Below are 144,179 nucleotides of genomic sequence, written 5' to 3' on the forward strand. Positions count from 1 at the left end.
TCAGTATAGGCATAGGACCACACACAGGCATAGGAAACACAGTGGGTGCGTTAACATATATGATCAAATGCTTTATGTAACTTTAGCACATGGCTTCTTAGAGAGTTAACTCTGTGGCTTCCTCTTTACCCGATCAACATGTAGTTAAGTCAGTTTTATGGTTAATAAATTTACACTAGTGTTATAATAGGCAGCAAATAACTCATCTGCCCTTCAGTTGTGTTCAGTTCATTATCACCAAGTCACAACAAAAGCAATATCACAGTGTTTTAAAGAGAAAATAAACTGAAGCTCTAAAGCAAATCAAAAGTAATTTAACTGGTAGCACAAATATCAAGTTTAAAAAAGTATTTATGCTGGTTTAAACTATTTTGCAATGTATGTGGTATTTAGTATTTATGTAATATCTAAAACATTCAGCAAGATTTGTTTAGTTGCAAATTTGGCTTTAGGATGTAATTTAAGTTTAGAATAAAATTTAACCAAATACAGTGAAAAATTAGCAGTTGATAAGGCTTCCAAAATAATCTCAATGAAGAAAAAATAAGGTCAAATTTCTAAATCGCTGGGCTGAAGGGATATCAGGTTAGAGCTTTTAGATATTGTAGGGCTGCACAAAATTAACACAAATTTTCACTGGAGCCATTGCACCTTTTTGAATGTTGTCCACACTTACTCTTCCATTAGGAAACCTTTAGATTGAGGGATTCCATATTGTATGAAAAGGGCAGGACGTGCTCTGGAGTGGAGGGTCCTGGCTTCAGGCCTTACAGCCCACAAATTAGCCCACTGTTAGCATTAAAAAGCATACTCCAAATCCCTCACCTTAGCAAGATTACAGTACTACTCCAACATCATTAAAAGCAGTCCTGGTAACTCCAAAAACTTATCTCAACCATAAATCATCTTTTCAAACAACAAACACGCTCATGCCTGAACCATACAGAGGAACATGTAAAATATTCATCACTTTTTCTGCTGAAAAATTGACACAATCTTTTTTTTTAATACCCCATCCCAATCTACCTTGTCAGGCCACAACTGCCAGACCAGACATTACACTCTTTGAGTTCTTTAACACCACTCAAGGAGAGGTGGTGAACTTAATCTGTCAGATAAGTTCTTCCACAAGTGAGCTGGACCCCATACACACAGCTTTTGTTAAATCAAATGCCACTGCCGTAAGTCCTCTCATCACCACCAGCATGCATTATGTGCCTTCAACACTCAAAACAACCTTTATCTGACCCAAACTCCAAAAATATTCACTAAATCCTGAAATACTGGCAAAATAATCATCCCATCTCAAACTTCTTGTTCCTTGCAAAGGTTCTGGAGAAGGTTGTAGCAGCACAGCTTCATGAACACCTCTGGTTAAATTCACTCTGAAAAATTGCAATCAGGTTTCTGCACAGCCCACAGCCCACAGATAGCCCTGCTCAGAGTCACCAATGACCTCCTGGTGGCTGCTGACCAGGGCTCTCCCTCACTACCCATTTGACACCTTTAACCATAACATCCTGTTTACCATCTACATATCTACTATCTTTTGAACACCATATCCAACAACTCTCTAAAACTGCATTTTTCCATCTGAAAAGCAAACTCTGACTCTCCCTCTCTCTGACAGATGCTGAAAAGCTAGTCCACACCTTTGTCTCCTCCAGGCTGGACTACTGTAATGTGCTTCTTGTTGGGGATTTCTGGCAGGAGCCTCCAGAGGTTCCAGAATATCCAGAACATTGCTGTCAGGATCCTGACAAGGAGACAGAAGTTTGATCATATCATCCCAGTCCTCCACTGGCTCCCAGTGAATATGAGGATTGAGCATAAAATCTGTCTCCTCACTTTCTCATCCATACATGGCAATGCACTTGATTATTTGAAAGAACTCTTCTAGTCATCAAAAATGACCAGAAACATTCGCTCCACAAACACTCATCTTCTCATTGCTCCCGAGTAAGGCTGAAGAAAATGGGAGACAGTAGCTCAGCGGCTGCCTGGAAGGCTCTACTGACTACATGAGAGCTCCACAGACTGTGGAGCCTTTTAAGAAACTTTTAAAAGCTTTTTTATTTTCAAAAACACATCAGTAGTATCAGTAGCAGTATATATGTCTGGATTTTATGTGTTTTTTTTTTAATTTTTTGTATCAGTAATTTTACAGTAATTGTTCTTAATATTTATACTTTGTGTGTTTCATTTTTCTTTTTGTGTGTAGCACTTTGAGATTAGTTTTAAAAATGTAAAGTACCTTATAAATTAAGTGCATTATTATTATTATTATTATTATTATTATTATTATTATTATTATTATTATTATCGTTGTTGTTGTTGTTGTTGTTGTATGCATCACCACTCTACTAACACCAAAGTGTGAAAAGGGAAATGAAATAATGGTGTATGTATTCTGATGGAAATCTACAGTACTCTTTTTATCTATGATACCAATTTCTTAACTTATAGTTTTCATGATATTGTAATCATCTGCACAGACTGTATTTTAATTCCTCTGTTTCATTTCATGCTCTTCTCTTTCTCAGTAGCTTTCGTGTGTGAAGATGGAATGACAGCAGGTCACTGTGCTGTTTCTCACCTGGACAGGTGGTATTTGAAGAAGGAAGCTGCAGGCGATTAAGGATTAAAACCAGAAAACCTTCCTCTCCTTGAAAAGGTGAGACAGCCTATGAATTCCTGCCTTATAATGAGGTTAACCATTCCTCCCTCATGCCCCTGTGCTATCCAGATTCAAGTCAGAATTACTATCCGGTATAACTGAAAGCAAAACACTCAAGAGCTCTGACTCTGTCTCAGACAACACAAACCTAAGCAGATTTGTTTCCTGTCATAAGTTGGCACTCAAACATGTACACACTGCCAAAAAGAGAGAGAGACACCAAATAAAGCAAGTCCACTCAGAGAATAAAACTCTGTACAAGAATAAACATTACACTCTCCTGCGATCACTCATGTCTCCTGTGCTGTCACACATCTTCAAACCCAGCTAAGTAAGCATAACAAACAGAGAATGAAGACATCAGTGTCAGTCACTGAGAGAGCAGAAAACTGACATCTCATGTCATCATTTAGTCCTTTGCATTCCTCTCTTAATCTTTAAAGTAACAGCTTTAAAACGATACGTAAATTCCTCACAGAAACATTGAGGGAACACGTTTTGAGGAAGCAAGAAAAATCTTTGAGGTATTTTCTTTTTCCTCAATAGAAATATTGTCCATGCAATCCACATGACAGCAATGCTCTTCCAAACAGTAAAGATCATATCTGAGGCTGCTCGCTATGCTGAAATGATGATTAACCTTTTTTTTTTTATTTTTTAAGGTGCACCCATCCATTCCCTCATAAAACACGTTTGCACTTGTTGATAGCAGCTTGTCTGTAAAAGTTAATTTTAAAATATTGAAAACTACAGTTCATGCCCACTTCATCTATTTTGTTTTAGATTCGCCTGGGTCTACTGCGTACTTCTTCAGCCTGGATGTTTCCAGTAAGAGGTGATAGAATAAGTACTTTTTAAGATGCTATTTTCTTTTCATTAACATCCTCAACATATGATAATGTACAAATAATGACCCATTGTTATTCTTATTTTACTTTCTTCTATTAAGTTAAAAAAAAAACAACAAAACACAATCATATTGCTATAGGCTAATTCCAGTTTTACACTCCCAGCTTCTACTACTTTTAAGATTTATACCTGAGACAGTCATTATAATCCTGTTCAGAGCTTCTGACTATAGTACAAAATCATCTCTAAAAGAACAGCTCATCCAGAACGCTGCTGCTAGAGTTTTAACTAGGACTAAAAGATCTGAATTCATCCCGACAGTTTTAAAATCTTTTTACTGGCTTTCAGTCAGTCACAGGATATATTTTAAAAGCTAACTGGTGGTCCACCAATCACAGAATACATCTGTGATATGTTTAGACCATAAACCTAGCAGGGTTCTTAGTCAGGTAGTCCAGACCAGAGTCCAGACTAAACATGGAAAAGCAGCATTTAGCTGTTATGCTGCAAACAAGTGGAACAAACTGCCAGTGGAGATGAATCTTTTACTAAATATGGACATTTGTAAATCCAGGTTAGAAACATTTCTTTTCTCATGTGCCCATGCAAGAAACTGTACGGCATCTTTTAAGACAATGCTAGTTTTTTATAATATTTTATTATGATTTGCACACCCTTTTAATTATGTCTTAATATGATTTTGTTTCTCTCTATATTTCATTTTATGCATTTTTAAATGTTTTTCTGCTCCTCACTGTTACGCTTTTAATGTTTTATGTAAAGTACTTTGAACAGTCTTGTATATGAAATGTGCTATACAAATTAACTTGCCTTGCCTTGTCCTTGTCTTGCCTCTTTGTGACCAGAGGAATTCAGAAGGTCTGGGAATTCATGCCATATGCCCTCCAGACAGAACTTTAAACTTTTTACTGCTGATGTTCAGTTCTGATGCAGATGACACTATGATTTTAAGGTGGGAAATTGAATAGAAGCCAAGTGAAGATTAAATATGTCCCCAACAATCAGACAAAAACGTAATGTCAGAGCAACTCAAGTAACATTCTTCAATCAATCAATCAATCAATCAATCAATCTTTATTTATATAGCACTTTTCATACAAGAATGCAGCACAAAGTGCTTTCCATGGTTAAAACAACCCCCCTCCCACACCCCCACAGATAACCCCCTCCCTCCCCGCTTGTGTACATGCAAGCATACACATACACATACACACACACATACTTGCACATATTAAAAGACTAATGTGAGGTTGAGCACAGATGAGCCTGGTGAGGAAACACTATCACAGGGAGCCGTCTGCACCGGGAGCCGCCCACCGACCACGACCGCCATGACACCGACCCAGGGCACACGGCCAATTGAGAGGCAGAGGAGCCACCCAACTAGACCGAAAGAACCCGCAGGACAGAGCCGAAGCAGCCACAGCCGATGAAAAGCCCCCGGTGCAGAGAGCCCCCTCCGAGGAAACACTGGGGAAATAACCTAAAAATAATATAAACAGAATAAAAGCATAAAGTAAATAAAAATGTGTTAACATAGAAAAATAAATAGGCTAGGGGAATAAAATAAATAAAAATAAAATTAATAAATATTAAGTAAAAGCTAAATTAAAAAGGTGGGTCTTGAGCCTGCTCTTAAAAACATTAACATTCTCTGCAGCCCTGAGCTCCTCCGGCAGGCTGTTCCAGAGACGAGGGCCATACCACTGGAAAGCTGCCTCTCCGTGAGTATGTGTCCTGACTTTAGGTACAGTCAAGAGGCCAGTACCGGAAGACCTCAGGGGCCGCGAGGGTTCATAAGGTAAAAGCAAATCTAAAAGATAAGAAGGCCCAAGACCATTAAGACATTTAAAAACCAATAAGAGAACCTTAAAATTGATCCTGAAACACACGGGGAGCCAATGCAGTGATTCTAAAACCGGTGTAATGTGGGCCCGCCCTCTGGTCTTCGTCAGCACACGAGCAGCTGAGTTCTGTAGGAGTTGTAGAGGTGCAGTACTCTTTTTGGGAAGACCAGAGAGCAGGGCATTACAGTAGTCAATACGACTGGTGCATCAGCATCTCCGTGTTGGCCCGAGAGAGAATGGGACGGACTCTGGCTATGTTTTTTAGGTGATAAAATCCTATTTTAGTAATATGTTTAATATGTGGAATAAAACCAAGCTCAGAGTCAAAGATAACGCCCAGGTTTTTTACTTGTGATGATGGGTTTAATGCGGATGCCTGTAATTTAGCTAAGAGTTTCTCTCTCTGAGCCTCAGGACCAATGATTAAAACTTCAGTTTTGTCCTGGTTAAGCTGTAAAAAGTTTTCTGCCATCCAGGATTTGATGTCTAAAATACAGTTGAAAAGGGCATCCATTGGTCTCGTGTCATCAGGAGACATGGAGATGTACAATTGAGTATCATCAGCATAACTGTGGAAGTTTACTCCATGCCTCCTGATGACACTGCCAAGAGGGAGCATATACAAATTAAAAAGAACAGGGCCTAAAACTGACCCTTGAGGCACACCACATTGTGCAGGAATGTGTTTTATTAGTGCAGCATAGTTATGGTTTTAGCTTTGGTAGCTAGCTCAAAGACAACACATCTGCCCTTCATAGATTTGTTACCTCTGCCTGCCTTCCTGCTTGCATGTTTGCACCAGCCCTGTCTTTGTCGCCCTGTTTTAGTGCAATGCACACTGCACTTTCAGTCCATATAAGACACAAGCACTGCAAGTAAATTAATCATTCATCTGAGGACATAATTTGGTGCAAATGGGGTTTTTCTGGAACTCAACAGGTTGACAGTCACACTTCTGCCACATGGCATAGGTCTAGTTCCTGTTCTGCAAGAAAATTTTTAGTAATCATATGCCCCCAGTGGAGGTTGAAAAAAAAAAAAAAACAGTCAGGGGTGAGAATGTGCAGTTTTCCTGCCATAGCTTTACTCACAAGATTCAACATGAATAATTGATAATGTCACTGCTAGAGGGGTCTGAATGAGCTGATGAGAGGGAAACCAAAATAATCACAACTTCATTAACTTTAAAAAAATGCACATATGATATTGTATAGAAGTACATAAATCTCACAACCAATCCAAACCCAAGGCACAAGCTTGGCGTGATGTACCAGGATGTGTTTCTCTCTGTGAATCTTACACTTTTCCAACTTTTTAATCTATGTTTTAGTTTATATAGTTATTTATAAATAGTTTTATTCTCAATAATTTATAATACTACAATACAATTTACTTTTGGGGATTGATAATTAACCCCCAATTAAATTCAAAGTACAACAATCCTAAATACCACTCCATATGACAGTCAGGAAGAATTCAAAGAGCAGTGATATGGGTTACCTGAATGGATTTAGAATAGTGGTGTAAGCATATAATTTCTAGCACTGTAACCATTGTGCAATGAGCCTCAGCTGTTACTTGGTAACAATGAATGGCACACTAATAAGAGGTAACAGTAGGAGGCAGCTGTGTGGAAAATGTAGAGGAGTCTAAGTGTCTCCTAGAGGAAGCTGGGTGACTGCTATTTGCAAGACTTGGCAGACTCTAAATGTTAACTAACTTAATTTTAACTATTTTTCTATTACTTAAATGCATGTAAGTATCAGAAACCTCATTCTTTTATTGAATATGTGGCTGAAGTTCATTGAACCTGAAGATGAACCATGAAATTATTCAAACAAATTATTTTGACGTATGATGTTTTTTTGTTAAAACGCCTAATGGTTAACGATACGCTGTGTGCTTTTAGAATCAGCTGTGCAAAAGTCTTTGACATAAGCATACTTTTAAAACTTCAGAAACTAACAGAAAATGTTAGACCCACCCATCCATCCATCCATCCATCCATCCATCCATCCATCCATAATCAGAGTCATGGGGTTCCCCCAGTCATGATCATCTAATTGTGTATTTAAATAACTGTTGTTCTACTACAATAGCTGCCTGTTTAAGCACTTTATTTCAAAGATGGTATCATCTACAAGCATGTGAAAATAAAGAGCACCCTGTGTCAGCCTCTTTTGTGTAAAGACATAAAAAAGCTAATTTAATCGTTATCAGGTCTGGAAATTTGGTAAAAAACAAAAAACAAAACGATACTTCAGATAAACAACTACACGCATCATTGTTTTTCTCTTTACAGAAATCTAGCCAAAATGCAGAAGCAGTATGTGAAATACTACATTCTTATTGCTTTTAGGACTTTAGAGGATAAGTCGCAGCCAGACGTTGCTAGTGAGGGCAATCTATTAAGTCATCATTAGCAAATGTGAGCTGCTCTGTAAAAGCACAAGTTTTGACAGTTTGTTGTTTAATATGGAGCCGATAATTCCATAGTGATGAAGATTATGAATATGCATGAACATTCAAGTCAGTCAGCAGTTGTTCCAGGAGTAGGCAGACTAAGGTCAGACCATACAATGCTGAGGAACTGAAAAAATCCTCAGAGTTACATCTGTAACTGTACAGCAAATGTAAAAGTTCATGACAGTACAGTCAGAAAAAAGGAAGAACACGTTCGGAAGTGTTGCCAAGCTTCTACTCTCATGCACATTGGTTTGCAAAGCTACATATAAATAAACCACAAAAATTCTAAAACAATTTCCTTGGAATGGAATACGCTAAAGTATAACTTTTTGGCCAGCACACATCTCATGCCAACTGTCAAGCATGCTGGTGGAGGTGTAATGATTTGGGCTTGTTTTGCAGTCAAAGGATGTGAACACCTTGTTTCTATTGAATCATCTATGGGCACCCTTAGGCCCAGCGTGGAGATGCCTTTTTTTCTAGGCTCATCTTATTCCCCTCATGTTATCTTTTCCATCTATATCTAATACTAAAATAGGTGCACTGCGTTGTGGCTGCTGCCTCAGTCTGCCTGATCCTGTTTGTGCTTACATGTTGTTGCTGTCTAGTCTTGGACGGGTTGTACTGGAAGACATCTCGTTGTACTTGTGTTCTGCTCTTGTATAATGACAAATAAAGAATCTTGAATTATGAATCTTGATGATAATATCATACAGAAAATGATTACATCACTGTTGCTAAAGGTGGTTTTACTGCATCTGTGGCTTATTGTTTCCTTTTTTAAAATAAATAATAACAGTGTTAAATTGACCTAATATTAACGCATGATAAGCATCTGATCATCTATTCTTATACAGTCAGAGATACCACCTTAAAACTACAAGGTGTACTCTCACTTTTACAGTACCACGAAGTAATAAAGCAAGTTTTCTCTGTAACTGTGCCATGTGTGTTTTTATGAGGTCCTGCAGTCAACATCCCATCAAAACCCAGTTACTGTGTAGTGTTTAAGAAGACTGCAAACTCTTCCACGTCTTACATGTGCACAGAACGCACTAATGTAGTATATTAATAAACACATTATAATGTGTTTAAAAATAGTTTATGTATCCAAGCTCCCCGTCTTTTTTACATAAACAAATAAATAATAAAAGATACTGATATGTGAACATTAGTAAAGCAATGTGTGTGTCTATGTCATTCTGACCTTAAATAACTCAAACTCCGTGAAATCACGTGACCCAGTGTCCAGTTTTAACCTGCAGAAATAACTTGGATATTACAATAAAGTCCCGCGTGAGTTGACTGCAGTCATCGGCAAGGAGGGATGAAGATGGAAAACAACAGAAAGGGCGCGCTGAGGAGGACTCCCCTTCAGGCATCCCAACAAGTCTGGACTGTTCTGCTGCGGCTTGAGTTCAACTTTTCCTGCGCAGCCTCGGGACTCAGAAACAGCTTCCCTCTACTGACACCACTCTGCAGGGATGCAGCGGTAGCAGCTCGGGTTTTCAGCGGGTCAGTGGCATTATCTTGATCTTTTGGACGTTGTGACGCTGGACACCGTTGACTGTGTATAATAGCGCGTGGCCCCGCATTGCACGGAAATCTCAGGTTGGATATGCCACAGGTGGAAAAGTGGGCAACGGCAGGCGGTGGCCCGGTATACGGAGCAGAGTTTATCAGGTAAGATGGCACATCCGCGGATAGATTACAGTAACTTTTAGCCTGTGTCTGTAATCATGCATATCCCTCACGCTATATTATTTTTGGTGCAGGACTTTACATTCCAAGCAGCAGAGATTTGGACTTTGAACAAGACCAGGCAGAACATCTGTTGGCCAAGTTTTACTCTTTTAGGAAAGTAAATTCCGCAGAAATAGACACGTTAGACAGATGATTCATTTGAATGAATAAAAATATACACGCGTGTGTGTATGTGAAACACTGAGAAAACCCGACTGGTTTTGCAGACTTTGGTTATTAACATCGGAATGGACTGTACAACCATGCTGACCTTAGTTGACCTCATTTAGTGCAAGTGAATTGATAGTCTACAGATGAAAGGTATCTTACTGCCCCTCACTCTTCCTTGTCCTCAGTGTCTTGATTGTTTTCAGTTATCTGTTCTGTGTTTGTTCTGAGTGCATCCCAGTCTTGCTTGTTGTGGTTGGCCTCAAACAACAGCAAAACATCCCCTGGGTTTTTACTGAAAATAATCTTTCTAAACATTCAGAGGATTGGTCACTTCCTCTCTGCCTCATCGCTGTCTCTTCATGCACTGCATAGCTTACAGCCGGGCTTGATTAAGCTTTTGAATGCCACTCTGGCAGTTGTTGACTGTGGTGTGTGTCATCTTTGGAGGACTGCTGCTTCTGGTTACCGTATTTGCTTGATGTCTGCACTTGAGCATTAGAAAGAGAACAATACTTTTTCATAAATACATTACTAAAAACAACAAATCATTGTGATTTCTACTTGCAATTTATTGACCCTTTTAGTGTTTAAACATGGCTAAACAGGCTGCACAGGAGAATTGGACTTGTCTCTGTCCATTTATGATGTTGAAAGAGATAACCCTTTGAAGATGAATGCGGCCATTTACCCGATTTAGTCCATCTGGCTTTCGTTAACGGTAATAAAAAGCTTGTGAAATGCTGAAATAGATCAGAGTGTATTCTGAGTTTTGTTTTAGTGAGGGGTCATGGAAGATTCTTTCTTGCCTCTGTTTTCTAAATTCTTGTTTAATTTATTTGAAGAAACCATTTACATTTTAAGTGCGCAATATCACAGTTGGTTTGTGAGGTCAGAGGTGACTGGGTCAGTCTCAGATAGCAGAGTTCCTCTGTTCCCACCAGATGCAGCAGCTTCAGAGAACCAAGAAAACAAATTCCTGTTGTATGCGAATTTTAACAGTCTTAGGTAATTCATAGTGACATCTCATCCCCATTGACCCCTCCATCCCCTTTTCCTCGTGTCACAGTCTGTCCCTGAACTGATGTTATGCGTTGGCTCTAGCACAGTCCTGCATTCTGTCAGACTTCAGGGCCTGTGGCTCGCTGCCCCCCTGGGAGAATGGCATCTCTGCTAAACCACAACTCTGTGATCCTGCCTGAGCTTGAGCCGAACTTGTACACAAAAAAAAATAAAATAAAATAAAAAAATAAAAAAATACAGTACAGTCTCTGTCCAGCTTCCTATAGAAACTCTTAGATTAGCCCAAAATAATTTCTGTTCCATAAAAACATCTTTTCCCTCTTCTTTGTTAATGCTGTTGTGCACACATTGTCTATGCTCCTTACTTGGATCATGTTAAGGAGGACTATGAGAGGCACTTTGCTACTGTTTCTTTAACCTTTTAACCCTTCTGATTGATTTAATTTCCCAGGTGGCCAGAAGTAGGTGTGGTCATGCCCTAAGCCAGTTACTTCATACTTTTAAAATTCCAAGTTTGGAAGTCACACTAGAAATTAAGTCCATATAGACTTGATTGAAATCTTTGTTTGTCAGAGGTGTTTTACTCCCACAAGTGGCTTGTGTTCTGACAATGATTACCAGGAAACATAACAGGAATGTATGTGCCACACTAGGGCCTTAAATAGAGCTGGGTGTAGTGTGGGACTGTCAGGAAGAGGTAGAAATGTGGTGTCAGTGTTCTGTTATAATTTACTACTGCTTTTAAATGCCATCTGGCATTTCAATGACCATCAAATCATTACTGCTGAATTACGATCTGTTAAATGAGCTTAGATGTAATTCTTATAAACAGACCAAGAATAAAGAATGTGGTCTCAACACCTGGCTTAGAAAACCAGAAGTATGTAGCTGATTGTTGCATTAGATTTAATACAGGAAAGAGAAAAATAACATGAAAGGTGAGCAAGCTGATGTGGTTTGTGAAGGGTAGATGGTACATATACCCTTCACAATACCACAATACCATATATATATATATATATATGGGATGGAAATCTTAAAATAAAATCTTAAATCTTTGAAATAAAGGGAAAAGGGGGATGACATTTAGAACTTATTAAACTTCATTTGTCTGTTTTGGGACAAAAATCCTGCAACTTTTGGGCTTCTTTTATACATTTAGTAAAGGAACAAATATTTATGGCTAATTATGGCCTTTTTCTTGCAAATGAAGTATGTCATTTACAAAATAAGAAAGCAGTCATGCATTATTATTTTACAGTGGGTTGTCTGTCTGCATGGTAGATGTACAGTAAAAAACAAAAAGTGCATTTTTGAATTCTAAGGTTTTAACTATCAAAAATCTTTAAAAAAATTACTTTACCAAGAAAGATAAATACAACGTCAGACAAACAACATGTTACTAATCATACTGGGACATTATTAATTTAACAAAACTAAGCCAAAATGCAGCAAGAATGTGTGGAAAACAAATTAACCCCAAGATTTAATAGCTTGTAGAACCACTTTAACTTGAAGTATTGCGGTCTGTATGACATGAGCTTGACATCAGGACTTTGACTGGGTCATTGAATCACTTAAAACATTTTTCTTTTTCAGCCATTCTGTTGTAGATTTGCAGCTGTGTTTGAGATTATCATGTAGGTGGATAACCCAAATTTATATGTATACAGAGGAGTTTGTGGTTGATTCAATGACTGCAAGGTACTCAGGTCATTACACCTCCACCACTGTGCTTAGGTGTTAGTATGAGGTGTTTATGCTGCAATGTGTTTGTTTTTCATTGTGCTGTTTCATGACCAAACATTTACACTTTTGTTTATTCTGTCCAAGAAGCATTGTTCCAAAAGTCTTTTGCTTTGTTCAGGTGAAACGCTGCAAAACAAAGCTGTGCTGCCATATTATATTCAGAGAAAAGAGGCTTTTTTCTGACAACCTTTCCAAATAAGCCAAGCATGTTCAGCCTTTTTATAATAGTGGTGTCAAATAATTTAACAACTGAGGCCTGTAGAGTCTGAGATGTAGCTCTTGGGTATTTTGCAGCATTACTGTGCAGTTTATGGTCTGACCTTGGGTGAACCTGTTGGGACATCCACTTGTGGGAAAATTAGCTACTGTTGTGAATGTTTTCCACTTGTTAATGATCTTTGTTGTGGTAGAATGATGGACTGCACATTGCTTTACAATGACCTTATAACCCTCCCCAGATTCAAGTTGTTTCTCTAAGATCCCTGCTGATGTTTTTTTCTTTTTCTTTGTGTTAACACCCCTGCATTTATAGAGTTCTCACTTACTGATGATCAGTTAATCAAGTGCATTGATTAGAAACACCTAGCTGCTCCTTACCATCTTAATACAAATGGGAACAGCAAGGAAGAACTTAGTTTTGTACATACTGCTTCTGCATTTTGGCTTAGATTATGTAAAATACATAATGCCATGTAATATGTCATATCATGGACTTATATTCATGTAGGGGTTCAGCTAAAAACAAGGTATATTAAGTGAGCATCACTGGTGCTACTGGTGAGTTGTTTCCAACATAAAGGAATAAGTTGTGTTTCTCCCTGTTTTCAGTCTTAATGCTAAGTTACCAGAAACCTTTTACCATTTTGTACGTAATGAATGGAATGTTAATGAAGTTTTTGGCTTATGGTGAATGTTATCAAGCCTGTCAGCAGCCACATTTGCCTTTCATGTGGTTTCCTTCTGACATGAGCTCTGCGACCTTCGGTCTGGTTTCTGTCAGGGATCCAATAAAACACCAAACCATGAAATGTTCTTTGCATTCCCTCGTATGTGCTGAAAATCTCCTCTGTCTGCTGTTGTCCTGCTGATCACCCATATACATTTGGATTCATCTACTTATATGGCTTCTCGTGGTTTTGCTCATCACATATAAACTCCATAGCACAGATTATTTTAAAGGTGTATGGCTCAACATCTGAAAGGTATTTCCAGTGACCGCTGTGCCATACTCCCCTGTCATAAAAATGTGAATGAGAAAAGATGTCCTTATATTAAATAGCTTTACAGATATAAAACAAAGGTCATTAACCTGATAAAAGATGTCAGTGAAATTTGCTAACAGTGACAAATTTGGACTTAAAACAAGACTGAAAGAGAAAAAACTTCATTCTTTATGTCTGAAAGGCCAGTAAAGATCTGTTGCATGCCTCGTCTGCCTGCCAGACAAACAGAAATCAAAGACAGATACAGTTAAAACCTAAGTTAAAAATACTTGATGCTCCAACTTTTTCAGAGGATTACCCATGGGAATGTTTGGATAAGAGGCTTGTTTTACTAATATTTCGGCTGTTGTTTATCTGCTGGGGGCAAAAATGACTAATACTATACTAAATAATAGAGCACAACATATAATAAACAGTTTGTATTTGTCTGCATTCCTCATGTCCAAGTCCACCATGTGTGTCCTTAAAATGTAACGATGACTGGACACAAAGAAAAAAGGTTTGCCAATAAAATAGGGAAATTAAATATTTTAAAGTTAGAGTAAATTAGGAATGCTAACAATATCTTGGGATGTTATGAAGTATTTTGTTATCCACTTACTGTTTGTGAATTAACTCTGTCAAAATTTTTACATAATTGTCTGTTTGCAATTATTCAAGCTGACTGCAACGATTTGAAGTAAATGATAAAATTTCTTCCATTCACCTCTGAAGAATTACCATGAAACTAACAGAGATGTCAGGTTTCTGTCACAATTCCTGCAACATTTTCCACCAATTCTTACCTTTTCATACGTGTCTGATTGCATGCCAGTTTAGTTTGCCAAGCCGAGCAGCACAGCACAACTGTGGCCAAATAAAGCCTTATAAAAGCAAGACCCATCAAATAAACAGGAATCAAAGGTGGTAAACTGGTTATTTAAAACTAGTAGAGGTCTAAGTACAAAGCGAAATACAAATAACTTGAGCTTGATTAATACAAAACTTGTTGTCTTGGTTATTGAAGAGATAATGTTTGGATAATGTTGCATTTCACTTTTGTCTTGCTTATGTGAGTCCAGTGACCATTTACCTTGGAAGAACTGACTAACTGAAACAACCATATATTTAAATTTATTTGCTCAAATTTGGCTCCTATTGTTTTTACGTACTTTTTTATGATTCTGTTGTAAAGCATTTTGAGTACCTTTTGGGTTATACAAATAAAATTTGATTGACTGATTATCAGTGTTGCAGAGCCGTGTTTATTTGCAAATAATTTAAGGATTATTAACACAGAGATGATATAATATCTTTTCATAATGAAATGCGATGATATTTCCCAAGATTTCATCTTGGTATTATTAAGGACTTCTAAAACACAGCTCAGCCTTATATAATAGCTTTCTAATTATTAGTCCACAGATTGACTCAAGCCATAGCTGAATATTAAAATGAATAATTAGGGTGAACCTTCAGTTATAGGCGGTACAAGGCCATTCACAGTCAGCAGCAGAAATAGATGCGTGGCTCAATTATTCTACCAGAAGAGAGTAGTTACGTGAACCTGAACTAATGTGGCTTTTTTCAACTTAATTTGCTACATAAACAGTTGTTTTGATCACATTCCAGTTTAATAATTATGTCATCGAAGTGATGCAAATCTCTGAAAGTACAACAGGCAAATATAGCTTGGAGCAGCAGCAGACTATATATAGTGAAAGAGAGTCCAACGTGTTGTCAGACAGACTTGTAGAACATGGAAACATGTTGAAAGTTATAAGGCCAGCTGGCAGGATATCAACAATGGTGCGTGAGCAGGTACGGGCAGGAACAATGACTACATCTCTGAGGAAACATAGACAATCTGACAAATAACAACTAAACAATTCAACCTAGACTGTGGAGCGAATTTACTATGAGTAACAGCTGAACAGGAAAGCACTGATATCAGATGACTGAAAGCAACAGCTATTCTCTTAAACGAATAAAGAATGGCAAACTTTGATCAAAGAAAATATGGTTACAAGACTTTGGACTGATTTGTTGGAGGAAAAACAACAAAATCTAAAAGAAGGAATTATGTAAATATGTCATCATAATGTCTTATATGGATTAACAGAAATAAATCACCATATCATAACATCACAAGGTTGTGTTTTGTTTGCAGAGATGTTTGTACCTGAAGAAATTTTTATTTTTTCTGTATGCATCCAGGTTGTGAAGATGAGGAGCTGGGTTTTCATTGTGACGGTCCTGCTGTCCTCCATTAAACAAGCTGAAGCTCAGGGTAAAATGCTTATTTCTTTTTTCACTTAAACTCTACCAGGGCAGGAATCCCAGATCTACACAAGTCCATGGTCTCATGTCAAATGCCATGAATATAATGCTGTATTAAAGCAGGTGACACTAAATAAGCACTGAGAAGTAGGCTATAACTGCTTCGTCTTCTGAAGCATCTCCATCATGTTGCAGCAGTATGGGTGTCTGATTCTTTTAGAAAATAGGATAAGGAGTCTCTTTGATGTTTAAAAAACAGTGCCTTCACTTAGAGGGATATGTAGTTCATAGTTGCTAAAGCCTAAAGTTGTAAACTCTTCCATATTTTCTGCAATAAAAACAAAAAGCAGAGTCTGCTTGAACAGAACTCAAAATAATTCCTGTACCAAAGGGTTAAAAATGAGCGATAACAGACATTTTTGTAAATATTTTTGGGGAACTGGTGGAGACATGACTGAGCAGACTCTTCCTCATCTAGGTCTCCTGTTAAAATACTGGTGTTAGTGACAGTGTAAGCCTCTATGCTGAACAGCAAATATGTTTTGTTTTGATTTGATTTGATTTGACAGCTAATTTTCTCTTTACAACTTTTAAACAGTGGTTGTAACATTTTGTATGTTTTGTGTTTCTGTCTTTTACATAACTGAATTTATGGGTTCTTGTTTATTGTCCATCACTTTTCAGGCAGGTGTAATAATGTACAAGCTGCAGATATTGTTTTCCTGATTGATGGTTCTTCCAGCATTGGCCGAGCAAACTTCCTGCAGGTTAAAGGCTTCATAGCTGGCATTGTAAAACCATTTGCCAGCTCTGTCAGCGAGTCAGGGATTCGCTTTGGGGCTGTACAGTACAGTGACACCTCAAGGTGATTGACAAGACTGATTATTGCCTCATTTATTTCTGTGGAGTGGCAGGATGATCTAATCATGCGCTTTACTCTCTCTCCAGGGTTGAGTTCACTTTCAATGCATATGTGAATGGCACTGAGCTTGTCAACGCAGTGCAGAATTTAAACTATAAAGGTGGAAACACACGGACTGGAGCTGGTCTCAAGTTTGTTGCAGACAACTTCTTCAACCCTTCTTCCAGTCGGGGTGTCCCAAAGGTCTAGCATAGAGCCATTTTATGGTGTTTTATCATGGCATACATTACATGGCTTATTTCACAAAGCACTGCTGAAGTAGCTAATCCTTCCTGTGGATCCTGTTCAGGTTACTATCCTGATCACAGATGGGAAATCACAGGACGATGTGCAGGAACCCTCACAGAAGCTGCGCAGTCAAGGAGTCAGTGTTTTTGCAGTTGGTATGTGTTTTGTGAGAAGTATTTAATGAACTACAGTGATAAATACACATACATATATAAGTACAAGTCCATTTACCATTTACATATACACACACAGACACACACACACACACACACATATATATATATATATATATATATATATGTATATACACTAACTTTTTTGTTTTTTAGGTATAAAGAGTGCTGACAGGAGTGAATTGGCTCAGATATCCTCGCAGCCCAGCAGCGATTTCACTTCTTTTGTTGGGGACTTTAAACTACTGAACACACTTCTTCCACTTGTAAGTCCTCAAGTGTGTTCAGTAGCAGGAGGAGTCTATGCAAGCGATGGTATGTTTGATGGCCAAAATTTAACTTCAGTATACTTAAACTGGATTTACAAATATGTGTCTGTAAACCTGCATGTGTTTTCATTCATGTGTTATTCTTCTTTTCTTCTCAGAAGCATTTTCTGGTCCATCCAACATTCAGTTCACTGGCCAGACGACGGATTCTCTCAGGTTTCGCTGGAGTCCTGCTGGGGGCCCTGTGAGTGGCTATGCCATTCAGTATGTGCCACTCTCTGGCTTGGGTCAACCAATTGTAACAGAACTGCGTCAGGTGAGTCCAGGTTTTAAAGGATATCATACACACAGAAATTAATGAACCAGACTGAAGTAGTTAGTTGCAGTTTTCTTAGCCAAAGTCAGGCCTTCTTTGCTACAGAAACATGCAGTGAGGCCGAGTAAAAACATGTCTAGTGGGTGGATCTCCTTTATGTAGATACTGAGGACTGAAGAGCAGCAGACTGAAGGGCTGTGTATCTTGGCAGACATGATTATGACTGAGTGTTTATAAAGATTATGTTCCTTCTCTTTTTGCAGACGACTGTCCCAGCTAGTCAGAGGACTTTCACTGCACGAGATCTTAGGTCAGGAACAGACTACCTGGTAACTGTTATCACTCAGTACCCCAACAGTGTGGGAGAGTCTTCGTCTGCCAAACAACGAACAAGTAAGTAAAATATAGAGATGATGACAGCCAAGAGAAAACTGTCAAAACAGTAAAACAACCTGTCACTCGTCTTTTTTCCTCCTCATACAGGGTCATTGCCAGGTGTCTCCAGTCTACGCTTGGTTCAGGCAAGCTTCTTCTCTCTCTCTGTGGGATGGGATCAGCCTTCAACGTCTGTCCAAGGCTATAGGATCACCTATGGACCACGAGGTCAGGATTCACACAAATCACTGTATCTGCTGTCTGCCTTCCTTGATGTGTCTTTCTCATTTTGGTCTGCTCCTCAGATGACTTGTGCGTTGGAGTTTTATAATCTGCAGCGTGAAATAAAACTGAAATATGAAGGCAGAATGAAAGATTTCAATGATACTGAAGGACAGATGTTACAATACCCAATAACACTTGTTGGTAGCAAGTTAGAGCCATGTCAAGAATGTGTAGCAGATTGGGTTGAGTATGATGAACATGAGCTTCTGCAACACCTAACTTCCCCCATGTAATGGTTGTGTGTAAGGATTTTTACTGTCTCAATCATCAATTGGAAAATCAGACCATCCAGAAAGACTTTAACCTGTATCAAGGACTGTTAGCAGTTTTATTCTTACATTTTAAAGACAGGGTGTGTCTAGAAGCCTGGGTGATTACGCCACGATTCAGGAGAGAAAAGTGGCCCCTGAGGGTTGATATAATTTCTCCCAGTGAACATGTGGCAAGAATGCCAGCCTCAGCTTTTTGCTAGAAGATTCTCACACTGGGCTCATCCTCTGGCTTGTATGAAAGTAATTGCAATTGGAAAGTATTCATACACTTCCAAGTTTTCTGACTCATTTTAAAATAGATCAACCTCATCCCCTCTTTAATCTGTATGCTCTTCCACTCAATAACAAAGAAAGCTCAAGTTGCATTGTGTTGTTAAACTGAAAAACCTTTCTTAAAATCCGGATTTAATCTTGTGTATTTGTATATCTCTGTGGTTTGTTTTCTCTTTGATATACACAAAAAGCACAGTTCTAAATTCCGGACAGAGGTGTGCCCATTAATTATTATATTATTATTATTTTTTGTATTCTGTTTCTTAGCAAAGGTCAATGGAGCAACAGTGTAAGCAGAGCTGCCAAGATCTTCTTCTCCATGATCTTTTCTAGCTCTACTGTGGCAAAGTAGAGGCAAATACACCAGAGTTCAACTGAAACTTTCTTTGTGAAGAGTCTGTAAACTTCTGCACATAAGATATTTCACCCTTTTAAGCTTCATAGAGTAACAAGACACTCCATAAAAGCAGCTTTACTTTGTCATTTAGGAGTCTTGCAAAGTAAGTAGGTAACAATTATTGAAACACATGGTACGATGAACAAATATAAAACAAAAATGTGGTAAACTGGAAAGATTCATAAAACTTTCCTGTTGCAGTAAAATAAGGACTGTGTGCTTCCTGTAGGAGATATGATGTTTCTACTTGTTCCTGTGCCCTCAAGCTTGAGACAAGTGCAGCTTTAACAGTGGCAATTCAGGCAAACCAGGCAGATACAGACACCCACATTCAGGACATGCATATGCAAACAATAAAAGTGTGCACATCCTTTCTCAGAAAGACTCATCAAGTTCTCTGTATTTAAAGTTGGAGAACTTGTCTGAGTCTGACATCAAGTGATATATTTTGAACCATGCTGATGGGCTATTTATTCAATGTTATTTTTAGTTACTTTTGCTATTTTTTACTCATCTTTTTAAGCCTGTTTTGTTCAATTTATTATCGCTGTTGTAAGTCTTGGAATAAAATTCCGTTGTGGATACTCTGTATATCTGAGTGGTGAGTTGGGGGTGATTTTGTTAGATGACAGTGTATTTTTTCATGCACTTAGCTCAAGAACTGACCTTCCACATGTCCTCTGTGCCCATTTGCTCTATCTGTTGCGTAGGTCAGCCAGCAGCTCAGCTGTTGGAGCAGTCACTGTCTGCAGAGACCACAACTGTCACCTTGGAGTCCCTTCAGCCAGACACAGAGTACGTCATCAACCTCTACCCCTTGTTCCCCCGAAATGCTGCGTCCCCATCCATCCTCAATGCTCGCACATGTGAGTTTTTTATTTATATCAGTGCCTTAGGCATTTTTGCTCGACTGTGATAAATGCTTGCAATCTAACTGGCTATAGTGGTGAGTAGAGTATAATTCAGTGGTATATTTAGCAATAAATACACGTAAGTAATCAATGCTACTACAGATGATAAAGTTTGCGTATAATGATGTTGTTCCTCTTGGGTGAGAATGACTTTCAGTAATATTAACAAATATAAACAGTGTCCTCGTGTGTATTTCTTTGTTCCAGTGCGCCTGGAGGCAGTGCAGCAGTTGTCAGTGGAGACAGTGTCGGAGGGCAGTGTTCGTGTACGGTGGAGAGGTGTCAAAGGCGCACAAGCATATCGTTTGGTTTGGGGACCATTTACAGGTCAGAATAAAGTCAAAATGAAATTACATCTTTTATTTCTGATAGTGTTTATTTTTGTTTTTTTATAAATGCTTTTCTTTTTAAAAGGTCGTAACGTTGAGACTGTGGAGGTTGCTGGCGATAGCGAATTCTACACTTTGTCCAGGCTGCTGCCAGATACTGAATACATTGTCACCATCATCCCACTTTATGAGCGCAACACAGAGGGCCCTGTAGCAACAGCCAGATTCAAAATAGGTAAGGGGGCTTTGAGTGATTCTCCACAGATTTGACATGACTTGACACTCCAGTTGCTATCAGGCAAAAGGTGAGGTGCACCCTGAACAGGTTGCTGGTCCGTCCCAGAGTCAACATAAATGAAACAAACAACCAGTCTCTCCGAGGGTTAATTTAGAATTATTGGTTGATCTAACATGCAGGTATTTGGACTGTGGAAGGGAGGAAGAGTATCCTGTGAGAACCCACGTGTGCACAGGGAGAACATGTAAAATCTGCATAGAAAGGCTTGTGCCGACCCTTTATGCTGTGAGGCAGCAGTGTTTACACTGCATATTCCTTTACTCCAGTTAATGCTTCTGTAAAGGAAACATGCAAAATGTAATTGACTATAATTGTAGCAGGTTTTTACAGCAATCTTTTCCACTGTTTGTTTCTCTTTTAAAAAGCCACCACATGTTACTGTTTAGGTCTGTTTAAGAACATTTTAACATACCTACCCGCCTTCATATACACACGCACACACACACACGTGTGCCTCACATGAGTAATGCCCATATGGTGTCACTGGAGTGGGAATGCTATTATTTGACTGAAGTCTGAGTCACTGCAGGACCACTGTGCAGAACAGAGAGCTGATTGGAATGCTTGAAAACTTTGTGTGGCAAATTTTTGCCATCAAAAGAAGTAACATTTATACAGAGTTTAACATACTCCACCAAAGTAACCTAAACTTTGGCTGGTTTATTTTATACTTATTTCTTGTTGTGCAGACCAGTAGAATCACAGCTGTTTAATGTCTCTGTGTTTGTCTCCTTTTCATTTCATAATGAAAACATGCTGACTTTTTAAGGTTTTTAGTGACTACAGAATAGAAAGAAATCCCCTTACATTTATTTCACAGTTATACGAATATGTTACATAAAAATGTTATAGTTCATATATTTATCAAAACAAATAAACTTTTTTTTAACAGACTGGAAGCCTTAACATCTTCCCAGCCTCTTTAATTTGGCAACTGTTCAATCAAAACATAACATTTCCTATTAAGCAGCCATTTATCATCTTTCATCTTCTTGTCTTCTTCTTCTTTAACCTGTGAGCGCCGCAACAGACAATTGATTTTTTCCCCGACTAATGTGTTCATCTCAGTTACAGGAAAAGACCTGTCAGCGTCAGAGAAAAAGTATTTGTCTGGCAGAGTCGACTTGGATAATCATTAGTTGTCCACCGCACTCCCAGCCTCAGAGCATAGGTGTGGATTTGTGTCTGAAATAAAATATTTCTTTGGCTGGTAATCAGTTTCGCTTTGGCACCAACACTGGCACTTTGACAGAATTTCAAAACACATTCCTGAACCTTTAAAAAAAATAATTCACCAAGTTTTGGCATCAATTTGTGCAAACTTTGTTCATTAACATAATAAATACTGTAACTACTTGTACAAAGAAAGTATGCCCGAAAGACTGGCATGACTGCTCACAACCCCGCTTGTAGTTAAATCTTGTAATTATTACTAGTATTTTTCCAACAAATCCAAAACTCCAATATTATACGAATGCCCCAAAGTTTAGTGTGCTTATTCCAAATCAATTTGATGAAAACTACTATTAGAAGTCTGCTTTTTAGTCATTTTGTTGTAATGTTTTGTGTTAGTGTTATGCTGTGCTGTGAGACAAACCTCTCTCCAAACAGCTTAACTTTGCAGTTTGTCGAGCTTCCACCATTTAGATAGACATAAAAGACATGATAGTACTGTGCTGTGCTGTGTTGTCCTAATAATGCACCATATGCAATTTTTTATTGTTGTTGGAATGAAAACAATTGTCATAACTTCAACATGTGATTAATTAACCAGAATTGACCAGTAATAGTGATCTGGCTGTCAGGTTATAATGAGCATGGCCTCCAGTATAGTGTGTTTGAGCAGAGAGTAGCACACATGTGGAGGACTACTTACAAAAGAGCAAAGCATTGTGTCTGCATTAGGTCAATGTAAACTAGCAATAGCTCCACAGTTGTAATAACACAGTTTGTTGAGATGGTGTTTTTTGCAAAGAGGAATTAAAAAAAAAAAATTTGGGTACCTGCAGATATGTTTTGCATCAACTTTCAGTTTCATATACTTGAATAAGAATAAGTAGGAAGGACTTTCAGACTTCTTTTTGCTTATAGCTGTAATCCATCCATCCATCCATCCATCCATCCATCCATCAAGTAATTCAGTCCAATTCTGGGTTATAGGTACTGGAAACTACACCAACTAAGGATTTTGGGTACAACTTGGACTGGCCCTCCATCTATCATAGAGACAAATTAGATTAACAACCTTGCATGCTCACACTCAGTCCTATAGGGACTTTAGAATCACTATCCTTAAATGCAAGTTTTTGCAGTGTGGGAAGAAGCCAGAGTACCTGGAGAGAACCCACCCGTACAGGGAAAAACGCCCCAGCTGTGGTTCATATCAGGAGCCTCTGTCCTGTGAGGCTACACTACAAACTACTGCAAACCACTGCAAACCAGCACCTTCACATTCACCATCTGTATTACAGTATATAATATTATATGATGTATTAAGGTCATTTACTTCACTTAAACTGCTTAAATTTAAATAAAGCATGGAGAGTGAAGAAGTCCTAAAACTTGCAGAATATATGATAGTTGTTGCATAAACATGATTTAGTCTCATCAGCTTTAATGAAATGTGTGTCAGCTGGAAAGTCGTACGCATCATCAAACAGAAGGAAATTTACAAAAACCTATGAATTGCTAAATATCGACAGAAGAGTTGTCTTATGATACACTTGGATGGATTGATGGGAAGAGAGCTGTGGATTTAGTATATGACCTAATTACTGATCACATATTGTGTTCTTCTCAGAGCGCCAGGAGCAGCAGACCCTAAGAGCAACTACCACCAGCCCCACTTCAATCCTCCTCAACTGGAGGCTCATCCAGTCTTCTCGGGGGTACCGCCTGGAGTGGAGGGAAGGGGAAGGTCAGATGAGCATCTGACATGGATGCTTACACATTTATATGTCACTCTGGTCCTTTAAACATATTAACACATAAATTTCCTTGAAAACATACCAGGCTGTGTAGTGCTGCATGATCACAAGGACATCTGAAAATATCTCCTGAATTGTGGGGTACACAAGGAATTTTCAGATGTCAATGTATGATTTAGAATATTTTGTTTCAAGATAGTAAAGAATATAATTTGACTCATGCTCTCTTGCATGCAGAATCCTAAAGCTTGAGTGCAGACACTGTTTAAGTTATGAATTTCTAAAGTTTGTCCCTTGAAGCTAAATTTCAACATATTTGAGATTCTTTCAAAGCCTCTGCATTGCTCTGTTTTCTCTGGACAGAGTTGAAAGTTGCATTGAACATGCATTAAACCTAAAGGGTCATTTTTCAACTAAATAGTTGTTGCAGAATTGTGAACATGCTGAATGAACCACAATAACCAGGACAATATGCACCAGGACAAAACACTTTGAAATTACTTTTACTTTAGTTTTGCAACAAATGTTTAATAATCTTATTTTAACAACTGTAAAAAAATACATTCCTAATGAGGTTTAAAAAGAACTGCAAAAATAATTAAATAAAACTGACAGGTCCAAACTTAAAATATTATTTGACTTAAGCTACATGTTGTTCTGTGCTGTGAACATTCACTGTATTTTCTTACCTTACCTAAATTGGAAAGGATCTGATCTTGGAGCATTGTTTTTCCCTCCAGGAAGTCGGGCAGAGAGCCTGTCCTTTCCAAGAGGCACCATTAGCTATGAGCTAACAGGCCTACGAGCCAACACAGAATACCTCATCACCCTTTACACCCTGTTTGATGGCCGTGAGGAGGCCACACCAGTCTCCACAACATCCAGAGGTCAGCCAGAAGCTCTAAACCTATTCTGGATGGACAAGTGGTTCATTAATACAGATATAAGGTTGTTTTAGCATGTAACAATTTATAATGTCTTCACCCTGTGATGATGCAGAAGAGCAGCCAGTGGGAAGGGTGTCCAACCTGAGAGTGGTGGAGTCTCTGGGCAGCACAGTTAGACTTGGCTGGACGGGTGTAGCTGGGGCCACACAGTATCGAGTCATTATCTTGAACACAGAGGGTATACTGATTCTTCTCATTATTTAATTTTTTACATTTTTATTTCCATCACTCATGTGTGAATATTAACATGATTGTGGATGCTACTTCCGAATGCCTCGTGTCATGTTAGTGGGAACAGAAGAAATCCGAATCATCCCTGGAAACCAGACAACCCTTGACCTCAGAGACCTGATCGTGGGAGTGTCGTATGGTGTCAGTGTCATGGCGCTCGTGGGAGAAAATGAAGGAGAAGCCATTACAGTCTATATCAAACCAGGTGAGATGAGCAAGGGTTGGCTGTAGTCATGTGTTCTGTGCTTCACATGTATCCAATACTGCTAATTACCATGTGTGTTTTCTTGTATCTGACAGTCTCAGTACTTAAGTAATAATACTGTTTGTTTACTGGTATTGTACATGGATTTCTAAAGGATGGCAACATTACCAAATACAAATGTTTAAGTGTTTATTATCTTTAAAATACTTAGCAATATTTGTCCTGCCACATTTGGTATTTTTCTCTTTTTATTGCAGAACAAGGTGCAGGCAGAGTGACCAATCTCAGAGTAACAAATTCAAACAGTCGGAGAATACGAATTGCCTGGGAAGCCGTAACTGGAGCAACAGGGTACAGAGTTACTTGGAGACAAGGCAACAGTAAGTGTTTCAGGCTGTAATCGACTTGAAATGATATTTTTCTTTTGCAAACCAGCTCTGCAGTTTGATATTTGGGATCTTCTCATTTTTAGTATATTTGTTCTACTTTTAAATCTGCATTTACAGTATCTTACTAAGTTTTCTGCTGGTCCAGGTGCAGAGCAATCCAATCTACTGGGAGCAGAAGTCACAGCTTTTACTATTGACGGCCTGCAACCCGATGAGGGTTTGGTAGTTGGTGTTGCAGTTGTTGTTGATCAGCGTGTTGGAGAAGCAGTCACACTGTCTGCACGGACTAGTCCCTCCAATGGAGCATTGCCAGGCCTTCGCATCATTGATGTTTCAGCTCAGAGGATACGCATTGCATGGTCAGTTTCTTCTAGGGCAACTGGATATAAGATCACTTGGCGTCGTGATGATGGTAAGATTTTTTTTTTTAAGTATAACGGTCATAAAGTTTATCTAAATACAGAAGTGTTGCAATGAACAGCGCTGTTAAAGCCAGGTGTTGTGCAATGTTTTGCTGGCTGTAGGAGTTGAAACGACTCGTACTGTAGCTGCTGATGTTTTTTCCTACACCATTGATGGGTTGAAGGCAAATGCAGCCTACACTGTGGAAGTTTCTGCTTTGGTTGGCTCTCGAGAGGGAACTCCTTCCACTCTGAATATTAGGACAGGTATGTTACTGAATCATTTGAGTGATTCTTGCTGCGGCTGTTCAGAGTATCTCTGCTGCTAAAACAATCTGCATTGAAAAATAAATGGCAAACATTGTCCTGTCCTGACTGGCAGAATCAGATCAGTCAGTTGTTGGGGCTGTGACGTCACTGCAAGTCCAGGAGACCCGAGGAGAGGTCGTCCGGGTCACTTGGGTTGGTGTGCAGGGAGCAACAGCTTATCGTGTGTCTTGGAGGAGAACGGATGGTAATGTTTTTTGTTTGTTTGTTTGTTTTTTTGTGGTCTTATTTATTTTTTGTAGTTTGTGAATGTCTTCAGTTTTCTTCTCTTTTTCTAAAATTGCGATCCTTCATCCTTTCCAGAATCGAGCCTTAAAATAATTTTAAGCAAACCATAAATAATGCTGCACGCCTGTAGTCTATAATGAGATCAGTCCTGTTCTTTAGAAGTCTCACATGATTTCCACACCATACTGGATTGGTTTAAAAGTCCTTCTCTTCACCCTCAAACCCTCATTTAACATCCATCTTCCTCACTGAACATCTCCAGGACCACACTGCTTCCTGTGATCTCTACTCTAATGCCAAGCTCCTGTCGCCACCACTTATTACAAAGAGACGGAACCGGGCTGAAAGAAAATTCACCACAGTTGCCTCCCCCTATAGAATAGCAGAAACAATATGTATTATGTTCATCAGACAATACCATAAACCCTCTAAAAAGGAAAGTTTTAAGGGGGGATTTAAAGGTATTAAAAGATGTTGTGTGCCTGGGTGTAGTCGGCATGGATAGGGGCTCTAATTGGAAAAAGCCTGGCCTCCCTTTGTCACAAACTATGATCTGGGAATAGTCAGAAGGGCGCTATCTGTGGATCTCAGTGGTCAGAAGGGTACATATCAGGTCAGTAAGTTGGAGATGAATAACAGGGCAAGGTCATGTAAGGTTTTGAAGGTGAGCAGTAAGATTTTTTAATCAGTATGAAATCTAACTGGAAGCCCCTGAAAGGAAGCAAGCATAGTGATGATGTGCACTTTTTTGTTCCAAGATAAGCTCTTAAAAGTAAGCCCTTTCCTTTCGTAGGAAATAATCATCTTTGATGCATGATCGACCTGCATGTCTCACCCTATTTGCTCGTGTTATGTTCTGCTGTAGGTGGTGAAGAGCGGAGTCAGCTGGTGGGTGGGGATGTCACAGCAGTGGAATTGAAGCAGCTTGATCCTGGAGCTCAGTATGAGGTGCAGGTCATGGCTTTAGTTCAAAACAGAGAGGGAACCCCTGTCTCTGTCAGAGTCACCACACGTGAGTCCTGTTTTTCTGTTTGCAGACTATCTAACCGTGAAAGTGTTTCAAATGTACTTACACAAGTTGAATATAGTCATATATAACCCATTGCATACTAAACACTTCAACTATAAGTGGACTAAATTAACAACACAATACTACAAGTTATGCACCAAATGAAATGTCCTTCAATCTGAGAAATATAATAAAAGTCTGTCTCTGTGTGCACAGCTGGTTATATTACCCCACCACCTTTAGTACCTACCACTACTTTACGTGTGACAGAGGTTACTCAGAACTCTGTGCGGCTGGGCTGGACTGCTCTTCCAGGTGCAACAGGTTACATTCTGCGCTGGAAAGGGGAGACAGGTGGGGCTTGTTATTGTTCAGGTAAATGATTTTTTTTCTTGTCTAGACCATCACAACTCATCATTTTAACTGTAAATATCTCTCAGATATTGGTCGAGGCTTGTCTGTTACACTACCTCCCTCATCCAGCTCTTACCTGGTGACGGGGCTGCGTTTGGGCCGTCGTTACAGATTTATCATACAGCCCACCTTTGGGAGCGGACTGGGAACGGAGACCTTTGTAGATGAACGCACTGGTAACACTTACACATGCTCTTTTGCATGGTTTTCGGAACAATGAGCACCTAATATTTACTGATCTTTGCCAACTATTTTGTCCTCAGTGTGTGTGGATGGACGTCTGGATCTGGTGTTTGTAGTGCCTGCATCTACCGATCGGATTGCTCTGGCAAGACCTCTGCGTGAGCTCATCACAAGTGTATCAGGGTCACTCGCCACTATTGGACCCCGCGACTCACAGGTACGTTCGATGAGTGGGTAATGAATAAGGAACAGCACATGGCCAGTTACAAAACTGACTGCTCTAAGATGCTGCAGGCATGGTTATGTTTTTCTATCCACCAACATTCTGGTTTTTTGTTTCAGGTGGGGATTGTGGTTTATGGCTTTAGACCCAAAATATGGTTCCTGCTCAATCGCCACAGCAGATCGGACACATTGCTCCAAGAGATCCAGTCCACACCCTTTGATGAAAGCCCAGGCAGTAATATTGGTCAGTGTTTTTTTTTTTTTTTTAATGGTTTTCCACTGTCTCCTCTGACAGTGCATCATGTTGTTGTTATGGCCTCTGTGACATTCCCTGTCTTCCTATGAAGGTGAGGCAGTGACATTCACCCAACAGTACCTCCTCACTCCTCAAGCCGGACGGAGACAAAGGGTGCCTGGTGCTGTTGTCATCATTGCAGACAGAAAATCTGCAGACAACCTGACTCTTGCAGCCAGCAGTTTCAGAGGTACAGGTATGCTAGAATCAAACAACGATTAGTCACATTCTGCTCATTTATGGAGCGATAGCTGGGGCAGTTTGGTTTTAAATTATTATCCAAGAGCTTATTCAGTCATTGTGTCTCTTAAATTAAAGGAAGCAACATTTTTACCCTTATGTCTATTTGACTTGTCCTTTAACTTTGTGCAGATTTTAGATACAAAATATAAGAAAGGACGCTTATAAATATAATACTATCTATAGGTTTTATTTGTCAAATAGCTTTGCACAATATAATATACTTAGTGGGACCAACCTTTTGTGACCAATTTTATGGTACTTGGCATGTTCCATTCAACCTAAACTGAAACATGTAAAATCCCTAAAACCTTTGCACAGGACTGTGTCACACACACACTATACACACAAATCGAATGAACCCCGCTGTTCTGTGACACAAATGTGTTGGTATGTGTGTGCACGCAAGGTGTGACAGTGCTAGCAGTGGGTGTAGCGCAAGCAGACACTGAGGAGCTGCGTCGTGCTGTGACGGATCGCAGCACCCAGAACATCCTGTACACCCGTGATGCAGCACGGCTTAACACTGATCTGGCTGCTGACCTGGCAGACCTGCTCTGTGGGGTAGCCAGAATACCTGAGGTGAGAAGTGACATGGGATAAAGAACAAGTTTCTTCACTGCCTTGTTTGTCAAATTCGAGTAAATCTTGGTGTGATCTGTTATTATTTAGCATATTCAAGCAGAATATTTTCTTCTTTAACAAAAATAAAAGAAGCTATCTGATAACGAAGTACATTGAAATGGTACTGGAACAGGTTTAGTGACAAGCTGTCACTGGAGGATTCTTGCAGTAAATGTATTTCATTGTTCGTTTCAGGCAATTAGAACTAGACTGATTCATTTTCAACAGGATGTACAAAAAAATTAAAAAATGCTGCAACATTTCAACCCTTTATTTGTGTTGTTTTCTTTAGGTTTCTCCTGGTCCAGATCAGTGTACTATTCAATGTCCTCAGGTGAGTTACTGTCATTTTGTTTTGTGTTATTTACATAAGTGTAAATTAAATTAGTGCCAGGAACACTTTTCTTCCCCTTATTGTTGCCCATTCCTTACTATGATTTCTGATTAGAGATGTTTAATCTCCACCGTGTCTTTTAGGGTGAGAAAGGAGATCGTGGAGAGAAGGTACAGTGAAGTTCAGGCTCATTTCAACACTCTTCTTATAATTCATGCAACCTATTTGGGACTTTAAAATGAAAGCAATGCTTTGCGAATATTTTTCACAATTAACTAATTAGTTGTGAGATTTCCACCAGGTGCTGTAATAAGCATAAGCATTTGTTTTTTTGTCTGTAAATAATTTTTTCCCATATGTTAAAGTGCTGTTTTTTTTTTTTTACAGGGTGAGAGAGGTAGAGATGGCATAGATGGACGCAAGGGGGATCCTGTGAGTCAAATATAAGCATCACAGCAATATTTCAAATCAGTATTTATCAGGTATAATGATAGCAATGTGGTGAATAATATTTATATGATGTAGGGTCGTGATGGTTTGCCAGGGAGAGAAGGTCCCAGAGGCCCAGAAGGACGCCCAGGTACACCAGGTCAAACTTTCCCTTTTGACCCTTCTCTGGGGGTAAAAGGGGAGAAAGGGGAGAGAGTAAGTAGAACTGAGGTCATACCAGCATCATAAATACTTTACAAAATCAAACCAAATTAAAAAGCAGAGTATTTTCAGGGGTTCCCTGGCGTTGATGGGAATCCAGGGTTGCCAGGCCGACCAGGTGCTCCTGGAAATGCAGGTGTCCCTGTACGTACATTTACAGGAATCCACAGACTCTTGGCACAATTTCATGTCTTAGTTTTGGTGTAAAAATGACTAAATACAATTGCATTTGTCATCCTGCAGGGTTCGCAGGGTCTACCTGGAGTCAGAGGAAACCAAGTGAGTAACCTTTCTGACCTGCAGACGTGACTAGCAGATGTCTGAATAAAGCTGTACTGTATTTTATATCATTATGTGTATCTTTTGCTGTTCTAGGGTGAACCAGGAGGACCAGGGCTAACGGGGCCAAAGGGCAATAAGGGTGAAAGGGTGAAGTGAAACATTTTCAACATTTTCTTAATTAAGTCCACTGCTGATAAATGTTTTTGTGCTGATTTGAGAAAGGCAGAGAATAAGGTGGTGTGTGAAGCATTTGTATGTTTGTTGACTCTAATTTGTTGATGCTGCAGGGTGAACCAGGTTCAGCTATATCTGGTGGAGGTCTTCCAGGGAGGAAGGGAGAACCAGGCATCCCGGGAATGCCTGTAAGAAACTAATTATAGTCACATGATCAGGATGCATAAAGTCAGAAAGTGGTTTAAATGTCCTTTTTGGTTATCTATAACTCACCAACCTGCACACTCATTGTTAAGCAAACTCTATCAGATATCTGATATGAGAACTCTGATAGCACAACCATAAGGGTTGTGAATGTACTGAAGGAGGAATCAGTTTTTTTGTGTTTTGCATATAGGGTACTGCAGGTCAACCGGGCAGTAGTGGGGTCAAAGGAGCCCCTGGTGATCCAGGGACGCCGGGTCAGGATGGGCGTCCAGGGATACCAGGAACACCAGGACTTTCTATCAAGGTTTGCCTCCACCACTTTGTTTTATTACATGAAAGGTATTGATAGATATTTGTAAAATGCCTCACCTGTAAATTTAAGTACATTATATGAGCCCACATCTCATCAGAAAAAATACAGCTGAGCTACTTTCAAACATAACAAAAACACAAAAGATATTTTATCCTTTTATGTGGATATCTTTAATATGGTTACTTTTAGTGGACAGTGGTAACACTGTATGTACAGGAGATGGGTTAAGAGATTTTATAACAATTAATTCCTTGTACACTAAGTGCTGTTTTTTTAAGGCCAACAGATTATTCTTGGGCATGAAGTGTTGTTAACAGGATCATGCACATGGTGGTAGCATTGAGCTGCCTTTTCCCTCTAAGAAAGCTCAGACACAGAGGCTCTTGTTTGTGCCAGGAAATCCAATTTTTTTGTTATGTAATGTAATTTCTAATGCATGATGCTGGCTTACACTGACTTGGTCCTGATTAAGAGCTATTGCATATAAAATACACAATTTATAAATAACACAAAGAGGACACAGATAGATGTTGCTATGTCTGGGCAATTACATACATTTGAACTGTTTTATAACACATTTGGTAACATCTATGTATTTTTGTATTTTACCAGTTCATTAAAAAAAAGGTTTACAGCTCTGATATTTGATGGTTGAGACTGATGAGACTATTACCCTCCTATATGTAATTTACTCTCAAAATGTAAAATATTTATTCTCATTCCTATTTTTAATGCAGCATCAGTTACTTTAGTGTTTTGTTGCAGAAAATAATAATGAAAATCACCATCAGAACAATTTAATTACCATTATTGTGTCTTACATAATGAGAGCAGGTCAGATACTGGATGGTAATGTTAATATCATTTTAGTTTTTTTTTTCTGTTGTTTATTTTCTGTCTGTTACCAATGTAAGAGTTTAATAACACTAACAAATTACATAAAATAACTCAAATTAACATATGTTCAACACTTTATGTACACTTGTAACCTTGATTTATGTTAGGAGATCCTTTCTGTGCTCTATGTTAGATGCATTTATTATAAGATATAAAGTACATCAGCTGTACAGCATCATTCCACAGTCGCCAGGGTGACGAGGCTGCCTGCCTTACAGATGTCTGCATTTATTTCTTTCTTTAGCTTTGTGAAATCCTTGCCAATGGCAGTAATCTAAAAATGGCAAACTGTTACTACTCTAGACATCCCATGTCCAGATCTCTGTGGGTCTGAGCTGTATTCGTTGCACATTGGGGGCTTATACACTATTATGCAGGTGGTTCTAACATTGTAGCTGACTGCTGCTGAATTTAATTTTTCTTCTCAGCACTATGTTGTCATTGCTTTTCTTTTCCTTTAACCCATAAAGACTATGTGCCCTCCAAACATTTGAACACATTTGAACTCATGTGCTTCAGGTTTCACTGAGCTAGTGTGAGATAATTCCTGAAAGGGGAGGGGAAATGGGTAACGTGAATCAGCTTAGGACCATATGTGTTTACACATGATGCATTTTGTTTCTTGTGCAATTTTAACATAGTTTACCTTTGGTTGACAAAAGTGTTTCTCTGCTTCCTCTTGTTCTTTTGTCTCAATGCATCTCCTCCTGCTCATTCCCACAGGGAGATAAGGGCAGCCCAGGAGAGAGGGTAAGTCACACCATCAGAAACATGTTCTTTCACAGCAGAAATATCCCGAGGAAGACACAAGAAAAAATGTCTCAGCTCTTATCTCTCTTTGCTGACAGGGACCACCAGGAGTAGGCAGTGGGGTGGCTGTGAAGGGCGAGAAGGGCTCCCCTGTAAGAACTGTCAATCAGTGGCAATGTGCTGACAAGCTAAGTTAGCAGGTAATCTTTGTCTGCAAATGGGTTATATTTTGCATTTTCTAATTGCTTCTTCTATTATCAGGGTATTTCTGGAGCTCCAGGGGCTCAAGGTCCTAGAGGACCAATAGGAGCAGAGGGCAGGAAAGGAGAAAAGGTAGCAGGAGATTGATTCAGTTTGTGAGTGGTTTCTGAGTGAGTAACATGAAGTATTTATTTCAAACTGATGACTACTCTTTGTTTTTGAGGGGGATGATGCTGTTGGGTTGCCAGGACCTCCAGGAAAGCAAGGAGAGCCTGGGGACAAGGTAGGGCAGCTTCATAGCTGTGGAGGATTGCAGATGGTACATTATGTTGATATATCTGGTTTTTGCAGCAAATCCCAGACAACACTGGTAAAACCCACATCTGCTACACAATCCAACACCTATTTGGACCTGTCTGGTTCAGTGACTGACCCTCATACTGTCCTACAGAGCACAGAAATGGTTTTGTGTTCACATGATTTCATGATATAGTTATGACACATATAGGGAATGTGACCCAGTTTTTCAAATTAATTTGTAAAAGTTTATTTCTGATTGACAACTGGCTGCAATTGTGCAGTAAATGAGGTAATTTATTGTACACCAGATTTCACCAGATTAACCAAACAGTGGGTATAAACAGTATAGAACAAAAAAGCAAAACATTATGTCTTAAAATTTTTAGCCCAGGTGAATGAAGCCATGCTTGTCAAATTCATTACTTTGCTCCTGTGTATTACAATTCAGGAACAGTTGGCGACTAAAAAGCAATATGGAGGCTTTACCCACAGCTAGATTAGTCTGTTCTTAATCCCAGGTCCAATTCATTTGCCAGCTGAACTGAATCAATGACATTTTTTCAATATCCTTCTAAATAACTGACAAACACATTATTAAACAAATTGAGTTTTCAGCTGCCTCAGTGGAATTGATAAATTTAGGTTTAAGCGTTTTTCTCATGTTGTTCAGGGTTCCCGTGGGCCTGCTGGTGAATTTGGCAGCAAGGTAAGATAAAGCTAACAGAAGTTATTTCTGTTGTAAGACCTGAAAAGAAACTTGACTTCTGCCACTATTTTTATCTTGGCAGGGCGACCGAGGACAGCCGGGTGAGCCTGGATCACAGGGAGACAGGGTGAGTCCCATCATACTAGTCACGTACATACACATGTCTGTGAACACGTGTGTGCCTGCAGAATGAGTCATTCTACCATATTCACAGTCACAGCATTAGGTTGTGTTATTTTTTCCGGATAGAAAAGTAATAATAAATAAGACTCATCAGCTCTTTCAGTGCAGTAATGATACACCACAGACTCATGTCTGAACATAGACTGAAGGTTTCATTTATTTTCTCCTTTGATGCCGATTTCTCATGTGATGTCATCAAATTGTGCTCAGCTGTTTGTTTACCTAAGTTATGGTTGTACGTGCAAGTTAGAGGGTCTTACAGTTGCTGTGAAAACAGCGGCATCAAAATAGTGTAGCATGTTTTCTGTGGGATCACTCATCATTGTCACTCGTCACTCATCATGTGGAGCAGTTTTCACTTGAAAGCTTAAAATGAATCTGATCCTTTGCATCTTTGTAGGGTGAGAGAGGACCAGCTGGCGAGCCTGGGGAGAGAGTGAGTGAAGCAATATTTGTTTATTTTATTTATCTTTTGTCTGAAAGAGATCTTGCAAAGTTGCCTGAATGATATTGTCTTCTCAGGGGGACCCAGGGAAGGCAGGGATTGGAGGAACACCTGGGCTGAGAGTGAGTGGCAGGCTGCTGTGTATTAATGGCTAATGACATTTGTGGGTCTGTTTCTTTCATATTTGTTGCACGATGTGCACAGGGACTGTAATGAATGAGTGTTTTCATTTATAACCAGGGTTTACCGGGACCCAGCGGACCACCAGGAGAAAAGGTGAGACTGATTTAATTAATCTAAATCATAAGAGAAGCAGCAGGTCAAGAGGAACGTGATTCCACTGTTGATGCAATGAATCTCCAAACAAAAATCAAGTGAATGTGTCTGTTTCCAGGGAAATGAAGGTGCACGAGGAGAGCCTGGCAGAAGTGTGAGCATTCAGATATAAGAATATTATTATTTCATCTCTCCTTTTAATGTCCATAAAGTTTAGGTACATGATGACTAGTTGTCACCATTTTATTTAAATCATGCAGGCCACAGGTTTACCAGGAAAGAAAGGAGAACAGGTAAGATATAAAACTCAAGTTCTTACACAGGTTTTAAGTGGATCTTGCTGATAGTTGATGGGTTTCCTTCTTTCCTGATTTTCCTACAGGGTGAACGAGGCCTGGCTGGTCTTGATGGTCAAAGAGGAGAGAAGGGAGTATTGGGACAAAAAGGAGAGAGAGTGAGCAACCACTGCATTGTATCACTTTGGTGATCCTGTTTCTTCATTCTTCTTTTTTTTTCCTTTGAAGTTTCTATAGTTTAATATATAGAAACAATTCAAACACTAAAATGTTCAGCTCATTTGTTTCAATTGATGAAATATTCATAGCCCCTTCAAAACATACTCAAATTCAAGATCTATATTCTTCCACAGAAATTCACCTGCAGACATCATTCAAACTCAAAACATTCACACGAAAACTAAACATCTGACATTGAGATTTTTTCATATCTTCAATAGTTGAGAAAAAAAATCACTTTCAAAGATCAGATTCAGTGAAATTCAGAGTTTATTATGGGTTTGTATGGGGGGGAATGTTTGAGCAGGAGTGAAGGGACTGGCTGAAAGAATGGAAGAAGACAGAAGATTAAGCAGAAAACACCATTTTCATGTGTCCAAAATCTTTGGACTATAAGCATAATTTTATAATCAAAATATAGGAAAACTTCTCCTTTTTCTTACAATGGGATTTTTTTTAGCCATCATGCCAAACATTTTGGCAAGGCCAAAGTATGGCAACGCAGTGAACACTCAGAACCCACAGCTGCACCGGTTTCATCATAGACTGAAGCAAAGTTCAACTTATATCAACTCACATCTTCCAAGAAACATTTCACCATACATGCATGTCTTAATCTTGTGCACCTTTTCAAGCAACACCGTTATTACAATACAATATTCTGTGCTTTTCATTATGTTTACCTTCTCAGTTCCTCATATTCTGAACTCTTTCCATCTTCTTATGAGATGCTTCTGCTTTAACTGTTGTTATATTACAATATTTCAAGTTTAGCAGTCTAATGTAGAACACTCATCTAATACAAATTCAAATAATAATTCAAGTTGAAACAAGATATTTATCTTACAGGATTCAGCGTTCACACTCACATTTACATTCATATATTCTTTCATGGTACTTTCTCTAGTATGGAATGTAATAACATTTCTGTGAGTATCAAACTGAAATTCACTGCTCTGAAACTCCAAAGGGTGCTCCAGGTTCAGGAGGGTCAGATGCTGGTGGATCTAAAGGGGAACCAGGAGAGCGAGTGAGTTTTATCATGTTTACAGCTGCTGTGATAAATCCCTGACAAAACATTCTTTATTCATGAAATGCTTCTCTGTGCCACCTGTTTGCCTAAGTCATGCCTCTAAACCAGTCCAACCACAAATGCATAAAAATATGCTTTTCCCTCAGGGTCTTCCTGGTATTAGTGGACGACCAGGTGCCAAGGTGAGGGGCCTTTGGTGTCTTCTTTATCATTTCTGTTCATTTGCACCTGCTTTGTTGTTAAACCAGTATTTTTCTCTGCTTTTTTTTTTTTTAGGGAGACCCAGGTGAACCAGGAGAGCAAGGAGAAAATGGGCGTCCAGGAATCCCAGGAAAGCCTGGTCTCCCAGGAAAAGAGGTCAGATTTGTGTATTTGATCTGGATACTTTCCAGGAATGACTGAAAAGTAAAGTGGACTACATGTGTGACTAAGTTGTGGTATTTATGGGATGGTTTTTGTTTCCCTTTAATTGAATTAATTATTGCATATACCTAGTCACCACAGTGATTACAGATTTTTGGCCCACAAACCCTCATGGACTGCTGCAGATAATCAAATTTTCATTAACCAGGCCTGCCCCACAAGTGGACGCTGATCCTCCATCATGCATCATCTCTCATTACTTTTACTCTTTATAGTATCTTCATTAAGAGTTTGGTGTTATTCACTACAGCTAATGTCAGTGGGACTGGGTGATGATTCAGTCTTATCAGTCAGATTTGAGCAGTCAAGCTGTGATGGTGTTTACTCTGGAGATGAAATAATTATGTTATAGAATATGAGTCCTTTTGTATTCTTTCCAACATGCGTCTGTTTCTTATGATGACATTTCAGGGGTAAAAGCAAATTCCCTTTCAGCACAATAAGAGGGACTGCTGTGTTTTCCTCCTCTGTGTTTATGTTGCCTTTTCTGAACTATACCTGTTTTATAGGGAGAGAAAGGAGACAAGGGTGATGAGGGCACGCCTGTGAGTATCTGTGCTTTGCTCAAATACTGTCCCAATTTTCATATTTTTTTCATAAATGTAACTATTGACTAAAATTAAGTTATATGTTTTTCATGAATTGTTCTTATAGAATTTTTTTCTTTTTCACCAGGGAGAATCTGGACTTCCAGGGAAACCAGGAGAAAGAGGGTTACGAGTATGACATTACTTTTAGTTCAGCTGTCACATTAAAACTTTAAAGCTGCCAAGTTACATCAAGTCCAGCTAACAAACAGTTTTATTTACTGCACGCTCAGGGACTGGCTGGTCAGCCAGGACGACCAGGAGAGAAAGGAGACATGGGAGACCCAGGAGAGCATGGACGAAATGTGAGAGACACATTTATGTTTCATTGCACAGACAGCTTTTCAATATGCTCTTGTTCTATCTGACTGAAGCCATGAGAGAGGAAACCGAGAGGAAGGTTGGCTACTCAGCATCTTTATTGATCTGTGTTCGATCGCAGGGCAGCCCTGGACCTGCTGGACCGAGAGGAGAGAAAGGAGAGCAGGTTTGCTTTCTGTTTTCATTTTACAAGCTACTCATGTATCTTAAGTTTGAAACTCACCGGCTTCACACACTTCCCACTCTCCTATAAGGGACCTCAAGGGCCTCCGGGACCACCAGGAAAAGTGGTAAGTTTGTCAAAAATCTATTTAAGTTGTCTCAACAGCTGTCTCGATTTTGTTCAGGAAATGATTAGGGTCTTTATTATCTTATAACACTGACTGTACTGTTTACAATCTAACTGATAGCACAGAGGATGCAGAGCTAATTCTGATCCTCCATGTTTTTTTGTCAACAGGCTGACATCCAGGGCCAGCTGAAAGGAGAGAGAGGAGAGAAGGTTATGTTTTTACAGTGTTTTTCTGCATCTATGCACAATAAAGTACAGGCAATAAAAAGGAAATACAACTCACAAGTTGGACTAAAATGTGAGTTAATTGCATAAAAAAGAGGTACTGCAGCTGACAGGACAACTCATTGCACTCCCCAGGGTGATGCTGGCGACCCAGGAGAGCATGGCAGCAAAGGTCAGAAAGGCGAATCAGGGACTCCCGGAGCTCCAGGCCTGCGAGTGAGTCCACTTCATTCTTGCAATTTGTAAATGCTTTCCTGGTCATCTGATATTTCCTGATGCTATAAATGCATTTATATGTGCATCAACCCCTTTCTGTGTGGATTTGCTGCGCATGACTGATGATCCTCTCTGGCTTTTTGTTCTTTCCCTGCTGCCTATAAAGGGTCCAGAGGGAACACGGGGGCCCGCAGGCGTAAGAGTGAGTTTACTCTCTGCTTTAGTTCACATAACTATATCTATAAGCATCACATTGCCTTTTAAAAATATTAATGTCAGTTTCACTTTTAATGCTTCCAGGGTGACACTGGAGAAAGAGGAGCACCTGGAGACAAGGTTTGCAATCGATATGTGCAACTGCGCTGCACCATGCTCAACTGGTTCATGTAATTTTATCAAGATGGTAGAAAATAACTTAGTAGGATATTGCTGTTTCTAGTGAGTGGCAGGTCTCTGTGTCCTTGATTCCATCAGATTCTGTTTCTCCGAAGCGGATTCCCAGTGGGATGAAATGCAAAGAGACTGGCATAAAGCTTCATAGGAAAATTTCATCTGTCTTTGCTGTCAGATAACTATAAAGATAAAATCATCTAACTCTGTGCTCAGGGAGAAAGAGGAGCATCTGGCCTAGATGGGCGTCCCGGTCTGGATGGTAAAGTAGGTGCTCCTGGACCTCCTGGACAAAGGGTACCTCAGTTTTTTATATATTTGTCAGAACTATAAACCCCACATATGTACCCATGTGTTCAGCTGTTTTATTGTTTTTTTTTTATTTTTTTTTTATTTATTGTGATACAGGGTGATCCTGGGAAACAGGGAGACTCTGGGAGAGATGTAAGTCTCACTTTTCCAGTAATGTCATGGTTCTTTGTAGGATTGTACTAGACTCAGAGTTGTCTTAATTATCATAAATCATTTGAAAGCAAATGTTTTCTTGTTTTCTTTAGTCATGGGACTTCAGTGTGTTGAATATCTTCCTCTGATTTGCAGTCTGTGTGTACTGAAGGTGTACATGCTGCAGAGGGCACTGTGTAAATGTTAAAATCTACTCTTTACTCCTGTGGCCTGTTGCATAAGCCAGCTGTGGGGAAAGATGTCTCCAGGCTAGTTTGATTTCACTGGAGACTGTTATGTAATATTGACTATTGTAATTATTCTTGAGGTTATGAATTGCTTGAAACTTACAGTTGATCAACTGTGAGTTTCTTGCTAGGAGGCACATTGCAGCTCTGCAGTACATCTAAATCCACCTGGAAATGCCATTTTTGACAGAAATTCCTTTGCATTTTTCTTTTCCTTTTTTTAATAGCTGAGCTATGAATTTTAACTGTGGTTGCAAAATTTTCTATGATAATTGTTGGTTTGTTCTAACTAGGGATTACCTGGACTAAGAGGGGAACAGGGTCCCCAGGGATCTGTTGGTCCTCCAGGGAATCCAGGAACACCTGTGAGTATACTGCATCACATAAAAAAATTATTCATTTTATGTCATGTGTGCCCATCATTTTTCTCACTACTCTGTTAATGCCTTCAGAAATATATTCTCTAATGAGTCTTGTTATATTTCAGGGAAAAGCAGGTGAAGATGGAAAACCTGGCCTTCCTGGCAAAATGGTAACTTTCAGTAATAAATATAATCTCATTTTCTGATTCAGTCAGGTGTAACAGATTCTGCATTTTAAGAGGGACGTGGCTGACAGTGATACTGATTGTGCTCAGAATGAGTGTGAATATTGTGAATTATGTATGTTTTTTTTTTTCTCTACATTCCCTCTGTGTTATGCTCTCACTGGTAATGGCCTTGGTATTCTGAATCTGTGAATGATGTTTTCCGATCAGAAACTGTGCTCATGTATTACAGGCTCTGCTGTACAATAGCTGTCTTAAGTGAGTCACCAAAGTGGCGGAACTGAGTGCTCCTACAGTCGACTGGTCATTATTAAGTTTGTAATGTGTTTTGTTTTGTCTCACAGGGTGAAGATGGAGTGCCAGGTGAAGATGGGAGAAAGGTCTGTGGTTGTTATCAGTCTGTGTGACTATCTTGCATTAGCAGAATAAAATTGAGTCTGTTTAGGGTTACACAGTTCGGCTTAGTTCACCCATAGCAGGGTTTTTGCTATTTTAAATTTGTAATAACTTTTTAGAAGAGATGTCATGAAAAGTTGCTGTTTATAATGCTGCTTTTCTACATTCAGATTAGACTAAAACAAAGAAAAGTTTAAATGTGCAGCATTATTTTTGAAGCTTGTTCTCATTGTATGTGTATTTCTGCTATTTCTAATCTACAGGGTGACAAAGGAGAAGCTGGAGCAGCTGGAAGAGATGTCAGTTTAGCCAAATTTCTATCATATGATTACTCCTCTAACATGCTTTTACTGATAGTTTGTTTCTACACCCTATCCTCTTGTTGCTCCTCAGGTCTTCAGTCTGCATGAGTTTTTTCTTCCACTCATCACTTTCCCCCCTCAAATGTCTATTTATCAGCGGTATTTACTGTGACATTGACATCACACTCTCATGCTGTGCTGAATCAATAGGCTTCTTAGAAGCAGCCATATAGGTTCCAGCTCCTAATGATCAAGCTTAGCCTTTAAGGGGAGCCACTTCTGAGAGAAATCCAGAGGGGCGCCAAATGTCAGAGTGCTGTTTTCATGTGCAAATTCATATTAATTATCTCTTGAACATCAGTGAAGGGGTGGCAGCAGCCACCTGCTTTGATTTTATAGCTCAGCCTGCACTGTAATGCAGTAGGAAGTAACCTTATGAAGAGTGAAACTCAGTTATATGTTTGCATTTGACTTTCAGGGCCGTGATGGTCAGAAAGGGGACCGTGGTCCGTCTGGGCCTATAGGACCTTCTGGTCCCCCAGGACCTTCTGGACTGCCTGGCAGCATTGGGCCTCCTGGGCAGGTGCGAGTAACACAGACTTTGGAATAATGACACAAAAACATTGACATTTGTACTAATCCATGCAATCTCCCTCAGGTTGTGTATGTAAAAGGAGTTGAAGCTACACCGATCCCAGGTCCACAGGGGCCTCCAGGAACGCCTGTGAGTCCACATGACGCCTCAGTATACTGACTTAATTACATTACTTATGAACATATCACAGCTCACCCTGTCACTACTATATCTATAATAAACACAATGTCCTTTTTTACTTTTATCTTACGGAAAGTAATTTGACAGAAACCCCAGTTGCAATGCAAATAACAATCACTCTTCCTTATGAGGTAGCAGCAATGTGTTTTATCCACACTGCTCTCTTTCAGATGCATCCCTCCCAGAGTATTATTTATGTTTTTATAATTTTTTTCCCTGTCCTTTAGGGGGTCCCTGGAATTCCAGGAGCTGTGGGAGCCCGTGTGAGTAGCAGCTGTTTTAATTGTTCGCTCTCAATCAGAAATCTCTCAGCATAATTTTTTTTACTTTCTTTCTTGTTCCAGGGAGAAAGAGGTTTAACTGGCCTTAAAGGTGAAGCTGTAAGTCTAACTTAATCCCTGATATGGTGAAAGTGTGACGTGGAGTTTCACATGATCTGTGTTGACCCCTTGATGTTTTGTTACTGGCAGGGAGACCCTGGAGAGGATGGGGCTCCGGGTAAACCTGGGACAGCAGTGGTATAATAACAGCTCACTACTTATCAATAAATTCTTAATTATCAGTACTTTACACATTTCTGCATCACTTTTTAATAATGTGTATGTGTTTGTGTGTTTCTATAACCAGGATGTACAAAAAGCTCTTGCAAGCATTGGCATTCAGGTACGTGGACTGTCAAAAGGATGTCAAAGACATATAGACAGACTGACAGATTTCTGTTGGAGTCATGTACAGCCAGGCCATTAACTCAGTTTGTAATACAATTGTCTTAATAGTCTTACTCATGCATCTATAATAGATCACTATAAATAAATATTTTAGCATTATGGTCTTGCTAATGGAAATTTGCCTAGTACTTCTGCTAAGTGCATTTTGTCCATTTTTTTCTTGCAAATGTCATTATACCATTTACAGCTTTTCATTTATTGTTTCTTACATCAGTATCTTGTTATAAAATTAAAAATGTTATTCTGGATTGAAAGAGCTGCCACTTTCACATGGATTCCAGTATTTACTGTATATATCCTCACACATATTATTGGAGGATTTCTGGCCAGATGTTTTCTGAAATAACATTCAGACTCTACATTTCTGGGCTCAGCATGTGAACGTGATACCAATTACAGTAGCCGTGAGCTATTTTGAAGCTGCTGACATGAATTTGCTATGACCTGCTTTTATCAGAGGTCTGAAGCATTTCACAGACAGTCATCTGCTGCTGAAAGGTGTGAAACCCTTCCATTTCATTGCAGGTGTCTGATCTGAAGGTGGTTGTGGACAGAAAGGACACAATACTGGTTCCTGTTGTGCCAGAGACAGAGAAGGGTGCAAAGGGAGACAGGGGCGAATCAGGACCGAGAGGCCCAGCTGGTGCAGATGTAAGTGTAAAGACTTACAGTAAAATTATGAAAAAAAGTCCAACTGAAGCATTTTGTTTGAACACTGACTAAGATGCCACTCCGTTGAAACATCCTCCTCTTTTTTTTCTGTGTTTTGTATCAGGGTGTCCGTGGTTTATCAGGAGAGAGGGGGGCCAAAGGAGAACAAGGGGAGAGAGGATCAATAGGACCAACTGGGCCTCCAGGAAGAGCCATTGGAGAACGAGGACCAGAGGGTGCACCGGGACCTGCTGGAGAGCCTGGTAAGCCAGGAATACCTGGTGTTCCTGGAAGAGCAGGTGAACTCGGGGAGGCTGGAAGACCAGGAGAGAAGGTAGAAAAAGGATACTGAAAGAAAAACAGATTTTTTTTTCCTTGTACTTAACATGGTACATATCACATGTGTCTGCTGTAGGGTGAGAGAGGAGAGAAAGGTGACAAAGGAGAATCTGTAAGTGTTTATGTTACATAAATACATCTTGTCCATTTTTACAGTTTTTACTGTCATCTGAGAATGTCCTGTATTTCTCAGGGTCGAACTGGATTAACAGGACCAGCAGGTCCACCAGGTCAAAAGGTAAACTCCACACACATATATATATATATATATACAGGGAATTAATATGTATAAAATGTATATATATGAATTCCCTGTAGGGAGCGTCTGCTGACTCGGTACTGGTTGGTTCCCCCGGACTCAGAGGTCCTCCAGGACTGGCAGGAGAGAAGGGAGAGCCCGGTGCTCCAGGACTATTGGGATCCAAAGGAGATCGGGTGAGATTTACATATATAGTGCAAACGAATATCTGGCTATTAAATTATGTTTCTTAATCTAAAAAAAGCTCTATCAATATGTATTACAGGGTTTTGTTGGACCACGGGGTGAAAAAGGAGACAAGGGAGAGTTTGGAGAAAAAGGACGTGATGGCTTCACGGTAAGAAGATTTATAATTCAGATTAAATGGAAGACAAAATTTGAAATTGTAAATATGTTTTTTTTCTACTGACATGAATTTACTTTATATCTAGCGTTCTTTGCAAAGTAGCCATTTACTAAAGCTTGACTACCCTTGACACTTTCAGAGAGACACTGTGTGTGAGGGCTGTAGGTGTGTGGAACTGGAGAAGTAAAGTTAACCACATATTATATCCATGAAATTATATTGTAGTATTCATTGAGGTCAACAACTCTGTTTTCTCTCCTCGGAAAAGGGTCTGGACATCCCGGTACTCCCCATATTTTCCACCAAAGATTATAGCTACTGGAATTTCTCTTAGATAAACAGCGCTGCAATTTTTCAGAAAAATGTGTTTTTCCACGGCTTAGATGAGAAGATTATTAAAGCTCATATCTGGCCACCATATATCAGGCTTGGACTGACTTATCGACTAAATATAGGGGGATCAAACCGCCATGAGATCACCTTTTTGGTATGAACTACAATTTATGTAGTAAATAAAGCTTTTGCTTGTGTTTGTTTTGGATTTCTTGGTATCTTGATATCAGTATAAATACTGTCATCAAGAAGCCCCATTCACAATTTGTGATGTATTGTAAAGAAAACACAGGGATGTCCAAAGTAAAGTAAAGTGCTTTGTATGAATTTGGTGTTGATAATTATTGTTGTAGTTAAGGTAGCTTTAAGTTGTGTTGTGGTACCATTGATGCAAAGGTCTATAGCAGAGTCCAGCTTGAATATTTTTGTTGTATTTTCTATTTGTATTGTACCCAATTTCCCCTTTTGGGGATTAATAAGACTAAACCTAACCTATGCTGCACACTTTACCTCCTGTTTTACTCTGTGACAGCATATCTCTAGGAGAGCATCTCCTCCTCATGCAAACAGCAGTTGTGAAAAATGTCTGGACCGAATAGTCTGCAAATTCTCTGAAGAATCTCTGGTGTTAATGTTTAAAAGCAACTCTTATGAATTTTGCTGATATTATTATAATTTGCAAAGATAATTTTCCAATTATTTTCCAAGAGAAGTAAATCTCCCCGATTTTGGCGGAAAGTTTTCATTGTGTTCATTGTTGTAATTGCTGACATTTTCACATGTTGGGCTGAGCTATTTTTCTAATTGCAGGGTGCACCAGGAGAACCAGGAAAACCTGGTCAGGATGGGAAACCGGTAAGTAGAGTTACTGATGCGTGCCAAGTGGTGGAAGTGAAATTCATACCCGCAGTCCTGTCATCCTACATTTTCATAGAAACCTTGACAAGTAAATGACTGGTGTAAATACATGATAAACATTTGTTTCAGCAGACTTGGTAAGTTTTTTTTTTTTGTTTGTTTTTTATTATGAAAGCATTTGCATACTTTTTTAATAGAATACGCTAGTTAAGTACATATTTGTACTTTTCACCATAATTTAATGAGTTAATATTAAAAAGTGAAGAAATAATAAACTTTTTTGAAAATATTCAACCAGAACTAAGACAGGTCCTGTTAAAAGACAGAATTTTTATATTTTTTCTTTAAGATATGTTTACACTGATCGATAACAGCCCAAACACACTGTAGAGAAATTCTGCCGTTCATGATTTTATATTTAGCTCCTGGGAAATGTAAGTAGAGAAGAAGTGAGTAACATGGCAAGTTGAGAGTACTTCCTCACACTTCTTATTTTCCTTTCTGACATGTTGGAGCAGGGCTCAACAGGGCCTGCTGGTCCTCAAGGCCAACCAGTGAGTAACCAGTAACCCAGTCTGCTTTTAGGCTTCATCTGCAGAGTTAAATCACTGGGTTGGCTGCAAGCACAACGCAATTGGAGCACCCCCCCCCCCTTTTGTGCCATGGCTTAATTGATCCCTTTGCAGCTATGCAGCTAACATCTCACTCTTTGTCTCCTTCCCTCTCCTTGTGTGTGTCTCATCTCTGTCCATTTCCTTTTCTGTGTTTTTCCTCTATTTCAACACTGTTCTCCACACAACTGTCCCCCCACCCTACTGTCATCTCCTTTCCTTTGTATTTTATCCTCTCCAGGGCTTGCCTGGGTTCCCAGGAGTTCTAGGCAGACCGGTAGGTTCTCTGCTGCTGGCTGGCATGCTTGAGTTCTGCAGGATGGAGGGTTGGGAGAAGATGTCACTGTGTAATCAGATACAGGCTGGAGTGGACAAAGGTCCCAGAGATGCCTGAGGGTTATGGTATACACAGCAAGTAGTTTAAAACGGGTAACAGAAGGAGAATAACCTATCACCAGCATGCAGACCCTGCAATCTACTTTCCAGGCAAATTTCACTGCTTTAATCTTAATTCATTTGCATTGGAAATATTTCTCTGGGAGCTGAGGTTTGGGATAAGAGTCAGACCTTGATCAGCTCCTCATAAAATGTCCCCAAAGCGTTTCTGTCAAACTCAAAAGTTGAATTTTGACATTAAAATTCAAATTAATTTTAAAACATCACTAATTTGTTGGAGTAGATGAAAGGAATTTGGATGACATCCTGAGGTAGAGCGCTCATCAGTATCCAGTGTACAATAGTATGTGTCAGTGTGAATGTGTAAGTGTCTGGAGGTGGGTGGGGGTGAAGGAAACTTTAAATAGTACTTACTGTTATCTTGCATGCAGCTGTGCATGGAGTTTGTCTGCTTATCCCTTGCAGAGCACAAAATTTTCAGAGCTTACCATGCAAGTGTTGAATGCTGACCACATGTTTGTGTTGTCCTCACATTTGTTTTTGTACATTTATGAAAATTGGCTTTTCTTACACTATGTCAAAAATTTGGACATACGTGTGTCCAACTTTTTTACTGGTACTGTAGCTGAAAACAATTTTTTTTTAAAATTATTATTATACACAGACACACACACACATACTTAAAAAAATCAACAAATATAAATATATATATATATATATATATATATATATATATATATATATATATATATAAAATTTTATATGGGATTTAGGATTAAACGTTAAAATGTATTTTGATATAGAGTTTAAGTTGTGTTATACTTAGGGGGCCTTGAGTTGCCCATTTTTCCTGTCCTTGACCCTAACACAACTTCGCAGTTCCACCTTTATTCCTGAGTTATTGCCCCATCGCTTCCCTACCGCTCACTCCAGTGTGTGAGCGGTAGGGAAGCGATGGGGAGGCAAGTAGGACCCTATAATTACTGTCATGTGCAAAACTGGGATGGAATAACAGTATAAATAATAACTATAATAACTATAAAATGTGGAATATGCAAAGATAAGGGTGTAATATGCTTTCCCTACAGTTTATTTTGGTATCTGAGCCAAATGAAGAAGAAAAGATAAACATGAGTCAAATATATTTTGAGCAGCTCACTCCCCGGTCTGTTTGACATCACCTGCGCTGGCAGGACTCAAGTCTCCCCCAGAAAATCAGTGATGGCTTAGAGACCAACAGAAACATCAGGGATGTTCAAGAAATTAAGAAATGCTACCTTAAGTGACTCTAGAAAAAAAAAAAACATCTGCCTCAGTTTTTTGTTGAAGCGTTACAAACAAGGAGGAGCGTTGTCAGAAAATGAGAGCAGTCTCTATCAAACTTGTTTATCCTGAATGTGTGAGCTGTAGCTGGAGGCTGTTTTAAAGATCTGGGAAAAAATAGCTGATGTTGACAATACTACTTGTAGGAGAGCCTTAAATAAATATACAATTTTAAAAAGTAAAATATCTATGGCATTAAGCTCAACTGGCTGAGAAGCCAGTTTATATATACAAAAACTGCAGCTCCTCGATGTGTTGTGGTTCAAATCCTCTCCTGGAGCCCTTTGCTTCACGTTATCTCCCGCTCTGTCTGACCCCCTTTCCTGTCAAGCAACTGTGTCATAAAGGCCTCTTTAGCGAAAATAATATCTTTAAGAAAAAAATATTTTCATATTGAACTGTTGAAATTTTAGACGTCCATCACATGATGCCTCCCTCCCCCTGGAAAAAATGAGGAAACATAAAACACAGAATTCAAGCAGGAAAAAATGGAAAACAGCCTTTTGTGAAAAACAAAAGGTAATATGCAGCTGTTAAAAACCCTTAACCCTAAATATCAATATTTAACTTTCAGGTGGAATATACAATATATAATGCAGGACATTCAAGCAAATACATGTAATGGGAATTCCTTCATTTTTGTGTTTTCCACCATATCAGAGAACAGCATGTCATGCAAACAGTACTTAAACAATGCAGAATTGTACACTTGCACTCAAAGTTTTAGAAAAAATCCAATTAAGTTCACCTGTAATGGTTATAGTATATTTTAGGTTCATTCTGACATCATTGAACAAGCCCAATATCCCTAACTTTTTATGACAAGGTGATTAACCACAGAGAAACCAAAAAAAGTGTCTGAACCATGATCAACCACTGAATTGTCTGATTCAGTTACAGCTTGTATCTAAACAGTTCGCTTCATTATATTGTTCACATTTAGACATCAGACCAAGACCAAACCTAACACATGATAAGTTATTGATACATTGACATTTTTATGTTGTGGTATACCCACCGTTGTTCTTAGTATGTGGCTCAATAAATTGTCTGAAATGAAGGAATTAGCATAAAATGTTTCTACTTAAATGTCCTACATTCATGATATTCTGTAATATCAGTGTAGCATTAACTTTTTACTTTTTCTGTATATTGGACGCAAAAGTTGAATGTCCCTAACTTTTTGAGTTGTGTATATACATATATATTGACAATACATTTGTGTGTGTGTGTGTGTATGTGTCATGTGTATCAATTAATACAATGCAAATAATATATTTTTTAAAGAAATAGATCTGCACTTTGGGAAAGGTCCTATTGTTTTTTGTTTTCTTGCTGAGAATTAAAAGAAAAGATCACTGTCTCGCTAAGGACACTACAATTACTTGTAGGAAAAACATTGATTTTGAATTTTCTGAGAGAGGTAGACATTTTTAGTGTATATTTGATCCAAAGATGTTTTGAAGCCAGCATAGCAGTTGTTAGTGGTAGCTGTTAAATAATCTAAGACACGTTTTTCCAACATCGGTCTTCAAGGGCCGCTGTGCTGCAGGTTTCAGATGTTTCCTTGCTTCAACACACCTGATTCAAATTAAACGGATCTCCCCAAGAGTTTGTTGTCACGTTCTGCCCAAGCCTGTCAATGACCCATAAATCTGAGTCAGGTGTGTTGAAGTAGGAAACACCTGAAACCTGCAGGCCAGCAACCTTCACGATGCGGAACCGGACATCCCCGCTTAAAACCTCCACCTCAGCTTCACTATAACAGATACACCCTTTTTTCTCTACAGTCCAAGATGCTTTAAGTATAAGAAGCGGCAAGCCTGGTAATCTAATTTATTTAATCCATAAATCACATTACAGTGACCTTTAACGTAACATTTAAAGCAACATCCTGGACCATTAAATACAGTGTCATCAGTGGACTCCCCAAAACTATAATAACAACTTTTCTTGAAGGTATCCTTTTCATTTACACACTGTATCTTTTAAGTTCCTTAGCACAATGATAAGAAAACATTTTTTTATAGAAATTGTTAAGATATGACCTACTGTTTATTTAGAAGTTAAACAATTTGATGAAATAATATAATAAAATGTCCTCACTTTTCACATTGGGCTTACTTTCCTGAACAGGGAGCGGTAGAGATGGCTCGGTCAGGTTATTCTACAAATTTCTAATGAGATATAGTGATTAAATTGTGCTCTCCCCAATAGTTAAGCTGGACATTAAAGGATTAAATCACACTTTTCACAAGACCCAGCACCTCAAAACAGCAAACCCCAACCACCTGTTAAAAATCTAAATAAAAACAGACATGAAGTCATATCTTTTTATGATTTCCAACTAAATTTGATTTCTATTTAACTCTTAGCAAGAAAGCCAGCTAGATAAAAAAAAAAGAGTTAAACTATTCCTTTAAAATGTGAGATGTGTGTTGTTGTAGTTATATTTTGTTTTTATAACATGGCTTTATTAATTTTACTTTTAGGGAAACCCAGGAGATCCTGGCATGAGGGGACCAACTGTAAGTATGACATGGATGAAAAAGTAGACATATTGACAGAGTCATATTAACATTTAACAGCAGTAGTTTAAATGTTGATGACATGTTTTTATCAGGGCCCCATGGGTCCCACCGGTCTGCCAGGTCCACAAGGTGTGAAGGTGAATTAATTGTGTCTTCAACATTTTTCTATGCTACCATCTACAGCATGTACAAAGTCTTTGGTTGTTTGCAGATGTTAAAACAACAACTTTCTTTTCACAGGGTAATCAAGGAGAAGCAGGCATAGGTGTCCAGGTAAGACAGCTACACTTTTAAACCAGACATTCAATTGTCCACATATCCAGTTATACAGCAGTCCAGACACTGGAGCTATATGACAAATATGCAGTGTGAGTGAGTTTATTTCTCCTCTCTGCAGGGTCCACCCGGTGCTCAGGGAAGCACAGGTCTGCCAGGTCCACCAGGTCCCCCAGGAGCTGTGGTATGTGTTGCCGTCAATCACAGCTTCCCTCCAGGGAGAACTGCTTTTGTGTTTTCTCATGAAATTCATTGAAAGCCTCATGTTGCGCATGAAAATACTGTGTGTCCCTTATAGTACTATATTTACTTCTCCCTGCAGGGTCCACAAGGCCCCCCAGGCCTGTCAGGGCAGGTGGTGAGTTTTTAATCTCTTCTGGCCGCTACAGTTGCTGCACAGTGAGGAAATGAGAAACTGGAGAAAAATTAAAGTAAAAAGTTTTTCCCTGAGGCATTTCACTTGTAACTGGGAGAAAAAGAAAGATAAGTAAACAAAAATGTCTAAACTTCAGCATTAAGCAACTATTCAACAACTACTTCAGCTATATTCGATGTTTTGTGACATCATGAGCAGCAGCATTTAAACACTTATTTTTTATAGCATGTTTTCAGTCTGATAAACTTTGCCATTAGCTGCTTATATAACTATTGTAACATGAGCCTTGTCACCACGAGGACATTTTGTAAACTAGAAAAGTAAAACACATCTTAGAAGTGATGAACTGACTGGAAACAAAACAAAAATTTTAAGCAAAATTATGCTTCAGGTGCCCATACTGAATAAAGAATTGTGACAATTCAGCAGATTTTGAAGGACTCTGTAGTACATTAACAACAAACACTTATATTTAAACAAATATGGCATATATTTGCCATATATATATATATATATATATATATATATATATATATATATATATATATATATATATATATATATATATATATATATATATATATATATATATATATATATAAATATGCATTGTTTGTTGCTTCTCAGGGTGAATCTGGTAAACCTGGAGTTCCTGGAAGAGACGGAGTCCCTGGTAAAGAGGGAATACCTGGATTACCAGGAAAGCAGGTATTGTTTGTGTATGTCAGCAATTTTCTTGTGAAATACAAACCTGGGATATGCATGTTGTTGTTGTGGTTTTTTTTTTAGGTCTTGTTCAAAGTTAATGTTGTGTAATCTGTTCCTCAGGGCATTGCTGGACCTCCAGGTCAGCCTGGCTTTAAAGGGGAGCAGGGAGACAGCGGCCCTCCTGGGAAGGTGAGAACTTGCTACAGTTAATGTTTTACAGATCATCATATAAGCTGTGATTCCACATATCCACGTCAACAGAATCTACATCTTCTGCATGTAGCAACTCATTCAATGGATGTTTTGCTTGAAATATTGCTTTACAAAAATTCCTCTAAGTCCTTCTGTTTGTACTTTATATTTGAAAGCTGCACCAACAAACTCCAATGCTTTAACTCTGTTAGCATTAGCTGTCTGTATCATTGTCTGAGCAATGAAACTCCAGAGAGTAACAAAAGCTGGAAAATTCTCCATCAACATTAAAATAATAAGAAACTAATATCAGGGTTATTCAGCCTAGCTACTTCTAGTATCATAGTACTTTAAGGTATGACTTCTTGTGTTAAAATTGACCCAGGTGTTTACAAAAACCACTACCAGTTTCTATAAAAAGACATAAGAAATAAAAATAGCCTAAAAGCTTTCAAGTGGTTCATATCAAGAACCTAATATTTACAGAGATGTCACGAATGGAGGTGGAGGTGAGGACCCAAATGCAGGCAGGAGGCAGAACTGGTGCAGGTAAAAAGGTTTATTACCCAGGAACTCACGACAGGGAACCACAGACGACGGGGATAAACTCCAGAGAACAAAAACCAAACATGACAAAATGAGGATCTGACAAGGAGTGACTGAAAACCGGGAGTACTTATACACAGAGGGAGTAACAAGACACAGGTGAAGTGGATGACTAATCAGACCAGGTGAACTAACGAGGCAGGAACAGAAAACCACAGGAACACAAGAGGGAAAACCAAGCATGACAAAACTGAAAACTAAAGCATGAACATAAGAACTACAAACCAAGAACATGACCAAACTAATCATGACAAAAACCAAAATCCTAAACAATCAAAACACCCACCAAAACCCAGAAACCGTGACACAGAGACATAGAAACATTGTTGAACTTTTAACAAAATATTTAGCTAACATTAGGGTGTTAACCATTTTACAGTCAATGGCAATAACTGTGTTAGCTTAGCAAGGCTAGTTAGCATTTACTAATTATTTTAATTATTATATTTAAATGTATTTAACTTTTTAATGTCTTTCATATTTCTTTTAGTTTAATAATTTTAATGGTATGTGCACATTGCAGCACTTTGTTTAACTTTGTTGTTTTTAAAGTGCCTTAAAAACAAAGTGGCAGTTGAAATTGCAGTAATGTCCACACATCATGCTAACATGGAGCAAGTGGCAAAATAATATAAACATTTGGTATAATTTAAGGCAAGTATTTATTAGTATAGCACATTTGATGTACAAGACGATTCAAAGTGCTTTACATAAACCATTACAGCAGGGTGTAGAAAGCAATACAAGTGCATTAAAAAACAAAGATTAAAAGAAATGCAATTAATGAAATAAAAACAAAGGGAAGATGCTTAAATAAAATAGATAAAATGCAAGAAATAAAGTTCCAGTGTGGGGAAAGACAATAATAAAACATGATTCCAGCTTAAAAGAACCAGATGTAGATTTTGACTTCTAAATAAAAACTAGTGAAATGCAGAGGAGAATAGGTATGTCTTTAACCTATATATAATATAGAAAAGATCATCAAAAATAATAAATAAATGTGTGAATGTACAGTGTTCTGAGAAGTAAGATGTGGCTCAGCAAGTCCTGACAAAAGACATTATGAACCATATATAGTTTGTGGCCCAGACTGAAGAAAACAAGTCACAGTTTGGGTGACTTTAAATCTGCTGTAATAGATGGACTCCCAAGAGGTGCTTTGCTATATTGTGATAAATATCTGTCCATTTTGACATGTCAAACACAAGCGTGTGGCCTTATGATGATGTAATAGCAACTGCTTAACTGTGATCTTTCTCTGATACCAGGCCTTATTGAAACCACCTTGTCATTGACATTGAAATATTGTTGCTTGGCTAAATTTGATTTGGAATGGCTGCAGATATCTATTAATAGGGACTGGCTCCACTTGAAAAAAACTGTGCCAATTCTGCCTGTGAGAATCTTAATTGATGGAAATTTCAGCACAGTAAGATTGAAAATGACAGAGGGTCACTTGTGTTATTTTTTCCATGCAGGTCTCATTCCATCATCCCAATCACTATATAAACATTAATTAGCTCAACTTGTTTTTTTATTAGAGGTTATTCATTGCTAGTTTTGTACATATACTGTACATAAAAAGGCTGTTACTAGATATAAACACCAATCTCTTTTTTTTATTACATAGCCTTCTAATAAGCTGCTACTATCTGTCATGGATATAACATTTCCCTCAACATAGACATAGCAAAACATGTCTGGTTTGCAGCTAGATTTTATAATGGCATACACACAGAAGCACCCACATTTACTGGCTGCTAACACACGACTGCAGTGCTTCCTGAGTTATGGAATATAGCAGCTTTTCAGCACAGATGTTGAAAATGAACTTCTAAGCTCAGTCTGTTTGCCATCATGTTGCAAGACTTGAACGTCTCAGCTTATCATCCATTTTACATTTTTCAAAGGGTTTTTCAAGGAGCCATTTACATAAAAAAAGCTACCTCACTGTTGTCTGTGTCATCACCTTTTTCTCAAATCTTAACAATTTTGAGAAGCGTTTGTTGTCCAAGTATTCAATTCTTGAAAATGCTTTTTACATGTAAATTTATGCTAGGTTATAGCTGAGTTTAATCAAATCAGTGTAAGTAAATTGCTTCTCTTGAGCTCGAATGCTGTGCAAGAGTAGATTCTGAGACAGGACTCTGTCTTTTAGTGCTTCTTTAATATTTTAATTTGGATTCACAAGAATTTATGTTTTATGATTGCAAAGACTAGGATATTCCATGCCTAGGTCTCTACAGTCCCACTTCCAAGACATGGAGTCATTGTGTAAAACGTAAATGAAAAACAGAATGCAGTGATATGTTAATTATCATCAATCAATTCAATGTTCAGTTAAAAATGAGCAAAAACTTCTTATCAAATACTGAATCAGAGTGTTTTTTCTTATTTCCTTGCTTTTGGAAATTGTTGTGCTCCTTCTGAATCCAATACAGCATCATGTGCCACACTTTGATACACATAACCTCTTCTGTTTTTGACCTTGATAAGTCAAAGAGTCCTCATTTGTATATGTAAACTGTACAGCTACACACACACCAACACATGTCCTTGTGCCATTACATCTTTGGAAGTCCAGCAATTAACAGCATATGTTATGGATATTTGAGTGCATGGATTACATATGGTGAGCAAGATAAAACAGGACTTTAGTTTATTGGCCACAAGTTCAGCTTTACAGATATGACTTTAATATTCATGCAAGTATTCTTGTATGTATGTATGTACCTTTTCCTATGATAGAGCTAAGTTCTGCAGTTCTCAGATGTTATAACTGCCAACAGATATTTAAACTCCTCTGAATGAAACTTCTTTTAATGCAGTTACCACCCTGTAATCCTCTGCACTCCTCGTTTAGAGGTGACTTTGGATTAAAGCATCTGCAAAGTAATGTAATAAATAAACACACATGATGGAAAGTTGTGTGTTTCCTTCGTGTCACCGCAGCATCACACAGGCTGCACCCTCAATGAGACGGTACCATCTGTAATGAAAAGGAAGCAGTGGAAAGACAGACCAAACCACACCATACAGTACTGTGAAAGGGAAAAACACTATTAGGTGAAAGATTACTATAGTTTTGAAAGTGAAATCTTCTCCCAGAGAATTCTTCTGCTGTATTCTTAGTTTTACATTACAACAAATGTTTTTGATGACAAGTTTGGACTTCAGGCAGACCAGTTTAACACGCAGAATATCCCAATTAGGACTTTTTTCTGGGTGTTTAATTGTACCATATGTCATAGGAATTAAAAGAATTTTAATTCATTATACGTAGGTTGTACGAACTTTTCATGAAATCGGTTTGTAACATGACAATAAACTTAAAACTTATAAGTGCTGAGTAAAGTTACTGAATGTTGACAAGATGCAAAATATTCCTGATTTATCCTGGAAGTCTGCTGTCACTGTTAGAGCAGTAAGTATTGGTTCACAACATTGACTGAAGACAGCAGCAGCATATCATAGTATTTCTACATTTTTGGAGTGGATGGATGGATGGATGGATGGATGGATGGATGGATGGATAGGACAGACAGATATAACTTTATTGTTTGTTCCATAGTAATAACATAAATTTGTCTTTGATACACCTCGATCAAATAAAAAACCGAAGACATTCTCAAATCACTGTCAAATCACACAATTTAAACATGATACGAAACCCTCACACAACTAAAAACACCAAAAACCCCATGCACACGAGCCCTGTCAAGAGTTGCCCTCTGGAAGAGTGCTCCCAATACTGAAAAACCAACTTAAATAGGTATTTTTTAAAATAAGTTATATATATATATAAATCTGCAGCATGATGAGTCAGTTTTCATTGACTGACTGATAAAGCTGAGTCAATAACTCAAGAAGGAAAATTAAGGAAAACTAAAAGTACTAAGAGGCTTTATTTAATTTTGTCATGGATACAGTTTCTAACTTTGCATCATGTTCTAGTTACAATTGTTGTTTCTCTCTACTGGTAACATATGTCTGGAGGAAAACATAGAAAGATGGTGCTTGCTTTGGAGCATCTCAGTATTCCCCACCAGTCCTGCTTATCATAATGTTGATATGAGTTATGCTGACATGTGTCATAAACTGCTCCCCCGTGGCTGACTACCTGCAGTTCAGCACCTCGGACAGGGGCGCAGCGATCCTGACAGTCAGTTCAACAGTTTGATTAATGAGCAACACTTGTCCATCTGTTCATAATCTCTCTTCACCATTTGTTGTCTCACACAGAAACACACACACACATTGCATTGTCTTATACTTAGAGACCTACAGTAAACTCTCACCACAACTATTACTTTCCTAACCTCATCATATTATCATGACCTGGAATGACTTACATGCTTTTTCAAAATCAGATAATGTTTTTCTTGGTACTTTACACATTACTGTACATTGACAAAGCAAAAAAATATATATATAAGTAAATAAAACATGGTAGCCAGAGCCTGACCCTGAACCTAGCAGAACATCTTTGGAGTGACTGCATAAAAGCTGTAGAGCAGTGGTTCCCAACCTATTTTCCTTGGGGACTCGCTTCAAGCAAATACTAGAAAGCTGTGGACCCTCTGCCATGCTTGGTTTTATGCTTTCAAAAGTGAGATTCTCACTATAAATAATGTATACTGGTTGAGTCCTTTCCTTCCATAAAGCCAAAGTTAAATTAACACTTTTTTCTTTAAATAGGGACAATGTGTGGACATTAGTCACGATGGTTCTGAATGTTCAAATCCTCAGGGACCCCCTGTGCTCTTTAGGGGACCGCCTCTGGGAACCACTGATTGAGAGTGTTGTTTCATATAAATTTCTTTATTTTGATTTACACAGCTCCATATTTGTTTGTATTTCCAGAAATTATTTTCCCCTCCAAGGACTTGTGTTTCCTAAACAAGTGAATGTACAAAAATAATTTTGAAAGCCATCAAGAGGTAAATGACAAACGAAAAAAGTAATGAGGACTCGTTTCATAGAAGAGAGAAGTTATTTTGTGGTCAGTTAACCTGCAAGCCTGTTACTCTGGCAACCTCAGTCAAGTAGCGTTTCCTCATCATCCAACTTAACTGAACTCCACAAGTGATGGTTTATAATTCAGGCTTTAGTTTAAAAAGATAACATTTTCCACAGATATCACAAAAGTCCTGTCTTGTGGCTGGGTGGTGTTCCCTTAGCTGACTATCAAGGAATGGCAGCTCTGACATCAACAACTTAGTATTATTGAAGAAATTATGGAGAGGCACAGTTTAGGATACCACAATGACATTTCAACACAGCAACACCACAAGTTGTCTCAATGAGTGTAAACCATTTAAAAAAGAATATGAATTACAACCCTCTGTTACTCCAAACACAGGGGACTGTAATGGATGAGCCCTGAGGCTTTTTTTTATTTACAACCACTGCTAGAGACATTAAAGCTTTCAGAGTTTGACAGCTTAAAAAGATAATGGGACTTATTTGATGCTCAGTGCCAGGAGTTTTAAGAATGCATTTACTCTTTATGAAAAAAAAACCTACACTGTTCTGCAATGGCGCAGATATACTGGGACACACTGTCCCAACCTTTGATTGGTAGTGCATATATCCCTTCTGTATTTTTACAGGCTGTGGCTGGACCCCCAGGGCCTAAAGGAGAGAGGGTGAGTCACTGTTGGTATCGACTTAAAAACAGCTAATACTGTACATGAGCTGTTGCTTGAATGCCGAAGTAAAATACTTGCCTGCTAAAGCTTACAGCACTTTTCTGTTTCTGCCTGATGCAGGGTCCTCCTGGCCTAACACTGCCTGGCATAGCTGGAGAGCAAGGTCTATCCGGAGAAAAGGTGAGTGTAACCAAACTGCAGGTTAACCCTCAGTCAGCAGCGCAAGGCAGACTGGAACTGTTGAGTGCTTTTCCATTAAAATTGTATGGCTGAGTATGTGACTTCTGTCATTCAGGGTAACAAGGGAGACAAAGGTCCTGCTGGCATCAAAGGAGAAAGAGTGGGTATTATTATGGTGGAGAGCAACACATAATACTCTATGTTTATATAACAACATGATCACAATGTTTTATCTGTTATCATATCAGGGAGTGGTTGGTGAACAGGGTGAGCATGGAGAGGATGTAAGTAATCTGCTTTCACTGTCTGTTTGGTTTATGGATTTACACTTTGATATCAGTTTTGTGAATGAACTGATACGTCGTACAACTAAATGTGGATTTGGTGCATATACTAAATATACAGAAAGGACACAGGGGACTTTTTAATATATGTTAAACTACAATCAAACAAAAACATTTGATAGTTAATGTTTATTTGATTTAGTCTCAAATTCAGGGGACTTATCAATACTAGTGGATCCATAGAGGATGTTTCACTCATCCCGTCCTACTGTGTGATCACATCCTACTTGAACTTCTGCTCAAGTGGCATGGCATTTCTGCTACATGGATTTTAAACAAAAAATCTAATAGATAATTAAACAAATGTATTCATCACTTTGTCTTTTTTATGATGATGATGAACATGAATTGTCCTATTATCACGCTGATTTACATAAGCGTTACCTAATCAACTATTTATCTGTCTGCTCTTTCGCTATGAAAAAGTGCCACCATCGATTAGAGTGTCTGATTTTTTTAAATATCTTCTATTTTCTTGCAGTCATTTCTTACTGGCAAAATTATTAAAAAATTATCCTTTTCATAGCTCCTTCTTCTTTTCCTTTATTTTTATGAAGGGGGCACCGGGATCTCCTGGGCCAAAAGGAGATAAGGTAAGCTTTTCCATGTGCTTGATTTATTTTGTCTGACTTCAGACTCATTCCACTGTGACAATAATGACAAAAACTGTGTTGAAGGGAGAGAAAGGCATCGGACTGGCAGGTCTGCCTGGTCGTATTGGGCCTCCGGGTTTGAAGGTGAGTAGCTGCATGGCTTGTAGCAGATGAAGATCTATGTTTTCATCTGTCCAGTTGTGGTGTTGCTTACCGGACATGCCTCAGGATAAAATCTCTGATTGTGTTACAGGGAGATCCAGGGCTTCCTGGTCCAGCCGGTCCTCCAGGACCTCAGGGGAAGTCAGGGGACCCTGGGCAGCCTGGTGTGAGAGGAGAAAATGGACAACCAGGACCTTCTGGACCCCCAGGGGAGAGGGTTAGTGGACCAAAATGAACTGCATACCATGTCTATGCTGTTTCCTTCAGTATGATTTTTTACTATTGTTATTGTATTTTTAGGGTCTCCAAGGAATTGCAGGCCGTGCAGGAAATGTTGGACCTCCTGGTCCTCCAGGACCTGCTGGACAGGCAGTGAGTTCTTGTTCTCGTAACGCTGATATAAGCCGCTAAGCCTTCCTAATAGTTGCCATATTAAACTTTATTGTTAGTTGTGCTGTTATTCTACTTTGTTGCTGGACTGCTGCTTACAGACAAGTAAACATATTATTTTCAACGTTGCCTCTCAGATAAATTTTGATCTTAAAACTGTCCTTAACGATCTTAATTACTAATTTATATAACTGATGTTTTGTTTTCTAGGGCTCTGCTGGCACTAATGGGGTCAAAGGGGACAAGGTGATTATCCAGACTCATAAAGATTTCAGACGCATTAATGTTAATATGTTGTTTGAAGTTGTATTAATATTATTTCTGTTTTCAGGGGGGAGTCGGTGTTGGGATCCCTGGTGCAAGAGGAGAAAGAGGAGATCCAGGGCCTAGAGTAAGACAGTTTTTACACCTCTCTATCAATGAACGTGTGCTGTAGTGTGAATTAACCTTTAGAGGATTAAAAAATAATATTGGTATATTTCCACATCTTTCTTTGCCTGTTCTGTCTCAGGGCGAGGAGGGTCGACCTGGCTTGGATGGGGAGAGAGGACCAACAGTAAATATTCAAAGTTTCCATTTTAATGTACCAAAAAAACAAAAAGTGAAACCAGCAGAGCCTTTACCACAAAGCTTTCAGCGGTTCTTTCAAACCATGAGGCAGCCATAAAGGAAGCACACAAGCATGAGTCTGATAATTATTCAACTGAAGAGTCTTCTTCACATGGACAAAATGTGTTTCCTAGACTGTAAACAAATAATTCAGTAGGTCTGTCTCTTTCTCACTGTTGCAGTCTGAAAGCGACTGAAACCGAGTCGGCAATCACCTCACAACCCAAGCAGTCATGGCATGGCAGTCGTGACAGAAACATGCACACTGTATTTATTGTCATATGGTGCAATATATGCATCTAATGTGTTTGTGTTTGTGTGTGCCCATTAGGGTCCCCCAGGGATGAGAGGCATTCGAGGAGAGAAGGTGAATACTCGCTTTCCTTTTCCCTTTTTTATATTCCATCATGTTGCTCATCCCTTGACCGTTCTGCTCATGTAAAGCAGTGAATTAAATTGACATTTTGAATGAAATGTTTTACTCTCAACCACCTTTTGTGTTCACAGGGAGACGGCGGCCTGTCAGGTGACAAAGGAGACAAGGTGTGCACATTTCATTATCTGATAAGACACACTGCTGTTGACTCGATAATGTATTTATTGTTTTTTTACTAGATAGAAAACTGAAGAATAAGCAATATAAAGCCAATTTTTGTCAGTGGTTGCTATTTTGAAAAAACACTTGCTGAACAATTATTCTGCTGAGTTCAGGAAGAATATATGTATAAACACAATACTGATGAACTGTGATATTTTAAAAAAAACTGGATTATTATTTTTGTTATGCTGTTGATGTGAAACCAAATGTTTACAGTTTTAATGTCTCTTACAGGGGGATACGGTGCTGGTGGGAGGACCACCTGGAGAAAAGGGCAACAAAGGAGAAACAGTTAGTCAACACCAAAATGAAAAACCCTGTTTATTGCAGCAACATATCTTTCTGGTGGTATTTAATATGTTTTGACTTCTTTTGGATTTAACTGTTTCAATTAGGGTGACAGAGGACCAAAAGGTTCACAAGGAGAAAAGGGGGTAAAGGGTCAAGAAGGTCCAACAGGAGAGCAGGTAATATTTATTGATAAACTAGTCTATTATGACAATGTCAGTGGCTGATTGACTGTGCCGGCTGTAGAGAGTTTGACCGTGTGGAACATGATGTTCCACCTAATAGGAATATGCACATTGTGAAACCATTAATGAGGCATCGCTAATTCTGTTCAGGCCAGTGGTTATTTAACTCAAATCAAATCATCTGTTGTGATTTAACCTAGATAAGATTGAAACTCAATCATTTTCATGTTGTGGTAACCAAAACACAATATAAAATATCATTTGAATTATGTTACAGATTATTTGTAATTATATGCACGTGTGCCTATGTGTGTATTTGACATCAGGGTCAGAGGGGAGAACCTGGAGAACGTGGATCCACTGGATTCCCAGGAGCCCGTGGCCCCGGTGGACAGAAGGCAAGTGATAATGTTCCTAGACGATTATTTTTATTAAATTCAGTACTGCTATTAATAAAAGCAGTCAGTGATTTTTCCACTTTAATTATTGTAGTACTGCTTTCTTTCTGCAGGGAGAAGCGGGTCAACCTGGAGTACCTGGTGAATCGGTGTGTGTTTTTGCTTCCATCCAAATAATGCCTCTACATATTCTGTGGAAGTATTTCTCTCCCTAATGGAAAATGTCTTTTTTTTCCAGGGTTTACCTGGAAAAGATGGACTGCCAGGACTTACAGGGACAAAGGGAGAACTTGGTATCACAGGAATGAGAGGAATCAAGGTATTGTGTGTGTATTGTGTGCATGCCAGTTCATTACATGTGGTTTCAACCTTTTAGTATATTTCATGAGTGGGCGATGACAATCACAACTACCTAATGGTGTAAAATTGATATGACTGCAGAGGATTAATGCAATTTTTTTCCACAGACATGCACAGAACATTTTATTTCAACCCGGTATTATGATGATTAACATCTAAAAATGGGGATTTTGCTCTGATTTAGTATCGACATCCTTTTACTTCATTTGAATTGTGTGTCACTTGAACAAATTAAAAGATCAAAGTGGGAGTTGTTGCAAATGTGTAAAGCTAGGCTGTGTTTTTTCTTATTGATTTTGAAATATATTGATTTAATTATAATCTACAAATAATTAATCCTCTTAACTAATAGAAGGCTCACAAAAACTCAAGAACATTTTTAAACAGTTTGTCATTAATATAGGACACATAAATTATTAGTCTATATGATTTCACAATAGTCTTCCTCTGAAATAAAAAGCTAGCTGCAGCCATTTCTATTACTTATATTATAACTCTAAATTTCTGTTGAATTAATGACAAGCAACCATCAAATAGCTAAAAAAGATCCATGCCCACTGATGTTCATGGGGTGCACTATGTGCTTATGAAGGTAAACCAGTGAAAAAAAATGGAAAACTCAGATGTGACATCAACACCTTGGATGTGGATTTACTGTAGACATTATTGTTCCTCTCTAAGCCTTATGCAGCTGTATTTTTTATTTTGCTTTTATTTTTCACTGTCTGAACACGAAACAAAGTGCATCCAGTTCTGCGTTTTCCCCGCTGCTGATATAAACTTGCTGCATTGTGTTTTATGCTCATGGTGTGTGTGCCTGAGTGCCTCTGAAGTGCCTGAGTTGCAGGTATGGGAACAGCCTGTGTGGATAGGCTCTGCTCGGCTGCTTTGGTGCATTTTTACCACTTAATAATTCGCAAGCCTTTTTACGCCCTGATCATCTTTTGTGTTACCAGGGTGACCGTGGACCCAAGGGGGTTTGTGGAAGCGATGGACCTAAAGGAGACAAGGTGAGCCAGTAAGACAGAGAAACTGAAAATTGAGGGGGGGGGGGGGGGGGGGGGGGGATAAACATGATTGACATAAATTAAGTTGTATGGTGTTAATTTCATTCTGAGACTGGAGATTTATTTTTCTATAATGCAATTTGAGAACCAGCTGGTGACATTTGAGTCTTCTACTGATTCCCTTTATGTGTTTACATATTAAAATTAAATGTGTGCATGTTTTCAGGGGGATTCTGGTGTTAATGGACGATCAGGCCTACCGGGAAGAAAAGGTGAACAGGTATGGTTAATAGCTGATGAAAAACAGGCATTCTAAGGTTTATCACATGGTTTGTTTGTAATCAGGTGTTCTCTTTGTGTTTTTCAGGGGGATGTTGGGCCTGCTGGGGCCCCTGGGAGCCCTGGAAAAGAGGGACTAGTTGGTCCCAAGGTATTTTACAATAATTTATCCAATATTTTACAGAGAAATATTCCAAATGGACGACATGACAATTTTTCTGTGTGCCTGTAGGGTGACCGTGGTTTTGATGGGGTTGCTGGATCCAAAGGAAGTCAGGGAGAGAAAGGTGAAAGGGTGGGTATCTAACTTCAGCTTCTGCAGACACATTACAATGTCATTCATATAGATCTAAAGGTAAACCTCATGTGGTGCCTTATCTCCATATTCATATGTCCTTACTGCAATATCACTCACCTTTAGAACTACACAAAATGTGAAATCCACAGTTAACAGTGTCTGTGCTTCAAACAGGGGCCACCTGGTGTGCCTGGTCCTCCTGGTCCCAGAGGAGTGGATGGGACCCCTGGTTTGACTGGCCCACAAGGACCAGCTGGTAGTAAAGGTCCTGAGGGGCTTCAAGGACAGAAGGTGACTCTCCTTTTTTTGGCTTCATGATTGTTTATTTTTCCACTTCTGTCACATAATTTATCTAAAGAGGTAAAGGTCTTTAAAAAGAAGATAAGAGAGGATAATGACACTTCAGTAGTTGCAGTGATAAAAGCATCAGCTTGACTGTGCACAGATTTGATGGTGATGCTTTAAAGAAAACAAATGTACAATAGAAATAAGAATAGATAAAAGTATCATTTATGTCACTGCTTCCACAAAATCAGGTCTCTGAGTGGTGTGGCAGCAACAGAGATAAAACTTTTGACAGTTTTGAGATTAGAAGTATGATGTAAGACTGATATAAAAAGATTACAATCCTTGTATTTCTCTCACCTTTGTTTTCCCTTTTCTTCTTCTTCTGGCTCTTTTTTATTTCTGCCTATTGCTTCATGATGATTGACAGTTGGGCCCTTTGTTTGACTGGCTTGTCTGATTCATCATCAAGTAAATAAAGAAAGCTGAAGACGAGGTACAGGGCCACATCAAGTCTCTTTGATGGATGCACCTTTTTTTCCCAACTGAGACACTTTTGATTTACCTGTAATATTATTTACCCGTCCACTGATGTACCAGTATTTCCCTTTCTTGCAGCCTTGAGATCTGCTGAGAGGATTTCCTGTAAAACTGTGTGAGAATACTAGGGGGGAAAAGAAATTAACAAAATAATTAATACTTTTTTTCTTGGTTAAATGCAATGTCTTAATCCAGACCAAAAAGTTGTCTAAGTAGGCACTTAGAAGCGGAAAATGTAGCTTTGTTTTCCAAAGAATATAAAGGTTTTCAAAACTGTTAGACAGTTGAGTCACTACTGTTTCATAAATAGCAGAAAATGACAATCTACAGACATTTTCCCCAAAATAATCAGTGACCTCTTCCTCTTTACAAGAGCTGCCATTTGCTTTCAAGCCACCAAGTCTTTAAACTGCTTAATCTGTTCAAGCAGCAACCACAGCTTCCTAGAGGGAGTACAAAGCCTATCTTCCCACAATCTAAATCTTCGGGTTGATAAGTGCATTTTTTGCTCCAGACTTGCGTCTAGTGTTCATAAGTGATACAGTCACAGAACCATTTATCTGCTCCACCAAGAGTCGCTCATTTCGTTCATAATATAAAATATCTACAGCAAACGTCTTCTCTGTCCACTTTGGATGCTTTAACTTATTAATCTTTTGATTGTGTTTCTACCTTTTTTAACTTGGCCATATCTAGCATTATTACTGCTGGCATTTGAACTAATTTTGAATAGTGTAATGAGTCAGTACTGGGCCCCAGTGTAAAGCAGGCTCGGCCCATCAAAATGACTATTTTACACTTAATATTTAGTCAGCAGCCTTCCTTCTTCTTGCCTCTTATCCTGCTTGATAGCACTCAACTTGTTACTGCCAATAAACCGTATTAACCAGCAGAGCCTCAGTGACATCCAGCTCAGTGTTACAATTAAAATCACATTAGCGTGAGATAACATTAATAGCAGGTCAAAGAATGCAATTAGAAAAAATAACAGTGACAACAAAGTGCTCTGCACATTAGAAATTAAAAAGTTTAATGTGCGAAAAATCGCCCTCCCAGACACTGAAGTACTGTCTGATTCTTGCCTTTATATTAAATTGTTGAGTACTTGAGCTGTTTATTGGAGACTTTGCAATAATGCAGCAGCAGTAGTGGAACATACTGTAGTTACGTCTGTGAGTTGAACTATACAGACCTTAATATAGTCCCATTCCCTTTTGGTCATCATAATAAGTTAATGGAAAAAATACAGATGCATTGTGTGTCTGTGTTTTCACTGAATAAACTATTTAAGAAGGAACTTGTTTAATGATTATCATTGCATAAGTGTGACACAGTGATGCATAGTGTGGACAACCACAATACTTTCCACTTTGCAGTGGGTTGCTGTATTACATAATGTTCTTTTGCCTTTGTTTTAGGGAGAGAGAGGTCCAATTGGTCCTGCCATGATTGGTCCACGTGGTGTCCCAGGGATCCCCGGGGAGCGAGGAGAACTGGTTAGTATCACACTCATCACTTTCTGTCTCTTGTTGTTTTCTTTGCAAACATCATTGATGGAACACTGCTTGCTGAGGTCAGGAGATTCAGTTACCCCCATCAAAAACAACTCAAATCTACATTTTAATCTGCAGGATGACTTCACCTTTTTTTTTAGAAAGTTATTTCCTTATTTTGTCGCTTTGTCAGTAAAATTTCTGTGGGCCAGAATATAGTCATGTAAAATAACAAATAGAATTTAATATTAAAGCTGAGTTTGCTTCCCATAATGACACGGGTTTTAAATTGAAATCCCTGTTTGTTTAGTATTTGGATGTGTCTGAGTAATGCAGTTTTTGTATAATCATATAATCATATAATCACTAGTGCCCCTGTTTTAACCCTCTGCTTTGATTGTTCAATTTGCTTATGTGCTGTAAATCATTTCAGCCTCAGAGATGTATGCACTAGCAACATTTCTGTGGGTCATATATATTCTAATACATGTTCATGTTGCAGGGAGAAATGGGGCCAGATGGAGCCAAGGGAGACAGAGGAGATCCAGGCATGACGGTCAGTGTGGGATCCTAACCTCAGGGCCCAGTTTGAAGATACCAAATGGCACACACACGTCCACAGAGTAAAAACCGGGGTTGTTTGTAATGGTGTTTTGCCCTGTTCTCCCCTTGTTTTGAATTCAGGAAGATGAGATCAGAGAGTATGTTCGCTCTGAGATGAGTCACCACTGCGGTGAGTCTTGCATACAACTTGTATTACTAATTAGTTACTCTTGTACTCAACTTTATCTCCACATGGTGATCAAAGATTGTGTGAATCATAGTCCTAGCTAAACTTGATCAAGTATTATTCAAGTGAAGCTGTGGAAAACTACAGTAATGCCATGACTCTTAAAACTGACCTTCATTATTCCATGTCTTTCTTCTTCCCTCCGGTCTGTTCATCTGATCCTCAGCATGTGGAGGTGAGTGAGCCTTCCAACTACAGCAAAAAAGAAAAACTGAAAATTAAAAGCTGTAATTTAGCATTAGTTACAGCTTTATTCTATACAGTGTGTTCTCCTACAGTGTTCAGAGGCAATGTATTTAAAAAACAAAAGTGCATTATCCCTTTTTTAGTTCAAATGTGCAATCATTTAAACTAATGAAAGCATGCCAAGTCATTTCCTTGGGTTTCTATTTATTTAAAATGTACTCATTTGTCTAGTTTACTGTTTAGACAATCTTTAAAAAAAAAACTTAAGCTCCATGCAAATGTCCTGTGAGGATTATTTACAAGGCACCAATTTAAAACAAAAAATACTCGTAAAATGTAAAGTGGTGTCAAATTCCAAAATAATAAAAGTTTGATGTCTAAACTGTTTATCAATGCAGGACCATGTCAGTGTGATGAAGCAGCAGCATGACATAAATGATTCTGAGGCAGGATGCTCATATATATGAAGCATTACAGAGAACATGGCTCATTTTTTAAATATAGATAACCAGATAAGGATTTTAGTCTTTTGTCTTGTGAAAAAGTGTTAGACTTTAATGACACAAGTCTTCTCAGCTGTGACTTGAGTCTTTAAAGGATTATATCCAGTTTTTGCAGGAGTTTGCAAAAACTTGTTGAAGCCTTTTAGCTGGTGTGTGTGTGTTATAGTGTTGGGATATTTTTGGTGGTGCTTTGGGGATGTTGTTTGTAAGTGTGTGTTAATGCAAACAGTGCTGACTGAAAGTTTGTGAACCTTTATTTTTGTAAAAATAGGATTAAAGCATTGCCAGATTTCCACAGATGTCTGAAAAGTAACTAAAATAGCTTATCTACGCAACTTACACACATAAAAGTCATTTGTAAAAATGTCTAAAATTTTGTTTAACTGATTTTAGTGGATTCAGCTTTTCATTTCAAAAGCTTATTGTTGAGTCCTGCACAAGCCAGTAAATCACCCACTAATTTGAGTCAGGTGTGTTGAAGCACAAACATCGAAAGCCTGCAGGGCCGTGGAGCTCTGAGACCAGATTAAACAGATCCACACTATGATACTTGCACTGTGTTTCTAAGGTGAGATATGCCATATTTTCTACTATCCAAACACGCAAAACTCAATATTCAAACCTTGAATTGGTTCAAAAAACATTTTCCCAACAGAATACTGGCTTGTCCATGTGAATTTTATCAGTCTTTTAGGATAGCAAAGGCTTTGTCTTTACAGTCCACAGGCACAGGCAAGTTCTCTATTGTTGTTCAGCACTTTTCTGATCATAGACTTCTAAGCATCAACATAAGTCAAAGTTGTAGAGACCTTTGATTGCTTAAGTTTCCCTAGCTTTCTTAGTGACCTTTTTGACCCTCTTGTATCTAAAAGATCTTGCGTTTCTTTATTTAATATATTAAATTTTTCCAAACAACGTCACATATATGCAAATATAAACACAATTCCTAAAGGTTCACAAACTTCCAAGCACCACGGTACTACCAGAATATTTCCTTCTTCCCCTTTTTTTCCATCATTTTGCTTCTCTGATTCCATTTCTGTCCTTTTGTGTAAAACTTACCTGGTTCTGTCTGAATCCGCTCTCTGCTGTTTCGGTATTTCTTTTTGCTCTTCTTCCTGTCTGGCTCTCTCAGGTTCAGGCCCAGACACTCGGTCCAAGCCCGCAGTCAGGGCTCGGCCTGCTACAGAGCAACAACTGGTACTGAACGGGGACAAGGGTGAGTGTTTCCTCCATGGCTCTGTAGTTGACCTCAGTCTCTTTGTCTGTGTGTGCCCGTCTTGAACAAACAGGTTAAACTAGTGGTGCTGCAAATGAAGACCTCTGAGCATTGGGTGGTTTTCTTAGCAAGAAAACAGAGAACTCCATTTGCGGCCCACTGTCAAATGTATTTGTCTAGTTGTATAAAGACAAATCCAGTTTTAGAGTATAGTGTCTTTTTAGCTGACCCTGTTCTAGGAGGCTTTTTGTGTTAGATTTACAGCCAACGAAAGGTTTTCTGACAGACAAAATATATATATATATATATATATTTGACTGATCCCTAAAAGGTTGAAACATAAGTTTTCTTTAAATCAAGCTCAACCAGGTTAACAAAAATGACTTTTGTATTTTTTCGGCTGTATTCTTCGGTCAGCATAAAGACCTGATGGAGCTGCACCAATGATTATCTTATTTTAATTATTCATTTTGGACCAAACCAGGGAGACTGTGGAGCTGCCCTGAGGACTTAATACCTCCAAGGCTATTTTTTTCAGCTTGCAATTACTCTGCTGAATAAATAAAGCGTTGGACTTGCTGTCAGTATTTTTGTTCATTTAATTTGGATTGATTGGTTGATTCGTTGATACAATCATTAAATTTCCTATGAAGAGGAATTGAGATATTTCTCCTTTCATGGTGATGGTGACTTTCTATATAGGCTTATACATACAAAAAAGCTTATATATAAGCTTTTATAATATATAATATATAATATTTTCATATAAAACATTTAAGCAAAAACTATAACCTCTAATCCTATCATGCTGAAATACTCCCCCTTAACTGTGAGACCCTAGAACAGGTGTGTGTCTTTCCTAAGTAATGTATGTCCAAGGAATTCTGTTACACACAGGTTACTCCCTTCAAGCTCAAGACAAAACTAGAATGCGTCCGAGCTCAGTAGCAAATCTAATAGCAAAGGTTTTGAGAATTCATGTTAATAGTTTAATACATACAAAAATGTGGGGAAAATTTAAAGCATTTAAAGACGTTTTCTCTTGACACTGTATGTTATCACAACCCTACAATCTGTCTGACGGTTGAACCGTGTCAGAGTCAGATGAGAAATGTTGACCTGTGTGGTGCTTCTCCACCTTGAGGCCGTGAACTGCGTGTGGTGGTGAACACCAATGACCCAGACTACGAGCACATCTACTCCATCGAGGCCCTGGATGACCCTGCAGATGAACTACTCTACTTCTCTGCTCCCTCAGCCAATCTGACCGATGGTAATTTACATTTCTTCCTGTTTCTAAAGCTTTCATCTAGTGAGGTAGAGCAGTTTGTATTTAAAAATGCTTGTGTATCATTGACCTAACTCTTGTGCTGTGTCACATTTAAGCTAATGTCTACTGGTTCTCATTTTGCATGTCTGAATTCCAGCAGCAGCAAAGCCGGCAACAAACACACACCATCCTGACCTTTACAATTGATACAGTAGTTAGGCTCCTGCTATCGTAGTCATTTAATTCTCATTTTTCTTCAAGCTCAGTATAATGCATCTGTGCTGTTTGCTGTTTGTTGTGTGTATGTGTGTGACTGTGCTTTTGTGTGGATGTTTTTGTGTGCATCAGCAGGTGAGGGTGACAAAAAGGATTCTGAGAAAACAGTCAAAGTTGAACCAAAAAAATCAGCGAATGCTGAAATTCAAAAAACATCAACAGATGATTTTCAAAAAGCAGGCGAAGTTGTGCCTCTGACAGCAGACAAATCCAAATCAGTCAGGGCCAAGAGGAGAGTCAAAGAGGAAGGTAAACCAGCTTGTGTATTGTTGTCCTGTTTGGGGATACATTTAGGGTTAATTCTGCCATTCGGCCTGTCTGGTGTCTGGCTCTTTTCTGCATGCTAAATAAAGTATTCTTAATGCCGGTCTGTTCACCTGGTGACTTATTTTTAAATGTCTTTATACACTTAAGGTCATCAGTTATTTGAGTGGTAAAATAAATGAAGGTTTGCATGCATCCAGTAAAAGCCAAAGGAACAAAGGAGGATACTTGCACCAATGTGCTGCATTGCATACTTAATGAAGTTGACAAGCCGATTTGATGATTGCAGTGATCATGCGTGCATGGTTTGGACCCCTCCTTCTCATTTCTTCGCTTTCTTTTTTCTGATTTCTCCAGCCTCCTAGTCTCACATTCTGTTTGTGTTTATGCATACAGCATACTTTTTACGTGTGTGTGTGTGTGTGTGCTGCAGTTCCAGCAGACCTGTGCCTGCTGCCCATGGATGAGGGTAGCTGTACACGATACACTCTCCGCTGGTACTTCAACAGTCAGGTTCAAGCCTGCAGGCCCTTCATATACAGCGGCTGTGAAGGGAACGACAACCGCTTCATTCACCAGGAGGAGTGTGAGGAGGTCTGCCTCGGTGAGGCTGAAGGTACAAAAAGAAACGTAACGAGTGTTTATGTCAAATATTTAAGGTATTCAATCTAATATATGGCCTCTCGTGCAGGTGCAGGTCCTCATCTGACAGCACGATGATGGTGACCAACTCCTTGTCTGCCAGAGGACTGTTTGCCTTTAAATAGATTTTTATTGATCATTATGTTGTCAAATTTTTCCAGTTTTGTTGTTTTTTTAATTTATCATTTCTTTGAACCCCCAAAATAGATTTCATGAGGCTAAAATTAAACTTTAAAGTTGTGCATTGAGTAAGCAAAAATATTTTTAATGATTTCACACTGAAATAGAGTTTATTTACTTATTTCCTAGACTTTGATTTATTTTTCTCAGTTTTGTCTGCCTTCTTATGTAGTTAGTGGCTGCATACAAGGAGGAGCAAATGACATAATCCACCTTAGCATGAACTGAAATAAAGTAAAAACAAGTTTGGCAAAGCTCATCATGTTTTGGTTACTGTGGCTGTTTTAAGTCATTACAGCATGTATTTATACTTGGCGTCAATTAGACACCTTACTATCTAAACAAGAGTTAATTCTTTAACAGAAGTGGAACTGAAGGTTAAATCGCTCATCGTAATTTTTTTTTTTTTTTTTATTATTATTCGATTTCAAAATTTCATGTTAAATAACCCTTGAAATGTGTGCATCATAAAAAAAACAAGATGAACAGCAGTTATTTCAAAACAGATCTGTTCAGTTCCAACTCAACTAAACTGAATGACGCATACTGTATCTCATAGACATAAACAAATGAACAAAGAATAACAATGCATACATCTAAACACACAATTTACAATGCAAACCAATGAAAAATGCACAGGAAGTCACAATCCTTAATGTGTGTCCATTGAGTTATTTTATCCACAGTTTTTATTAATATTCACTTATTGACATAGATGTCATGGAAATATTGAGCTTTCAGTTTTTTTATAGACCTTTATCAGGAAAATCTCCTAAATTTGGTGTAAACGTTTCTATTTATTCAGGGCCTACAGTAAGTGGCACCGGGTCAAAATTTTTGACACATCATGACTAATATTTCCTATTTCCGACAAGAAGATAAACTGACACTGGTGTTCCAGCGCCTCCCAGGTCATGGCAGGCCTGTGCATTGGTGGTCCTGGTTGTTCATGACCATCATTAACAATTTCCTCTCAGCTAAGGCTGACAGCAGACCGCAGGCTTTCACAAAATTACTTTTTATTGAGCTATTTTTAAGTGGAAATCTTAAAAAATGGCTTCAAGAGACATTCTTGACTTGTATAGATTTATACTTTTTTTTGTATATCTGCACTTTCCTTGAACTTTCCCATTCTACTGTGTGTAGCATGGGAATGCCTCAGCTGCAGCGCCTCTGCAAACATGCCTTTGAATGGCTCTTTTTCTGTTTGGATGACATACAACTTAAATAAATTCAGCACTTTTGTAGAATCTCGAAAGCCCAGTTTGAGCCATGACATTCATTCCCATAATAAGTGCAGTTTGCAAAGCTAATGCAAATCCAAGAGAAAAAAACACAAGAGGTGAATTTGCTCCCTCAACACAAAACACAAACCTCCAAATAAGTAAACATGAAACCAAACATGTTTACTAAAAGGCTATTGTACAATAAGGTCTGACATCTTCAGTTATATTCCTTTGTAGACAAAATCATTGGTCTTGCTATGTACTTAGAAAAGTACATTATGGGCTCTTGAGTTATTCCGTTCCATCCCAAATTACTTAAGTTTTTTTTTAATGTTGATCTTTTGGTTATGGTTCTCTCCACAAAGAAACAAGTCACTTGAATTTAGAATGACTTTTCCAGTTTATCTTTTTTTTCTAAGAAATTAAATCTTTTAATTAAGTAAGGCAACTATTGGCTAAAAATAAAGCCCCCTGAAAATAACATTCAGTGTACTGTAGATCCTCTGCGTGATGTACAGCATGTGACACATAAATGACAAAACAATAATTATATTGGTTGTATTTGAGCAGAGCTACAAGAGTTGACTGATGTATTTTTGGAGCTTTGTAATTTCTTTTTCAACAGATAAAAGCTAAATATGTGGAAGCACAGAAAGCTACCAGCCTTTTTTAGCTTTAGCTCCAGCTCCAGGTGAAGTAGTTGTCACATTTCTCCCTGAAGCTGCTACATTTATTGGCTTTCTGCAAAGCTTAATCTATATTTTTACCCCCTTTTTAAAATATATATGTATTTTAACTTCAAGAAAAATTAAATGCTATTTCATCTATAAACTGTACATCAAAAATATTCACTATACGCAGAAAAAGTGACTTGTTTTTTTATTTTGCTTTGGTTATTTTGTACATTATCTGATACTGTTGTCTTTTCTGCAAAGTTTAAAATAGATGATTAAGTCGAAACGACTCGTATTCACATCCAGACCCTCAAAGCTGCCTGGCACTGTCTACAAATGTGTTTACATGCACATTAGCTTTCAGGTTTTAAATCTTTTCCAGGATTTTGCTGCATTCTTGTTGTGATATTAACATGACACTTTACATCACTGTTGTCACAATCATTTTGTTTCTGATCATGTGTGTATATTTGAATGTAATTTCTCATCATCTCAACCACAATGATTTTTATTAGAAAAGAATGTCCAGGAGCCTGAACTTGGTGTCACAGTATCCTGGTTTCTATCCGAGTGCTTCAGCTTGCTTGTCTGGGTTTTAGTAAAATTCCTAAAAAGAAACATATTTACATGCTTGTTACAGACACAAATTATTAAAAAAAAAAATCCCATCATATACAGGATCGTAGTGTGTATGTAAAAAAGAATATTTGCCTCCAGGGTACCTGCTTTGCCAACATAACTTCTCCTATTTTTTTAAATAACTATACAAGCATATGTATACTGGCTTATTCTGAATATAGTTCTATCATTTGTATTAAATATGAAGAATCAAGCACAACATCTTTGTACATAATGTTTTTATCATTTTGGGGAAAGTTGTGCTTCTTTTCATGACTGCATGTTTACCTGCCAAAGAAAAGGTGCTATTTTTAAAGGTATTTTTGTACTGTGTTGAAGGTGTAAGCTTGTTTATTTGTGTGGTTCAAGCATCTCTATTTCTGTGGTAATATGGAATATTTTAATGAGCATTTCTAATAAACCAAATGTTTGAACAGAAACAACGTCAGCGTGTTATTTTACTTTACTTACTTTATACACGACACTACATTTACACGTCTTTGAGTCTTTGTGACCTCATTAGCAGTCAGAAAACTAGAATCAGATAAAATTTAAATAATCACTACATGATTTTTTTTTCCAGTGGAGAAGTTGAGGTAAAAAGAAATTAATTGTGTGCATGTAGGTGTGTGATTCATTAGATGTTCTAATTTTATCACCTAATTTTATTAATGAGAGGATTTTCTGCTTGTTGGCCTCGGCTCCTCCTCGCTGCGTGTCTCTATGCTCTCTGGCCTCACTTGATTTCCCCTGGTTCGCAACACACTCCATCAGAATCATCTTTATCACACTTCACCCAACTTCTCAGACCTTCATCAACTCCTCCGCCTCTTCCTGACTTTATTTTAAAAGTTATCAATCATCTCCTCTTTGAGATGTATGCTTCGTGTCGGAAAGATGTGTGACACTGTTTGGCAAGGACACGATTTTGACACACTGATATAGATGGTGCAAGTAATCCTGAACAAGTGGAAAATTCTTCAACTTGCTCAGACAATCATCCAAGTAAATTACTTTGCATTCTGCTGTAAGCTGCCGCTATGTAGAGAAATTAACATATTCGCATTTTATTGAAGACTGATGCCATTTAGCATTTTAAGAAGCATATATAGTTATAAGAGTTTATGAACACTTACATTAAATAGATTATTTATTTCTGAAATGTATTAAACTTTTTAACATTGTGTCTATTTCTAGGTCACTTCTCAAAAACTGCATACCCAATTAAACAAGTATATTTCTTAAAAAATAAATTTATAAAAATAAATAAATAAATAAATACTTTCTGGATAAATTGGGGTGTCCTTTTGAAATGCTGTGTTGTTTAGAAAATACAGATATATTTCCAAAAGCTAATAAAGACCTAAGACAGGTCAGACAATAGCTGATGGCTGCTTTTTAACCCTTTAACATCCTGCTCTAACACTGGGTTTTGGTATGTAATGCCAAAAATAAAATGTTTTTATCATCACATTACAGCTTCAAATTTTCACCATTTCACAATTGTTACTATATCTTTAACAGCTATCTCAACCATTTTTTTTTTTTTATAAAACAATGATTTATATATTGTCCAAAAGAAAAGAAAAAATGCAAAGAAAAAAATTTCTCTCACTTTTTTCTTATTGTTAACTTTATTAGTAAATGTATTTAGCATTTCTAGTCCTTAACACCACAATTTGCATGCACGAGTTTGCGTAAATTAATACTACTTGGACTACAAAAATCTCGTTCCTAGCCAATAATTCTGTGTATCCCCATGCAGATATATGTTTAAGAAGATTATTTTAACACAAAACATAAAAAAGTGCCCCAAAGCAAAGTAAATGTACAGCTCACAGCTTTTGGCAATAAATTATATCTGCAACAAGAAGCTAACTCTGATTTAATTGATGTGTCTGTGTTTTTTTGAGATTAAATAGTCTCTTTTAAGAATAGATTCTGTAGAAGACTGTATAAATGTGCCATGTGGACCAGAAACAACAAAGAAGTATGACCATTCACAAAGCAAATTCAGCTTTTTGAGATACATATCGTGGATGCCAGACAAAAATATACCCTGTACATATGCCTAAATTGCAGAGCATCATAATCTTACACCACAGCATGAAGCTCCTTCTCTGAGGCACTGAAGTGTCATCATCCAGCTTACTTATTAAGTCATAAATAGTCTGATGACTGACCTACTCTACATGAACTTGTGAAAATGTTTCTGTGGAAACACCAACAAAATATGAAGACTTGACACTGCATGTACAGTATGAACTGCCATATGTTCTTCTCCCTGCTTTTACCTCAATCTGCTCAGCTCCTTTAGCATGATTCACGTGCTTACAGATACATTTCACATGTCCTAAAAATAGCAGACATCACTGATCTCGGCAGGCGTAACTATTCAGCCTTAAACAAGGCACTAAAGCCTTTTGAGCTGTCTCACAAGTCTTATGAAGTGACATGTGAAGATAGTAGCTGGATGACTGTGTGTCTGTGGGGTAAGGGGTGGGTGGGGGGGCTGCTTGAGAGAGATTGACTGCAAAAGTGTGTCTCCATGAAATGAGGGGAACTCTAATAACCATAACTAATTTGATATGTACTCTGCCACCTCAGGGGGGCCTAAGGGCTCTCTCTGTGAACGCAAACGGTTGTACACACTGATGACTCAGCGTTGTCCTTCACTGACTAATACTGTATGTGAACACTGGCTACAGTAATCTAATATTAACTAATTGCTTTGTACATCTATAAATCTGCAGATCTTAAAACTATTAAATTTTTTTAGAGGTTTTTTTTTCCCTACAAAACAGCACTAGTACTGAAATAAAAGTTTAACTAATAATGGATTACTATTAGCTTATTCATACAAAAAAGAGAAGCGGTCATGTATTTAAATTGTTCAAATATTTACCTCATCAGGGCTACAAATGGTGCAAGTTGGAATTCAGGAATTAAAAGGATGGCTCTGCTTTATTTTTGTTTTTTGTTTTATCTGTGACCCTTCAAGGGTATTTGCAAGCCACCATGATCTTTCTGCTGGTATGTAGTGGGTCTTGTGGAGGACAATCATCCACATGCTGTGAGCACAATAGTGGCTCCCTCTGCCTGTTTGAGGTCAGAACTGCTTTTAACATGCTTTCTTGGATAAGAAGTATGCAGAAACACGTCTTGGAGTTGTTCAGTTTTCCTCTTCAGTGACCTTGACTGTTTAAAGCCCCAGGGTCTTGGGTTGGCAGAGAGCTGCACTGGTAGAACCTCGCCAAGAGAGAGGATCAAGCCAATGTCTCCCTCTCTCCATCACTCCTCTTGCTCTTTTTTTTCCCTGCCACCCACTTCCCTCTACAAGTACAAAGGCTGTTGCTATAGCAATGAAACATGCCAGGAATGTGCTCAATCTCACTTTTACCCTCATAGCCACATTAGCATATGATCCATAACACTTCTGTCTTTACTTCTGTCCTACTTGCTTGCAAGTGCTGCCCAATATAAAAAGCAATGAACAAACAAACACTGGAAGGAGTTGTATCTGGACTGCCCCTAGATACATCTGCTCTGGTTTTATGCAGACAAATTACCAATGTCACTGAAATTGCTGACAGGTGAATTGAATAGTGAAGTGCTGGAGCAAGCTGATCCGACAGGTCCCAGCCGCAACCCACAGGACCACTGCCAACTTCCCAGAAAGCACAGGAGAGCCCACCAAGGTCAGAATAATGATTTAGCATAATGTTTTTAATATTGTGATGTCTTAAGGTATCTTGCCAAGTAGCAAAATCTGGAGCTGAAAAGATTAAGCCAATGTAGAATAGTTAAAAACCCAAACGGCTTAAATGGTTAGTTGACAGTGTCAACTTAAGTAAGTCAGTTCCAATACTGTAGATGATAAAAAATGTGTTAAAATGCCAAAGTATACAGCAGAAATAAACATATTATGTTCATTTTTATATGTGTTAGACAGACGCAATGTAGCTATTTACCTTTTAAAATAAACAAATAGGTCAATTTGTTCCTTCAGAACAGACATGGAAGCTACTTATCTCACATTTTTGTATCATATTAAGACTTTAGCCACAACAATTCAAGCTTCATCATAAGCTTTAAAATTAACTTTGAAAGTTGGATAAGTTGGATGACAGTTTCCTCGAGTTCCCACCTAGTCCACCCTTTCCTTTGCATGCCATTTCAGGTTGTTAAGCTTCATATGAGGACAACCAAATGTTGAAATCAAGGCATTAAACTGTTTGTCTGGAAATTAATGGAGGACACCATGGTGGCTGTCATAATGATATGACCCGAGCTCTCTGCCAATGCAAGTGAGATGAAAAACTACAATATATAAATAAAAATATGCAAGCTGTTCCTAGCAGGTTCCTACGGCCCTCTGACCTCATGTTTGATCTATTTTATGTCCTAAAGTTTGAGGGCTTGGCATCGAAAGTTCTGTCCTCCCTGTAAGTCCTTCACTTGAATGGTTACAGTTGTGCCAGTCTAAGCATTTATTCAGTCTATTGATCTGAACGCTTCTGTCAACCTCTCTATGCCCCTGGCTGTACTGACAACTTTCACACAAAGCACTTTCAATTAGAAATGGGTACTGCACACAATCCTGTCCCTTTTTTCCTCATATTTAGATTTGTATGCATGGTAGATATGTGCTGTGAAATGAAAGTTAGACAGGGATACACTTTAAATTAACCATCTCATTTCTGTGATGTTGAATGGAGCAACTACTAACCAAAAAGAAAACCTCCTCTTTCTCTCAAGCTGAATGTATCTCTCTCTCATCCCCTCTTCCTCATCTTGCCTTCCCTCTATATCCTGCATAATAGGACCAGTGAAGGTGTTGTTTACTTTGTTAATCTATCCTCCAGCAGATGAGTCAGCTGTTCTCTTCATTACAGCAGTGATGAGCATGGCCCATCTGCATGTCACAGTGCCTCAGCATTATTGAGAGGCTCCCATGGGACACCTCGAAGTTTAAGCATAATTTAGCATATGCCATGTTTTCATCTATTCCTGCTGTCATTCATTTTGGTTTATGTTCAAGCTACTGATGGCTTGAGATTTTGTTTGTTCCAGTTTCTGAACTCTCCCTATCCATCACTCTGTCTTTCAGCCTGCTTTCAATCTTTTTCCCCTCCAGTGATCCATTTCCCTCTCTTGACTCTAAACAAATCTGTAATCTGTAATTTTGCAGCTGACTAGGAAGCAAAGAGTGTTGGAAATTGTTAGTTACTGCAACATTAGGGGAGATAGAAATAAGATTGGATCCTGTAAGACACTTCCTGTTTTATTAGAAAATGATGCAACACATAGACCTTTTCGCAGTGCAGACTGTGCTGTGTAGAGTGTGTCAGGAGCAGCAGTTTACCTTTATAGCATGAGCTGACATTTAAATACAAATACATAGTTTTTAAGGAGGCTCTCAGAATAGTTGAGCAGCAGTGGAAACAATTAGTCTTTAAGAAATGAAGATGCAAAGACTAAATAATAACAAAAGGAATTGTCTGGCGTTTTTTAAATAGACATGTATGTTTTTGTCAATAGCTAAATGCAAAATACTGACACTAAAGGTCAAAAACACTACACAATATGAAATACGAAGCCTTTTCTTGAGCTTGAAAAGGTAACCTAACAACATGATTTCTTACTGTAGCAAGTATTCGTGCAAAGTTACATCATTAACTTGTTGCTCAGTGCTAATAGCAATTCCAGTGTGCAAAATTAAAATCTTAATTTTGCAATTAAATGTGAATGGGTAGGTGTGTCCAAACGTTTTACTGTTGCTCTAAATGAGTATAAGTATGTGGGTATATGTTATGTAACATGGTATATGGTACACGGTATATGTTGATTAAAATTAATTTGGAAGTGCATTGTGTAATGTGTATTAAGCAAATGTCAAAGTACAAATGCATCAAGTTGAGGATTTATATTTAGCTTTTACTTCTGTAAGAGACAGTTATGTGGCGAAATCTAGAATGAGTTGCTAAGACAAAGACAGGTCTATGTTAAATCAGAATCTATGCTCCATTCACATAGCACATTAGAATTAATATACCTAGAACCTGTTGTGGATGTGATAGAGGGGCCTGTTGGTAGGGAAAAACCACGCAAATCTGTTGTGAGAGGAAGTTTGGTACCAAGCTGATATTAGATTTTAGCTTTGCTGCTGTGCAGCAGTCAACAACTGCAACAGGAGAAGATAACTGATGTAAAATTGCAATCGAATAAAAGTGTGTTATGTAAAAAGACAACATAACAAGAGGGTCATGCAAAAGAGCTATAATAAAAAACAGCTTCAAGCTAGAAAGTACAGTGCATTAAAATAAAATGCCCATATAGAGTACAGATCAGTTTGTCTAGATACCATACTGTATTCTCTTTTGCTCTGAGGCGGTCCTTTGGCTGCATAAACGCTAAATGTTTGCCTCAGTACATATTTCAGTCCGTTTCTAATCCTCATAACCCAGTCTTAAACTTGTCCGTCCACTGCATGCTAAAAAATATATTAGAAAAATATATAAGACAGCTTTTATTTTCATTGTACAGTCACCTGGACAACAATACAGTAAGTCTCATTGCTGTAAAGATGCGATAAATTTAGAAACCATATATAAATAATAAAAATAAAATAATAGAATGTGTTTGTTGTGTCATTGTTTTGCTTTTTATGCTCCTGTACCTCCTGCCAGAGGGCAGTATGCTGAACAGGTGGTGGGTAAGATGGAAGTGCTCTTTAACAATTGCTTTAGCTCTGGAGAGGCGCTGGGAGTTTGCAATGGCATCCAGGACGGGAAGTGAACAACCAATTACCTTTTTCTGCAGTTTTTATCACCCTCTGCAGTCTCTTCCTGTCAGCCACTGTGTAGCCACCATACCACACAGAAATGACTTGCACCAGCACACTCTCAACTATGGCACAACAGAAAGTCACTAGTGGCGTAGGCTGCAGTTTATTCTATCTTAGGACTCTCAGGCCATCTTTTTTCTCCTTTATTTCTTTTTGCTCTCCATGTCTTCTTTTCACCATTAAATGTGTCGTTTTTAGCCAAGAAAACAAAATCTGACCAGCAACAATGGTTGCAAATCAAGATTAGGAGACCTCTCCTTACAAGATGGTGCTCCTGTCCCAGCATGCAACATTGCATGATCTACCTTTATAATTTCTATATTAAGTTGAAATGTCATCATTTAATTTCTTAGTGATAACTATAGTCTGCATTCTATGATTTTCAATAGTTGTTTTCACTCTTCAAATGCCTTCATGAAAAAAATTTTCTTCCATAGATTTCATAAATTTATGTACCAGTATAAATCTACATAAATCAACTGTTCTGTTGGTTAACCACAAAAAAGCATCATTAATGGCAGTTATGGCAAACATATAACTTAAAAGCAATTTAAACTCCAGGAGCAGCTGCACACATATGCAGATTAAATAAAATAGAAGGCTTGCACAGTTTTTACACACAGGTCAAAGGACACACACAAGGCTGTGTTGTGCTGGTTAATGCAGATACTGGTGACATTTTCCTCTGGACAGCTTGTTCGGGTACTATCTTGTTGATATTCCATCTTGCTGTATTGTGTAAAATGTGCAAGGAGAGAAAGTGGGGACAGTTGTGCCTTTATTTATGCAGCTCGTGTAGTCGCTGAGCCAGATCAACATGGGAAAGGTAGAGCTGCCGGACACTCCACAGAAGACACAGATACTGTTAAGCTTCACATCATGTTTGTGGCTGCAATGCATCAAGAAGTCATTGTGAAACACTAGCATTTCTTTTGCACAAGCATGAACTAGGCTGCACCAGCTCTGTGTAGTTTAAATGAACTATGCATGGGGCATTAAGAAGATAAAAAAATATTATAGTGTGCACAATTTAGCAAACCTGCATGAACAGTCTTTGATTTGCAGCAGTTATCATGGGTGGTAATGGCTTCTTGTGATTAATGAAACTACTTTGTTTAATTGTGGTGACAATTATGTGCTGCATTATTTAGACTGCAAACTGCAACATTTCATTACTTTGATATGGTTATTTGAATTATTTTAATAGTTATGCAGTATATTAAAAATATAATGCTGGTGAATAAAAATAATTATTTCCAGAAAACACTGAATTAATTTTGGTGCAATAAGATTAAAAGTGCCTTTTGTGTTTGTTTTTCCCAGTCTTTCTGTTTCCTCAGTTATATGTTAATATGCAGTTTTTAGATACAGACTTTAATATGTAATGTAATTTAAATGCATGGTCCTTGATCAAGACAAGACAAGCCTTTTTATAATTTTGTCTTAAAAACAATGATGTTATATATCAACTGGTACATCCACAGGTTGTCTTTTTTTAGGAAGAGATTTCCTTAAAACCAGTATGAAACCAAATACTTTTCCAATGTTTATACAGAAAAAAGAAACAACAACAACAACAAAAAAAATCCCTTTTCCTTTAATTCCACTAGTCTCTGAGCTCTCACTTAGTTTGTGTTATCAGCAACATCACCAAAGCTTTGCAGACTTGTGCAGTCTGTTGGCGTCTGATCTTCTTTACCACAAACCTCAGCTGCCAGACGACCTTTCCAGTGAGATCTTGCTGCAGCTGCAGCTCGCGTTTCCGTTTGGTTTAGGATTATATGGTTTTTGGTCTGTGCTTAATTCTTCCTCACTATTATATCATTTGGTCTTGAAACTCCATCTTAAATTTAACTTTGTATTTCCTTAATCACTCATTGTGCTGTTGCTCCACACCCATGGGATGATTACCTGAACAGCTTTTCCAATCTCTGCTTATTAACTAATCTGGTGCAGCCACTACCTCTCCCCTAAGTAATTGCCTATTGATTCATTAAAATTTGCCTAAAGCTCCCAGTGAATGAAAATTGTGACAATGCAACAGCCCAAGGTTGTAACACTGATGGGTAAAAAATAGTCATTTAGTCATTATGGAAAAAAACGGGTGAGGTAAAACAGATTATATCCTCCTTGTCAGTGTATAGCTGAGTGAGTGGATGTATCAGCTTGGATTAGTAGGCTCCAGGACTTCTTTACTCTTATTCAGCACATTATATCTGGCAAGCTACAAGTAATATATTCACTCTAAATCAAATGCCAACCTAGAGCTGTGAAAATAGAATGAAATAGTAATACTAGTTCTTACATGTAGCATCTTATTTAAAATGTTTAAGATGATGACAAAGAAATGTTGCATGTATGCATGCAGGTGCTGTACAGGAGAACCTGCTGTTGCTGCTGTGCTAAAGTTGTCAAATGTAGCTTAGTGGAAATGGGAGGGCATTGACAGGCTGTACATGTTGATCTGAAACTAGTGGGCTGGGATGAAGATGGGACTGCAGATGCTGGATTGCTCACAGGCAATGGAGGTCTCGAAGGAAGGGATCAGAAAAAGGAAGAGCCAGGGTGTGGACGAAGGGGAGAGCCTGAAGTGACAGGTCAGTGCTCGGCTCATCTTCCATCCATCACATAGTCCCTTTGTGGTTCAATCAAACCAAAAATGTCTTGACTGAATTTGACTGCAGAACCACAGGTAAATGTGTAGTCATGCAGATACCTGTGCCCACTTGTGCATGCCAGACAAAAATATCATCCAATCAAAATCAAAGGCATGTTCTTCTCTTACTGACACATGTGCTCCTTAAATGTGCAATATGTAAATAAATGATGAGAACTTTTTTAAAGGTTATCTTGTATGCAATGTAGAGCAAAAAAAAAAAATTTCTATAGCTTCTCTATGGGGAAGACCAGATAGCCAAAAATTGTTCTGTAGCTATATTGTGTGCAGAGATAAAACTAATTTCACAGACCATTAGACTTATTTGAAAAGCAGCAGCCACACTCACAGTAGGCATACAGCATCAAGAAAATTATAGTTTACAGTACCTCCAAATACCAGCTAAAGATGATTGGCCAGCCATGCCGGGTCACACAGTCATGGTGACACTGTCAATATTAGACCTGCTGTGCAGGTCTAGGGCTACTTCCTGGGTACACTAATGAGAGGGTAAATCAGGCTGTCAGTCTACCCCCTCCTAAGGAAAGACACCATGAGCTTATACAAATACACTTCAGAGGTGGCATTTTGTGGACTCCCTCTCTGTGCCCTACTTCCTCTTCCTTTTGCCAGCAAAAGGTAAATTTGTGTCTCCTCATTCATAATGCAGAACTGTGATTGGCTGGACACTGATCAAAGAGCGAATTTCCCTGTTTTTTCTTTCTCGCATCTCTTTCTTCATTCTGTCTTTTATCCTTGGTCTTTCTCTCCATCTCTTCCCTGTTCTTTACTGGCTGTCTGTCTTACTCCTTCTTACCCACAATCCTCTCCATCTGCCCCATACCCTGAGCTCAGCATTTGAGTCACTTAAACTTCAGCTCAAGGTCGTTCTGTCAAGCCATAGTGGCCCCACAATTTTCTTTTTAATGCATTTGCTTTTATCAGATCCCTTTTTTCTTAATACCATTCCACGCATATAGTTAATAAGTCACAGCTTGATTTTCCAATCTTGTGTATCAGTATCATCTTAAGTCCTTTGCATATTTCTTATGTCTGCATCAAAGTGCTTCACTCTGCTCTGCTGTATCAGTTGGAACTGAGTGAATGACAGCTCCCACGGTCACAGTGGTTTTATTGCTTCCTCATCTCTTGAGACTATCTGATCAATCTTGCTTCTTGTGTTTGAGTGCCTTTGAAACAGGAAGTGTAGCTAAGTCAGTGGAGGTGACATGGAGAAGCATTGTGACATTTTAATTCATACTGTCTCAGTTTTATGGGGCACTGCGGTTGGTCATCTTTTCTGTCCATGACTGTAATGAGGTCAGCTTGAGTCCACAGCATGCTTCTGTCACAGTCAAGGGCACATCCCACTGTGTGTGAATATAATTAGTGCTTAAACACATCTCAATTACATCCTCAATAAACACGACTGAGCTTTTGCTGTGAGCTTAAAGAATGGTTTTCAAACTTTAAGAAAAGGTAACAATTATCCCAGTGCTAAGCAGCAATAAATTGCATTGACTTAAAAAGTCCAATATAAAAATATAGTCAAATTTAAATGGTTTTACAGAATTCAATTAGAATTCACAGTAGACAGTTGTTTTTGTTGCAAATATTCCTCCTTTTTACTTACTATAAGAACTTCTATTTCAACAGATCTTTTAATGTTGGATGCAGCATGTTTATGGTCCCTCAAGTATAACTGACTTTGATGATCCCAATATTTCTTTGATATCATCGTGATTTTAAAATCTTTGGTTATATAGAGGAACCCAACTCCTCCACCGTTAATGACCAGATAAGTTATTAGATGAAAAAGAGAGGCAGATGAAGTGATGAGGCATCATGACTAGTGCCTACTATACAAGCTTGTGGGGGCAGTCTATGATCTGGGGTTGCTGCAGTTGGTCAGGTCTAGGTTCAGCAACTGTATGTACCCAAACAATGAGATCAGCTGACTACCTGAATATACTGAATGACTAGGTTATTCCATCAATGGATTTTCCAAGATGACAATGCCAAGATTCGTCAGGCTCAAATTGAGAAAGAGTGGTTCATGGCCCATGAGACATCATTTTCATACGTGGATTGGCCACCACAGAGTCCAGACCTGAACCCCATTGAGAAGCTTCTGAGATGTGCTGGAGAAGGCTTTATGCAGTGGTCGGACTCACCCGTCATCACTACAAGATCTTGGTGAAAAATTTATGCAACATTGGATGGAAATAAATCATGTGACATTGCAGAAGCTCATTGAAACAGTGCCACAGCGAATGCTGCCGTAATCAAAGCTAAAGGTGGTCCAAAGAAAATATAAGAGTGTGACCTTTTATTTCTTTCTTTCTTTCTTTCTTTCTTTCTTTCTTTCTTTCTTTCTTTCTTTCTTTCTTTCTTTCTTTCTTTCTTTCTTTCTTTCTTTCTTTCTTTCTTTCTTTCTTTCGTTCTTTATTTATTTATTTATTTATTTGTCCAGGCAGTGTATATAACAGCATCACAAAAATTCATCCTGGGGTTGGAGATGTCCTGTTGTAATAACTCCCAGAAAGAACAAGGCAACAGTTCAATACCATCCTGTGAACTGTTGTTTTTTGTTTGTTTTTGTTTTTTTATTTATTTAAATTTTTTTCTTTATTTAATATTCAATAATTTTACTGTTTGGTTAGGTTTAGTAATTAAAACCATCCACACTGTTAGCTTTAGTCATCAAGACTTTTCCATTATAGTTATGGAAATTATTAAGATAAGACTCTTTCACAACATTTACTCTATATTTGAAAAAATAGTTTCTGCTGGGGTGATTTATCCATCAGATATATCAAATGCAAGTGTTAAAAAAAACACTACAGGTTGTTTTGAAAGTAAACTGAGCAAAGCGTTGTTTTAGGAAGGACACAGAGTCAATCCCAGCCCACATCTCTGTTGAGCTGTTTCTTTTCTATGCAGTCAATTGGAAAATCTCATACAGAATGAGCTATTTAAGCCGCTTTAGCCTTACTACCTTCGCTGCCATTCTGCAACCCACCTTCATCCTGGCTTCTCCGTTTCAAACTGTGTCTGATTCTATCAGTATCACGTCTGTTGTCATTAATGCAACTCTGTTCTGTTCTCTAAGGGGTCTTTGCTGCTGCTTTCTTGCCTCAGGCCTTTCGTGTTTGCAGGTAGAAGGACAGGAAGTTCCTGGAGCAAAGCCAAACCCCAAAACACTAATAGTTCAAACTATAACTGCACATACTTGCAATTAACAACTGATAACAAATTGGTCCTAAATCTACTTTATGTTTTAAAAGCAGCTTAAAAATATTCAATGGTGGATTTTTTGGATTATGGACAGCTGCTGTCTCTGCAAAAGATTACCATGCTGTGAAGTTTTGTTTCTTCTAATTAATTTTCAGTGAGCAGGTGCATCCAAATATTTGTCAGATATTATATATGGTTTACAAATTTTAACAATTCCAATGAAATATCAAATAATTACTTGAAGAATTATTGAATAGAATTTTGAAAATATTGGTTCACAAATGAATCGCCCAGAAATTCAACAGATTTCTTTTCTTTTTGCAGCACTGCAGTCCTGAGTAAAACAGGGACTTAATAATTTTATATTTCTTATTCAGCTTTTCTGCTGTACAAGTGCATCCCTCATCTGCATTTGATGGTTGGAGGGTAGTTGTAGATTTAGAGCACCTCATCTGGAAGACAACAGCTCAACTAATGAAGCCAACTTGTTAATGTTAGTGTTGTGTTGGAGAATGTGGTTCTTTAGTGGTCTCTTTTAAATTATGTATGAGAACAAATGTTGGATTATTTACTTAATTCACTCTGGTTCTCACTCACTGTTTGGTGAGATGAAAGCAATATAACTACTTGGTAAGAGTTTGGAAAAGACTGTTGTTTGATGTAAAATACAATTCTTTTTTTCCTCTTTTTTTCCATGCACATTGCTCTCAAGATGCTACTGAATTTGACAGGGAGGGAGAATTTCCATGTTCCCTTGGCTGAGATTATACTGCTTGGCCAAAAAAAGTTGCCAGCAAAGAAAGGTCATACACTTATATTTTCTTTGGACCTCCTTCAGCCTTGATTACGGCAGCATTCGCTGTGGCACAATGAGCTTCTGCAATGTCACGTGATTTATTTCCATCCAATGTTGCATTAATTTTTCACCAAGATCTTGTAGTGATGATGGGAGTGTCCAAACACTGCGCAAAGCAAGCACATCCCAAAAAATTCTCAATGTGTGAAATTGATATCTCGTGCTCCATGAACCACTCTTTCACAATTTGAGCCTGATGAATCCTGGCATTGTTGTCTTTGAATATGTCGGGAAAGAAAAAATTCATTGATGGAATAACCTAGTCATTCAGTGTCTTCCGGTAGTCAGCTGACCTCACCTAGACCTGACCCAACACTGGCCCCACAGACTTGTACAGCTTGTACATCACTTCATCAGCTTCTATTCTATTCTATTCTATTCCATTCTACAGTCATTTAGCAGTCGCTTTTATCCAAAGCGACTTACATTTGAGAGTAAGAACAACACATGCAAGAATTCAAACAAGATGGGACATCATAATTAAGTGGTAGTCAGACTGCTGTGAGTCCAGTTGGACCCAGGTGCTGTCATGTAGTGCTAGAGGCAGTACTATTTTTTTTTGTTTTTTCTCTTTTCTTCGCCTGATGCTCCCATCACTCTAAAACAGGGAAAATCTGGACTCATCAAATCACATGACCTTCTTCCATTACTACAGTGTCCAATCGCTATGGTCCCTGGCAAACTGATGCCTTTATCCCCAGTTAGCCTCATTGATTAGTGGTGGTTACGCTGCTGGTCAGTCCCAGTCCCTTGAGTTCCTTTCGGAATGTTCATTTAGAAATGTTCTTACTGTCACTAATAAACATAGCCCCAAGTTTTACTGTTGTTTTTCTTTGATTTGATTTCACTAAACATTTAAATGATCACTGATCACGATCATTAAGGATGTTTTTTCCAACCACATTTCTTCCTCAAAGGCAGTGGTTTCACACTATCCTTCCAGTTTTTATTAATGTGTTGGAAAGTTCTTAACCTAATTTTGGTATTTTATGGTTTGATGTTTTCTCTGCTTGATGCATGCCAATAATTTAACCATTCTTAAACAGATTAATATCTTTTCCACAACTATGGGATGTATCCGACTTTTGTTTAAGAAATGAGAAGCTACTCAATGTATCAGCTGGGTTAGATAACTTGCTACCAGCTGACAGATAATCGCATGCAGTAATCATCCAATAGGATCTATGTACCTATTTGCTTAGTTAAATCTTTCTTTTTTTTTTCCTTTGGCCAGGCAGTGTAGGAAGACATTACCTACATTAGCCTTATAAATGAAGGCTAGGATTATCTTAAATATGTCATTTGAAGTAAGTTAAAGTTTATCATTATCCTGTTTGTACGGGTATGTCATGCATACTACTGTATGTGTGATAGGTTTTGATAGGACCAGGCTGTCTCTCTTTTTGTTGATTGTTAACTGGGGTTGAAGCCAGACTAAACTGCAGGTTCTTGACTCATGTCCAGGTTTAGCAAAGGTTGAGCCAGTATCTTTGATGCTGCTCAAGACAGACGGACCCCCTCCCCCCATTAGCTCCCCCCAAAGGACAGAGTAATCCACATCAAAAAGCATTCAATAAGTGTTTCATCTTCACATTACTATGGAACTATGAATATATGTAGACTAGAGGGTTTAAATTTACTACCTTGTGAATAAAAAGTGAAGAGAAAAACCAGAGGAGAAAAAAGATTTGATTGTTTACTGATACCTTTAGGGAAAAATTTCTCAAGGGATGAACCAGTTTTACTTTCATGTGCACTACTGGCAACGTATTTGGAAAAGAATACATTTTAAGCAACCTTTGGCTTTATAGATTAAAAAAAGAGTTAACAAGCTTGGGTTCTGGTATTTTATCATTCCTGTGAAAAACTAGTCAAATGTAGACAATCCAAGATATTTCCAAGACAGCTTAGTCTAAACAGAGAACTTTTCACTATGGAAACACATCGGAAATAAATGTCATAGCCTGATATCACCCTTTAAAATCCCAAAGTAAAGGGTTTCTCTTTAGTCTTATCACATTTTACTGACATTTAACAACCTCATGAGAAAAGGTCCTGTGCAGAGGAGGGAGAGATATGTCAGCCTCTTTTGACTAAGTCACGTGTTGTGTTTTGAGCTGCTCAAAAGGAATACTTGGGCTGTGCTGTTGCTGTTTTAACCCAAAGCTGCATGCTGCAAGTTCATGCCCCAGTCTCAGAACTCTTTAAGGGCGCTGTGGTAAATACTGGAAATCATTAAGAAAGCTGAGCTGATAGAGTGCGCTCAGCAGAAACTACAGAAATTGAATAAATTGAATTAGTAAATGTACAGAAATTATCAAAGGAGCATGTCATAAAAAATACAGTTTCAAGATACAATACATCATAGCAAAAACTGTAGGTGTTTGTATGTTTTTTTGAGCTCAAAAGAAACATATGCACATTATGATTTGACATTTATGGGGGTTTCCAATTTCTTTCAAGTGTTAATGTGCATCTTTAGATGTGTTTGTGTATTTTTATTTTGCCCTTGGCTAAGAAACACAGGCATATGGCATGTGGGTGTTTGGCAGATGCTCCTAATCACTGGCTAGCTTTGCATTTGTATGTGACTGTTTTCACAAGAGATTCAGATTGGTAGCAAGGGCAGCTCGATGTTTTTGTGTTTGTTGGAGAAAAAAAATGCTGCTGCAGGCCTGAAGGGTGCCTCCTGTATAATGTGTAGTGCAGTGAAAAGAAAAAGGTAATGGGAAAACTTGGTAGCTAAGGGGTGGAGCATGAGGTGGGTTAGGAGGGCACATGCAGAGCATGATTATGCCTTTAAAATTAGTTGTTTTGTGCAGTCCAAGTAGATTAACCCAAACTCATGATGCATATCTGTTTTTTTCATCCCAAACTCTAAGCACCCTATGATATTTTAAGTAAACACCTATAACTCAGATGAGGAGTCACAGACCTGTAGCTTTTGAAGTCATGGTTAAGATCACACTGTTCTGACAGAATCAAGAAAAGAATGAATAATTCATTCTTGTGGGGATGAATAGGTGGAAGTGGGTCTGCATCAATTTAGTTTATTTTTAGAGTCATTAAATCTTTTTTGTTCAAGGTTATTTACACATATATTTTCCAGCATCTGTGTATTAGCATATACGGGTCAAACACAAAGCATTTCAGATGCAGTTGTTAAAAGCAGGAGCGTTTACTCACTCAAAATAACTTTTATATCCAGACTCCTATTTTCCTATTAACATAAGTAAGTAACGTAAGCAAATGTAAAAAATAAATAAATAAAATAGTGGGGAGTTTTTTTTTTTGGATTTTGAGCTATGAATCAGCTGCCTTAGAACATCCTTAAAGACTCCAGGTGTTCACACCTTTTATCTTAATCCCCCTCTGCACTTTATCTCACATATTCACTTGCACAGTAATTTATGACTGCAGCTGTCTGGGAATCAGCGTGAGAACTGCACTGACAGGGACCTTCTATTGATTGTGCCACAAGGTCACAAATATAACACTCTGTGACCTTGATCCCATACAGACAGCTCATGTCAGTGCTCAGCAGATAGAAGGATGTTCTCTACTGTTGTAAATATGGCTTCAAACCACATGAATCTGTCTTTAACCATCACCCACCAGCCATGAAGTCACCACATGGAAATTCCTTAGCACAACCCCTGGTGCGCAGCAAAGATAGAATAGTCTCCTCAAGCTTTCCCCACAGTGGGGGAAACTGATATTATCAAGTGGAGCTCATATATCCAGTTATTATCCTTTGAGGGAGACCAACCGAAGTATGCCTAATATATTTTAAGAGAGAGGGGGGAGGGAGGAGCAGTTGGGAAATCTCGTTGAATTACTACAGAGAAGCGTTCACCCTTGAGGAATTTCAGGTCGTCCTTGTGAAAGGCTACCCATCACACAACACATACACCCAGCTCCCCCCACTCCTCCTCCAGCATCCCTGCCTCCTCCCCCTTCCAACAAAAGCCCTCTCCATCCTCCCCTATCTTCCCTCCCTCCTTCAGGTTGCAGATTCACCGTATTGGTCGCTGAGATGGAGCAACTGCGCTCCAACGAGCGGTTAGCGCATGATCATGCGTTCGGCCGGTCCGTGTGTGGGATGCTGTGCAAGTCCGCCGCATAAAAGTGGACAGGTGTAGCACGCCGTGTGGAGTACGGGAAATCAAAGAAGAAGAAAAAAAGAAAAAAGAAAAGAAAAAAAAAACCTTGTTTGTGAGCGGCCAGCAGCCACTGCTGCGCTTTGCATCTGCAGGCGTGGAGGGTTTTCCCCCTCCCGCTGTAATATTTATGACAAAACGGAGGCAACATATTCTAGTCACGTTTTTGGCTGACAGCCGGCTGTCCTGGAGAGCGCTGGAGTGAAGCAGGGTCCAGAGCTGAAGAAAGCGCACCGACACCTGCAGTAGGATGTAAAGGGAATTCCCAAAACCCAACCTGGTAAGTTTAACACTTGTCTGTGGCACTTCTTTTCACGAGCCTCGTTTTTATTTATTTATTTATTTCAACAGCAGGTAAATATCCAAAGTCCCTTCGTGATTTTAAAAATGTACTAATGCAGTGAGATGATTTGTTTTCTTTTTCTTTTTATTTTAATACAGCTTATGAAATGTAAAGCTTTGGGGCTTTTAAAGATACTGTAGTCTTCTCTGTAATTCAGTTGCCGGGGTCTTTTTCTGCAGGATTAGATTGCCTAACGCTGTTGTGGTTGCGGACAAGGGGTAGCCTACCAACAAATCACATCACGCTAAGACTTCAGATGGGCCTTTTAATAGCCTGTTTGTATTTTCGAATCAAGTGACTAATCAGTGGTTCAAAAATCTGTCTGAGCTTTATTTTTGTGTTCACAGACTATCAGAATTATTTTGAATAAACAAAACCTAAATGTGTTTATGTGGGAGAAAAAAATCTGCTCTGTAGTGATTTGTTTTGATTTATACAGCAGGGAAATTTCTGTCCTCCAAGCCAGTTCCATTTTCCAGTGACTGTTGATAAGCTTCAGTCACATGCATGCACCACGCTTGACATGGAGGTGGCCCCTTTGATCATTTTTAGAGCAGTAGCTCAGTCAGCAAACTAGTGTTTTCATAGTGTTTTATTAAATCAAATGATTAGACACTGAACCCCTTTGATTGATCTTAGACTGTCATAACCCCATGAGACCGTTTTTTAAAGGTCTGTTTAACATGGTTCCCTTACACCCCTTAGGCAAGAGGAAGCATGTCATCACAACATATAAGCTCACAGTATCTTATTTTAAAAGTGTGACAGATAATTTGCATTTCTTTCTCATAACTTATGCTGTTATGTAAGTGTTAATCCCGATGATTGCTGTCTTCAAACAACTGTATCCATAAATCTCTGTTTTATCTAAAGTTACTTTTCAAATCCTACATTTATGTTTCTGTGTGAATCATAAAGGTGGAGCATTTCAAACATCTCTCGCTTCTTGATGAGCTGCAAAATGGGAGCAAAGTAGCAAAGCATTTTATGATTGGTTTTTCATTGCTGAGAAACTTTGCACCTGCAAAACAGCATCCTATGGATATCATGTATGGGGTTTAACGTCATATTGCAGCGTTTTTGCAGTATTTACTCTAAGAATGAGTCAAGGTGGATTTTGACTCCAAACTCCAAAAGAAAGTCTGAGAACAAACAAACAAGAATAATAATAATAATAATAATAATAATAATAATAATAAAAGCTTTGCCTTGTGGCAGCCTGTGTAGAATAAGTTTAAAGAGCTTCATCAAACACTGTTGAGATGCTTTAAAAATCAACTTTTTGATTGACTTGCTTTGCCCTCCCAATAATGTTGCCTGCAACGACATGGTGACATAGTATCCTACTTTGAAATCCTAAGTTATCCTCTATTAATTTAATAAAAACCCAGATCTATATACGTCAGCTGGACCCAGCTGTAAATATTTTTGTGTTCTTACAAAGCGTAGCTATGTCATTTGTGAATATTTTGCTGGAGGCTCTCTATAATGACAGTACGCTTTAATCTGCAGGATCTCAGTGAATCATATTATTGTAAAAAGCTAATTGAAGTGTTGAGAGTGCAGCTTAGAGTAGAATAGTTTTGCTCTTTGTCAGTCATACTTTAAGTTTAACTAAGACTCTGAAATAATGCCATACTGCCCATCTTGTCTTAGAAGTATAACACACTGAATAGAAACATCTAGTTTTGTCATCTGCCTGTTGTAAATTTGCACACTTGTGTGCATGTCTGAGACATGCGGATCCCATGCCGACAGTTGTTTCAAGGTTTTCTCCGTTTCCAATCACTGTGGTGGCACCCTGAGCATTTGCTTTGCATATGGGTCATTGTATGTTTGTGTCTATAAATGTATTTATAGGGAAGCTTTGATGCTGCTGGTGGGGAACTATTTCACTGCATGCATGTCACTCTCCAGCTAGAAGCTGCAGCACAGCTGATAGAAGCTGTCATATTTTGTTTCAGCGCAGTGAGGAACGGAGTACTGTACCTCTGATCTGTCATTCTAATTGAGAGGTCTTATTTACCTTTTATATAACACTAAGACAGTTGGTGGAGGAATTTTAGGACATCAGTGTGAAAAAAGCACAAGACTTATGTAAGAGCTTCTCCATTGCTATGAATAATCCTTGAAAGGTTATTGATGTACTGTGCACTAAATATCAATTTAAAGATTTATTTGTGAAAGTCAATTTAACGTCTCAGAATTAAAGGCATTTATCTGTAATAAAAAGAAAGTGAACAGCATCTTTACTTTTATTAATTTGAATAATCTTTTTTTTTTTTCTTTCATTTGGCCTGGTTAAGCTCAGACAATGAGACGAGATGTGAAATCTATTTTTTAACATTAAAACATAACAGTGTGCTTATTATTGTTTAATAACTAAAAATATTATATAAGATAAAGCCTCAGAAGTATCCTAATGGAGAAAACCCAGAACCCAATAAACACCAGTGATTGCCTTATGAATAGATGTATTGATTACTAATAACTAAAATAGCTTATCCAATGTTCACTGTGGAATTAAAAGCACACTGAGCATTAAATGTTCTCTACCAATATGCATGAGAGCAGGGAAACAGGACTCTAATCTTTACTCTAGATAAAAAAAAAGATTGATGGTGAAAGCACCACACATGAAAAGTAAACAGAGGAAAGATAGGAACTATACATCTGTCATGACTCTGTGGAGGAATCACTTAAAGGCTGAACCCAGACAAACAAAAAACAACAGTTTGTTTAACTAAAGAGTTTTTTAATGAAGGCAAAGCCTAAACAAGGAAGCCCTCAGAAAGGCACAAGGTCAGTTCAGGCAATAGGATCTGGGGACAAGAGACTGTAATTAGATTTTGGTTCAAAAAAGGAATAACTCATGCAACATGAGTGGACTCGATACCACATGGAGAGTTGTTGGACTGGCTGGAGAAACTGGGCTTTAAACTGGAGAATTTGATGGGGTGATAGCAGCTGTGCAGCGTTCCTGTTGAGCCATCAGCAGCTGTGGATGGAGAGGGAGAACAGGGTGAGAAAAGGCACCAAGGAAGCCAAAAACTGCAGAAGGGAAAATAGGGAAAAAGGACAGCAGCGGATGCCAAAAAGGCAGGACGCTGTCCCATAACAACGTCAATAGAAGATCAGAAGAGAGAAGTGGAGGTTTTATGAGGAAATAGACCATCAAGATAATATGGACAGGGTAAATAGGAGGAGAATACCGCCGACTTGCTGTGGTCACCTGGCAATATATCCACTTTTCTGCTGTTGTATTAGATATTTTTTTTATGCTAAAATGTAGATTATCATGCCGCTCACACTTCTACTACATAAGTTGTAAGCTTCAAACATGAGGTTGATATGAATACAAGTCTGACCTATTTAGCCTCTAGGTAGCCTTTCAATTTTTTAAGAAAATCAATCCTTTAGTCTTGGTTTTGCATGATCAGGTATTTCGGTATGCGTGCCCCCCCCGACGTTAGACCTCTGCCTGGCATTATGGTAAGATAGCACAGATGCCTGCAGCGAAGCTCTCCTTTCTTGGCCAACGATGTCCTGTCTGCAGGAGATAAATGGCATTAATTGGGCTCTAATTGCCCTCTAGAGTGAAATAGCTTCATCATTTTAACCTGGTGCTGACTGTTTCCGCCTTCAAAAGCTCCAATTTCTTCATAGCTCTTTTTTTACCCTTCAAATCTATGTTTTTTCAGTTTAAGACCTCTTTATCTGCACTCCAGTTCACTTAACCCCATTTATTAATGGACACTGGGTATGAGTCTTCATCAGAGGTCTAATGAATAGAAAAAGTCTTCTCTCTTGACTCTCAATGGAATCATGTCTAATTAAATTTAAAATGAAGGTGAGCACTATATACGTGCAATATTGCCCAAATAAAAGTAGATTTTTTCCTTTATCCCTGCTCTGCTGGGTAATGCACAGTTACAAGTCTTGTTAAAGACAACTTCAGGTGTTTCTATCGCAGAGCTGCACAGGGAGCAGTATCTCCATCATTGGTGTTTGTTTGTGCAGCAATGCTTTTGCAGGAACAGGAAAATACTGCACACATTCCTGCAAATGATGTGAAGCCACTGATTTACAAATGTAATCCAGCAAAAAACACAGACAAGTGTTTAAAAAAGAGAAAAAGAAATGGATTCAGAAAGAAACTTTGTTTCTTTACAACACTTCTCCACAAAACAAAATTAAATAAAATTGTTTAATTCCTCCATTTTGCAGATTAAAGAAGAGTGCCCATCTATCCAATATGCTGTGTGAAAATAAGTCAAAGGACATCTCTGCATTCCTTCATCATTTCTTCTCTGTTGTATAGCAGTAGAGCTTTTAAACTTATTTTAAATCAATTATTTTTAATAGATAAACCCAAATGATTTACTAGTCCATCTAATTTATAATCCTTAGAAGAGGAAATAGTAGTAGTAGAAAAAGACATATGTAAAAACCTGTAGCAACAATAGGGATATTTCCCTAAAGGTAACTCAACAGCATCTTTCATTAGACCCAAAAAGCTAATTTCTCTTGAACCAGAACTTAACTTTGACAGCAAGATTTCTGTTCTAATTATTTCACAGTTTGATTAAACTCCTTTCATTATCAGCAAACATGATCCATCTGTTTCCAAATACGGGTTACAGTTTTAATATAAAGAAAGAAAAATAAAATAGAACAAGTTTCATCTCCTTAGAGGACGATTTCCTTTTTAAATGAGATTTTCAGTTTTTGTGTCTGGATATGTTCAGCGCAGCAATATCAGTATGTGCTTGGGTCAAAGCTACCACCAGCTAAACAAGTGAAGGGGCCTGTTATCACACGGCTGCTGGTTTGGTGTTATGTCACCAGAGAACCAATAAAGTGGCGGCAGACCTCACTTTGTGACTTGACTATTTATTCGCAACACTCCAGCACAATATAAATCAACACAGGTTGGTGCAGTACACAGGCTACCTCAGTTTGATGGCTGCATTCGGACAATTAATTTAACTCCTGATGGCAATTGCAGTTTGATTGAATTCAGACTTTATTGAAGACACAGCTCATGGGGAGCTCTGAAATGAAGAGATGGGGGTAAACAGTGCTAATCACAAACAATCACTTCAAAGCACATATAGAAGAGTAATTACAGATATAAAAGAAATGTGTTCCTTTATCTTTCCATTTTTCTTCCTGTTTTTGTCTTACATCATTACTAATCATTGCTATTCTGCTCAATGATGAACAGCCTGCAAGAGCTCTGATATATGATAAAGTCTCTACTTGTTTAGATTTAAATTATTCCAATTTTGCAAGCTTTCACACTTTGATTTCTTTTTGTTTTAAAGAGCAATGATTGCACGACAGCCTTGATGAGACTGTGTTGATGGAAGGCGTTTGTAATGGCAAAATTACAGGCTTTGGACGTCACAGCTGGATAGAGGATTCAGAGGGGTGTCTGTAATGAATGGCAGAGCCAAATGAAATCCATCAAGCACCCTGTCAGGTGGTAATGATGCCTCACACCCTGCGGACCAAAGCTGTCTAGGTACCAAAGCCCTATTTCAATTCATAGCTGTACCTGTAGGTTACAGGCTATAATAATTAACCTGCCGATTGTTTCCTTATCGATATTCATGTACATTAGAAACCTCTCAGAAATAAGGGATGTAAAGTAATTCTACATGTACGCAATCTGGGAGAGTCTAAATGTGTTGTTGAGCTATGAATCACAGGTTTAATATTTAAAAAGAAATCACAGAATAGTCAGCCCAGACAGTCTGAGGGGGTTTACACAAACATATTATAGAGTATAAAAGCTGAGAGCCATGTGATGGTTTCTAGATGGATAGTGAAGACGGGAGGCAAGTCGGCACAACTGGGACTATTCAAAAGAGAGATGGATAGTAGTAGTGAGCAGGGAACAAACATTCCCCTCCAGCGAGCACTCGGCTCAGCATCCATCTGCAAACCCCTGAGCTTTCCTTCCATCCATCACTCCCTCATTGCACCTAGCTTCTGTTTTTATCTTGCCTCCTGTTACCGCCATCTCTTTTTCCCTACCTTGTCTCAGGCATAAGTGTGGATGGGATTCAGCAGTTTCTTAAGCACACAACATGTCGTTCACCTCAGATAGTGATCCATCTTCATTCAAATCTGCAGGGAACACACAGGCAGGGACTGAGTGCAGAGGCGTGGGTTGGCAGTGGGTGGTTGTGTGTGTGGGTGGGTGGGTGGCAGGCAGCACTGGTGACTACAAAGTGTGTTTGCATGTCTTTGGCAAAATCAGCAGAATTCATCATAATCAACTTTAAAATTGCGATGGACTGGTGACCTGTCCAGGGTGTACCCTGCCTCTCACCTGCTAAATGCTGGGTTAGGCTCCAGCTTCCCCGCGACCCATAATGGACAAAGCAGTACAGATAATGAATGAAAGATAATGAACGATTTTAAAACTTTACACTGTTTAGATGTTTGGCCTCTCATTTGATTGGTAGTGTTGACTTTAACACTTCCAGAGTTACTTATGTGACAAAAGGACTTTTTGTTTTGTTTTCTTACCTTTGGAACAGCCTTGTTTCTGCAGTTGCAGAGGCTTTCTTACTCTGAAACACATTAGCCTGTCATGTTGTTGCTCTCATTGAATAGGCTGTGTTACTTGTGTGTCCAGGCTGGTTTGTTGGGAGCCTGCCAGGGATGCTGCTGCCAAGCTGGTGGCTGCTTGCTGTTAGTGCTGCTAGATGAATTGAGTGGGAAAATTAAGCCTTTGATCGATTGTCTCACTGCGGACATTAGAAATACCTGAGACAGCCATGAGTCAGCGCTCTGCATGTTCCATCATCCTTCTAGCTTTTTTTTCCTTTCCTCCTTATTTCCTTTCAGTCCTCTTCTGTCCCAACTATCTCCTTTGGGTCCCTTTCTTCCATAAATGTCAACTTTTGGTGACATTCTCAAAGTATCAAAGAGCAAACCTTCTCATCACTATGTACTGACATTTTACAATTTTATAAGGAAAAAAAGAAACAATTCTCTAAAGATATTAGTCAAAAGATACATAACAAAATAGAGCTGCTACACTTCTGTCAGAGACACAGCCCTATTGGCCCTGCTTATAACCATAACATTTTTCCTTTCAACAGTTATTTTTGTTAAATGTAAAATACATCTGCTTTGGTTATTTTTTAACTTTGTGAAGGCGCTCGTGATTTTGCTTTCGTATGTTTTTCTGTTTGTAGGTGGAATTGCTCAGCAAGTTATGTATAGCTTGCATGGAAATTTACCATGGGGCACGGCTCAACTTAGAAGTGATATAATATATTAATCCAGATACAGATTCAGATTTTGAATATTTTCATTCAGCCCCAGAGTCTCAAAATGTTGTTACTTTCCATTTGTAAACAGCACTGAGTCTCTATCCCTGAGCTGGACCTAAGAGCAGACTTTCACTGTGAAGCTGGACAGTTTCCAACAGCTGAAAATAAATAACATCAACAGGAATGCTGATTAAAATGGAAGTTCAATGGAACAGACTAATTGGACTGAAATAAAGTAAACAATTGTACAGGACATACATATTTATTAGGTAAGTCTTTTAGCCATTTCTTATTCTAAGTACAATTTTCCACTGCAAACCATATAAGCTTAAATGCCTGTAATAGATAAATGAAATGAATGAAAAATTAAATCAATAAAAGAATGAAAAATACATGAGAGATTAAACAATCAGACAAAAAACAAAAAGGAGCAGTCTGGTTAAAAAAGATTACACTATGTAGGTATACAGAATTTCTAAGAGAGGAAGATAAAAGAAAAAAAGATACTATATAAAATAATAATAATTATGCCAATGCTAATAATTGTATTAATGATAATGATGTTAATACCAATAACCTCAATGAAAAAAAGTAAGCTCAATCAGCCAAGGGCCATTGAAGGCAGGCACACGTGGGCCGTTGTTGGAAACCACACCAGCCAGGGTGAACCAGACAGCTGGAATAGTGTGACACATTAAAACGGATCCAGTTTGCAGCAGGGCACAGGCTGCACACTGGATCCAGGTTAGTTTCCAAGCAGACCAACTCCACCCCCAGACCCTCCAGTGTATTTGTGATTTTTTTTTTTTTTTTTTTAATTGGTTAATTTATTTGTGTGTTAGAATTTATTGGTGTTTATGGTGAGAATTAGTTTTCTGATATCTGACTATTTCTTGATTTTTCACAAGACTGGGGCATAGTGAAACATGTATCACTTGGTTCTGCCATTCATTAAAGTGCATAAAGATGTACAGAAGTATCACTTAAGTACACAGGAACATTTTGTATCAGGCAGCAGCAATGTGAAGGAAAGATTTTAGTATGGACTGATGTTACTGAGGAGGAGCTACTTGGACTTTTTCCAGCTGAATAAGGTCTAAAAATCAACACCCAAAGTTGCTGCTAGCTGGTGGAAAATGACTTCTCAAGTGCAGAAGGAAATTTGACATGATCTTGACCTGTTTCCATTCCTGGCCTGACTTAAATCCTACTGAGAATTTGAAGGCCCTTTACAAACGTAACATTTACAGATTTGTCAGAAGTGTCTCAAAACATTTTGTCATGAATGAGAGCACAGTTAATATGCAGCTTAGACAAACATGAAGACAGATAACTATAAAACAGCAGAGGCATCAGCTTAAGTCTCTATTGTTCCCGTTTCCCGTTTAGGTTTTCATAGTTTTATCTAATTTACAGCAATTAAGCAGCAACTCTATGAAAACATGTAACTTAACCAGAAATATCAGTGTCTTTCTTTACAGGTCATGTTTGAATAATAAGAACGTTGTCAAAAATCTCACCTTTACCTACCATAGTCATTGCTAGAATGTCAGGGACTAAAGTGAAAATGTGAGTATGCTCTCATAAAATGTGTGGCACTTTCAAAAGCAGCAGGTAGAGACCCGACATGCAGCAGTGACACGATGGACAGCATTTATGACACAAAGGATCACATTTAATAAGCTGTCTTTGCCTCATTTCAAACGTGAATGAGGAACGTGAGTTTTTTTATTAGAAAGGTGCACCGACCTTGAACTGCGGTTTTCCCGTCAAGTGAAGTGTGCCTCTATCAATTGAGGTAGGGTTTCAGAAATGACATTAAAGTGTGTTATTGAGTTTGTGTGAGTCAGTCTCTGGCTCTAAAGAACGTGTAGTTTCCATGCAGTAAAGTGTGTAGTTGTAGTTGTAGTGTGGAAAGTAAAGGACACAGAATGAAAAAGGGAGCAGTGGTAATGTTAAAGAACAAACTAAAATTAAAGTGGCTGTGCTGCTGTAGTATGAACTCGAACAGTGAATTGCAATTTTATTGTTACTATTATTTGTTTTTTTTTTAAATCCTCTGTGTTCATGTCTTTTTTTTTCAATACATCTTTATCTTAGAAGCCAGACTATCCTCCTGTGCTATGTTGGCTTGTGTTGTCATCCTCTTCCTTTGACTTACAGTCTCAATATAAAGTGTCATTTCACAGACATTTCTAACTCATATAATAAAAAATACTTCATACAATGTTATATTAGATGCTACCCACGACAAAAGCATATCTTCTGTTTGTCTTTGTGCTGAGGAGACATAATCAAGCCTCTGCCAAGAAATATATTGTCAGGAGTGCAAATTAAATACATGGATAGCTTGGGTCTGTGTGTCTTTGCAGGATGAATGCAATACTGCAAGGGGGGAAAAAAGTTAGGAGGAAATAACGACAGACACACTGACAACACAACCTGCTTTGGTGTTTACCCCTGTTATATTGTGAAAAGAAGCTTGACAACTTGTCATCTCCTACCCGACACCTACAATAACCCTGACAGCATGGCGCTGGACACTGTCAGCTTGTTCTTTTATAGCAAATCACAGAATGTACAGTAAATGAGACACCAAACATGATGAAAACATCTGCCAAGCACAAATAAAATCTCTACATGACAGTTACTTTTTGGGTCTCACACTGAGCAAACCAGTCAGATTATTTAGCTTGCAGCGCATGATTGTAAATTATTATGTTGATTGACAGGGCGAGAAAAGGACCCACAGAGACCAATTTAAGATTGTGAATGCAACAGAAGGCATTCACAATATGATTCTTACAAAACAGTGCTGCTGCTTTAAAAACAATACACTTTAGCTTTGTTTGTCTCAGTGTTTAAGCTGAGCTGTCAGGGTACTTTTGAATAGTAAGACTTTAGAAAATTGAATGTCTCTGTGTTTAGCTTGTTTCCTATTGTGACATGTTTGAAGCTTCCACAGCCCCTTTCACTTCTATCTGACCTGACAGTCACAGACTGGATGTAATTCATTGTGCCAGATTTTCACCTTACTTTCCGCAATTTTGCCACAATTTACTCAGAAATACACCAACATGCTAACAAAAACAAACACCCAAACGCTGTGCCTGATTACAACAATAACAACAATAGTTTTTGTGCTAAGCGTCCTTGGCAATGTAGTTTCCCCCCTTGGGATTAATAAAGTTACCTTATCTTATCTTATCTTATCTTAATAACACGATAAGCTTGTTAGGACAACAAAAAATGATAATCGAAGATTACAGAGCAAGATCTTCTCCACAGCTTGCCTCTCAGTCACCACAGCTACAAATTACACAAGACTGAAAGGCAACCTCAAATAAACCTGATTATTTACAAATCCCACTAAAAGACACAAACACTGGTGATTCTTAGAAAAGCAATCAAAAGTTCACAACCCAGTCTAAATTTCAATTCTCCCTCTATTCCTATACAAACTAGAATATTGTTACTTTTATTGCCTACAAGTCAGAGGCATAGTTGCCACCTGGATTTAACTAATCAAATAAGCACAAGCCTCCTATTGGATAATTACTACATGGGTGATTATCTTTCAGCTGGCAACAAGGTGTTTAACCCCAAGTGATGCAATTAGTAGCTTCATATTTCTTAAACAACCATGTCAAAAGAAACATCCCATAGTTGTAGAAAAGATGTTTTTTTTAGTTTAAAAAGGGTCAAAATATTGGCATTCATCAAGCAGAGAAAACATTTTAGCTCTAAAACACTATAATTGGGTTATGAACTGTCCAACGCATTATTAAAAACTGAAAGGATAATGGGGAACCATTGTCTTTGAGGAAGCAATGCGGTAGAAAAAATCAAACAGAAGAAAAACAACAGTAGAACGCAGAGCTATGTTTAATAGTGAAGGTAAGGCAGTTCCATATGCACAATGCATGTGTGATATCACTCATTTTCTTTCCAATACGATATTAAGTGAATTCGAGCCAGAATCTGTGATACTGATTCGATATCAATACTTTGTATAAAAACGTAATGTATTTGGAAAATCACTTTCAAAGCAGGCGACAGTAAGAAGAAATGAATTGAAAGTTATGTTTTTATAGAATACTTGGTGTCTCAAACTGAAATTACAGTTAAAATGCCTAAAAATATATAAATGTCATTTTGCATGTTTGTCAACACCTACATATTTAAACTTTCAGTTAACCATCAGTCTAAACCAAAGAGGATGACTGATGATATTATCTCACTATTCTATCCATTCTTTCAGTCCTACTTTTACTTATTTTAAAACCCCCACAATGGCCATCCTTGCCAAGTAAATCTAGGCCTGTTAAATTAATGTGAGCTCATCTCAAAGACACATATCACTCCACTGAACTCATACAGATATTTATTGTGGTATTTACTTATTTCATAATCTTATTTAATACTGTACCTAACAAAACAGGATGCCATATTCTTAAACATGAGCGAGACTACTGTTGTTTGAACACAAAACCTGAACTTAGCAGACAGATGAAAATCACTTTTCCAAAATTCAGCATCAGTGCTGCACAGCTCCACATTTTCTCCCTCTATACCTAAATAATGGTTAGTACTGCCTGCAGCATCAAAGGACTCTAAGAGTGACATCTGTCTCACCCTAGCAGCGTCTGTCCTTCTCCTCCTCTTTCGCATCATAACTTCAATATATATTGTGTTATGAATGATTCTCAAATGTTTAAGGAGGTTTGTGGTGTTGCTACAACACCTCTTTGTGTTCCCACACATGTCATACAGCACCGTTGCTAATCAGCTCCACATGTGATGCTACAGACTGAATGAGTACAGAGTGAGTGATTGCCACACTGCTGTACTGCCATACTGGTCCGCTATACTGTACCCCTATACTGTGCCTTATTTCACATATAACTAAGGCAGGAGGAAGAAATGGTAGTTCCTACCAACTTGATATATTTCAGACATGATCCTGGTATTATAGTTAATTTCCATTGTATTCCAGTTTGTGGTGAATCCATATTTACCCCAAATTAATAAAATATTGTTATTGTACCATGAAAATGAATTCTAGAACATTAAAATTGAAGGTATCAATATTTAAGTATTGATCCACACACCACTAGCGAAGGGAACTCAAAGGATTGGAATTGAACAGCGGTGTAGGCAGGCTAACCGGAAAAAAAAAAATGGAACATCATGTAGTCTGATGAGTCCAGATTTTCCCTGTTGATGGGATGAAGATGAAGAACAGAGGCAAATGAAGTGATGCACCCACTGTGCCTAGTGCCTTCTGTGCAAGCCTGTGGGGGAAGTCTATGATCTGAGGTTGCTGCAGTTGTTCAGATCTTAGGTTTAGCAACATTATGTCCCCAAAGAATGAGGTCAGTTGACTACCTGAATATACTGAATGACCAGATCATTCCATCAATGGATTTTTTCTTCCCTGATGGCACGGGCATAAGATGATAATGCCAGGAATAATTGGGTACAAATTGTGAAAGAGTGATCCAGGGAGTATGAGACATCATTATTACACACGGATTGGCCACCACAGAGTCCAGACCTGAACCCCATTGAAAATCTTTGGGATGTGTTTGACACAGCAGTTGAAGTCTCCCATCATCAATACAAGAGCCTGGTGAAAAACTAATGCAACACTGGATGGAAATAAATCTTGTGACATTGCAGAAGCTTATAGAAACCATGCTACAGTGAATGTGTGGCATAATCAAAGCTAAAGGTGGTCTAAAGAAATATTAGCGTGTGACCTTTTTAGTGGCAACTGTTGTTCTTTGTGGCCAGGCAGTGTATTTGTGGGCAAGATGGACGGATATTTGATGAAACTGATCATTTTACTGGCCACATAATACAATTTCTTATTTTACCCATGTAAAAAAAAATAAAAGAAATAAAAAAATAAAAGAAACAAATCTGTTTTGTTGTCACTTTATCAGTGGAAACTAAACTTTTGATCACAGTTAACTACTGTTTTATATGTCATTTATTTGCTTGCCTGTGTATTTGTATGGTTCATCCTATATTCTATCAAGTCATAAATTGTATATCGAAAACACAGCTTGTATTTTCCAGAGCTTGTTTTACCACAGTGCTTCAGACATCACAAATACAAGATAGACAACACTGCTCGATTAAAGTAGTATTGACTTGTATGTTTCCTCTGTGACTTGGGAAAATGATTGATTCTCATGTTGAATTTATCTTTGTTTACTCTGTGATTTTCTGTAGCATCTTCTTATTAGCCATGTTGGAAAAAGCACTATTTACATTGGTAACATAATTGTCCAATCCCTTTCAAAATTTGCTGAAGTTTTTATTACCTGTGTCTGTGAAGTCAGGTGATCAATATGTCATTTGTTAAATACTTTTAGGCTCTTTGTGTTTTGTTTGCTTCTGGATGGATGGTATAAAAAGAAAAAAAAAACTTGATAAATGAATGAATATTCTCACAACTGCAGCACTCAAAATGGGACCGTGGCTACTCAGGAGAGGATGTGATAGGGAGTGTGTTCATGTGCTCCCTTTCCTCTGGCTTGTTAAATTGGCAGATCGATGATGCTTTAAATCAATGTTCCAGCACCACCGCAAACCCCATGAAACCCATTAGTGAATTAAGACAGACCACTGTTCCACACCAAGTCCTGTTCTGCCTGCAGGTCCTTTCCATGTGATAAATGGGGGGGAACAGGGAAATAAAATGAATGGAAAGGGGCAAACAGAAGGGTGTGAGCAAAGACTGTGACAGGAGAAGGGCTGACAAAAAGCGAGGTCATGTAAAAACTGGTTGCGTCTTTGTCCAGACACTCACACAACCGTTTTGTGTCTTCCTTCATATCTAGATGTTTTCTCAACACTACAGTTCTTTCCAATACATGGGAAAGACAGTCTCAGGCATTAAACTGGGAAGAAAGTAAAAGTAAGTAGGTGTGTGAGGATTTAGGAGACAAAGAGGCAGTGGAGACAGGATACCAGTGATGCTACACTTTCTCTGATGGTGTTGTTTATGTGGTGTTGTCTGTGCATCATTGATCTATTCATCTTCATTACGTCTCACTGTGAGAACTATTAACCACTGCCACACTAAACTGACATGCACTACACTTTTCTACTAGTCCACAAATGTTTCTGCCAACCTCTCGTCTTCGTGATCTAAACTGACAATGTTGTGGCACTTGTTTAAAAATAGATTATTGGATCTACACAAGAAAAAGTTGTCTTGACAAGACTGTCAGAGATTGAAGAAGAAGTGTCAGAAAAAACATCTCTCAACAATACAGGGACATTATCTGATTTCTGTTTATCTGAACATGCCTTTTTCTGACACCAAATAACCCAGATATTGTATGCAGTGCTAAAATGAATCACCTTGGCTCAAGTGAGATTTGCCATTACATAAGATTTCAGTATAGTCTATTAAAGTCACAAAAAATAAACAAAAATAACCTTATTGTTTAGCTGAAATCTGAACAGTCCAGGAATCCTTTGCTAAAGGATTCATCCTTGACATTCTGCAAACTTTAAACTATTTCCTCTGTTTATTTCTGCTTCTTGCTGAGCCTCGGGAGACATCACGGGTCATCAGCAACAGCTTGAACTGCACCCTATGACTCCAAGGATCACTTTCACCTCCCGCTTCAACTTGTGAAATCTGACATGTCTGACTTGTACTCGTTGTATGGTGTTATTTTTTTTAATACATGTGAGCCAAGCTGACTGCTACACTGATTGTTATCTGCCCCTTATATTTCTTTCTATTCCTCACCTCCTTTTTGTCTGTTTTCTGATCCACAGATACAACCAAAGATCTGGTCTTCACCATCTCTGCTGTCTCATTCGAGTCAGAGTAAAAGGAAAACATAGACCATGGGCGGGTGTGGTGGCCACTGTTGCTATGTGTGAAGGACCGCTGCGGCGTCAATGGAGACCGAAGGCTATCGTGACCTCCTGGAGACCAGTGATGGTCAGGGGGTAGGCCTGCTGGACGGAGGGGGAGAGGCGGGTGTAGAGGAGGGATGGAGTACACCCTACCCTCTGGGCTTCCAGGTATCCTTGACCACTGTGCTGATGCTGGAACTTGTATTGGGCTTCAGCAGCAACCTGACCGTACTTGTGCTTTACTGTGCTCAGTCCAACCTGGTGGATTCAGTCAGCAACCTGGTCACAGTCAACCTCCATGTGCTCGACATACTGGTCTGTGTGCTCTGTCTGCCACTGACAGTGGCTGTGATCCTCCTACCATCTAATGAAAATGGAGTTGGCAGCCTGGCAACACTTTGCTGCTTTCATGAAGCCTGTGTCACATTCACCAGTGTTGCCACGGCAGTCAATGTGTTAGTAATCAGTTTGGACCGATATGACATCTCAGTGCGTCCAGCCAGTCGTCTGCTGACCCCCAGGCGGGCAGCACTACTCCTAGCAGCAGTGTGGGCTGTGTCTCTGGCTGTTTTCTTTCTGCCTTTCCTTGAAGGGGACTTCTTCTCTTCATTGACTGATGACGATGATGAGGAGGAGCCAGAGAGGCATAGCAATGACTCAGAGCTCCCTACTGGACTGACCCCTATTTTTACATCCTTATCTCCTTCCTTATTGCCATCCACTCGACCCTCTTCCTCTTCACACCATCTGTCTCCAGTATGGCAGAACAGGACTCTGCTGTGTGTTGGAGGGCAGGGGTATTACACAGGACTGGCTATGTATTATCACTTGTTACTCCAAGTGCCCTGCTTTTTCATAGCTGTGGCAGTCATGCTGTTCACCTACTCCAGGATCTTACAGGCCCTCAACATCCGCATTGGCTCCCACATGATGAGGAGTACACGCACAAAGGACTCTACCTGCAGGATACGCTGCAGAAGGCAGAGGAGAAAGGAACTGACCCTCCCAACAGAGACAGTATCCTCCAACCAGAATCAGAACCTCAACCATCCACCCCTCATTCCGTCTGCAACCCCTACGCCTACATCACCTCCACCACTCTCCTCCATGCCCCAAGGAATGTCTGACAGTGGGGCGACTGTAACTACTGTCAGCACTGCTGCCACCACCCCTGTTGCAACCACACCAGCCACCCCGGCTTCTCCAACTGCAGCTTCAGTTTCAGCTCAGACCCATGCCTCCACACCTCTGCCTGCTCCATCCATGGGTGTGCAGGCCTCAGTTTCTGCCATTATCGCCTTGAGGCGAGCAGTGCGCAGGCACAGGGATAGACGGGAACGTCAACGTCGTGTCCTTAAAATGTCCCTAATCATCATATCTACCTTCCTTGGCTGCTGGGCCCCTTTGTCGGCTGTCAACGTTCTGATCCTGTGTATGGGTCCCAGTGACAGCCTGGTGCGCCTCCGTCTGTGCTTCTTGGCTATGGCTTATGGTACAACCATCTTTCATCCTCTGCTCTATGCTTTCACCAGGCAGAAACTGCGGCGTGCCCTCAAAACACGCGTTAAGAAAAGAGTGGTGTCACTTCTGCAGGTAGACCCAGCTCCCAGTGGGGGGACAGTGATTCATAACTCATGGGTGGAGGGGGGAGGCCAGAGAAAGGCTCGCAAGTCACGGGTGGAGGCCAGTGATGGCACTGATCGATGTCTCACAGAGGCAGTGAGGGAATGAGGCTAGTCTTCAAAGTGTGGCTATATCTCTGAGTGTATTTGTGAGTTTGAAGATTCTTACTAAGCTGATGGAGATGCATTGTGACTTTATGTTTGTGTGTGGATGTGAGGCAGTTCGTTTACAAAGGTCAAGACAAATCCAAGGGCCTCTGATTCCTTTTAGGTGAGGAAACAGGTGAGCCTTGAGCTCTTATTAGGCCATTATAAGTCCACTTCTGACTGCCAATGTGTCTCCATGGCAACACTAGCCAAGCATTTTGACAACCTTGCCATGACTACTGGAAATACTAGTGTGCACCTCATGTATAGGGTAAGAATTAAATAACTGCAAACACATACAGTACAATATTACTCCTGCGTGCACTTTTAACTTGCATGTGCATGTACATATGCACAGATAAACACACACAAACACACACAAACACACAGACACACCCCACCACACACACACACACATACAAATAATGCACACTTATATTCAGTTACTATCTGTGAAAGCACACCAGATCTACCTGCACAGATATTCTCAGTGACAAAAACATTAATGGAAATATATATTTTCCTCTATTTTCCTTTAAGTTTTCATGCCTTAATTAAGTTTTAGGTATATTCTCACGGTGCTGAATGTCTGGATGTATGTTTACAACAATATATCAACATAGAGTAAAAGTGTTTGCACTTACTGTAAATTTTGGATGAACGCAAACATTCAGAACTAAAGTTTACAAACCCACATTAAATTACCAGAAAATGAGGAAAAAGGAATTTATTCCAAATTCATCTATGGTAAGTATCACACTGTATTTGAGAAGAATTTGTGCAAGGTCAAACTAAAAAAACCTTTTAAATGGTCGACCAATGATCGATGGTGGTTGTGATGATGGAGGAATGTATGACTGCGTTTGTTTGTATGCACGTTTGTACACGCTTGTGCGTGTACAAACGTGTGGTTGTGAAAATGAAGTGATATATGTGTGTGTCCATGGATTTGTGCAATAAATCATGAGGAAAGCAATGACCCCTCCACCCGACCCCACCAAGATGTGAACAAAGAGAATTTTAACAAAGAATAGTGGCTTTTAATTTACTGTGTGGCGTAGATTACAGAGGGTAAAAAAAGAAAAGAGAAGAGACTTGATCATCTGATGATCATCAGATGGCTTCAAAAACATTATGTGGAGCATTTGTAACTATGTGTATATGACAGGCCACTTTAATACTACTGAAATAACATAACTACTGTTTTAAAGAGGGAATCAAGGGCAATACCTTATCGAAACTTCACTGGCCTCTGCAGTCAGTGCGGATTAACTCAACACAAACTTGAGAACTCTCAAAATGAAAAAATAAATAAATAAATAAATCAACAAAAGAAAACTGGATGGCTGCTTTTGGACAGTTAGCCTCTGGACTAAGTCCTGGAAATGTTACACTATATCTGTGTCTTTCTTCCTCCTCAGGGCTTCATGTCTCATTTCAGAAGTTTCTGGACAAAAACTAAAGAAAAAAAAGAAAAGAAAGAAACAAAAAAGGCCTCAATCAGCTGTTGTATTATGAATGTTAGAATAAGTTTCAGTTCATGTCACTGAGTAGGTAGAGTACACTTTAAACTTTTTATGGACTCGAGACTTGGATGCTCCTTGAGCTTTGGGCTATGTTCGCTTTTGCTCCTCTCACACAATTTGTGCGACAGGCAGACGTCAATGATTCTTGTGTATTCATGTACATTGTTCAGGGATGTAAATACTTCAGCATTTGATTTTGGTTTTAGTCAGGAAACCTTTTGCTTTGGCCACAATCATCTGCCGGACAGAAAATCAGCCATTGTGACAAACTCTTAGTGAGGTGGAGAGTTATTGTAAGGAGAAGATACATGTAAGTGTATTTGTGTTAATACTGTATGTGTACACTGTACTTTACATATATGACCATGTGTATAGAGAAATATTAGTATTGTATAAGATTTATAATAGCTGTTATTGTATAGAAGAGAGTATACTATGTATTAAAAAGGTCTATCTCAGTTCACTGTGTCAGTCATATGTATTCAAGTCAATGCATAAGTTGTTGAATTTCAAATATCTTATTTTCTTTAATGTTGTATGTAATGTATAGAAACATGAAAAGTTATGCCATACATGTCTTATCTGCTGTAAAATATAAAAAAGTTTGTTTCTTTGCTGCCACTGCTGCTGTTTTAGACACCAGATTGGAGGGGAAAATGGAAACATAAGCAATCTAAGGGAGAACCACGTTGCTTTGTAGCTTAGCAAGTTTGAAGACTCTTACATAGAGTGCTTACAGACAGTAATGTAAATTACTCTCTGAATTATTTAAACTGTTTCTCTCAATGGAGTCCTTGAGATTCTCAAGAATTGACAAGGATGTAATCTGTGAATGAAGGACTGAAATGTGAAAATTATTTCACCCTTATCGTGACTATTTTTTAAAGACAACTAAAAAGTGTGATTGAGTTTCATTATATAATTGCAGTTTAGATTCGGTTCTTCAATCCCTCATCCCCTGGACCTTCCTCTCTAAATCCTTTTTTATTTTTTTCCAGCTGTCCATCCCTTTCTATATTTCTTGTCTTCTTGTTTCTCTGATCCTTAATTTGAGAAACTCTGTCCCAGATACTTGCAGCATTTAGTGCTGACTGTAGCGAACCCTCACTATGCCTAACTGGAATTTGACAAGTGTGCTAATCACCAGTACTGATGAAGATGAAACATGTTAGTAAAGTGAGCATCTGTGGAGGCAGCTCTTGATGTTGACAAATCTGTCTCCTCATATGATGTGTGTTTGTGAGTGCAAAAGAAAGAATGAGTGTTTGCTGTCTTACTGATTTGTGCAGTTGATCAAAACTGTTGATTCCTCCATCCTGCTTGATAATCTCATCAGTCCCCTCCTCTATCATACTCCCATTTTCTCCGTTGGTTTTCCCTCTCTTTATACTGCCGGTCTGCATCTCTCTCATCTCTTATCCACACTCATGCCTTCCAGAACAAAAGCAAGGAACAGCTGCAGTGTCTGCGAAGGAAGGAAAGTCACCTTGGGGGATGACAGAGGAACAAAAATGTGTGTGAGAGAGTGAGGCAATATGGTGGAGAGATTAGGGGGGAAAGAGAGAAGAGAGGGGAGGCATAAAAGCTGGCAAGGAGACATCATATGACTAATAAAGGGACAGCGCTGCATCACTGCAGAACCACACTAGAAAAAAGACCACCAAGTCCAAAATGATTCAGATTTTCTACCAACAATTTTTTGTCACTCAAAAACGATTCAATTCATGATCACAATTTTCTAAATTTGCATGCAAGCTAGAGAACAGCAAACAGTGATCAACTAAACATTAAATACTTTTTTAGATAGGACTGCTTGCCTTCACCATTTCTTTTTTTGAGGTCAAAAGTTATCTTATGATACAAAGACATTTAATCAGTACAATTGTGTTTAATAAACCTATTACATATAGAGAAATATAGATTTCATAGTATAGAGCTCAAACCTGTAAGTGCACTGACCTGTAAAACATACACATCGGCCTACCAGAGAACTCCAAACTCATAGGACTAACATTTCTTTTCTCGTGTGTTAGTGATAATGCTGAAAAGATGTTAAATAAAGTTGGTTGTGTAATGGTCTTTGTAGAAACATAACAGAAACTACAAGTTACATTTTGTGGTGTAGGCGAAAATTAATACTCCATCTTAATTATAGCAACGAGACCAGCATAACACCAATTGCAATTACTCATTCTGACGTTGAATTTCAGTCATGTACCAGTCCTGTGGTACCACAATGAATTCTGAGTTATTTTCAGGATAGACGTCTGTGGTGAGGAGAGTGTTTATAGTCGTTTAAGGTCCTAAATGGCGCCATCTTGTGTTCAAACGCCAACTGAAGCAACTGTAGCTGAATTCAGTTAAAATGTTAACCTAAGCACACAGGTTCGTTGTCGGTGCATTACTGTTAACGTTAATCTTGTTGTTCTAATGGTACATTTCTTTGTCGTGACAACAAAAATGTTGGCGTATCCTTTGTCCAACAAGATTTTTTTTTAATCAGTTAGCTTTTGGGTAAGATACTATTAATCAGACCGCCATCGCCTGTGTTACCCTATAGTAGAAAATACAGAGACACCACTATAACAAAAATGAAACCAGTACTTGATGCTGTGCAGATATGAGAGTTCATTCACTTCACAGCGCGCCGAAATAGCTCAGTTGGGAGAGCGTTAGACTGAAGATCTAAAGGTCCCTGGTTCGATCCCGGGTTTCGGCAGCAAGGGGTGAACTTTTTGTGTATTCTCTTGAAATTGGCAGAGAATTTGAAACTGTAACAAAATTGGATTTTATTCTACAGTCATTTTTCTCCAAAGCGACCAGATGCTCTCATGTAGTGCTAGAGGCAGTATTTTTAAAAAAAATAATAGTCTTTTGTTACAACACACAAATAATCTTGGGCGTAAGTGCATGCAGCTTCAGTACTGAGTTGTGCCAAAGAGCTGGACAAATCTTTCTAATTTATTCCGACGAGTAGAAGACTTAAGCTAAGTGCGGAAACGCTCCTAAAACAGGTGAGTCTTTAGCTTGCTCTTAAAGTGGACAAGTACTCCAAGTCCACCGGGAATAAAAGAGGAAAGGAGACTAGCCACTTTTGCTCCACATTGTGGTGGGAGCGCTAAACGACAGAGCGTAACTTTGGAGAGGGCGTAGCTCTGGATTGAGGGGTGGAGATAGACAGGAGCCGTTTGGGTTGTTGTTTTGTAAGCCAGAGGCAGAGCTTTGAATAAAAATACTGTAAGGATAAGTGTAAACATGTTTTCAATTTTTGAAATAATCATATGTGATCATTCAAGTTCTAAACGTTACTTCCTGTTTTTATGTTCTTTCAATGCTATATTAGACATAAACAATCTTCTGGAGCAATTTTTTTTCCTAACACCGTGACAACATAATATGAATATGGCAAATATGCACAAACAAAAAAACTTCAAATATGACACCTCATGCATGTTCTTATCCCAAAGTCAAGCTTCGTCCGACCCTTTACCTTTCAGGTTTAAACAGATTTATTCTGGAGCTAATGGTCTGTGAGGAAGAGCTAATCTGATTTTAAAACTTTCAGGGTGTTGAATTAGAAGTAAAATGGTTTACTTAGATATCCACAAGGGGGCAGTCTTGTTCAATAAATCAGCCAGTGGCAGGGCCAATGAAACGGCCACAGCGCATGTTTAAACACAAAAACACAAGCACATCAAAAAAATTGTTCCAGTCATAATTCTGAGTTTATCACATAAGGGTTCCTTTTCCTGTAAAGTGTCATGAAAATGCCTCTGTAAGTATATTGTGAAATATACGAGTATATTACTCAGCAGAATAATTTCTTTTTTGAAAAACTTTTGTCCCAGCTCTTAGTACACAGGGTGTGACTGTTAAACTCTGAGACTTCTGTTGATTTGACCCCTACAACCCTATTCTCAATATCTAAGAGCCACTTCATTCTGTTTTTTAGGCTAATGGCATTTATTAGTGTTGCTCCTTTCAGCAGTAAGACAATACAAAATGCATCATAACTTATAAGACATGACTAGTTTTGGAGCTGATACAAGTTTTGTTTTTGTTTTTACACTAACTCCGACGCTCCTCATTTAATCTTTGAGGACCAATATACTGGGAAAATAGGGGTTGATGTCACAGACATATCTGGGAAGAAAAAAAGTGTAAAAAAAACAGCTGATCCCAGCTGTTTTTGTTTTTTGTTTTTTGTTCTTTTTACACCTTTTTCATGCTGCATCATACAACTTCAGCAGGAAACAGAGAAGTACAAAAAATGTTTTGGTGAACGAAAATGGATCATCTTCTTCTGTTATGCTTACTGTTGCATTGTGCAGATTTATCAGTTTATCTTGTAGGCAGCTTAAACTGTTATGACCCTGAGGCATGAGTTGCACTACTCATTTAGCAAGCATGTATAAAAGTGTGCAACAGAACAGAGTCATTGTTGTTTTGGGTTCAAAACACTCACAGTTCAGGACTGCAGGAAGGACATTTCAGTCCCTGGGTCCATTTTGCCTCAGCCATGTCTCTTATAAGGTGTACAGAAAGTGGTTTACATCTTCTTTTTGAAACAAAAAGGCATTAATGAAAAGGTCTCAATGTCACCTGCAACATTATTACCTGCCCTGTATTAATGCTGCATCCCAGTTGAGTAAATTAACCTTGCACGGATACACCATCATCTGGATGCTGATGATAGTCATTTTATACTTGGTTAGAAGCAGATTTAACATTTTTTCCACAACAGATCTCAAGTTTTGAAGTTCAATGACAACCAACATTTTGACTGTGATGCTCCATCCCAGATACCTCAAAAGCCAGAGAAGTTAACATTGTGTCTACATGAGGCTTATTTGTAGCACACTCAAGTTTCAAGTGGAATTTCTGAATGTAATTCACTTGGAAAAACTTTCCGAAAGTAATCTCTTGCCCATGTGGCTAATCAGCTGTTGATGAATGACCATCCTGGAAACAGTGCTGTTTGGGGGATCAGGGATCAAAGGTGCCCAACTGGCTTATGTTTTTCCCTCTTACATACAATAATTCCTCCAGATTCTTTGAATCATAAATAATTTACACTGTAAGAAGAAATGTGTAAATCCTTTCCATTCTTTCTTTGGACAACATTATGTTCAATTACTTTGTCATGTTGACTATTTGTTGAAAAACTGGAAATCTTGTTTCCTTTTCCTTAAACCTTTTAGGTCTGAATTAAGCCAATACAAACTTTTGTTTGTTTAAGATTTTGTTGTGGGCTTAAAAAATAAATATCCAAAATATATCCAAATCTGAGACCACGGTCCTCAGCCGGAAAAGGGTGGAGTGCTCTCTCCAGGTCGGGAATAAGGTTGTGCCCCAAGTGGAGGACTTCACGTATCTGGGGGTCTTGTTCACGACTGAGGTAAGGATGGGGCGGGAGATCGACAGGCGGATCGGTGCGGCGTCTGCAGTGATGCGGACTCTGCATCAGTCTGCCGTGGTGAAGAGGGAGCTGAGCCAAAAGGCAAAGCTCTCGATTTATCGGTCGATCTACGTTCCCACCCTCACCTATGGTCACGAGCTATGAGTAGTGACTGAAAGAACAGGATAGATTGCAAATACAAGCAGCCAAATTGAGTTTCTCCCTTAGGGATAGGGTGAGAAGATCCCAGAGGGGCTCAGAGTAGAGTCGCTGCTCCGCCGCATCGAGAGGAGCCAGATGAGGTGGCTCGGGCATCTGTCAGGATGCCTCCTGGACGCCTCCCTGGTGAGGTGTTCCGGGGACGTCCCACTGGGAAGAGGCCCCAGAGAAGACCCAGGACACACTGGAACGACTACATCTCCTGGCTAGCCTGGGAATGCCTTGGAATCCCTCCAGACAAGTTGGTGAATGTGGCCGGGGAGAGGGAAGTCTGGGTTTCCCTGCTTAGGCAGCTGCCCCCACGACCCGTCTCTGGATAAGCGGCAGGAAATGGATGGATAGATGAATAAACAAAACATTCAATATGGGTCTTACTGACTGCAATTAAGCAATTTTAATTCAGTGCATGTTTGTTTCATTTAGCATTTTTCTTACTGTCTCAACATTTTTTTGGCTGTTCACCGATTTAAATTACTGAAATATACCTGGAAAGATACTTGCTTCTGAGCAAGGCTGATTTACTGAACATCTGACGTGGTATGCACATTCAAACAGGTTTCCAGACTGAGCTCAACCATTTTATTCTACACAATGGGAGGAATGGATGGCTTGGTAGATGATTTTGCCTGAAGTAATAGGATGCATGCAAACAAAGCAAATATAACGAAGGATCAAATTAAATTTCTGCATCAACAAATGAAAATGAAATTAATAAAGATAATCTTTATTATTCATGCATCCACTGAGCTGGTTTTCCTGTTGTGTTCAGGAAAGCAAACACTGGAGAGGTTTTGCTTTGTTCAGATGGTTTTGGAGAGTTGGGTTATACAACGTCCAGAAGTTAAGGTCAAGTCAGTGAGGTAACAGGTAATGGTGGGTTTGGTAATGCCAGGTGAGATGCTGGAAGACAACTTGAGATTTAATAATAACACAAGTGACTCCCATTAGATAAGACCAAATCACCATTTTATACTACAAGTCAACACAAATTTTGTTTACTGGTCCAATATTTTTTAAATGTGGATTTTTCAAAATAGATTATTGATTTATTAATTTTTAGTTATTTATAAAACTCTGTGTAACTGTAACTTGTATGAAGGCTAAAGCTTTTCTGCACACACAAACACACTCACTCACAAAAAACAACCAAACTACATTATGCAATAATTATGTCATATTAGCCCATACAACTATCACATACTATCATATTCCTCAATTTATATTTACAGTATTTCATCTGATACTTTCATCACCAACAGGAATCTGGCACTCTGTCACACTGCAGCCCTATTTCCTCTCAGGCTGAGTTTATAAGACATCTGCTCCCTCGTCTTACATACTCTCCACCAACCACGTCTCCATGTGTTTTGACCTTTAGACACAAATCAAAATGAAAACTGACAGTGTCTAATCATTCACTTCTCATCTAGCTTCTACATATTTCCTGAACCTACTCATTTGCTTTTGATATTTGATACGACGATACAACTTCCTCGTTTATTTTTTACACACTTTCCCAAAGACTGAACCCAGTGAACTCGATTACATGTGACGCGTTCATTTTTTTTGTGTGGGTGTGTGCGTGTAGGTCTGTTTGTTAGTGTGTTTATATGGCAAGCAGAAGAAGATGTGTTTGAACTTGTCTTTGACAGTCATATAATTTATTTATTTATTTATGTATTAATTCATTTTTTTGTGCATTTGTTTATATATTTGTGTTTCTAAGCCAATAAATTGATTAGTTTATTTTATTTTTATTATTTTTTTTACTTTGGACTCACTTGAATAATCTGAATAATTTGACACTATTTATTAATTATTAAGTCATCATATTCTCTTTTCATGACTGCAGTTTTACACTATCAGACATGATTGAGTAATAGTGTGATGGTAACGTTTCTGTCGTTCCCTCTTGCTCTCTCCTTCTTCTTCTTCTTTTTTTTTTCTTACCCTGACTGAACTTTAAATCACATGTTTCACTGCATTTTAATATTTTTCTGACATGCAGACAAAAGGGAACATTGCATAACTCAAATAGAAATTGTTAAAGACCTTGGTCTATGGAAGGCATCTTTGACATGTCGTTATGATGTAACAATACGATGAGGCAGTATCAGAAAAAAAAGAAAAGAAACTGGCAAACCACAATGTTTTGTAATAACCCAACAAATCATGAAAAACTGTTTTGAGGTGAAGGATAAGGTCATGTAATGTGGTTTCTGGTAACTGCGTCACCTGGATTTGGTTTTCGAGCTACCTTACAAATCCTTTGTGAGTGTACACACAGAGTAATGATTCAGATAATGTGTAAGTCACCTTTCCCATGCTTTAAAGTTGAAAAGAGTTTTTGAATAGTTGTATGGTGGTTGTGTGTGTGTGTGTGTGTGTGTGTGTGTGTGTGTGTGTGTGTGTGTGTGTGTGTGTGTGTGTGTGTGTGTGTGTGTGTGTGTTGGTCTGAGAGATCATCATCTGTTTAGTATTGAAAAGAAATCTGTTGATCATCTATTATGTGCAGAGCAGCAAACGTGTCTTTCTCAAAGCTGACATGTTGACAAGTTTTGATAAGTACATTGCAGTGGAACCAATCACAGCAGAGTCTCAGTGAGACAGCATAAGAAAAATTCAGTGGGCTCTATCAGATGTTCAACATGACACCGTTGTTCCTGCAGCTCAAACAATTCAGATCTCCCTCTTGAAAAAACAGTAATGGAAGGGGAGGCCTCTGACACAGCACATTAACACATTGACATGAAGGTGCAAAAAATAATTAAATCACTTATTGTGTTAGTCGGACTTAAACTAGACTTTTTAAATGTACAGGAATTTGTTAGCCTAACTGTAATTGAAAAAAAAATGTAAGTTTTTAAAACCAGACTATCCAAATAAAGGAGTCTGAGCTTCAGCTAGACTCAAATGGGCCTAGATACGCCATCAATGCTCCATGTTTCATGTTTTTGCATCAGCCAGTGAAGTGCAAGTGTAAAATAATACTGCCAAATTCCCAGTTCTCACTTATTTTTATTGTTCTAAGATTACTAAATGTGTCAGAAATCGTAACTGAAACATTAACTCTATATATGTGCTCAAGACTACTGTGACAACACAGCACTTATACATGGGGAGAAAAGGGGATTTGTTTAAAGTTGGATGAATCACTGCGTATACACTCCAAACATTACAGAGTTTATCATTGCTTCAGTATCAGTTTTGGTTAAAATATCTTTATTATCTAAACATATTGATCCATTTCACTGTAGAGCTAGGCTTTGATAGCCAGTTCAAATATTTTAGTGTACTCGAGTCACTTGTGGAATTTGTTGTTAAACATCTACAGCTCTCATAGGAACTGATGGATTTTCGGTTGACTTGCATAAGAAGGTACATTGATTTGGTAACAAGATATTATTCCTTTAAAAGATCCTTAACACTGGAACATTCTTTTAATGAAATGTGATGACGTGGCTTCCTTAAAAAAACAGCAACCATTAAGGGTTCTTCCTTGACTTTGAGAAGCACCTTCAGAGTTTAGTAAGGTATGTCAATTGCTTACATTTGGTCTTGTTGACTTTTTAGAAATTAGAATTTGAAAGTAACATGAATTGTATGTCTGCATTAGTTTATATCTGCCAGCAACAATCTGCCACACTGTTTGGGCTGTAGGGCGAATGAAACGTGAGAATACCCTAATCAGCAGTTAGGCTGAATTTGTATTATGTCAGCACTGTGCAGAGGACAGGATGAGTGCTTTGTTTTGTGCAGATAATTAGAATAGGTTCACTTCCTGTATATACTAAACCCACTCCCATGTGTGCTTCCTCTTTTTCAGAACCCTTTTTTTCATTTTAAAACCCTCAGCGTTCTTGGTCTAAAGCAGACATGTAGCCTGCCTAAGAAAAGATACACTCAAAAGACAAATTTTGAATCACTGAATGCTGCCTTTTATCTTTAAGTAGAGAGAAAGAAAGAAAGAAAGAAAGAAAGAAAGAAAGAAAGAAAGAAAGAAAGAAAGAAAGAAAGAAAGAAAGAAAGAAAGTCAGTCGTGGGCCGAGTTTGTGTCCACGTACGTCTACTCAAACAAATCAGACTTTTTACATAACGTATTTCATTCCTTTCCAGAAGCAGCGCTGCATCAAGAATTGCTCAAGGAGAAGATGAGGCACATAATGACAAAGAAAACTGGCTCATCTATTGGTTAATGCAGGACAACTTCTGTTTCCATGAAGGTAAAACATGGAGCTGCATCAGATCACAGCGGCCTTGGGTTGATCATATTTTAATCACATCCACGTCTGACAGCAAGCCATTTCTCCCGGCCTGAGCCAAATATCATCCCACACCTGTGTTTGTTTTAGTTGTGTTTACCCACAATGTTGTGCGCTGAACCCACAATGCACTTTGCCTTCTAGTCCTCTTCCTGTATTTGTTTCAGTTGACGTGGACTGAGATCTGCTTTTGTAGGCGGCCCGAGTCTTCTTCTTTGATCTGAATCAGAGTTCATCTGCGCATTCACAATAACCTAAACAACGCAGACATTCTGAGTAAACAGACTAGGATTCGCATCAACAAGGGCTGGTGTGAATGTGCCCTTAAAGACCTTTAAACAGCCACAATGTTCAGCTGTCTGCACTGTAGAACCTATTAGACTTTTTTTTTTATTCCTTCAAGGATTACTCTGATTGGCTGTTCAGTATAGTTAGATATTATTGTTGTTTCTTCCTTTTTTAAAAATAATTTTTCTTTGGTCTCTGCTTTTTCTTACATTGACCAAGTAGGGCCACTCCCACAGCAAAGTTCTCACCAGACTCGTTCTCAAACTACACACAAACTTTCATTAACAGTGAAAGTTTCTTTTTTCAAACTAGCACTTGAAATGTAAATCAGCTTTTGATACGTGTATGTATCTAAACCTGTTTTTCCAACAGGTCTAACAAACTAGGGCAAACCCTTTCAGTATCTGTTTTTGTTTGGCTTTCTCTTTCATTTCAAAAGAAACAGCAGTGGAAAGTAACAAAGTGCTGTTACTCAGCACTGAACTTTGGCAGATTTTCTCACTGAGGTGCCCCCTAGTGATGGCTAATTCAGAGTCTGTCTTGTCTACTCTGAAAGTTGTATGTCCTTGCAAGTCATTTATTGAGAAAATAGCTGTAAATTCTGTGTATTCCCAGTTGAAATTACAGATAAGCATAAATGTTTCCTGTCAGCAGTAAACAATGAAGTGAAAGCTGCAGTTAGGTTCTCTCTGATGTGTGGCCAGACTGCCCTTGTTCTTTGTATCAGTAACATAAAACAGGAAGGATCAGATCAAAGCCATATCTGTTTTAATTTTTAAAAATTATATGTTGCATCTGTCTGTTTACAGATCTGTTTTTGATCTGGAAGAAGATTTATTGCCTGCATTTTAAAAACATTTTAAAGGATGTAAAAAGATCTCTGGAACACATTGAAAATGACACTACATTTGGTCTCCTAGTCTTGCACATTAACCACTTATACCAGAAACTGATTTACTTTACTTGTCTGTCACTTACTTGGAAACGTGGCAGTAAAGATACAGAGATGTCTTCGCCTCGGCTCTTTTAGCTGTTGATGAACAGCAGTGTAATGCAATCCAGCGAGACACATGCCACACTGGTAATGACTCCTCTGCATTATGAAGTAGCTGCTGCAAAGGTGCATATGTTTCAGCTGCTTTGACCCTGTTCAACATGTTCTTTTTGTAGTTGTGTCCTGTTGGACACAAAGCAAGGGTGTTGGCATGTGCACATCTCTGTTAAACAGACAGGGGAAAAAATCTTACTCAGCCCTGACTCTAGCAAACATGAAATTGCCTTCAAAGCCCCGACAGTGCTGCACATCATTTGCCAGCGCACAGATAAATGGTTGACGATTACTTTAAATCCTCTAATGATAGGGAACCTGGTCTGACCTCAAGTTGATTATGCACCAACACTGATGGTTCAGGGAATCATAGAGGAAGGGGTGTCATTTTTTTAACACCTGTGGCCATCAGGAAGCGTTTTAGCCATGTCGTTGCCAGGTGACATTAATGTCTGAGCTTTTATAAACACCAGGTGAAGCAGCCACATATTTGCAAGCCTACCAATCTTCCTACTGTCTTTGTGTATTTATGAAGGCCTAATGTCATGTATCCACTGGCCCTGCTTGCTGTTTACACAAATCTTCTTGAAAGTGAAGTGAGAGTTCAGTTATGTTTGGTTGAGTTTGCCAAGAAGCCTTGAGACAGCAAAGCATTGTCTGATGAATCACAAAGACAAGCAACAGACTAAACTAGTTTCCAGTTTTAGGTTATGTCCAAATATTTTACTAATAATTCAGCAGAAGATATTGCAAGATTTCATCTTGTTTTGAACTTGGAAAACCATCAGATAGTTTCAGCTGGTGAAATTTCTGCTCCATTAATTTTTTTCATCCTTTCTCTTTGAAATAAGACCACAGCTAACATTACTAATTAGCAGCAGTGGTGCCCCAATTAGCAGGGTAATTGTTACACTACCTTGAGGTCCTTTCATCTTTCGCACGTGTTGTAACAGCAGAGGTCTGATCTGTGATGAGATCATTTTACTCTTTTATCATTTCTCTTGGGGGGAACTTAAAAACAGTCTTTTGGGTTGGCATAATTATCTCCCTGAACTCATTCTATCGTTCACTCTTTGGCAGACGCTCACATGGTAGTACACATCATATTGATTGTCTGCACTGCTGGGCAGCTAATTGAGGCCACACACAGGCTGGTGTTCCATTACCTCATCCCAGCATCTCAGAACACAAGGTGAAAAGGTTAAGATGAATAAATGAGGCACTTTACACTTTGAGGAGCACTGACACAGTGACAAACTATCATGTAACACATGAAGCATGTTTCTACCATACAAGCCTATAACGTCTTTGTGCTGTAAATGGGATTTTAGGTTGTTGTAAACATGTCTGGCTACATACTACATGTTTAAATGTATAGTTGTAGCTTGTTAAGCTCCAATTTGTGTGTGTTGTTTATTGTTTAATGTATTTCTTAAGTAACTGATTAAACCAATGATGAGATGGAGAGACAGACACTGAAACAGAAAAATATCAAAGGAAATGTGGGTGTCCTATTAACACCTCCTTTGGGGATTGTATTGTAGCTTTGAACACTTTCCCCCTCTTTTCTTTAGTCTCTAAAGTCTTTTGTGGATGACTTTAATCTACTTATCATGCAAAGGGATTCTACTTCTGTGATTTCTTGTGCTGTCTTGCTCTCTGATGATGTTAAATCAGGAGATAATGAAGATCATGGAGTAGCCTGCAGCTTATCCCTCTTGCATTTCGAGGTGCACAACTTTCAGGATCATTATGTTGCTTGTAGGAGCTCATGTATTCTAATCTTCAGCTTTTTACTTATACAGATGATCTAATTACCACACATTATTAATGGAACAACTATGAGTATGAACTGCCAGATGTTATCCATGCATCCTTGATAAAACACTCTCCATCCATCCATTTTAATTTTTTTCCAATCCAGGGTCGGACTAAGGTTGCCAGACTAAAGTCAGGCTGAACACCCTGAACAGGTCACCAGTTCATCACTAAGCCAACACAGAGACAAACAACCACTCACACTCACTCCTAGGGAGAATTTAGAGGGACCAATCAATCTAACATGCATGTCTTTGGACATCTTTGAATGTTTAATTTAAGATGAAACATTCTCTTTCAACTTAAATAACTGACTTTTAAATTATAATATATGATTCAGAAGAGTAATTTTAACCAGGGTCAAATAATATATGTGCACAACAGCATAAAAAAAGACTTAAAGTTTAAAAAAACATGCATTGAGGGCATGTTCCAGAACATCCATTGCTGCTAAGCTTACTATAAAGACAGTGAGGAAGGAGCTTGTGGCATGGATCTGAGGTTAGATTACTATTATAACTAATTATCCTCTGACATTACAGCTGTCTTGCATCTCTTACACTTAATTATTCTATTCACAGAGTCTCTCATCCTCCACCTTTAGAGAGAATACCACTAAGCTCTGTTTTCGTTGAAATTTCTCGAGCTAATACTGTGAACAATAAGCGGTCTTTGTCTGTGCATTTGGTGGGAGGGGTGCACCTTTGATGTTTCCTGGAACTTATGTAAACAAAAGACTTCTGTGCAGCATGACTTAGCAGTGTCACTGACCCCGCACTTGTGCTTACGTTGGCTCCATGTGGTGATGTTTTCTCGGACTCCAGAGGCCTGTACTATGAAACAGATTTTCTCTTATTGAGGTAACTTGAGGGTTAATTCAGGGTTTTCTGTCCTAAGTGACGCTGGTTACCTTCATACCAGGGTAAAAGAAAAAAACAGGTAACCTGCCCCACTTTAACCTGCATCTGTTCTAATAAGAGATCAATGAGTATAAAAGAACCACCTCATGACCAATTATTTCTCTTGGAAAATGGTCTGACTGTTCTTAGAACATCCTGTTGATGCTGGTGCATGGATCGTGAGGGGAGCCCTCAGGAGTTTTTGGGGATTGATGATATTCTTTTGATGTCCTCGATGTAGTCCTGAATGCAGTATGTTCCTTTGTAATAGGTGTCATAGACTGTACACACATGCCCATCTGTGCCAATCTGGGGGAAAATGTGGAGGACTAAATAGGAAAAAGCCTTAACATTCAGGTAGTTAAATTGAATTAATTTATTCATTTTGTTTGTCTTGACTGTTGTGTTGTTGTCGGGTTGTCATTTGCTACTGGCTGCAAAACCAATTGCCCAAATAAGGATAATAAAGCTAACCCTTAACCTTAAACCTAGTTTACATAATACAGAAAAAATTGCATTGCACAAACATTTCACCTTCAGTTAGTTCAATATCAATAATGTGTCTTGTCTCAATTTCCATTATTTATATTATAATCATTTTAAAGATGCATTACGTAACTTTCCAAACTTAAAACTCTGCATTCTGGATTCTTTTGATGGCACGGTGACAGAATTATAGTTACTTGTAGACATAAAGTAGTCCCTGTCTTTTAAATAGGAGTCAAACCAATTAATTGCAGTGCCAAAAAGTCCTGCCCAGTTTTTCAACTGGTCTAGAAAGATGTTATGGTCGACCGTGTCAAAAGCACTGAGATCCAGTAGTGGACACATCTGGCTTTGTCAAACAAATTGCTTTAGCTGCACAAAACCTCAACATCAGGCACCTTATTACAACCCATAATGCATCTGCAAGCTTGTTGTGATATACTTCCCAATCTACTTATTTGTTGTTATAGACGCTGTGCATGCCCACAAAAACTTTTTTAAGACCTGTTTTTTCTTGTTTGTTTTGTTTTTTGTTTTTTTTTTCCTTGTTTTTTGTTTTTTGTTTTACAGTATACCCCACCACCTGCACAACCCCTTTGTGGACTTTGTTACTTGTTTATTAAGTAAACACTCCAGAATGATGAGTGGAGCATTTTCTGTCACCATCAAAGATCATTGCACTCAGTGCTTACACCTGGCAGTATTGCTCGGTGAGTCACCTGTGCCTTCCCCTGTAAAAGCCACATTCCCAAAGTTGGAGCTTGTCCCAGCTGTTATATCCTGGATAAGCCAGTCAGCTGTTGTCTCTGGATCATGAGGATTTCTCCTGCCTGATCCGTCACTAGTGGCATGCAGTAGAGGTGCCAGACGGCTGTTGCCCTCCTGGCCATGGATGCCGCACTCTATAGCTCTCCCTAGGGCATCCATGTGAGCTGTTCTGGGGCACATGGTTGTAAACTGCTGCCCAGGCCTCTTGTTTCCTGAGACTGGGTGACTCTTAGAGCAGGCCCTTGGCGTAGGCCATATAAGCAACCGCCAAGGGCATCACACACTGTAGAGGGGTTCCACTGTGAATCAAAAAAGAAAAAAGAAAAAAAAGAAAGAAAAACAAATGAAAATATAAGGTAAATAGATACAGAAAAATATTAACAATACCCACATTCCTCATTGTTTCTCATTGTTTGGTTGACCTGGACTAACCCTCTCCTGCTCCTAGCGCTAGGAAAGGAGGAGGGAGGAGTTATGGTGGGGCGCATCACAGGTAGAGGGTAATATTAGCTGTGTCCCAGTTTAGGGTCTAAGCATTTCGAAGTACAGGTTCGTTGGCTACATATGTCACAGCGGTGCACCAAGCACTGTCCCATTTGGAAGGCGCCTCCGAAACCAAACAACAAACCCGCACAGGCTGCTGGTGGTGGAAACTTTGCAGCCTTTCTCCCACAATTCATTCTGCACAAGATGACGATGAATGAGCAGCAAAGCTCCAAAGAGTACATTTTTCGTTTACCTCACATTAGTAGAAATTTGACAAAACCAGACGCATTTAAAAATATGTTTGTTAAACGGTGGCATTAAATTGTGTAATATTTGATATTCATGGATTTTTAAGTGGTTATTGAAGAGTGTATACCTGCTGGAAAACAACAGGTAGCCTCAGAGAGCTTTTTTTCTTCTTCTTCTTTTTTACATTTTTCATTTAAAAGGGTAAGATAGAATGGTGGATGTTAACGCTCACTAAAGTGTCCTATGATATGCAAAACCTAGGAATTTCAGAGGTTAAGTGATTCAATGTCCGACATTGCTGCTATATGAAAATCTTGTCAGCTAGATAGGCTGTCTCATTTCATGATTGGTAAACAGCTTCGGAGTGCACAGACTACATACATCACTCTGTAGCCAACGTAGTCTGTGCACTCCGAAGTGTGTATACCCTGAATTGGGACACAGCTATTGACAGATGCCAACAACTCATCCAAGTGCTCAAGAGTGGCTTTCAGAAAGTTTAGTAAAGAGATTCCAGTGTAGAGGTATGTGGTTTTATCTAACATTAAAAATGTTGTTTAACTTTTAATCTGCACCAGCTAGAGGCTAGCTCAGCTGGAATAAATCAGTGTCCACATAAGGACGCTGTTGCTAATGGGTCTCAAACTTGCGGTCTCCGAGCCAATTGAGGCCCCTGGGACGATATTTCGTTGCCTCCTACTTGACATCAAAGTTAAATGTTAGTGAGGCCTTTTTACCTTTTTACAAAGTAATTTTGATTGCCACACTTTCACCAGTAAAACAACTTTGCAGTCACATGACCACGGCACACAAACCATGGCGACATAGCAGTACATTCACATTTAGAAGACAGGAAATGAAACACACATGAAAACTATCAGAGGCATCTGTCTGTGATGCTAAAACTAGGGAGGATGAGCAGCTCTGACCTCATATATGAAGCATGTTTGGAGAATAAAGTGTTTTTTTTTGTGGATTCTGTTCACCACTGTGACAAGGAATCTACACAACTAAAATCAACTTCCCTCACCGAGATAAAGCTAAATTTGGATCTTTAAAATTACACCATTAATAACTTTGTTTCTGCACACACAATGACAAAATTCTGAATGTGAGCCTTGAAAACTGTCAGAATTTTTATAAATAATGAGGAAAAAGTGGTTTTGTGCATTTTGGGGGCCCGATATATTAATAAAGTGAGAGGAAAAGTAGAAAATTTTTGCGCAATTTTTGAGAGAATGGCCGCCCCACCTTTTCTGAGTTTTCCAGAATGTTCAAGCGGACCACGTATCTGGGCCCCAAAGTGGTTAGAGCCAGCGCTGCTGTTACTGATGCAATACAGGCTCCCCACCATCAAACCAGCCTCCAAGGCCTTTTATACTCGATGACTCTGGTTCACCTAATCATCGCAAACCCAAAGAGCACACTTCCAGAAACCTGCACTGAGAGCATAATATTGGAGTGTGGGTTTGTTTGGTAAGTCAAGACCATACCGCAGCTCCACCCCTGAGAAAGTTAACCTTAATGTAGTGACGCCATCTTTCCCTGAATGTTTGCAGCCTAACTCTATCTCTACCTCCAGAGGAACCATGGGAAGTTTGGAGTGAGTGTCTCCCAGTAGTCCTTCCATAACCCCATCTTCAGCATTTCTTAATCCTACCAGGTATGATGTCAGGAACTGAATCATGTCAGATAAGCCAGGGGCCTTGACAGATGGCATGGCAGAATTTACCACAGTCAAGTCTTAAAATTAGTTTGAGAAAACCCTCTTTAGTAAGATCAAAAAATCCATTCCAGTTTTTTTTTTCCACTGAGGAAAATAACTCATTTTACTTTCAGGACCTACCTGGTTTGATTCTGTGCAGAAATAACTGATCTAAATGTTTTCAGTAAACACTGATCAGTCCCACTCATCAGTTTGAAGGAATTTAAGTTGATGCCTACAAATAGATTCCCTTTAACTTTGGGATGCAAAAGCTATTCAAGCATTTTGCATAGCGTATGTTTGACATAATTTGACTTTTTTATAGTACAGATCTAGTAACCTGCTTTAGATGACACAGACATTGTATAATGTTCACTGAACACTATTGCACAGGGATATTTTTTACATTTACAGTGTGATTTACTGTGTGATCTCAATGTCCTGCACCAAATGTTTCTGTCAGGGCATATTGTACATGTATATGTGACTTCACTGACATGGGATACTTATGAGCATGGATGGAAAATGTTTAGAGAGCCATATGGAGAAAGTGACAGCAAACTCTTGAGGGTTCTGTCTCAACTTCCCTTTCCTCCCTGGCTATATTTAAGCTGCTCGTGTCAAGAGCAAACACCCTCTGGAACAGGCTCTAAATTACCTGTCCTTCTCTCCTAAAGGCCTGTTTTTAGCATAATTTCAGAAAGTTACTTTCATAATCCCTTCACCAAGTAGCTATCCTTGTTTCTTTTTTTTGTTTGTTTTTAATTTAAAAGGTTTCCTTGATACTTTACCTCTTGGGGATTATTTTTGACAGTGTTTCTGAGAAGAGAATAATGGGAAAACCTCCTGACTTCTCAACTGATTTGTCTCATTGCAGTGTGGCTCCTGTTGGCCCTATTACATCTTCTCTTGACTTGTTTGACTTGTCTCCATCACTTTAGTGTTTCCGACAGGCCATGCTAAATGAACATGCAGTTCATTTAGAGTTTGTATTGGCAGTTGTTGCCACAGTGAAAACCGTTCTCTTTGCTGGCGGTGCCCTTCGTCTGCAGGCACAATGTTCTCACCCAGTTTGTTTCCTCTGAGACGAATGGCCAAATGCCCTTTGCTGCCTGCCAGTCAAACAGCCTTACATCCAGTGCTTCTTCTATTTCATCCCATCTCTTCATTGTTCTGTCTGTTCTCTTTTAGTCTGATCCCTTTCTTGATCTCTGGGATTTACTTTTGGTAGTTAGGATGGTGGGCTTGGGGGGGTCAGGGTTATGCAATGGTGGGATTATGCCATGGGACAAATTGAGTCAGACAGGCTGAAACTACAGTACATAGATCAGAGGTTCAAACTAATTTCTATGGAGCTGTTCAGATTAAAGAATACTTACATTTTTTTTATTATTAAAAACATGAAAATGAACAAAACAAACTATGTGTTAAGATGTTAAAATATTTCAGTGTGAGTGTTGACCCATTTACCAAAGTGCTGCTTTTTTGCAACTTTTTCAACTCTTCCCTTTTAGTTGCTTTGATAGTGTCCTGGTGTTTATACATACAAAGACAGATAACTGGGACTTGGAGCAGTGGCCTGTACTGGCACAGTTCCCAGACCCCTCTGAATTCCCATAAAACCACCCCAGTCAGTAAAGCTCACTAGGTTTAGTTTCATCTGGCATCACAAAGTGACAGAAAGAGAGCAGCAAATGATTTAAGGGAGTGTGGCTGACATTACTCACAAACATACCCTTACTGGTTCATGTTTGTTACCCTGGATAGAGCTCATATCAAATTTCAGAGATAAAAATTCGACCAGGATAATGCCAAACATCCAGTCACCTGTAGTATTGACAAACCATCTTGCACTTACCTGATATATTCAGACTTGGTGCCAAGTAATTACACTAATGTTACCAAACCAGTTATTTTGGGTTTGTTTTCTATTACTCCATTTCCACTGAACCTCTGACTTCAGTTTACAGATGAGTGACAATTTAAAGGAAAGCTTAGCAACTGACCTCGGCAAAGGGATCTGGTAGCTCTATCTGGTGTTGCAAGCTTGCAAGGAGCCACTGCAGTTATAGCAACTTATCAACCTTTACACTAGTTCAAGCTACTATGCATTTTGAAGAATATAATACCTGATAGTTTCCACAGTTAATAATTGTTAGTGAGTGTGTATGGTGAGTGCTTCTTTATATATATGATAGTGTTATGATTCACGCTTATTGGTCTACTTTTATGCTCTTTCATGTTCTGGGCTTTTGTCATGTTTTTGGTTTATGTTCATGGTATTTGGTGTTCACTGTCATGTTCTGTGTTTTTTGGTTTCTGCTCATTAGTTCACCTGGCCTGATTGTTCATTCACCTCACCTGTGTCAAGTTAGTTCCTCTGTGTATTTATAGTCCATTGGTTTCAGTTCCTCCTTGCTGGTTCATTGCTCTCTGTTTGTATGTTAGTGTAGTTAGTACACGCCCCATCACAGTTTTTGCCTCCAGAGTCTTTTGTTGAGTTTAGCTTTACTTTATTAAACCCTTTCACCTGCACCAGTCTGCCTCCTGCTGTTTCTGCCTGCACTTGGTTTATTGCGTCTACGGCTATATGACAGGAAGAATGTGTGTCCCCTCTGAGTTAAAGGCAATTTTTCAAGAAGGAGAATAAATTCTGTCACATTCTACACAACAATTGTGACGCACACAAATTCACCTTCCCGCTCTTGCTTTAATTTACGTCATCATTCTTCTATTGACCCAAAACACTGCAGCAAAAATTCTTCCACAATCATTCACCAACAGAATGATCTTATCCACAGAGGCTTATTGCTGCAACAGCGTCAGACTCAGAATGTCGTTAACACGTTTCCAGTCACCTCCTCCACTTTCATTTCACTTTGCAGGGTCTGACTGTGACTTAAATGTTCTCCACTGAGATATTTATCAGATCATGTGCTAGGCATCCTTAGCAACTTATCTCTCTGCTGTTGAAAATTAACACAAGCACACTTGTTTTACTTACAGTGAGGCTGTATTTGATGTTATGACATCGTTGTGCTTACTGAAGACAGACCAGAGCACTTCTCAACACAAATATTTGCTCTTAAGAGACTTCTGGCATCTTTAAGGCAGTGTCTCTACATTAAAATAGAGACTGCAGTTATTTTTCTATTGATAATTTTTTTCTGTAATCTATTTATAAAATGCAGGCCTAATGTGTAAGGATCAGCAATATGGGAGTGAGCAACTGAACACACATACATAAGCAAATTACTGAGCTCATGAGACAGAGAGAGACAGAGACAGAAAGATTCTGGTATTTTTCCATTGAGTTCTTAGCAGATGATGAGATGATGGATCCTTCCCTACAACAGCTCAGTTTTTCTGTTGTGTGTTAAATAGGACTCACCCTGCCTCCCTTCTTTTCATCTTCTTTTACACCCTCACTTTCAGTCTCAGCACTGCAGCATTTGCTGTGCTTGGAAAATTCCACACTGCAGCATAGAGAGGGGTGGCGATGGAGAGCAAAGCACAGGTGTGGTGAGGAGGGAGGGCATGAGAATAGAACATGCTCAAAGGAAGTAATCAATGATGAGAATTTGTCAATAAGAGGAAGATACTAGCACTGATGATGCAGATATTATGAGTGAGGTGGGAAGGGAAATAAACCTTTGATGACCGTTCACAACATGAACATGAGGGATAGAGTTCAAAGATAGATTTCTAAAGAAAATATAGACAATGAAAATGAAAAATGGGGAGCTGTGATTAATAAGATGCAGAGAAAAAGAAATCTAATTGGAATGAGTGATGGTGGGATGGCTATAGTAAAGTCTTCAAAAACGTGCCTCCATCATCACGTGTGCTGAGAAAAAGCAGAAAAGTGCTGCAGTACCCCAACACCACTGCTCAGAGCTGGTACCTATTAACACTGAACTCAAAGAGCTGCAGCTTAAATCCACACCTACATGATGTGTGCCAACACTACCTACATTATTTGCACATATTTCTGGGACAGAGTACCATTAACTCTCATGTCTGTGAAATGTGAGTCACCATTACAATAATGTAATGTGATGCATTGTAATATATACTGTATACTGTATAATTAAAATATCACCTTAATATTGTAATTTTACAAATTTTGTTACAATGCAAACAAATTTTTATCTAATATTCAATGTCACTTTTTTATTTTTTTATTTTTTTTGTGGTACAGTAAAAACATGTTGTGCCAAAAATACCTAAGCTTAATATCATATATATATATATATATATATATATATATATATATATATATATATATATATATATATATATATATAAATAAATATATATATATGCACGGTTGTAATTATTCAGCATTAATAAATGGTTTCATCTTGCTTAAATTTAGCTGAACTAGATACCAAAGTCACATTGATACTCGTGCGGAGCCATAAAACAGATGTCACAGTGTTGCAGATCTATCACAAATAAAGATCCATTCTATAAAGATGGATTTTAAACAACTCACCAAATGCATTATTGATCAACAACACACTCTTTGCAAAGGGAATCAAAAGCTGTTGGAAGACTGGTGAGGACCATGACATGTGAGTAGAGGATGTGTGCAGTAGTAGCCCTCATTAAAGTGCTTATTATGGTTAGACCATTTTTAGACACTTCCATTTATGATGAGGCTGTTTCCTAAGTGCTATCCATTCTGTTTTATTACAGCCCTGTTTTAGGCCTGATTTAACTTGCAAAGAGTGACTTGTGCCACAGGGAGTATGATCCTGCTTTTCGTGTCAACACTTTCAGCTTTGATCGGGGAAATAAACAAACTTTGTGCAAAGCAGTTGTAGTCTCACTTAGCTCCATTAATGACTCAGCACACGCAGAATTTCTTTAAGTGCATAAGTTCCTCTGTTGTAAAGCAGTTTGTCAATATTTATTGCAAATATTAATTTCAAAGACAAACATCGGTCAAACTTCAAAATATGCCATTAAAATTTTTAATAAAAATAACTGAAGAAGCACCTATATTTGAGCACATTGCTCTGTGATCAACAAAAAGAGTAAATTAAAATACACAGTATATATAAAAGAAATTCTTTGAATCCACGATAAAACTTGAAGCCACCCTCTTGTTTGCACCTATTTGCATCATGGGACTGCTGCTCAACTTCTAAAGCTCTGAATTATTCAAACATAAAGTGAGCTCTGACACATTCCAGCTCTTATCACAGTTAGCAGTCAGAAAATAATCTTGAGCTCTGTGTAAGTCTGTCCAGTATTTTAAGAGATTGCGTTAAAATAAAGTGCAAAAAATAAAAAAAAGACAGGAGAAATGCAAAAATACTGCTGTGTCTACGTCTATGGATCCAGACAAACTGGTTAAGCATATGGGATAAAGTAGACGCACAATTTTTCAACTTAACTCCAGCACTTAGAATTCTGATGCTCTAATGTAAAACTGAAAACATGTAGCTCAGTTTCACATCCATAACGGCTCAAAAACAATTCTGGGTAATGCAATACTAAGAACTTCAGTTTTTTTCAGAATTAGACACTTGGGGAATACATCTGCAATCATCGGTCATTCATGAGTTTGAACCAGAGCATTATTGGACTATCAGAGTTTAAGATGGTCATTCTGTTTGAATTCCTTCTCTGATGATCAGTTTGCTCACTGTAGCTGAACTTAAGCAGCTGTTTGGCAAAGCCATATCATCCCTATTTGCAATGAAAATAATTTCTATGTACCTTTGGAAAGATAATATTTTACAGTTTTTGTGATATTTCCTATTTTAGTCTAGTCTGCAATAAAAGAACTGTTCCAGATTGTCTAAATGGAAACAAGCTGTGGATTATTTGGTGATACTATGTAAAAAAGCTTCCTGTTGGTTCAGCTGGTCTTGTAGTTCATCTGACTGTCACTTGATATTGTAAGTCACCAGATGGCAGTGACCCCGGTGTGTTGCCTTTGCCAAAGAACTCATCAACCAATTTTTTTAACAGAATGTTGAGTCTACAAACCTTTATTTAACCAAATCAGTCAAATGAGAACAAATTCTTATTTACAATGATGACCTTGCAAGAGGCAGCACAATAAAAAGCAAACTAAAACATACACATCATACAATTAATTAATACATGATCACACCAATTTAAAACAGATTATACCCAATATAAAACAGATCAACTAGCTCTAGTTAAAAGCAAGTGCAACAATCACGGACTGAGTCAAACTTTGTCCTCTTCTATCCAAATGCCAAGAGAATTCAGGGTTTATTGTAGAGAACAATGTAGCTGGGATGTATAGTTGGGATCTGAACAAGTTAATGTTCGTGGGCCAAATTTAATCATTGCACAGACTGTTGACCTTAATGTAGTTCCCAGCACAACCCAAAATGTGTGTATTTCAGCTCCCAGGGAAGGACGTCATGAACCTGGTGATCCATGGAATCAGGCTCGGTTTCACTCCCAGGCTGGTAAGACACTGCACTTCCACCGTATGATCCATAGTGCCACAGCCTCTCACAAGGATCAGAGATAATTAATATGTTCACTGTACCAACAACATTGCAAGCTCAGTTTATAAGATTCTGCAGAAGAGTTCTTGAGGCTGAAAAATTGCACGATTTGTTTGAACGTGTTTCGTGTTTCACATAAAGCACAACAGTTGCTGAAAACAACTCTGAACTCAGTCAAGTATGAAAGAGAACATTTTTGTGTGGAATGGCTGCCGTTTTCAAGCTAATAACAGAACAACAAAGTCTGAGCTACTGCTCTGACCTATCTCATGGTTGTTTTTTAGAACAGGGACTACATGCTGCAGAGTCAATAGCAGCCTTGTGTTAAGTGATTTTCACAATGAAAGATATTGATGGTTTCTTTCAGTGACAGGACCAATCTTTGGTATGGGTAGGGCATTAACCCAAAGCAAATGGTCTGACATTTAATTAGATTTTGTCTAAACTAGCACCATAGTGAAAGACATGTCTGTACAAATAGGTGCTTGTGTGTGGGAAATATAGCTCAAGTCACTGGTAAATATCTTATATAGTTATGCGTTCCCATATGGTTATTTCCTAAAATATGTAACCTTTACCATACAGATATACCTGTGCAGAGGTTGTCTAGCTATGCTTCCTCCCCTGAAAAAGATGTCCGTTTCCCCAAAACTCAGAGATTAAAATATATACTGTGCAAGATAAAATAGGGGGTGTGGTCACAAAGTAGTAAGCCAATTGCTGCCCAATGCTTGCAAAAGAAAGCTGAAACTTCCTGCAACAAGCAAGCATGGAGAACGGGAGTTTGCATTATCATAGTGGAAGTTCTTATAGAAAACCATATAGGTAGTGTCAGCATTTCCAAGGCAACAAGTGTGCTGCTTATTATACAAGATGCTAAATACATTAACCATTCCAAACCATGACAACGGTTCAGCAGTTCAGCGGTATAGTATGGTCGCTTGGCTATGAAATAGAAACTCCAGTGCACAGAGCAACTGTGTTAGCTTGCAGAAAAAGAGTCCCCAGCACAGCTCGAGCATCGGGCTGAGTGATATTTCACATAACATTCACACCAGTAGTCGCACCATCATCTGTTTTTTAAAATCTGTCTACTCCCCTTAAAAACCTGCAGTGGTGCAGGACAGGAAGACATCTGCTCTCTGATTGGACAATTTGTTTAGTCACCATCCAATCAGATAGAAGTGTGAAAATGGGGCCAAAAGTCTTGCATGCAGTTTTTTGCTTTGCATCAGTGAACAGATGCTTACAAAAGCACTTCTATTTTTCTTTTCAAATACAAATATGTTTTACAACCAGATTTACAAACTTGAATTTCTTAGGCAGATGGGTTTTTTTTTACAGGATGACAAAACTTCACACATTCACGCATATCTTTTCATTCACAGGCACTAAATCTTTATGGCTTTAAATTGAGTCAATACAACTAATTTTTTTTTTTTTTATCTTGTTGTAGCTGTTAAATTAGCTGCAAGTTTAATTTTACAAAATAATATAGCCACAAATCATATGGGGTAAAAAGCGCAGCGGTTATGTGATGCAGTTTTCAGTCTTGAGATACTGCAGGGCAATGGTAGCTCCAGGAATTTGCAAAATGAATGTCAGTTTGCCATCAAAACAAGTCAGAAGCACAGTTTTTAGGTTGGAAACTTACGTAGTGTTACATAATATAGTCTAAGAATTGCTGCACCCAAAAACGTCTCTACATTTACCCTGTGTGCTGCCCTGCAACCTAAACAGAGATATTTTCATACCATGAATGACTAATTTAAAAAAACAACACATGTTGCATGACGTCTTTTATGATTAATAAATATCAGTGTTAATGTAAGTAATGTTTATAGAGGTTAGAACAGTTTAGCATATCAAAAATTCAACTTCCATAATAGATAAACGTTTTATTTATAATTCTCCACTCTGTTTTAGTGTCATTACTATGATACTGACATGTTTTCACTAGCCAGCCCACAAATCAGTAGAATAACTTGCTCAGTAAACAAACTAGAGGTTACCCAGTTTAATCATCAGTGGATGTGAAAGCATGTTTGAATTTTTGTTTGTTAGGCCGCCACCTCTGAACAGTCTGTGCACCATGTTAAAATAATGTCATGAGGTTTAGATACAGTTATTGGATCCACTGAACTGTTACATAATACAGTAGGAGAGCACAGAACTTATTTTTTTTACTCCATTTTTTCTCTGGCACATAACTCTATATGTGCATACACACAGGCATGCACACTCATGTCCAGGCCACACACATGCACACCAGAAGACATACATGTGAGGGAACTCCAGAATTTATTACATCTGCAGACTGAAAACAAAACACACCCAATATGTGCAGCCAAGTGGAGGAGGAGTCTTGATTTTGACTTTTAACAGATGATGATTACCCAATTTCTTCCAAAGGAACGAAAACTGGTGTGTGCCAAAGTGCACTCAGTAGTGAGATCACAGAACACAGGAATGAGGATTCATGTTTATGAACTGTGCACCTAAAAAATGGTATTTACATTTTCACAAATTGTTCATTTTCTGTTAACGAAACTTTCAAAGATCATTTGCCCCAGATGCAAAATAACACCCCAAACCTATTCATGCGTTTCCCACCCAGTTTTCAGTTTAATTCTATTGTCTAAAGGCTTTCTAACTATAAAAACCCAGTTGTTGAGCCCAAGTTCAAATATTTGGAAATATATTTGCAACAAATTTTTTGAAGTTCTTCTTAAAGTTCAGTTAAACTGCTTCACTTTAAAACTGTTACCATGTGCAGTTCTGTGTGAACTAATGAACTTCATTACCAAGGAAGCCCTAACTAAAACTTCAACATGCACAAGTCTGAGCTCAGGCAGAAAATAGATGTTTTGTGTATGCGTGCATGTCTGTTCATGAATGTCAAAATATTATGGTTCCAAATGTCAGCAGTCCTGAGTGCCACGTGACATCCCATGTAACGTGCAGAGAAAGAGGAGGGGATTTGGTTATATAAATGACTTTTTTTCTTTTACACGTTCTCTGCATACTTGGGTCATATGGAACTTGTTAATGTACAGTGTGCTGCGAGGAAAGCACTCAGCTACAAACTGTACCTCCACCATGCCAATCAGACTTATTCATACTGTTGCAAACCTTTCTTAATCCAAACGTAAACTCCAAAAACGGCATTCATGAGACCAGATTTGTGAGTTTTTGTTAAAAGGCAGTAGCACAGGATATTTACGACTTTCCGTGTCTCCAGCTTTTTAAGAACCCTACAGGGAACATACCAAAGATAAAAATGCTCATGTTTCTCTTTGAACAGAGAGAAAAAAAAAGAAAAGAATCTGATGAAGGCCATGCTGTTAGAAAGTTTGTGTTCTTTTCTCAACACTCTTAGTTTTCCAGACACGTGACACTGTTCTCTGGCCACATTAGACATCCAAAATTTCAGATTTATAATACTGAGTATTGTACCGTATTGTACCTATATTACCTCAACAACTAGTTTCACCAAAACAAAAAAAAAAAAAAAACTGTTTGTGCAGTTATCTTATTAATTTACTTCTGTGTGCAGAACTTTGGAAAAACATTCTGAGTGCTCGGCTTTAAACTTCAGAGCCAGCACAGAGTGGCCATCTGCATGTTAACGAGGAAACAGGATGATTCTTTTCAAGGCAATGTACTTTGTGATTGCAGCATTTAAATTTAGGCTTGTGCTTTATTAATATGCAAAGGCAGTTGCAATGCGATGTGTCTTTCTATCTCTGTGCATGTGTGCATGTTTATTCTTTGCTCTTGGGAAAGCTTGTGAATGCTGCAGCATGCACCTCCAGTAAATAGTGAAAGTGTTGAAAGCCAGTTAGACTGTAAATACAGACTGAAGTAAAGGGAAAAGTCTGTGCAACTAAAGGAGAAACAACCTTTAGTTTTGTATTAACTGCCTTTGTCAACAAAATTTAAACATCCATCACATTTCAATTTAGGAGTTGGTATCAGTCACCTTGTTACAGAATACTCCTGTTATGTGATGGGTTGCACCTACAGATGCGCAATAATTCCGGACCAGCTTCAATTCGTTGTGGTCCAGCAGTGACACCTTTTATCATATGACTTGGGTGGGACAATCAGCCAGACAGGATGTGGGGCAGCAGTCTGGAACAGAGCACGTGAAACAGACTTGGTGCAGCCGCTTGGATTGTACCCAAAGGCCATGCAGACAGAACCTGACCACCCAGATCCTGGACCAGAGATGTGGAATCTGACCTAATTTTCCAGCCAAGTCTTGGGGAATTAAGTTTTAGGAGCAAGTATCAATGCACACCATCCAACTTTTATTTATTTATTAGAGGTCAAGAGTCGTAGGTAAAGATGGGATGAGAGTGCACAGCGTATACATACCAACAAATAATGCAGGACTGTGCAGAGACTATTAGAAGAGCAAGTGCTCACAGTTATAAAAAAAAATAGGCCATATGAAACAAAGATTTAAAACTAGATATACCAACACAAATACTACATAACCCCAATACATAAGAGGAACCCATGTTCAACCAGAATGGAAATATGGACTTTTAAAGTAAACAGCATCATATTGTACATTTTCTCAATTATAATGAAAACAAAGCTACAATGCCCTTTCACATTTATCTCTACTGTACACGTCACATTCATTTTGCCACTAAGTGGAGCGGACTGCAATGTGTTGTTTACAAGGTCAGGTGCAGCTCACACTAAAGCACAGGCGAGCTGGGTAGTGTAAAATCAGATAATTTGGATGTTTCCACAACAGCAACACTCCCTTTGTCATGACCCTAATATTTGAGATATGTCTTTGCACTTCAGGATGACATATTATACGGCATTTGTCTTTTTATTGTAGAGCTATAAATACATAACTTCTTTAGAGAATGGATTTGTTTACAATTTAATCATTTGTACTATGTAAAAAGTTTCATGTTTTAATCAAATGTCTAAAAAGCAAAGATACTAATGAGCCGACCACAAAGTAGCTGCCTAAATACCTGTGTCTCACTACCAAAGACGTGGGTAAAATGTCAATAAACATTACTGTGACATTGAATTTACAAAGTGTCCCACCACTGCCAGCTTAACATTAATTATTAACAATTTCTGAATATGCAAGCAGTAATTTAATTTGTCCTTGACAAAAGAACACTACTAAGACACACATGCTCTGTTTTCTGTTTTTTGTTTGTTTTTTGTTGTTGTTGTTGTTGTTTTTTGTCTTGAGTGTCACACAAGTGTGAGGGCTGCTTGAGAAATACAAATGAACAATAGTTTGCTTACTTCATTTTGCAAAACAATCCAAAGTGCACATATTACTTCAGCAATCCCCACGTATCAGCAGGTAAAGTCCCCCTTTTAAAGTTTAACAGCTGGTATTGCCACTGCAAATGTTTCAGTGGATTATTGAAGCCTTTACAACTCAACTTAACTTCATAAGACACCTTTCAAATACAAGGGTACTTTACAGAGTAAATGGGAAATTAGATGAAAACAGGCAAAAATGTAAAAGAAAAACTATTTCTACTGCTGTGATTAACCTTAACATCCCAAAACCCGTGTCCATCCCTTTTTAAATGCTAGATTGTGCAGATAGTGTACTGTGCACTGGAAACTGGGTTGTTATCATTTTGATCAGCACAGGTCACAAATGGATCTTTTTCATATTCTTTTTAATGTCCTAACAGTTTAAATTGTCAAGTCTTCTGCCAATACTTTGAGTTTTGAAGCTAAAGTGTAGCCATCCAGATATCAGAGCTTACAGGTGCAAATGTGGCAAAGCTCTGGTGTTTAGAAGTTATTGTATAACTATCTTAATGTGTGCGGGCTTGTTGGAATTCACTGTTGTGCTCAGTTTTTTTCCAGTGATCACAGATTGCCGAACTCAAGTGTCAGCAATCACACGTGTATCTGCTTTTTGCTTTTGCAAGGAGTTTCTGCTTTTGTGTCGGTACTTTCAATCTATTCACTCTTATTTAATTAATTTATTCATTATCTAGTCATCAGTTTAGCAAGAGTACAAACCCTGAGGTGATAAAGTGATGAATCATCTAACATTTAAGTGACATTTCACGGGCGTATGCTTAATTCTGTAGTATACTCCATGTAGCTGTAAGCTCTAAGCAGACCTGACATAAGTGTCATTCACATGTAAAACGGATGAAGGACAGAGACAAGGCAGAATCCATGCACAGCATCCCACTGTGAGTTAACTGTTAGAGGTCAGTGGGTTGGGGGTAATGGGTAATTTGGTGAGGTGTCAGCAAAGCTATTTCAGATCACAGGACAGAAGAGGGGCTATATATATACTGAAGTAGACGTGTAACGTGTCCAGTTCATGTTTACAGACTAGATGAAATAAAGTGTTCAAGGTCACCATGCTTACTTTTAGGCATATATAACATAAATAGATATTGTTGAATATTCAATGTTAGCATTAGATTTCTATCTGGAAACTACTTACCTTACTTTCCAGAATCATCTTCTCATAACTTGCTGCAACCAAGTTAAACCTTCAGTATTTTTTCTCAGCATTGCTCACACAGACACTGGCCTCGCAAGACTGTTACCATGGTGATGTGCTTGTGTAGACCTTGCACAGATCTATTACATTCAGAAAGGGGCCATAACACTGAAGCAGTAAAACCTTTCTCATTGCTTCCAACGCAAACATGAGAATGACAGCCATAACAATGGACATGAAAAAAAGCTGTCACACACCTGCTTATATGTTTGCCCACACACTTACTCAATCTGTTTTTATATTCTCCATGTCTCATATGACAGCGTGACTTGCATGTTTACAAGATTTTCCGTGTGCCCTGACCTTGAATAAGGCCAGTCCTTCAGTTGACTTCAAGTACCTCCTTCCTTGTGAGTCAGGATCTAGCTGGTCTTCTCTCAAAGGCTCAAAGTGTCTGGCTGATAGAAGGATTTCATCTCCAACAGCAGCCTAACGAGGCTGCAGCCATATTAAACACAGTAATCATTTGATGTCAAGCCATCTTGTGGCAACATGTATTTATCTCCACCACTTATGTATGGCTTTCCTGTTGTAGACTAAAATACCAAATACTAATTACATGCGCTATGCTCTGGGTTTCCTGACTTCCACTCCAACAGTGATGACTGCTTCAAGCTTTTTAGAAAACTTCCAGGTCTTAGGAACATATTTCCAAATAATGCAAAGGTTTCAGAATGCTTTTTTGAAGGGTGAAGTCCAAACTGTTTTACAGACTGTAATTATGAGGAAGTTGGTTTATAGGGATCGACCATGTCAATATGTTTTCCCCTCGGGCCGAACCACTGTAGCACGTGTTTGTGCTACAACTTAATGGGCCCTTTCGCAGCGTCAGGAATGCACTTGAGGAATGTGTCCATGTACTCGAAGAATCTGCAGTTAAAGTTTATAGATTACTCAGATGCTTACCGTAGCTGTTTTTTCGAAAGGCCACACGTGTGTTGATGTAGAGCAGTTTGGGCTATGGAGATTTTTAATTTTAGTTTTTTTGTCAGCTTGTTTTGAGAATTTTACATTCCTCATAGAAATTACCCGTGACGGGGGGAAAGGGGACAAAAAGTACTTTTGACATCAACATACTTCCCATAGTATGGTCAGCTTAGTAATACTTCATATTATTATTATTATTATTATTATTATTATTATGTCTCTGATAAGCCTTCTTGTGTAGGCAATGACACTATGTTTAAACCCTGTTTATTGCAAAGTTTCTGTTTTTACAAAAGCACAAGAAAGTTCCCAGCATCATCAGAAGAGCTCTTATCAATGCAATAGTCACTTCGTGCTGTATTGCCCTGAATCATGTTTTATGATTACTTAAGCTTACATCCTCGCTACTATCCAGTAACTCAGACATTCATATTTGTGACTGACTGGTGAACACATGAAATGATGAAATACAAATTAAGTTTAATTTTCTTGACACAAAGTCAGCAAAATGCTTTTTACTGAATTTAATCTGCAGGAGGTTTAGAAAACAAGTGAATCTTTATTGAGTAAGAAAACAAACAGGTTTGTTATCAGGGTATTTTTCCAATGAAGACAAGAGAGGTGGGAGAGGAACGTGGGGGATGTAGGAGTAAACAAAACTGTCCATAACTTGGTGCTGGGTGGCTGAGTGCCTGCAACACTCATCACTATCAGCAGGCTTATATTTACCAGAGCAGCCTGAAGGGTAAAAGAAATGGTATGTCACTTATCTCCTCTGTATGCTCTCATACTCCATCCATGTTACATTACCTCACGTGTTCAGAAAGTCATAGGTGAACTTACAGTTGGAACCAAAGTGGCTTGCAACTGGATCTCACAGAAATAAGTGAAATAACCACAAGGTCTCAACACTTATCTGGACCACAGAAATTAGGGCACCCCAGTGTTGCATTATTTAATTACTTATGCACAAGCAAATATGGAAAAACTACATGCTTTATAGCCTTCTGTATGTGTATATATTTAATAATCTGTGATCAAACCATAGACTGTGTACTGACACTAAATCCAGCATTTCATGCCTCCTTTCAAGCTTATATAAAGGTTGTGTCCTAGTTGCGAAGAAAAATAAATTATAAAAAGCTTGTTTTTTTTATATACTCGGTCTTGCAAGTGCAAGTGTCTTGCAAACCTCTAAAGGTCTCCGCCAGTAAAATAAGAAAAATAAAATCTTTGGCTTTCACTAAACCAAATACATCATTGGAAAGATCTTCATCTGAAGAATAACATGTTAATATGAAAACTACACGGCTTCTCTTTAAAAAAAAAAACAAAAACAGATTTTTGAACCTTGGCCTCAGTGCATATTTGAAGGCTTATAAATTAATAACAAAAGGGGCTAAAGACATAGGACCAGCTGTTATAGAGAGTCCTTGACCTGAGATATCATGTGTGTCGTGTTTTATAACCACCAACTGCAGGCACTGTCAAAAATAGATAAAATACATCCTTATCCATTTAATAATTACATTATTAAGATCTAAATCCAACTTGTGTTGTTAATTTAATATTTGCAACTTTAAATTCAATGCAAAATGCTCCTATTATGTAAAAACTACAATTCCTTATATACAGCATCATGCAGCTGAAAACAAATCAGGGCCATGATTGTAGTTTTTCCAGTTTTCAGAGCAGGCTCAAGATATAGTGTTATAAAACTATATATCTGTTAGGTAGATCAAATACCTAATAAAGACGAGCTAGTGATTACACTACTTCTAGATGATATATGCTGATAAAATGTAAATATGATGGTTTATTTGAGATAT

The 144,179-nt window shown here is 38.5% G+C and overlaps 2 protein-coding genes and 1 non-coding gene across 5 annotated transcripts; all 3 read left to right on the forward strand.

Annotated features, from left to right (window-relative positions):
• The first annotated feature begins 9,227 nt into the window (after positions 1 to 9,227).
• On the forward strand, positions 9,228 to 74,335 carry col7a1 (collagen, type VII, alpha 1). 3 transcript variants are annotated; one of them, XR_006009800.1, is made up of 119 exons: positions 9,228 to 9,543; positions 15,963 to 16,035; positions 16,710 to 16,890; positions 16,974 to 17,130; positions 17,237 to 17,330; positions 17,505 to 17,663; positions 17,776 to 17,933; positions 18,197 to 18,326; positions 18,417 to 18,536; positions 20,246 to 20,401; positions 20,654 to 20,773; positions 20,861 to 21,010; positions 23,874 to 23,990; positions 24,741 to 24,887; positions 25,000 to 25,125; positions 25,237 to 25,383; positions 25,641 to 25,763; positions 25,918 to 26,184; positions 26,297 to 26,440; positions 26,556 to 26,687; positions 27,594 to 27,740; positions 27,954 to 28,091; positions 28,178 to 28,327; positions 28,415 to 28,551; positions 28,677 to 28,803; positions 28,907 to 29,050; positions 29,504 to 29,676; positions 30,011 to 30,052; positions 30,196 to 30,222; positions 30,440 to 30,484; positions 30,578 to 30,697; positions 30,776 to 30,847; positions 30,947 to 30,982; positions 31,079 to 31,132; positions 31,273 to 31,347; positions 31,557 to 31,670; positions 33,300 to 33,326; positions 33,425 to 33,478; positions 33,588 to 33,659; positions 33,751 to 33,810; positions 34,498 to 34,533; positions 34,616 to 34,660; positions 35,117 to 35,152; positions 35,239 to 35,283; positions 35,402 to 35,437; positions 35,556 to 35,591; positions 35,698 to 35,730; positions 35,820 to 35,891; positions 36,923 to 36,982; positions 37,132 to 37,167; positions 37,262 to 37,342; positions 37,918 to 37,953; positions 38,084 to 38,128; positions 38,229 to 38,300; positions 38,438 to 38,482; positions 38,571 to 38,606; positions 38,777 to 38,818; positions 38,969 to 39,049; positions 39,216 to 39,251; positions 39,350 to 39,385; positions 39,656 to 39,736; positions 39,848 to 39,883; positions 40,425 to 40,496; positions 40,619 to 40,663; positions 41,023 to 41,058; positions 41,338 to 41,373; positions 41,855 to 41,959; positions 42,035 to 42,100; positions 42,379 to 42,414; positions 42,496 to 42,531; positions 42,622 to 42,669; positions 42,779 to 42,814; positions 43,405 to 43,530; positions 43,655 to 43,864; positions 43,946 to 43,981; positions 44,063 to 44,107; positions 44,188 to 44,304; positions 44,394 to 44,465; positions 45,618 to 45,662; positions 46,518 to 46,553; positions 50,488 to 50,523; positions 50,619 to 50,663; positions 50,767 to 50,799; positions 50,924 to 50,986; positions 51,125 to 51,160; positions 51,806 to 51,886; positions 52,007 to 52,075; positions 58,300 to 58,335; positions 58,459 to 58,518; positions 58,634 to 58,678; positions 58,767 to 58,802; positions 59,420 to 59,455; positions 59,540 to 59,599; positions 59,709 to 59,834; positions 59,918 to 59,989; positions 60,218 to 60,253; positions 60,339 to 60,398; positions 60,519 to 60,563; positions 60,948 to 60,983; positions 61,124 to 61,159; positions 61,449 to 61,505; positions 61,610 to 61,681; positions 62,014 to 62,085; positions 62,199 to 62,234; positions 62,324 to 62,404; positions 63,402 to 63,455; positions 63,679 to 63,732; positions 63,820 to 63,882; positions 63,964 to 64,026; positions 64,204 to 64,320; positions 66,273 to 66,350; positions 66,850 to 66,903; positions 67,032 to 67,080; positions 67,304 to 67,312; positions 68,962 to 69,045; positions 70,190 to 70,318; positions 70,664 to 70,840; positions 71,006 to 71,153; positions 71,289 to 71,376. XR_006009800.1 is itself a non-coding variant. In XM_041981046.1 (119 exons), exons 2-119 carry the CDS (start codon positions 15,972 to 15,974, stop codon positions 71,573 to 71,575), a joined length of 9,273 nt encoding a protein of 3,090 aa, XP_041836980.1. In that variant the 5' UTR covers positions 9,228 to 9,543; positions 15,963 to 15,971; the 3' UTR covers positions 71,576 to 74,335. The 3 variants fall into 3 exon arrangements, 2 of the variants coding, with proteins under 2 accessions (XP_041836980.1, XP_041836979.1); XM_041981046.1 differs by lacking the exon at positions 71,006 to 71,153 and adding an exon at positions 71,553 to 74,335 and having other exon boundaries at positions 71,289 to 71,471; XM_041981045.1 differs by lacking the exon at positions 71,006 to 71,153 and adding an exon at positions 71,547 to 74,335 and having other exon boundaries at positions 70,667 to 70,840; positions 71,289 to 71,471.
• Positions 74,336 to 91,793: 17,458 nt separating this feature from the next.
• Positions 91,794 to 111,389, forward strand: LOC121636830 (G-protein coupled receptor 22). Its single transcript, XM_041980656.1, has 2 exons — positions 91,794 to 92,231; positions 107,390 to 111,389. The coding sequence occupies exon 2, from the start codon at positions 107,516 to 107,518 to the stop codon at positions 109,202 to 109,204; it is 1,689 nt and encodes a 562-aa protein (XP_041836590.1). The 5' UTR covers positions 91,794 to 92,231; positions 107,390 to 107,515; the 3' UTR covers positions 109,205 to 111,389.
• Positions 111,390 to 113,414: 2,025 nt separating this feature from the next.
• Positions 113,415 to 113,487, forward strand: trnaf-gaa. The gene has a single exon. It is a non-coding gene; the product is annotated as a tRNA-Phe (tRNA).
• The last annotated feature ends 30,692 nt before the right edge of the window (positions 113,488 to 144,179 follow it).

This window comes from Melanotaenia boesemani, chromosome 3 (assembly GCF_017639745.1).
Source record: "Melanotaenia boesemani isolate fMelBoe1 chromosome 3, fMelBoe1.pri, whole genome shotgun sequence".
NCBI classification, from domain to species: domain Eukaryota; kingdom Metazoa; phylum Chordata; class Actinopteri; order Atheriniformes; family Melanotaeniidae; genus Melanotaenia; species Melanotaenia boesemani.

Coding starts and splice junctions, on each gene's coding strand:
- LOC121636830 (XM_041980656.1), top strand. CDS start 107,516: ATGGAGACCGAAGGCTATCGTGACCTCCTGGAGACCAGTGATGGTCAG.
- col7a1 (XM_041981045.1), top strand. CDS start 15,972: ATGAGGAGCTGGGTTTTCATTGTGACGGTCCTGCTGTCCTCCATTAAA. Junction 28,328..28,414: donor CTTTGTAGATGAACGCACTG/GTAACACTTACA, acceptor TTTTGTCCTCAG/TGTGTGTGGATGGACGTCTG. Junction 38,607..38,776: donor CGGGACCACCAGGAAAAGTG/GTAAGTTTGTCA, acceptor TTTTGTCAACAG/GCTGACATCCAGGGCCAGCT.